This window comes from Pieris rapae, chromosome 19 (genome assembly GCF_905147795.1).
Source record: "Pieris rapae chromosome 19, ilPieRapa1.1, whole genome shotgun sequence".
NCBI classification, from domain to species: Eukaryota; Metazoa; Arthropoda; class Insecta; order Lepidoptera; family Pieridae; genus Pieris; species Pieris rapae.
The window spans coordinates 2,964,156-3,086,249 of record NC_059527.1 but is presented as its reverse complement, the minus strand read 5'-3'; the positions used below and the strand labels follow the sequence as shown (position 1 = coordinate 3,086,249).

The window sequence follows — 122,094 nt, the reverse complement described above, 5'->3', positions numbered from 1 at the left end:
TTAGCATACAAAAGGAACAACTTTAGTTTTAAGTAACAAAAATCCTAATAAATGCTACATTTTTAAAACCTCTTTATTAATATTCTGAAATATATAACTTATGCCAAGAAGCTTTAGTAAAAAAAAACAGCTAAATCCCCTCAAAATTTTAATGACTACGTCTTATATTTAATACTGTCCTTATACCGTGTATTGCGAACGCATATCTACCTGTTTAAGTAACATTAACTATTTATCGATTTTAAATTCCAAAGAAAAGCGAACCCGATAGATATATTTGTGAAAACCTTGCCACGTCTCCGTCTCATTTAGACGAGATGCGACGCGAGTGATGCGAATAAAGTATGCGGAAGCGGGACCAATAAAATATGCAGATTTGACTGTGGCCGTATTTTTCTCAGTGTAATCTGCATTATTCAGGCTTTGTCACGAACTTCGACAGTTTAACAGCGTTTATCTCTCGCCTTGCAAATTGAGCTACGACTTTAAGACAAACGGGAGTCACTTTCATTATCATAATGGACCTCGGCCGATTCTTCACGACGACCGGCGAGTCGTGGATGGATCGGGGCTAGCATTTAAATGCTGAGCATTTTTGTTTAGATGGTTTTATCCGACTTGGCATTTATTAACGCGCAACAGGTTTTAATTATATCAGTATCTTATCTACTTTCCTACCATGTTGGTTTTAACAAAAAAAAAACTCAACGTTTAACTATATTAATTTATTTATAAGTAATCTTATACCTAGATACATACATATTATAAAAACAAAACACTTAGACAAAATACAAAGCCAAAACAGATTACATTGTTAAACAAAAAATATGTAACAAAAAACATAAGACAAGAGTTATGTACATAAATAGATAAAAAAGATAACTGAAATTAAATAATTTACAACAAAAACTAAGCCCACATAATTCAATACAAACCAAATCGCGATTGCATTTAAAGTAAACTACCCACCAGTTATTTCAACAAAAAACTAGGAAAATGCAAACAGACCGATATATTTTTGATATTATAAAACGAATCAGGGCCAATTTAATTATCTACTATAATCGTCGTTTACGTTTTCTCATTAGACAAATTGTAATTCGATTCTATTTAAAAAAAAACAATATTTATTTGCGTTCTATACAAACATCTGAGCATCAGTATTTTTAACGATATTAACATTCCAGTAATTCATTGTATTAATGTCACTCTAAATATTTTTGTAGTATGTATTCATACTAGAAAAATTCTAACAAAATAAATCACGTGATAATAGTGCACTTGCACATAAAACATTAGTGAAAGGCAAGAATGGGTGGTCGCTAGACCAAAGCTAATCGCTGATAGAATGGCCAGCCACTTGCCACAGATTGAACTATTGATTCGTGGCGGACTTTTATGTTGAAATATGTATCAATAATATGAACTCTGACCATTTATTAACGGCCTAACATATTATACATTTATCTAATGATAATATAACTTAAATGGCGTTGTGGTTTATGACATTTTCTTTTGAATTATTGTATGTAAAGGGAGGATAAAACTTGCTGAGTTTCTTGCCCGTTCTTCTCAGAACAAGACCTCCTGGTAGTCTTGCGAACGGATGGCGTAGTTTTGCTCTTTCACGAATTTTGTAAACGTTTTTGACATTCATAAGCATGCCTTAAGTCGCATCTAAACTGAATAAATAAATTTTGATTGATTGATTGATTGGAATAATTGAATATCAGACATTTTATAATACAAATTTAAAATACCTTTTTATAAACATTCTCTAAATTGATTTTAAAAAGGTTCCAAACGCAACCATCACAAAAAGAATGATCCAAATACCGCCATTTAGCGGAAATTATTAATGTTAAACCCTTTTAATATTGAATGAGGAATGTCCGAGCTCGTTACCCGTCTTAATAAAAAGCGAGAAATGTCTGTAAAGGCTAAAAACATTGGATCTCGGATTTGTCACAAAAAATGTGACAAGTCATCAAATCTACATATTTTATTAGACTCTCCCTTGCCAATTTCGTCCTACTGTTGTCATTCCCGATATTCGCAGGGATGTGGTCGGCAAACTGACTATCGACCATTTAACTATCGGCTGTATGAAATTACAAGAATGTGAATCAGATACAATAATGTAGTTAATTAAGTAAAGTAATTAATAAAGCCTTTTATGAATGTGACGAATACTTTAATGATCCTAATGCTTGGGATTGATTTGCTCCAGTTCAAACAATTTGTATTAAAAACTTGGCGATTGAAAAGAGAGGTGGAAAGTTTATTGCCAGTTCTTCTTACATGCACAACGCCCTTGACTTGCAAACTGGTTGTAAATGTAAATTTACAATTAATTTAATTTTTTTGTTTTTTGACAGTTATAAGTGTACATGTTTACCTGTATGAATAAAGATATTTTTGAGTTTTTTTTTATTATTTTAAAAATTTTAATTAATTCTCTAAAACCAAATATGCATAAAACCTATCAAGCAAATACTATCACAATCGTTACTGTGTTTCTATACAATCAAATATTTCTTGAAAACCTATCACCTGTCACATTTAAATATGGAATAATGTATAATATTAATATAATAATAAATAATATATAAGTAAAGAAAAATCTTCTCTTAAAATACCAGCAACTATATACACAAAAACTTCGCTCATTTGTTTTTTCAAGGTGGTCAGCCTTCCTGGCCCGACACACGCTGTTGACTTGTATCGTCACGATGTTCTCTATAACAGTATGAGTGTTAAATATAGGTAGAAAGTTAATTAGTGTACAGCCGGGGATTGAACTTACGAACTCAGAGATAAGTAGCGCACTCTGACGCCACTAACCCTATGAATATGTATTTATTAGAATCCTGAATGTCCAATATTTAACAGCCCGCAGGTTATCGTTTCATTTTGAGATAAAAAATACAACACTAGTCGATAATCGTGTGAAACATCACTATCTAATATTACAAGATTTCAAATAGGTACTAACGGCCGCCCTCCGACACTTCATAAAGAATACTTTTTATACTTAAGTCTTTTATTTATGCCACCCTAATATTACTTTCGTCGTTTTATTGTCTGGTGTCATTGATTTGAGCCTACTTAAAATTATTGGATAATATAGGTACAATCGTTAACAATCATAATGCAAAAAAACATAAGAAAGGCGAAACATAAATAACCTTTAGTTTATATTTATTTAACCTAATGTCGACTAGTTTTAAATTCACATTTTATATAGACCTCTTTAGTGAAGGTATTGCTTTGACGAAACCCATCTCTTAAATAGGTCAAGAAAAAGAATTTGATATATTTTAAAACAATACTAACGACTATTTTATAGAGAATTTATAAAAACTAAATAAAGCAAACTACACATAAAACTGTTTAAAAGAAAATAGTGAACCTCTCCATTGAGCGAAGTAAGAGTTGTATTTTTAATTACATTTGTACTACGCTGTTTATTTAGTTTACTAAAATAACTTTGATATTATATGAGATAATATCGAAGAGATGTTTTCACATACTGAAGGAGCGGGGTAAAAGTATCTTATGGGTAGAGTCTTCCTCCAACCTTCCTTGACGTTTTACATGTGGAAATGTATTGCGCATATCCTACCGCGGTGCCGATGCTTGGTGCGGGAGGTTTATGAGGAACTTGCGATCGTGCATACCCACTAAAACCCCAATTCCTGGCGTGACCAGCAATCACCTTAGGTGGGATGCGGTATCAGCAGAGCCTTTTTGACTTCTAGATATGCGATGCGGCATCTCCACGCCCATTGTAGGTTTGTGAAGATACTTGACACAGCAAGTATCCTTCACAAACCGCGCCATATTTTTACAAATAGCTAAGGAAGATCGGGAAAAGTAAGAAAAAGAACTAACGTCGGTGACGTTCTAGAAAAAATAAGAAAAGCTTAAATGGAACTGTATTGAACATATAATAAGGACTAACAAAGAAAAATGGACTAAGGATGTAATAGAGTGGTATCCGAGGAACGGGAAAAGAAAACGAGGAGGTCAAATTAAAATATGGGAGGACGATCTACCATAAGGATGCCGAAGGTCTGCCAAGGATAAGACGTGGAAACAATTGGGGGAGGCCTATGTCGACAGACAACCTGACCAAAGTGGTTGATAATAAATTATTTTCGTTATGTAAATTAGAATTAGGAATACTACTGTTTAATAAGAATATCATGTAAGTTAAAAAGGTCAGCGTATAAAGGGCTTTTTTTATTATTATTTAGGAAGATCGGGTCCACTACATGGTGGAGATGGTGATCCATCCCTTCAAGGGACCTTGACTAGACTGTCCCCCGAGTGTCCCGAAGTCTTCAGTGGGTAAGATCGAGTAGTTGTTTATATCCCTAGTGGCCTAGGTGATTTGTAATCGCAGACTGAAGGTTTATGTTCTTTTATCTCTGCCTTTTATTAAATTTAAGAAATGTATTAAAGAAAAGCTGTGTAAAAAGGCTTCTATAAAGTTAGTGATTATCTAGTTGATAAAAGGGCCTGGTACTAGTGCTGGGCAGGATATTCCTTTTTTTTTTTATAGAGTACCGAGAGTTTTTTTAGCCGGCTTTTTCTCTCGGCCAACATTCTCTATCTTCTTTGCCGAAGAGTAGGGATGTCAACAGGCCCGAATTTAATGACGTGGAATAAGTGATACCATGATGATCCTATGTTCCAAAATAAACGTATTTTTTTACAGCTATTTCAGTAGTTGAGAAATTAAATGAAACAAGTACATCACACAACTAAAATATATTAATTTTATACTAAATCTAAATGTGTCTTAAACTTACATCGGAATACGTTTAACTAGTAATAAAAAAAAGCCTTAATGTATGTTAAATATATCTTAGTCTATTATCGCGAAAGTGTATATAGTTTATAGTGATATTTTCGTCTTAGCTGGATGGATGTGCCACTTAATATTGTTACCTGAAATATATAAAGTCAATGTCAAAAATCATTTATATAGACATTGTACACTTATGAATGTCAAAAAAAACAATAAATGCTTCTAATTTTAGATTTACTTCCAGTTCTTAAATCAAGCGTAGAACGGAAGAGAAGAACTGGCACTAAACTCTCAAAAGACAACCACTCTTTTTAATCGTTAAGTTATTAGTTATTCTGTTTTAATATAAAATATAATAATAAAACAAATAAAGTACAACCCCATCTTGACAACTATAACAGATACTTTACAATATTACTACCCTTACATTACACATAAATTGCCTGAAATTGGAAATTCATTAAAGGCACCATATCCCAAAGCCACTTTATTCCTTTTTTGAAACAATTGAATAACGCATTGCTGCCGTACCACTACGTAACTACTTGTATACTTACATGTTTATAAAAGTCTTAACTAAGCTTCTAACTAGGCACTACGTGATCGTTTCTCGCTGGGGAGCAACGACAGCGGTGCGATGCCAGTGAAGTGATCATCCAGCCGTGAGGAGACCCACGGTGGTGGTCGCACATCGGGTCGCGGGCCTGCTGCCGGCGGCATTCCCTAATGCCTGGGAACAAAAAACACGTATAAAAAAAATACCTTTGGGTAAAGGTGGGTGAATCTTATGACTCGTAGTCCCGCTAACGCTTAGTACGCATGGTAGTACAAAAAAATCAGATGGGAATTGAAGAATGTCACTCAAAATATTTGGTAATAATGATGAAAAAAAACCTAATGAGTTAAAAGAAAATGTTGAACAAAACATATTCAAATAATCGGATTCAATATATAAACAAAAAGATAAAAATTAGCGAAAGTACACTGTAAAATAAATGAAAAGTTATTATGTGTACAAATTACCAATATGTAAACCAATATGAATATCAAAATTGTAAATAAATGAATTAATGAACAAATAAATAAAGCAAAACAAGGTCCCTGATAATCAAAAGTCAGCGGTGGGTTCGCAGCTCCATTAACAAAAACAAAAAATATATGAACAAAAACTGTTACCTAAATTATATTTTTAAATTCAAATTAAGAATGGAGGAGGACAGATGTCAATAAATCCTACAAAACAATTTATAAGAGACCATAAGTATTGCCGTAAATGCAATTGTACAATAATAAAATGCATTTACACAATATTATATGAATCGACGAATCGACGTTTAAAAAAAATTAAAAAAAAAAAATATTTCTGCAATGTTGGTAGTCAAAAATTACCTCGAACTTGTAAACTAGATTCGATATTAAAATAAAATGTTACTCACCAGGCGGTCGCAGGCCACGATTCAGCAGGCGCCCTGGCTCACTACGAAACAAAAGAAAAAAAAATTAGACTAAAACCATAAAAATAAATTTAAAAAAAGAACATTAATAAAATTCAATGAGCACAGCACAATAAATAGAAACAGATCAAAATATGTTACTTACGCCCTGGGACAAACGACACCAAATGCAAAGAGTTTACATGCACCTGCGCTTTTATAACTTGGATATCGCTCATTGTGAATAAAATATATATGATTTTTTGATTATATTATTGGTTAAATAAAGTAATTATTACGTAACAGCTTATTAACATTAACGTTACAACGAGTGTTAGTATATTATTTTGAGCATAGAGCAAGTAAAAATGATTATATTTCTGTACTCTTAATGGAATTAAACGTCACAGTAACCTAGTGATTTCATGATTGGTTTTATAGACTATTCAATGATAGATTATATAAATAACAGACAAAACATTTTTGTAAAAGGTCTTTTAACTGTCTTCGCGGTCCATGGACACCTACTTTAGCCGATGCGTTACCGGTCTTTGAGGTTTTCTAGGTCGTATTTATATAATATCACACACCGATCACAAAACCGATCATTGATTCATATGAATGCATAGTAAATAAATTCCTCTAGTTATAAAATTTGTCTTCAAAAATTCAGTTGCGCAAATTTATAAGCCGTTCGATTGTTTTGACCTTACCGAAGCGACAGCGGTCATAGGTTTTTTAATCTACCCACATTTTGTTAAACTCATCAAAAAAGTAATTGTAATGCAATTCATTTATGCCAAAAATAAAATTTATCATTACTATATCAATAATAATTTTAAATTCTCTTAAATTGCTTAATAAGGCCATGTAATTGATTTAAAATCAAAATAAAATCCTTTTTAAATAAATAATTGTTTATCTATTCTCGTCTTTAATCATTTCCAAATAATCCTATTTAACATTACTTATCAAGTATAATTGTTTTATAATGTCTTTAAAAGAAAATTCTGTTATTCTTCACCTTTATACAACGAGGAAATGTAGCCAGCATAAAAGGTATACTGGCAAAGGTGCCAAACTTTTATATTAATTCAGTTCTATTTATTTTAAGTTGATTATTATGTTAATAATGTAAATAATCTAATTCGTCTTTAAAGTTTAAGAATATTTGTAATCTTTGACAATTTGTTAATCTTTGATGGTCTTCACAACACAGCAGATAAGTAAAATTTAGGATAATAAAAAAATATTTGGATAAATCAACTTTATTCATAACATATGGTGATCATCAATTAATTTTCGTTGTTAATTAGTATTTTCACATTCATAATTCAAGTTATTTATTTATACAAATTAAAAGTGCTTCATAATTTTTACCATTAATTATTTGATAAAATACAACGTGTATATGATATTACAAATTGTAACTTAATTTGCTCGACGAGCGAGCGTTTGAGATACAATATTAATTTATTTATTACCGACATTTCAATTTTGTAAAGTATATAATAATTTCAAAGAATAGCAAACTTAGGATATGCCGACGACAAAGTTCTGTCAATATCAAGGGTAGATATGGAAATTCTGTTCCAAAGATTCGAGGGATATAGGCCGCGCAGTGAACATAACAAACCCTAAACTGTTGATCGAGCCAAAAAAATAAATAAAAGAAGACGAAATAGGTAAATAGGCAGCCTTAGTAGTAAATAAATTTATTACCTATAAAGCTAGGAAGACTCCTACTTACCTCATTTTACATGCTAAAATTATTATAAATTAATTTCACCACTTCAGTTTATATAGGCAGTAAAAGTAATTCTACAACGTGTATTTATATACTAAATAGAAAATTACTGACTGAGTATTTAATGTCGCATTTTTATACAATAATCTATACTGAAACATATTGGAAACGCATCGAGTGAAAGAATTATAATTTTGTTTGTGGTTTGCATTTGGGTTCTGAAATTCAACTGTCAATTTTGCTGCAACAGCTGATGGTTCAATCATAAAATAATTTTAAATAATTCTTCAATTAGAATTAAATGTAATGATTTATCCCCTTATTGTTATTAATAACCTAAGTTGCATCGCATATTGACGACAGAAAGTCGAATTTGATGGTGGCCAATTTAGGTTACAACGTGATCTTAGCGCTAATCATATTTTGTAAATTGTACCAAGCAACCGAACCGAAATTGAACCATTTTGAAATCAAACTATGACAAAATAATCGGTGAAAAAGTAACTTTTAATAATAGTAATAATTTATTTATTGCAAGAATATAGTACAAAATGTTTTTAAAGTGGTACAATCGTAAGTCGTTCGCATATTCTGCCACGCACAGTGGCGCGCAAATTTATTTTAATTTACATTTTACATTATTAGTGACTTTATTCAATTTGTATCAATATAAAATAATGCAAATAATCATTTATTGAATAGTACATTTATTCCAAAAGTAATGCACTAAGTCGCTTTTTAAAGACTATAATCTTTAGACTTAAAAGTCTTTTTAATGACTATAATTATCTTTTAATTCTTTCGGTAATTTATTGTGAACGTTATTGTAAAATAAATGTGCACCATAATGTTTATATATTAGTTAATTAGTTTAATAAATACTAATTCATAAAGTAAGGTTAACAGGACATACGTCTTCTTAATATAAATAAATCACGTGTCAGGTTTTTGGTCCGCGATGGACTCCTAAACTATCAAACCGATATCAATCAAATTTACACACCGTGTGCAGTTTGATCTAACTTAAAAGATAGGATAGCTCACATCTATCAATTTATACCCGCAAAATTATTTTATTGCAAATATTTATTATTTGATACAATTCTAACAGATAGCGCTGTGTTAAAACGACCAACGTTTCACTTAAGTTCTCCTACCGTTTCCATTGAATAGTTTACTACTATGTATTATAACAAAAACCTTAGCCACAGCAACGCTTTGCCGAGTCTGCTAGTGTATTATATACGTATAGTAAAGAACGTATAATTTTGATGATTTAAACAATTGTACTATTTTGAGTTTATTGTTGTTGTTGTAGGTGTTCAAAATAAACATATTTATACCGAGTCTGAGATTGGCTGTATACTTTATATTTTCTCATTTGTTTTTATCGTACACATATCACAAACGATTCCATTAAAACACACCCTACCTTTCTCAATAAGAGTCGAGAATTAAAGAGTTGCTATATATTATTCAAATCCATTCTGGCGGTTCTTTTTACTGTGGAGTGGCGGTTGCGCGCTACATCGCTCCGCACTTCGGCACGTGACCGAACGGGCTGGCCGCGAAATCACAGCGGATAAAAATCTTTATACTGGAACGAGCAGCAATTCATAATAAAAATGTGACCATTGAAGCGCTGGTTTTTGATGAAAATGTATCTTTTATCAATGTAAGCAACCGGTTGATAATTACTTGCCTTCCAAGCGCCATAGGTCGCCATAGGGATTCAGAAAGTAGACTTGATACTAAATATGCCTCGTATGTCAAATATGTATTAGGTTTTGACATACGGAAATCATAATACTCTTAGAGATGCTAGTATTGCGTATTGTTTTCGTGTAATATATAGATATCATTTTCGCACATAGATAAAAAGTGGTGCGCTATGGTGCACAGATAGTGCATGGATAATATTGGTATACTATATATACCTAGATGTCAGTGGCGAAGAGTCCATACAAGCCGATTCCCACCGGGTTACCTTTCAAAAATCAGTTCCATATTCATACAAAAGTATTTACATTCTATTTCATTAACAAAGTATTATTAATTAAATGCCTGCGCGATTTACAATAGCAATAGTAATTCTTAGCAATACCCTAAGTATCACATTTCATTTTATAGTCGTAAATTAATCAGCGCGTCAATTTTTCGTACCTAAATTACATTAAAGGTAACTCGACGAATTACAGCTTATCTCGGCCAACGTTTTACTATGAGGCGAAAAGAGACAGAGCGTGTCAAACCATCTCTTTCTAATGCTCGCTAACTGTACGTAAAATTTAAAGAAAGATAAGGCTGATCGCGACCGGCTTGCAGTTCTCTCCTCTCCTCTATTAGAAAGAGACAAAGAAATTATTGTTATTGAACTACGGCACGGGAGAAAGAAAACACGACAAAATTAAAAAGAATTAGCGTTATAATGAAATCCTTCGCAAGTTATATTCTTTTTATTTTGGCATATTTTCGCGTTCCATTTCGTTTATAACACCACCTATACCACTGGTGCGTGATAATTTCGTTTGTTATATTTTAATATTTGTGTTATTTAAACTGTGACTGATTCTGTAAGGTAATTTAATCGCAGATTTGGTTAAATACTGTGGATTTTGTTTGTTATTATGGCTTTAATTCATATAGAGTGCTGTTCAACAGACTACCTGCTTACAAAAGAAACTTCATTTTCAAAACTAAGTTATGCATACAAGAAGCATGTTATTCAGTTAGGTCGAGCAATCCCACACATGATTATTGATTGCAAAAGGCGAGATGGATTTTTTAAACATTTTCACGCGTCGTAATATGATAAATATACATGGATGACAGGCAGTTGCAAACTGAACAAAATGTTCTGTCATCCGTGTTTGTTATTTTCTGATTCGAAATCTGTTTGGAGCAGTACGGGTTTTACGGATATTAATAATTTGTCTAACTCAGCCAAAAAACACATTCAGACTGAAAAACACATCCTTATTCTTATCTGAAGACCTCCTCCACGATATCCTGCAGTAGGTAAGTGTTTAAGTGTTTATTTTTTTGGACCGGCTTCCCTTTGCCAAAATTTCACCCTTCGCCACTGCTAGATGTACAATTTCTCTTGGGTGAATTGTACATCAACTATCTAGATATTTATTTAACTGTTACAGTTTTATTTAATGTAACTCTGAAACTCATGTAATCTCTTTTTAAAGATGATTTTTTCTATTCTAAAAGCATATATATTATAAAAGCAGAGTGAAGATGAAGAACCTTGGAAGATATACTATCAAGGATAAAAAGGCCTAGGCAATAATAGCCTTTCAAACATTTAATATACTAAAAATATCTTAAGCATATCATCAGCTAGCTATAAAATTAGATTTATTTATTGAACACATTTAATGAAAAAAGTATTCATAGATACAACGTTATCAAGATAATAAGATAGTTCATAGTCTGGTTAACAATAAATACCACTAAAATAATGAAAGTTATTATAAATTAAAATAAAATACAAATCAGTTATTTATATTTCAAATAGTTATTGAATAAGAACGGCATAATTCGGAAGCACTTGATTAATCAGCATCTATACCTTTTTATTAATGTTGTTGGAAATTGAAGAAAATGCTCAAGAGATAAGGGATTTATTTTATTAATTATTAATTGCTATGCTTCAGTTATTGCTTTTCCAGGAAAGGTTTATTTTTATTCATTAAGAAGGTAATAGATCATTAATTTTTCAGTCTGCTTTCGCTTAACTCTATGTGGATCGATAAACTTATACTTAGGTATGATATAGGTATACAGTTCTGTATATGAACGTAATAAATATTTTTACGATTTATCACAAATGTTATTGAGTCGGATTCCTAAGAATTTTAATATTTATAAAGTAATACATTCCATTAGCTTTATATCAATGTTCAAATGTTTTATTCGAGCTACTGAAATGCCACGAATGGTTCGGGACCGAATTACTTGCTCGCAAAAATTTTAAGGTTAGCTTGTTCGAAATAATGGACATCCGATACAAGGAAAACAGAAACGAACGCAGTTATAAGTATAAGAGTCTGTAAGAAATTCCATTATTGAGGTTCATAATTTGAAAAACAATATATGGTCTAAGAGCCCGTGGGAGGTCGTCCTTCACCGATCTGATAACCAGATGAGACGTATTTTTTTATTAAATATCACTACATAGTATAAAACAAAGTCGCTTTCTCTGTCTCTATGTCCCTTTGTATGCTTAAATCTTTGAAACTACGCAACGGATTTTTATGCGGTTTTTTTAATAGATAGAGTGATTCAAGAGGAAGGTTTATATGTATAATAACATACATTAAATAGTGGAGAAGTACTGTTATTTTTGAGGTTTCTAATGTGACGTCGTAAATAATTACATTTTTTCCGCTTACAAACGCAGGCTGAACCCTAGGACTTTTATCAAAATAATGTACTAAGTATTGTACACATTGAAAAGGTCTACAGAAAAGTCCGTGATGGTATATGTCTATCTCTTATGGATAACCCACATTTTTATAAACAACGTTCACAGATTTTCTGTAGTGTATTTAGTATTAGCATTGCACCCGTGCGAAGCCGGGGCGGGTCGCTAGTTTTTTATAAACAAATATGCCTATAATTGCTTGCCAATCGAAAAGTGGTCATGGCTATTTTTAATTAAATTAACTTTTATCGATTTTTTTCATCACCTTCATACTTTTGATAACCAAATGAAATTTATTTGACCGATAGTTTTTGATACACAGAATATGCCTAGGTATGCTTGCCTACTCATTTCAGTGTATAACTACCTGGCAAGCAGGTGTAAACAGGTAAGTCAAAATAGGTGACTCCATCGATATGCTAACTTATCGAAAGTTATCTCAAATTTTAGATTATTTTATTTCAAAATCAGTCATATATACTTGCCTGCGAAAAATCGTACTTAAAGTACTGTTGCCAGGCTAAAAACTTTTAGAGTTTTAGCCACTTGATAGGTGCGACATATATGCATAGAACAGTAAAGCAATGTTAGTTAAGCAATTGCACAGAACACCGTGTACAATAAATTTAAAAAGTATTTAAGTACTTTAAGTATTTAAGGCTAAATATGTCAAGCTGCAACTATATAAGTTGACATTTGAACCCTAGGTGATATTTTAATCTATGCACTTAAAATGCTGGCTTATAATGTAAAGGATATATTCGGTAGTGGGCTGATCGGTTTTAGAAAGAGCATTGTTGGGTGCCTTTCTCGAACCTAATTTGCTGTTTTGCTGATGATTTTTTTTTTCTCTGCTTTAAGTACTGTATTGTGTAGTTGTCTTATCTTGTACATGTATGTTTTTAATTGTATTTTTATTTAATTCCAATTTTTTGCAAAACTTATATTTACATATATTGTCGTACATATTAGATAGAAGATAAAATTATCAGTAGATTTCGTAATATGTATGAAGTTGTAGACTTAATAAATAAATAAAGGAAAATATTGTAAGAAGGAGGTCTAAAGCCGAAATTTCAACAGCATGAGTCACGAAGCTATTCACCGACTTATTAATAATAATCTATTGGTACTAAGACCCAAGGGTGTTGTCCTCAGACAGCATCCCTTTAATATTTATTTCATGAACAAGTAGGTCAGCTTATGGTAAACTTGAAATAAATATTTGGATTTGCATGCCAGGTCTAACGATTTTCTCATTCATAGTGCGGATAAGGGTTTCATGTGCACATAGATAGAAAGTTTCTATGCATAGCTGGTCGTTGAACCAACGACCTCATGGATGAAATTTTTACGCTGAAACTTGTCAGCTAACACTACTTACTGATTCGTCTATTAAATTATAATAGAAAGTTGTAATGCCTCTTTTAGTGATTACAATATTTAGTATCCTTAAATGTGATTTGTTACATCCGGTCAACGGCTGTACTCTATACCATCTGAATATGAGACGAAACAATCTTAAAAAAAATGGTTTTAATTCGCGAGTCAATTATGATATTATGATTTGTAGAACACGTCATCCGTTCTTTATTTCATGAAAAACATACAAAATATACAACAATAAAACGCTTATAAAATAAATCACAACAAACACATAAACAAGTAATATATTAAATCGCACGTTTTGTATAAACGCATAATTTCATATTATCTGTATGGAAAGTACAACATCAAATATTCGCTAGTATGCGACGCTGTCGTATAAAAGACACCTGCGTAGTACAACGAATGGATATCGTTCAACTGAATATATATTATTCGTTAAAATTAACAATTTTTCATATTAATTGCATATTAACTTGCTTTTACGTGGTTTCTTCACTGGTACTTCACACTTTACACTCACACACACTCCGCTGACTCGAGGACCTAAAATGTGTGCTAAGGCCTCCATGACAACGAGAAAGCTCTCAGCATTCTCTTGTGCCATTTCATGCCAACTGCTGGATATCAGTTGCAGTTAGGAGGGCTAATTGCAACTGATTTCAATTCTTACTTACCTGGCGGAATGGTTTCCGACTCCTTACGTATGCTTCCTTCACTGCCCTGATTTTGGCTAGGCGCTCAAGTTGCCTCTTCCAATTTAGTCCAAAGGCATTGTAGCGGCCTATTATGTTTTTTACATCTTTATATATGACAAAAAAACATTTTTTCTATTCGTTTGAGGTTAGGATGTTCACTAAAAATCAATTGAAAACAATATATTTGCAGCAAATAAGATACGGAAAAAGTAGTCATAGCCGACGAGTATTCATGGTGAATGTCTTGGAAATGGATGAAGCGAGAGGGGTATTTGCTTCGAGGAAAAGGCTTGAATGTATAGATGCATAGCTACTAAGGCATATAGGGGATAATTAAAATGCTAAAAATAAAACATTAATGCACATAACCGCAACGTTGTAATGCAGCGTAACCGACATCGAAAGCATAAATATCACTTTAACATTATTTACAATTATGTAAATATTTATATAATATACTAAGAATTTATATACTATTTTAAATAATTTAAATATCAAAAAGCTACGTATCTGGACAGCCGAAAAACAATTCGATGACCTCATTATATTTTCTTGTACATCAATTGGAAAGTGACTATAAAGTAATTTATAAAGATGTTTTGTGTCGCTGTTACTTTAAATTTATTGTTTTATTCAAGTAGTAAGTCACAAGTAGATTTCTCTGTCACTTTTGTGCACCACTGTTCATTTTAATTCAAGAATTTAATACACACTTGTATCAGTTTAACTTTCGTATATTGTTTTCATTCATTAATTATACTAATTCTGGACATTTCTGTGTCCATTACGAAATTTGGTTTTTCTAATAGACAAATACTCACTCTTGACCACTCCTGGCACACGCTGTTAATTTTTTTTTATTTTCGCAGGCTGGAACCACTCAACAACGCTACCCTAACACACATGAGAGATGCATATATGACATCAACATATATAAAACGACGTAATAGTAATAAGACAAATGAAATATATAAAATTTAATTCTACCGTAAACTTAAATCATAGTACAATATGCTTTGTAATAATTACCCTTTAAGTCAAACATATGGTCTAAGCTCGCAAGGTCATGTCAAATTATTTTCAAGCAAACATGCGATTGGGAAGTTCATGAGTTGACAAGTTCCAAGCATCCAGCAAAGTAAGATGACAAGCCGGGGGGGATACAACTTCAATATTGAGACTAGATTCGTTGTTTGAAATGCGGCTATACTCTGAGTTATGAAGAAACTATGTTACGACGTTTTGGATGTAACGGGTTTATACTCTCATCATAGTTTCAGTTGCGGGTATTCGACTCATATAGTAGTGCAATTTTCCAAGATGAATTCATTGAGGGAAATACCATAATTGTCCATTCTTTATTACTTATTATCATTTGTCGATCCGAAGTGGTGGAGGCCTGATGAACACAGGTGCATAACCCTTAGCAGGCATCAGTCTCACATAATAACAATTACTCCAAAGAAGAAGACAATTATTTAGATTATTATTGTAACATATTATGTATGAAGTTTTTGTAAGTTTTTGTGAGAAATAAATAAATCATATTATTATTATAGAAGTCATAGACTTTTGAATAGTAATTCAATTTCTATAACCTATAAAATATTATTAACAGTATCAGTTAGATCGAAGGCAATATAAAATATATTTGAAATATGAAGTTGAAATACAGAACGGTTTTTAATGTGAAATTTGATTCTGAACTGTTTGTATATGTGTGTGTGTATATATATAAAGGAAAGGAACCTGCTTGAGCTGTATATGTGATATTGTTGAAATTAGATAATTTTAAGCATCTTTTAAAAAAAATTAACATGTGTAACTGTTTGTATATATTTTTGACTTTAAATCTATATATATAAAAGAAAGTCGTGTTAGTTACACCACTTATAACTCAAGAACGAAAGAACAGATTTGAGTGAAAATTGGTATGGAGGTAGCTTAGAGCCAGGAGACGGACATAGGATACTTTTTATCCCGTTCGACAGCGTTCCCGTGGGACTTGACATGAAACGTCAGTCACTATAAAAAGTGGTATAACAAATAAGAATCAGACTTGGAATAATAAAACGCAAATGATAGCTATGTAATTGACGTATAATGACAGCTATGTAATGACGTATATATGACAATTTGATATTTGTAAGAAATCAATATTCAAAATATTTCTATTAAATAAATACGTTTAATTATTTTTACAATTTACAATTTAATTATAATGATAGTGCTATTGCCCATTCGTATAAACAGTGAAGAGAACTATAAAACTCGGTATGGTCGTATGTATACAGTTCATCCAAAGAATGATGAATGTTTCTATTTGTTGTTGTTGTCGAATGACGCATTTAATCGAGTAAAGGAAGTTTATGATACTTTAATGAAGGCAAACGATGATGAAAATGGTGGTTTATATTTCCTAGATGCCCTTGGTGGAACTGGCAAGACATTCCTCATGTCATTAGTTTTAGCAACTGTTCGGGCGAGATCCAACATAGCGGTTGCAGTTGCTTCTTCTGAAATAGCAGCCACATTGTTAGAAGGATGCCGTACGGCTCATTCAGAATTAAAATTACCGTTAAATCTTCAAACTATTGGAGAACCAACGTGTAATATTGCAAAACACTCAGCAATGGCCAAAGTTTTAGCGGCATCGAAAATCATCATCTGGGACGAATGCACAATGGCGCATAAACGTGCATTGGAAGCACTTAACCGAACATTAAAAGATTTACGCAATGAATCGAGATGTTTTGGAGGAGCAATGATTTTACTGTCTGGCGATTTCCGCCAAATACTGCCAGTAATTCCAAGATCTACGGCTGTCGACGAAATAAACGCTTGCCTCAAATCGTCAAATCTATGGCGCTATGTGACGAAACTGCAGCTGACAACAAACATGAGAGTTACATTGCTTACTGATAAAAAAGAAGAAAAAAAATAAAGATGTAGATGACCTGAACTACATAATGGTATGCGTTTGGTGGTTAGAAAATTGAAGAACAATGTAATTTACGCTACGATAATGATAGGAAAATTCAAAGGTGAGGAAGTTCTTATTCCGAGGATCCCGATGATCCCAACCGATATGCCGTTTGAATTTAAAAGACTTCAATTTCCGATACGTCTTGCATTTGCCATGACCATCAACAAATCACAAGGCCAATCCTTAAAAGTTTGTGGTTTAAATCTAGAACATTCATGTTTTTCCCATGGTCAATTATACATGGCATGTTCACGGGTCGGAAGACCATCAGCGTTGTTTGTTTTTGCGCCTGATAATAAAACAAAAAATGAAAAAATGTGTATCACAAGGTACTTAAGTGAAGAGCAACCTATGTACTAAAATACAGAAATAATAATGAATGATTAATGTAGGTATTTAATTTTTTTGTATTTTTTCCAATAAAAAAACCCAAACTGCTTATTTATTGCCATTAAGGCGGAACAAAGTTCGCCGGGTCAGCTAGTAATTATTAAAACAAAGTCGTATGATGGAAATGTCTCCTGCACGATTGATGTTTTGAAATTGGATTTGACATTCCATTTTCAAATTTAAAACTTCAATTGGCACTAGGTCTATACTTTTTGTTGGTATTAACGTTCTTATCATAACAATGCTGCTGATAGAGGACAAATCTTTGTTTTTAATTTATTTTACTATTCTTAATTACTCAATATGTCATATGGAACATGGTGTAGTGGTTGCAGCTCCTTACAAATATTGTGTAAAATAACTTGACGATTAAAAAGAGTGGCGGAGAGTTTATTGCCAGTTCTTCTCTTCCGTTCTACGCCCTTGATTACAGAACTGGCAGTAAATGTAAAATTAGAATCATTTAAAGTATATTTTGACGTACATAAGTGTTACTTATATGAATAAATGATTTTTTATTTGATTTGAATTAATTATTTAAATATATAAAAAAAGGATTTATTCTTTTAAACTAGCCGTTGCGAAAATAATCTGTTATCTTACTATATTACTCAATCGAATCAGGACGTTATTAGTGATTTAAAACCATTTAAAATATCAAGTAATTTACATTCTATTATCATAAAATTAAAGAAAAAGAAAACACTTCTTAAATAAGAACTCAGACAATCTAATTCAAAATAAAACTCTCTGTTAGAGAGTGAAACTGAATTCTTTTGTTTCTCGGAAAAGTTTTCTTTTAAACGTGTTTGAGAAAGTTTTGGTATTTCGTAACATGATTTTGGTAAATTAATATTTTTCTTTGTTCTTAAATATTGTTTCATATACTTACGCAATATGAAAAAAAAATAATTTCATAGAAGTACTTTACGTAACCTCTTCCATGAGGTTTCAGTTGGATATTTGAATGAACTTTATTCAAAAGCAAAGAAGAATGGACTTTCTTTCTCTGTGCGCATTTAACATTTGCTCGAACAGTGAAGGAAATCATTGTGAGGTTACCGACATGTCTTAGACTCAAAAAGTCGATGACGTGTGTCAGGCACTGGAGGCTGATCACTTACCTATTAGATTTGAAATATGTATATATATAATATATAAAAATGAAAATGATCATGAAACAGATTCAGAAATCTGAGACCAAGACCTAAAGAGGTGGTAGCACCAATGATGTTTTTTTATTCGAAAGTAGTGTTTTTGGTTCAAAGCGGAGCACAAATCATTTTGACTTATTTGTACATATGTACATGTGTAGTTTAGTTTATTTTTTATTTCTTTTTGTTTCTGTTCAGTATGTTTTTTCCTTATTGTATTTGCAATATGTATTTTTGCACTTCTTGCCTACCTTATGTAATTTATTCACACTTGCTGAGTTTTGTGCCCGTTCTTCTCAGAACAAGGCCTTCTGGTAGTTTTGCGAACGGATGGCGTAGTTTTGCTTTTTCGCGAATTTTGTAAACGTTTTTGACATTCATAAGCATGCCCTAAGACGCATCTAAATTGAATAAATGAATTTTGATTTTGATTGATGAAATATCTTAAACCCTAGAACTTTTCTGTACACGTGTTACCATGGCAACCGTTGTTCCATAACGAAAACGAACGCCATAAAGTTGTTAAGTGATGTTGCTCTCGAAATCTGTGTCAGTTTGTAAAATCCTTTCGCAACTCCGCGACACTCATCTGACAGGTAGGGAAGAACCATTAACGCGTTTTCCGCATCGCTGGAGGTATATTGCTACTCACTCTGCCTCTAATTTTTTTCTTAATTACCCGCATTTTTGCTAAAGATATACCCTCAAATTTTTGTTTTGTAAATGGTTCATTTTTCGTCAAAACAACACTATATAATACTGAGAGAAATCGGTCAAGTACTTTTTGAGTTTATTTGATTAAAAATGTTTAATAATTTAATTATGATTACTGTCCCTTTATACGCATGGAACGTAAAAAAAACCAGTGGCGCTAAAAGTGGCTTTTGACCTGCAGCGCCAGGGGCTAGCAGATGTGTTGCTGACCTTTCAGGGACTAGTAGGCTCCTTTCTTGAGGGCCCCTAAGTCGTATCGATTTGGAAATACCTTTACTATCCGTAGGTTCCACACACACCGAACAATTCTTCAGAACACTCCTCATGATTAATTAAATTATTTTTAACTAGCAGACTCGGCCAAGCGTTGCTGTGGCTAAGGTTTTTGTTATATTACATAGTAGTAAATTAATCAAGGGAAACCGTAGGAGAACTTATGTGAAACGTTGGTACCACGACACGGACCTAAACTAAACTACCTTTAACTCAGCGCCATCTGTTAGAATTGTATCAAATAATAAACAAATGTTAATGTTATCGTAATTTTAGTAAGGATACCTATTTTTTTTGAAAATGAAATATAGCCTATGTCACTCAGGAATGATGTAGCTTTCCAACAGTGAAAGAATTTTTCAAATCTGCCAAGTAGTTTCGGAGCCTATTCAATTCATACAAACAAACAAAAAATCAAACCTTTCCTCTTTATAATATTAGTATAGATGTATGAATTTATGAAATGTTAATTCACATGACACAAGGTTCAATATCCATATATAAATATATGAAAATAAGCTATATTCTACTGAACGAAACAGATAAATACTGCCTAGTATAATTAAAATAGTTTAAAATGAACAAGTTGAAACTGTTGGACATTCTAAACATTTGTGTATGAATGTAACTTTTATTATTATTTGTTCAGTGCGTTTATTTTGAAATTTATTAAACTTTTTCTCTTATCTTAATGTAATATATAAAATTCTCGTGTCACAATGTCCGTTCCCAGACTCCTCCGAAACGGCTCGACCAATTCTTATGAAGATTTTTATGCATATTCAGTAAGTCTGAGAAACAGCTCTTCTTTCGAACTCCTAAGTGATAAGGGGTGTTTAGGCAAGGTTCCGAAGATACTGTATTCTTACAGGTTTGCATTTAGGCAGTTTTTTTTTTCAATAAACTATCAGTCTGTAGATTTAGCACATTGATTTTCTATATAATATATATTAATAGCATGGGTTCTGTAAAAAATATTTGAATATATGTATGTCATCATAGTAACGATAGACAAGAAGCTTCAATAGCGTACCACGTAAATAAAATTCTTATGTAATCTGTTAAACAGTCTCGGTAAATAAAGGTATTCTAGATGGAACACATTGACGTGAGCTGCCAGTACGATCCAATTTGTAGCTCACTACGCTCAGCGCGCAGAACTTTCCAATGTTATTTCAAATATCAGTACAAAATTGTTCTAGGATTAAATAACGTCACAAGTGTTTTGTTCGATTTTCAAATCAAGTTTATGAAGCTTCGGGCAGGTTGTTTATAACTCGTTAATTTATTGAACACAGGTCCCGTGAAATGTTTATACATTGTTTTTTATAGAACAGGGGGCAAACTGGCAGGAGGCTCATCTGATGTTAAGTTATACCACCGCCCATGGACACTCTCAATGCCAGAGGGCTCGCGAGTGCCGGCCTTTAAATAATCGGTGCGCTCTTTTCTTGAAGGACCATAAGTAGAATTGGGTCGGAAATACTTCAGTCGGCAGCTGGTAATAATAATACATGTATTTATAATAAACCAATAATTGTAACTGATCTGCGCTTTGAGCAGTTGGAGTTTGAATAATCGATACAATTTTAAAGTTGTTCGGTCTTCGAGCATAGACAAAAATGCAAACGTTTGTAATAAAATTATCTGAATTACTAATTTTATATAAAAATACTCGTATACAAAAATTCCTTTTTTGTAGGCACGATTTAAGAAAAACTGGTTAACCAATTGAAAAAACATTATATTTTGGATTTAAACGATTAATGTTTTTTCGAGCCTACAAAGGATAAGTTAATGCTCAATTTGGCAGAACGGGATTTCAGTATTTACCCGAGACAAATGAACAACGGAATTTTGGGAAATTGGGTTTGCTACGAAATAATACTAGAGCTGTAAACATTTTTCAAAACAATATATATTTTATATAACGCGATAATCTTCTTTGTCATAAAAAAGTATTATTGAGTTGGGTAGTCTATTTATCGTAAGGTTTACGCTGGGCATACAGTGTTCAATAGTTTTATGAAAGTATTTTACCTATCACGAAATACTCATGATATACTACGAGTATATCAGTTCAGTTTATTTATTAGTGACTATATAATCTACACAAATGTATTATTTTTAAAACTGTTAAATATGTGATATAAAAAAGTTTAAATTTATAAGTTCATAACGCTTCTCTAGTCAAGATGGCGTCGCACCAATTTTAATGTATTAAACATGCTAACAAACGTCAAATTTATACTTTTTAACTGTCATTCTTATATAAACCATATTTTTTCTATTAAAAGTGTCTGCGACGAAATTAAACTCATAGATCATATAAGGATTAAAAAGGTGAAAACATATCTTCGTCAAATAAACTTATATTTGACTGTCTTATATCACGTGGCCGACGTATAAAAACCAATATTTTAAGTATCGATTCTTTTATATTTTATTAACAAATTATTTTACTGCATAACACCTTTTATATTGTTCAAACAGATTAATCTCAATAGCACTTTATTATTCAAATAGGTTATAATAGACTACATTTTAAACTATTTTACAATCACATTATATCGTCTCTTAACTAAGGGATACATAGATTATACCATACATAATTGTCAATTGAAAATTATAAAACTGTTTTAATAAAAATAATGTACGTTTTTTAAACAAACAGAAATATCTTTATTCATATAGGTAAACAAGTACACTTATGAACGTCAAAAAAAAAACATTTATTGTGAATTAACATTTACTGCCAGTTCTCAAATCAAGGGCGTAGAACGGAAGAGAAGAACTGGCAATAAACTCTCCGCCACTCTTTTTAATACTTAAAAGCACAAAAGTGTGTTGAATTTGAATCAGGATATCCCTAGATTTAATTTAAACCTAATGTTTAATCAAGCACAAATTTGGATAACTTTAAACTTGCGGAGCCATCTATGTTAATAGGAATCAGGATTTCCAAATAGAAAACGCGTGCAGTCGGCCGACAGAGGAAATTGAAACAAACATTGCAATCTCCCAGCCGAACAGATACGTATTAAAAGGAATTCGGCCTGTCCGAGCCGTGGATCATGCCTCTTTTGAGTGTACAATACAGAACTTTTTCATTGATATTTTTCATTCGTTTATCGCGTTCTATTATTTCATAATACCAGTAATACCTACCATTCGAAATTCAAATTGTCGTTAGTACTAATGTAGGCTTAGGTATTTTGTTTCATTTGCGTGTTCGCATTCCTTAGGCTATGTCCAAGGAGGGAAGAACTACACTGAAATAAAACATTATTATAGAACGTGGAGCAATCGGACTAACATGCAGCATGGACAGTCATAATTCCAGAAGGTTGGCAAGCGCGATGAAAGAATAAGTGCACTTTTGTCTATGTGCTTTTATCAATACCAATTCCAGCCACTTGCCGTCACAGCCAATGCCGTCTTCAATGTTGTTAAGCTAAATCTGGATATTGAGGTTACACTAAAACCTGCATATAAAAACGTAGTGATCGGTATCGTTATTAATATGCGAAGTTACAGGCGCAGATCCGAAATAAATCACTCCTACTAAACTTAGCGTGATACACCACATTTTGTAATTATCCCGTACATATTTTGTTTAGGCAGAACATAACTTATTAAGGGCCTGTTTCACAATGTCCGGATAAGTTCCAAATAAGCTGTTTGTTACTTATTGGTAGGATAAATAGTATTTTTGCGTTTCACGACTGTCAGATAGCGCTATACGTCATGAAATTCGAAGTATGTATCTTATTTGGAACTTTTATCTTTCGAATAATTTATGTGTTGCATAGCTATTTGGCACTTTATCCATACATTGTGAAACAGGCCCTAAATGTAATAACATAAGTATATGTATATTTTATAGAACACGGGGCATTCTGACAGGAGGCTCATCCGATGTTAAGTTATATGCTCATAGACACAATCCAGGCTAGAGGGCTCAAGAGTGCGTTGCCAGCATTTTAAGAATTAGGACGCTCTTTTCTTGAAAGACCCTAAGTCGAATTGGTATTTAAGTGTATAGCTGGTCCACATTTCAAATATGTTCGTTGGTGGTGCGCAGCAAAAAGTACCTTGCATAGGTTGTATGTATGTATAGAAAATACATACAATTGATCTTTCGAGTAATATTAAATGAGACTGATTTAGTTTATAACCGTTAATATTGAACCATTTTGTATTCGTCTAAACGAACAATGGACCATTTATTTAATGGATAATTTACATTGTACTTATACACTGTATGTAAATGTAAATAATTTCAAAATATAACAGTGTTAGTGAACAATCACAGAATACTTCGTTACATTGCTTATGCGTCACACGTTCCTGCACCGCACAACTTTCGAGATATATCGGCGACACTCTCAAACAAAGCGCACTGCCACAATACCACTTGTAAACCATACCTACATTCGTTATCATCTAGACTTGGATTCTCCACCTTAATACTCACACCTTAAGCCCCATAGTTCATTATGCGTGTGCAAACGTAACTTTGGAAAATAGTTCAGACCTCTCACCGCACGCGAATCTAGAGATAAGAACACGCTACAAAAGGAGAAACTTCGTCTTAATTTCTTAATTTTAATGAGAATTCAACTAATGTATAATTAGAAGCGAATTCATTATCTCAAATGCATACACAACAATATAATATAAATATGCAGTACCTGGATGACCGAGCTTTGCTCGGTATTTTTTTCTTTTTATAAATTGTGTTTTTTGGAAATTATATTTAAGCACGAATAACATACTAATAAAATGATGAAATATGAATATAATTATCGAATAAAGATAATTAATTATATTCAAATTTAAGTTTTTATTTGACTGACATCTTTAAACGAGCAATCCTATGTTTAAGTTGATAAAACAGGAATAAAATTACATTTTCTAGAAATGATTCCTAGCTATGTCGATTTATCGCCCCCGAAACCCCCCGTATACTAAATTTCATGAAAATCGTTGGAGCCGATTCCGAGATTCCAATTGTATATATATATACAAGAATTGCTCGTTTAAAGATATAAGATAAGAAGAAAAAAAAAATTATCAAGTCAAGTATAGTCAATTAGAGAACTACTTTTTGCTTATATCATTTATGTGTAATTATATTTCGTGTAGTTAAATTAATGTATCTATCTGTGAAAGTGATTCTTACAATTTCACATTGGCGGCTTTGATTCATTAATGTACAATAAAATAAATGCCTATTACTAAAGCCGTTTCTAAAATATGAAGTGAGAAACATACTTTTACTGCCTCTACCATACTTAAATGGAATACCAAATACTATCATAATAAATAACTAAAGCCCCTAACGCAAAGAGAAACTACATAATTGTATTTTAATAACGAAATTTCAAACTACTGCAAAGTCACTTGATAAATTAAATTATAAAGTTTGTCTTAATTCAGTCATAGCTCAGGAGAAACAGTTGCAGTATTATGAACATCGAAAATTTATAATTACGTTCATTGCACAGGAAAACCAATATTTTATATTGTATATAAAATGATGTACATCTATCGATTGTGATTAGTATGGGTAGAAATGGTTATTATTCCAATACCTAAAAACGAGAACTGAAATTTTATAAGTGTTATTTTTATGATTAGATATATGTTTATTATCTCTTATATTATTAATATTTAAAGTTCTTTAAGCTTGATGGGAAAGTTTGTTGTTATTTGCGTGCCTATCGCGGAAATAGTATTATAGTTAATATTATTAAGCTTAATAATAAAATAAACGATATTTTTATTTTACGTGTAATGCATTGTCATAATCGCTCTTTATCCATACAAAGATTTAAAATTCTGCCATGTTTTTTTTTAAGTTATACCTACTTTATTGACGTGTTAGGTAAAAACAATGAGTAAATTAAACCGAAACCCTTAACGAAAAACCGACACCCTGAAGTTAGTCAACATTTTAGTTTTTTCTATTGTTAGTGTCGTTTTTTTTAATGATGCTTATCTTGTTGCGCCACATAACTTCTAACGCGTATACATAAGTACACACACGTCTTTTATTTTATTATATTTTGCTTATTTAAAATTGCATTAGTAAAAGTTAGTCAAATTAAAATATTTTCATAAATTCGATACCGTCTAATAATCATCAAATAAATTTACTGCCATTTCAAATAAGGGCGCAGAATTCGACCCATACTTTATTTTTAAAAATCTTTTTTATTTATTCTTATACCATGCAGCAAGTATTTACTAAATTCACAATATTAGGCCATAAAATAAAGCACGCATAATGTGTCAACACTAAAAGTAAAGTTAGTATGATTTTATACCTCTATTCCTATTAAGCTCCATGCGATAATGAAGCTTAACTCACGCTCTCCATATATCGCGTAGAAAAGTTTCAAAATGCTCAGAGATTAGCGTTTTACATATACATACACATCCTGTGTACGTCGGACTATCACTTATTTTAAAATTAACCAGAAACTCACTCCGGTCTCTATATTTTAAATTTGACTTAGTTTTCATGTATGTTTTAAAAGGCCGGCAACGCACTCGCGAGCCCTCTGTCATCGAGTGTCCATAGGCAGCGGTAACATCAAGTTAGCCTCCTGCCCATTTGCCCCCTTTTCTATACAAAAAAAATATTTTTACACCGCCAATAGTCCTTATTATTTATTTACAAAAGTTGACTCCAAACCTTTCAACATATAAATATAATTTGGAATACGCGATCTTAGAACCTAGATATTATTCTATGTGTGTTAACAATAAGGGCGTGTTGGTGGTTTTCTTCATATTTATGTAGGTATATAAACTATATAGATACATGATTCTAAACAATAAGAATCTCTGACATAATCTCACCTACGTAGGTGAGTCTACGCAGCCTCGTAGCTATAACGCATTTAGCGTAGCTTGAAAGCATTTAGCGTAGCACTATCTACACAGCGGAGTGCGATCAAGTTGTATTATTTAAAATTCAAATTTAGTCGATGGTATGCCGTACTTTTTTTTATAGAAAAATATTGCATTAGCTTCGTATTCGTCAATTACGATTACAGTAGGTTACATGAGAAATGGTCGCGGAACGCAGCAGTGGTTGATTTAGTGGTTCAGTGTGCTGCGATAACTATACCTTGTTTACAGTACATTAAACTTGTGCCAAGTGCCGCCGCTATTCGAGAAGCGGATTAATGGATTATTTCTTATATTATTTTAACGTTTAAAACTTATTTAATATAACGTTTACAAATTACTGATAGGTTGCTTATATTTTAATATACGCGTTTTTTTTAAACTGCCACGGAAAGCTTCTGTGTCTATTTCATTAAATCATTATATGAATGTTCGTAGTCATCTCTTTCGTAGCTAAGCCTATCCATACTATAGAGATAAGATGATATATATAATAATACATACAAAAATCAGCGACTATTTTGACAATAAACGTCTTTTTATCAAATTGTGGCCATTAATAAAGAGACAGTATAAATTCGCTGAATGTGTATTTCTAAAATTATTATTCAAATATAGATCGAACAAAAACAAATGAGAATCCTAAAATCACGAACGAGTGTCCGCGTAATTTTTGAGCATTTATTTGATTGGCGCACCTTGCCGCTTACAAAGCTTTGACCGAACAGACAAACAAGCGGTGGACGCAATAAGCTCGCAATTTCGGACCACCGCTCAACAAATTTACCGACCGAAATGAAGTCTCAACTGAACGAATGCTGTCAACAGGCCACCACTTTTATTACTCGCGCGACTATTGAATTCCGATGTTCCACTTCCGTCTCCGTCATGGCTCTGCCCTTGCCAGTTATAATTTTAATATCGAACGTTAGAATATCGTGGTTGGCTGGAGGTTTTTCAAATATCGAACGAAACGAGATGTCACCTTAGGTGGTAAGAAAAGAAATACATAAGTATGTTATGGAGAACTTAGTTAACATTAAAGTTGTAGGTATCGGATAATACTTATCTGTATAAATATTATAGATAAATTAATACTAATCTTTGTCAACAACACCACCAACCCAAGACTAATTGCTGCATTGAATCACGATGATTTTTCTTTATTAAATTTTATACATATTTGCGGCGATTATAGCCGGGTGCATCTATGCGAATATCCGGTTCCACTCGTTTGGCGGCACATTAATTACCCGGCCACTTAAACCGTATGGTGCCACAAGCCGACTGCTTATAATGGACGAGAAAGCTATTATCAATTTGCTATTTTCATATTTCAATGTACTTATAAAAGGAATAAAAACTGAATATGTAATTTATTATTGCACTAAGGGAAAGATTCATAATGAGACAGTGCTAAGTATGACTTCGATATGTCGGACTTTGACGTTATCCTAAGAGCAATGTTAGGCTCATTGTTAAGCTTAAGTGTGTTTGAAGCATGGCTGAGTTCGTGGCATCAATGGTTATGTTTCTATTATACAGTACGAAAAACAGCGTAATACCTAATAATTGAACTTTCATTTTTTATTTTAAAAATTTTGATAATCGAATAAAAGTTTAACAATTGTTTAATTGTACACTAATTATGCAGTGTGTGTGTGCATCTTCAAGTAAACTATGTAATTTTCTTGTAATAAAATTTTCTTATACACGTATAAATACAAATATTGTTTTGAATCCATATTTTTTATACATTTATAACTTCGATTTGTTAACCTCGAGTCGATTAAGAAAGAGATGCTAAGACTTTTTAGGGTACGTTTATTAAACAAACAATAGAACGAGTAAATTTTGATCATGAAACAGATTCGGAAATCTGAGGCCAAGACCTAAAGAGGTTGTAGTGCCACTGATTATTATTATTATTAGAACGAGTAAATAAATTTCACTAAACAATGTTATATGATCTAATAGGATAAGGCGTGAGTCATTTCGCACAGAACAAATCGTTTATAATCAAGGTTCTGATTCGTGACGTCATCAACAACTGTCTGTGGCCCGACACGTAATTTCCCGGGCGTCAATTGTCAAGACGAGTCGCGGTCGAGGGGCCTACTGTCAAGACTTTGATAGCGCTTCGCTATTAACATAAATTCTGAATTAAATACTATCCAGACAACTAAGCAATGAGACCCCTAAATATCAATCCAGTCGTTTTATTATTCATATAACTCAATTAATCTGCAAAGTTTAAACGGATACGTTCCTAAATTCATCGTCTTATAACATTTACAATGCACCGTATATTCGTAAAGTTATAGATGTTCGAGTAGCTTTTTCAGACAAGTAATAGGTACATCAAAGAATGTGGATCGTTGCCACACCTTTTTCACCACACAGTCTCCTGTCCATCTTCAGATCGTACCGTCCTACTCAGAGAACATATAAAAATTTAAATAAATTTGAGCTTAAACCGCGAATGGAACTCGAGCGTAGCAGTTGAACGATAAGACCCCAAAGCTACGAAAAGAAAACCCTTTAGTAATAGGTAACCCCAATCTCTTCAAAATAATTATTTCTTTTATATTGTTATATAAGGACATTTCTACCCAACCACGCTAACCATGCTTTTCACAATACTTACACATACCGAGTTGAAACGTAAAATTTATGACCATAATAATTGATAATAAGACTCCTTACTTATGTATTTAAATACAATTAAACATTTATTTGTATTGTTCTAAAAAAATATTCAAACCAACTAATATTACAGGATAAATTGATTGTCCCTAGCTAATTCTAACTCCAAAATTATCGGGGTTTCAGTGTGCAATTCTCATCCCTAAGATTGTAGGTTCGAACCCCGGCGATAATCACGAAACAAATACAATAGTAAATATAATTGCTTTCTTGAAAGCCAAATACTTAACTAATTTAAAATTTACTTAATATAATGTAGTCGTTGAAAAAATATCAACTAGATACAACCCAGTATTATGGTAGTGTGCAAGAACGAATTATTATCAACACATTTTAAACTTGTAAAAGCAAAAGCACCAATAAAAAAAACCATTACAGAGTACCCCTGTACACACCTGTTTACATAATTCATATTATTATTACTCGGCTAAGTATTACTTTAATAGATGTACCAGGAATGCATATTGTTTAGAGAACTATTCAGTGTATATCCTGTACGAAACACTAAACCATTTTCCTTAATAGCATAACGTCGTTTGAGTAAGATGAAAGGCCGCGCAGCATAACTAAGGTGGTAGCTTTAACCGGGTAACTGGCGGATAATCAATTATCTGTTGACCGGCTGCATCCGGCTGGGACGAAACTATGATGGAACAGATAACTCGGAAATCTATAGCTTGTTCGTGTGTATTCATTTCGTTTTTGATTAAATCTATATAAGTTGATACAGTAATGCTGATGTTAGCAAGTGTTTATTACGGCTGCCTTCGTAGCTTCGTGGTTAGCTGACTTGTATATCCAGGGTTCGATTCATAGCGAAAGAAAAAGCAGCCTATATGTATAAAAACTTTCTCAAAATACCGCGTACATTATTCATTCATATTTTGGATTACGGATTAATTCAATTAAACCTGTTCTTTTATATTTTATTAAGTCTTTTAGTTTTCTCTTTCATATTTAGTTAGTACATTAAGTAAATATTCCAAGCTAAACAATTGTCTGAAGCAACTGATAATAATACCTATATATATCTCCAAGCACAACATATCTCCGAATAAATTACTATTGTAATTAATATAAAAAAAAAATTGTTATTACTAAACAATTAAAAAGACGACACAACTATTTTTATGACTAAATCCTATACATCAAGTTCAAATAGTTGGACGATCCCAACACTAATATATTGGCAAACTTAGGGCTTCGAGGCGGGCAATCACGATAAAACAACCACAGAAACTGACACCAACAAATCTCTAGCCCCTTATCTTTCAATCCGAGCCCGTAGGAATTTAACCCGAATGATTTCCGTGTCATTAACCCTCGCCCTCCCTAAGCAAGACAGACAACATCAGATTTAGATCGCTATCGAGAAATTCTTGCAACTCAAAGATCAACCGAACACTGAATTCGAGTTATCAACCACGGACGCGAAGAAATCGTGCTATCTCTCAGTAATGCAGGCTTAAAGGCTCCAATCAAACTAAATAAAGCCTTTTAATCGCGTTTCCATTGTGTATCTACATCTGTGGAGTTTCGTGAGTGGGATTAGTCTTCAGACTAGTTACTGTCTCGTTACCTCAAATGACTCCAAATGTGAGATTGCTTAAGCTGCACCATCGTTACAATCTATTTAGCTTTTCTTGGTCGTTTATTTAATGATTTCAAGATAGCATTTTGAAAACTGTAGTTTTGGGGGGTCGTCTGAACATTATACTATGATGCTATACAATAAAAATAAAAAACAAATAAGCAAAAGTTAAGTATTCGATGATTTTTTTTATAATAATTAAGAACAAGCATTTGAAAAGAAATTACACTTAACAGGATTAAAAATGAAATGCCCTTTTCCCATTTTTTGGAAAAAAAAAATACGATTATTTATTAAAATTTCCAGACGTTTCGTTTAATTTACAACAGGCATGAGTTGACCAGTTGCTTTTATCAAATCATTTTGTAAATTGCAATGTTAAAACCCGCGTTAAAAGTCAAATAACTAAAGTTGTTTTCACTCAAATGTTCACTTTTCAAATGTCATAAGGTGTTAGTAATAACAGTTAATAGCTAATGTATACGTTCGTTCAGTTATTACTGCGCAAGCAACAGTCCGTTTCACAAAAATAAAATACCATATTATCTGATTGCGACAGTTTTCTTACAAGGCGTATCTAAAGAACTCATCTTTATGGATCAAGCTCCGAAGAACTAGACAGAAAACGTAAAAATAAGTAACATCTCGACGCTTACTTAACAGATTGAGACAAAACAAACTAAGATTTTTATTCTTGAAATTTGTATAATAACACTGCCAAGCTTTTGTTGCATGAAACTTTTGTATAAAACTATTACAACTTTATCTCTAAGATAGATTTCTTTTATCGCATTCATTGGGATTTATAAATATATATTTAGTAACATACATTTTAAATCTTATAATAGAGAAACACACTAATTGCATCTGGACTTAATACTCAAAACAATTAATTATTGTTACTGGCAACGTTCTATTTATCTTCAGTTTCCCCGCTTCATTTACACATCTATTCATAAATACACTGCATTCATTTATAATATTAAGCTTTGTAATATAAATATGAAAGTGCATATCCTATATAATACCTTTAATTAGAATCACTGTATAATATTAATTATAACTTTGTTTAATTACTCGCAGTTTGAAAGAGGTTCTACACATTAATTATCTGTGGCCGTCTTAAAACTGACACGAGCTTAACAAATATCGAAGCGGTCTCTGTAAGGATTCTCTGCCGGGGTTAGTGCTTAGTCATTGCAGAAAACAAAAGACAACTTTGAACACCAAAACAATTAAGGCAACTTATGAGAAATTTAGTTAGAAATGGCTTAGAAGCCTGACGATATTTTACATCGACAATCCTATAAGCAAAACGATATGTTACATATTGTGTAGCTGTTTGTTAAAACATTGCATGTACTCGTACATAAATAATAGCATATTAAATCGTATACTCAGTAATGAACGTATGGTGAACTGAAAAACTTTAGATAGCTTACAATTACAAACGTTATTAATTACCAAGAATTTATAAGATTTTCTTTTTTACAATACATTACATACATACACGATGTTTCACCATACGAGCAAGTGTTAAATGCCCACATAGAAAAAAGTCCATTGGCACCAGTCGGGGATCGAACCTACGACCTCAGGGATAAGAGTCGTACGCTGAAGCCACTAGGACAACACTGTTCAGATGTTTTATATACAGTTGTATTGTAGTGTAAATGCAATGCTCCTATTTTCGAGAAATGTCTTAGTCAGTTAGTTAATCTATAAATAACCTTCATCTGAAGTATATAATAGCCTTGTAATTTCATTGCTCATCCATCATTTAACTAACACGTATATTAAAAAAGTCGGTGAAAATCGCTCTTTGGAAAGTTAAACCGCGGATCAAAGTTTTCTCGTGGGACATGAAACTTGACTCGAATGATAAGATTAAAATATTACATCGGCTACAGAAACTTCCTCTGGTGTCGTTTGACATAGTTACACTGCAGAGGTTAATATTAAACTATAATATTATATAAAGTTAAGAACATTTTCTTTCATTATTATATTTATAATTGTCAAATTATTAAAAGAACAAGATATGCGTAAATGCTATTAAAAACATGGACGTCTGATACATTATTTTATACATTGGTCTATAGATTAAATTTATCAGTAATAATATGTTAAAATATAAAGATTTTTAACTTTAAGGGTTATATCAGATGACCAGTTATTAAATAAAAAACCATTTGCGTGATATTATGAATGATATTAAAGCCAAAAATTATGCATCTGTTTGAAATAGTCACTGACATACGATCAGTGCACCATCTAACATCACTTCTACTACCCTATATTTATTTGTTTTTATAACTGTTAACACGCATTAACACAAACAAACAGAACCATCGCATCGGCATAACTGTTATGATATTTGTATAGTTGGTACATAAACGAAATCTTGTATTTTTACGATTTCGCATTAAACACGTCTTTATGCGTTATCAAAAACCATGTAATATTGTAAGTTAACATAGTATATTAGAGGAATAATAGAACTAATTTGGCCGAGTGGAAGAGATGAGCATAGAAAGCTGAGCAGAGGCCCCCAGGCGTCATCTAATGAGCATCCTGAACCTCACAATGTACCGAGATGATATTCCTCGGTACCCGCCGTCTATTATAATATTCCAAGCGAACGCCTCAGGCGCACTTGCAAGCCTTTTCTACTATGTTTCGCAATATTCGTGGGTAAAAGTTAACTACTAATTCCTAAACAAGCCCCCTTAAATCATTCGGGATTCAGGGAACGCGCGATATATTGCATAATAGGTATTTAGTGTTTAGTTTGGAGCACCTTGTTTGGAATAACTAAGATTCTAACACGTTTACATGTTAATCCAAAGTTTAGTTGCCGTTATAAACAACGAATTATGTATGTTATTATCTGAATGTTTTTGTTTTTATTACAGCGTACTTAATTTGACAGAGATAGATAATTACTAATGATTTTATACAATTGTCCCAATAAGTACATTATTTATTACAATAAGTGTGAAATGGCAACATAGCGATCTTTATGTTTTACCTAACATAAAAATCGATTCATTTAATTTTTATCTACCCTACTTGTGTAGTTATTACGATTTAATAAAAAAAATTGTTAGATTTGGGTTTTTAGAATATGTTATTTATTTGATTACCTATTTAAGTACTTACACTGTTGTTGTCTATAGAACTTTGTTAAGTAAGTTAAGTATCAACATATAGGAAAGAGCGTTCATCCCTTACACAGGTTCTAGAACTTAAAAGGGATGTACCAAAATATAGATTTAAGACTATTTACTTAATAAAGGAAATTTTTGTTTTTTTATTTTGTTTCGATATTTTAGGTAAAGATTTTTACCCATAAAAATAAATACATTAAATTTGTATTGGTTAAACTTAGTAAAATAAAATCAAATAATATTCTATATGTTCTTAATAAAATCCTTACCACCATTAAGTATATATTTTGAGAAATGGAAGCTATGTCCCTGCATCTCCATACATTCAGTGAATACCAGTGCTTCACCTAAATCCGACCTAATCTCGGCTTACGAGAGATCTCAGGAATCGTTACCTCTACCGTGATAACGTTTTCCATTTACTGTATTTATGTGTATTATTATAAAAGGTATTTATTAAATACAGCAGCCGGTGTGCTTAATCTCTAAATAATATGTCAAGGTAATTATTAAAGACTGTCCAGCACTATGGTTAATGCACCTGGCATATAGCCAGAATAATCCTATTTTAGAATGTGTCTCACATCACCCATAAGTACACCTCAGTTAATTAGGTTGGATAATCATAAATTTTATATTTTGAGTTTTGGGCTACTCTCATATTCATCCAAGTTGCCTTCTTAAAAGGCCTGCAAGGCAGTTGCGAGGCCTCTGACATTGAGGTTACCTGATGGTCCATGGGTGGCAGCAGTTCCGTAATTATATATTTATAGTTTGACAGTAAGCCCCATGATACTTGATAAATTAAAAGTATAATTTATGTGAATAAATCAAATGACGTTTAACAAGTTTGCGTAACGTCTATCGCCACAGATTTATAATTTTTTATAAGAAAAAAAAGAGCAATGTTCATTCCATAGTTTTTAATAAAAATATTAATGTTACAACTATATAACGTCTTATGTAGTTGAGTCCATCAAAACAAAGAATAAACACGTTACAAAAGAAAATTGTCAATTTGAAATGTGAATGTAAAAAGTAATTGTATCGGAGTATTGGAAATCCAGGATTCGACACGGCTCCACATTTTCCATCTTGCAACTTGATGGAGAAATAAGCTCTGGAAAGACAAATAACTTCACAATATTGTTGGAAAAATCCAGACATAATTCAATTAAAAATGTTGTGTTAAGTATGGTTTTAAATTAACATTGAAAGCTATTTTGTTTTATAATTTAAGCTTCATAAAATCGCGATTCGATTCCCGGCGATAAAAAAATTGCATCGGTTTAGTATATAACCTTCTTGCTATACAGTAGCATATATATATACAATATATAATACGTACAATTAACATTAACTCATTAAACTATACACAGTGCCTCATGAGCTGTGGTGGTGACTCAGTGCTTTATTCAAGAAATTTTAAGTTTGAATCCCGTGGAAACAAATGTTTAAAATACACATTTATATAACCATTCTCAGTTCTGCTTCCAAGTAACAATTATTGTTTCTGTTCAAACGCATATAAAGAAAAATTACCAATGTAATAGACAATGCCTTTTGAGTTGTTAATATGAAACAATCTACTTTGCTTCTTTCGAAGCTTTCATAAAAGTTCTGAAGACAACTTCTTCGACTTCAAGGATTATTACTTTAAATCAATAATTCAACGTTGGATTCCATTCTCTATAAAATTGTGCGGGTAGCCAATAAGACTATCTAAAACAAAAAGTTTTCTAACTTTGTTCCGAGTGTCAACTAAACTTCCACAAACGAGAAAAGGGAACATGAAAAATATTTTTAGTCCTGTGATTACACCCAGACACATGCGAGTGATTCAATAGAAAGGAGTCTCAAGCAATATTTTAACAGCCAAACGTTTTAAAACAAATGAAATAATAATTCCTAAAATTTAGGCATAAAAACTTTACGCACAACTCGTTAGGAGAAATAAGAAATATCTACTAATATAACATAGGGTAATTATGTTTTATACTATATTACTTCATTTATTTTATTTATTAATACGATGTATTTGCATTGCGGTCACAATTAATTTGATACCGTTGTCTAGCTTACGTGTTCTCGGATAAGCACGTATCTCAGACGAAAATAATAATGTTTACATAGCATTAGCGATGTCTGTACGCTTTAAATCGAGACCTCACGCTAAGAAAATAGTACTTATGCCAAAAACTTGATTGATTTTGACATAAATATTACAACAACCTTTTTGCAGTTGTAGCTGAGAAAGTTCTATAGAAAAATCTTATGTTACCTTATGAACGTCTCATGATATAAACAAACTTCAAAACCTCTGTAACTCGTAATCTAAGTCTGAAACCTGGGAATGCTTGATTGTATTGTACAGGCTGTGAGTCGCTTTCACGCCGGGTCTAAGCGGGACCATTTCATGAACTAATCCGCTCCAGAGAGGCATTAGCGAAGCCGAGCCAATGCATTGTCATGCTCTTATTCTGACGCTTTTAGACTTTACAGTTTAAGATACTTTAGTATGCCGATAAAATAAGGAAAGAGTTTTAACATAGTTTGATTAGTTCTTTTATAAGAACTAAGCAAACTTTGTTAAAACACCGATGATTTTGTAAAATTGGGATGCACAAGAAATTATTCCACGTTCCATATTTAAAATGTTACGGTTTTATAATTGATGGTTATTTAATATTTATTTAGTCTTGAATATCGATGTAAAAACTAGTAATTAATAATAAGTAATTTTTAATAAGTAATTTATTCAAAACAAATAACATAATACATACTTAATATATATAATATACCTAATAACTAACCTTAAAATTTAATAATTAAAAAATATTATTAAAAGGAGTCCCTTTAGGCAAGGTTCCGAAGATACTGGCAGCGTTTCCCCTTTGAATAGCTAGACTAATTCTCTGTGCGAGGTAGCTGCCAGCTCTTCGTTCTCCTGTGATGTCTTGTCTATGATTTAAATATAATTTCTTGGATTTTAAAGATCATCTTTATCAAACGAAGTACTATTATCAATATTATAAAATATGTATGTACAATCTTTTAAAACTATGAATCGAACTATATCTTTTATCTGAGTCGATACACTAACAACGTAGGTAATACAAAAATATTTTCTGGATATTAATACTTATCAGCTGATTTTTACGAGTAATTTTTTTTTTGATCTATGTGTATTTTCTTCGTATAGCTTAATATAGCCTTTAGGCTGGGGTAGCAAGAGGTATAATCCCGCCTCTTAACTTTGAAGTACATACAGCTTCAGACAGTACAAAACTTTTACTCGGAAACACTTAGCTTAGTGAGGCTTATATAACATGTTTAATACTTTACAACACTTCAAATTGAACAAAAAGAGATTCATAGTAAATGTGTGGAGTTCTTTCAAATGCAAAAGAAAACACTATTTATTTTGTTGATTCGTAAGTTATCATCATATTTTACTGTCTGAGTTCTGTCATGTGTTGTAACGGCTAATTCATGGGGGATCTATCAAAATTAAATTTTGTAAATTTATATAATAATAATAATAAATAATCTTTATGTCTTCTCTCATATATGATGACTCTCAACTAAGATGATAACATTTGGAAGTGTATGATCCTAATTAATTATTTAGTGTGTTTGAATGAGTTTGAATAGGTACAATGTGATGTTTCTTGATAATTTCTCAAGCACGTAATTACCTACTAATATATATAATTTAAAATTCGAGCGTACTCCCTTAAAGGTCGGCAACACACACTAAAAATGGGTTTCTATGGCTTGCGATGACTGCCTTTTTGGGCATCCCGCACTTTTCCCCCCTAGTATATAGAAAAAAAACAATTATGCTTCATTAACCCATGAAAATTACGATATCTTTTTTAATTAAGTTTAATGTTGTATAATTCTAGTGTTACATGTAACTTTAATTTTTATTAATTTAGTTGTGAACTTCTTATACTTTACCTTTAAAAGGTATTTATTTCTTTTTTAAATTTTCCATACTAGGGTTGCCCGGAAGAAATCGCTTGTTAGCGGTTAGGCCGTCCGTGGTATTTATTACCAGGGACCCAAAAAAGGGTCAGTCTTCACAAGCCATGGACACCTATGTAGTGGCTTCGTTGCCAGTATTTGAGGGAGGTGTATGCTCAACAATGTAATTTAAGTAACCTATTTACATTATTAAAATGTTAACAAATTTAAAATTAATGTGAATTATATTTTCAAGATAGTGATAGGCATTTAGAATACACTACGGGTACGTACTATTGCACTACGGGTATTATAACGAGCCTCACACGTTATCCATATTTATATATGCACAGTTTTAATTGTTTGCGAGGTTTGAAACTTGTATATCGCAATCATTATGAGCCATGTGCAATCCCTTAAAAGCCTCTATTGTCTAGGATAGATTGATACCCACTGCCCATTGCCCACATATTGAAAGTATGTTCCTGTATAATATGGAAAATAGCATGCTTTTTGCATATTAAAACAAAACATACGTTTTTATTCGCATCTCCTTTCTCCCATTGTGTGTGCCTTGAGATGAAAAGTATATAGATTTATATCTACAGGATACAATTTTGTTTTTATTTTACTCTATTATCAAAAGTGATTAAGCTTTATAGCCCAGAGATTTATGCCTGTGCCCTTTAATTGGAACCCATTCAAAGCAGATATTGGTATAAATTGGAGTGGGTCATTTCAATTTTAGTGAAATATTGGGAAATACGAGATTAATTTGAAAACCAGAATTTGATTCCACTGCTAACCTTGGACCAACAAATATATAATAGGAATATGCTGTGAATTTGTTTTATATATATGTAATAGATGCCTTATTTATTAATGAATTACTTCAATTCTTTTGTTTATTAATATTTCAGCACTGCAAATAGGAGATTAGGTACCTGTGTCTGACACACGCCGTCGACTTTTTGGGTCTAAGGCCGGTTACCTTACGCTGTTTTCCTTCTAATGTTAGATGCTCACATAGAAAGAAAGACCATTGGTGCACAGCCGGCACGACCTTGGCAACACTGCTCTTTTTTATAAATAACCATTCGTCGTATGTATTTTTTAATGCTGTATCAGAAAAAAACTAATTTAGATGTGGACTACCATTAACATTTAGGGGGATGAAAAATAGATGTTGTCCGATTTTCAGACATATACATTATGGACACAAAATTTCATGAGAATCGGTCAAGCCGTTTCGAAGGAGTTTAACTAGTAGTATGAGTATTTCTGTCCACCAGAACATCGAACAAAATAACTATATACATATATGTATTTACAACCATAATATGGTTTTCAGGCAACAGAAGGCAGGCATTACAAAGGAGCACCAATCCATTGTGAAAACTTACGAGTAGCTGACACAAAAACATGATGAAAGCGAAGCGATTATTTTTCTAGAGTTGCATGTACAATTTAAACCTTCAGTCAATTAATATAGGTTGGAGGTTCCTGGTTACCGTGTATTTGTGTAATAAAAAGTTATAAGTAATTACTTTTTTTATTGCGCACGCCGACCACGTCCCATTGTACGCTACAACATTGTACACTGGTTATAAATACACTTTTGAGTATACCCATGAATAATCATAATTAAAAATTTTGCTTCGATTGTTCAAATACATTATACATGTAAACTCCATGTTACATAACTCGATTTAACGATATTCTCTCTTAATCGTCAAAATCAATTGACTTTGGTTGGTTTAGCTTGTCTACCATATAATGATACACTCTATACAGCATCACATACACTCTCAATAACGACAACAATTAAGTAATAAAAAGTACCATTATGGTGGCTAAAATTAAAAAAACGCAGCTGTGTACATTTTTTGTCGTTTTATTATCCTAGCCCGAAATATTTTATAATACTGTCGGCACTATGTATACCGAACTTTCTAAGAAATTCATTCTTTTGTTTACAAATTCGGATTGCTTGTATGTGTACTGTTTTTGACTATGACTATGACTAATGGCGTCATGGATTATTATCTATACGCTATAATTTTTCTCAGACCTCAGTTGCTCACAATCTTTCAAACTGTAAAAATCACTGTGTTTTGACGAAAAAGATAAGTGATGTTGGCAAACGTTTTTTTTTTTCATTTACTTCTTATGTTTAATTCTGATTTGATTTTTCTTCTCTTCATTTAACGACACCTCTCTATAACGCCATACAATACACAGTCCCTTCAGTGTCGTTATATAGAGTTTATACTGTATATCGATACATGTAAGATTATAATATCAGAATATTCTTAGATGAAAACATCTAGTCACTTCGTAGGGAATAAGAAATGTGGGTCTTAATTTGTTAATATATTAATGATTACAATAATGTACGCTCTACAGTAGAGTACTCGTCATTTACTACGAAAGTGTTTGTAATATTAATTTGCATGAACACTATGAACGTTATCAATAATACGTTTATGATAAGATTCCCTATTTCATAAGCCCCACAATTCCCCAGTTCAGTCCGGAATGAAAGGCTTGTGTTAGTGGTCTGAAGATATAGCAATGTAGTATTGAGTTCACAATGGGGCCAATCATGCCACCAACTTCCAACGCCCCTGGAGGCACGTCCTTACTTCCAAGTTGAACCATAGTTGCGTTCCTAAGGTTGTTACAAACTTTGTCATTTTAGAAATGGGTAAATTATTTGATTTACTTTTCCTGTCCTGATTGGTTTCAATTTTGTTCTGTGCATACATTTTATATACTTATGACCTTCTGGGTGTGCGATTTAAAATCTCTATATATGTCTATGGAACTATGTGATTCAACTTTTAATTTTAGAGTGCGAAAATTTACCTCTTTATCTAAGTCTAGCAGCTTCGCTCAAGTGTAAGTATAAGATAAAAAATGCAGACAAATACACAAGTAAATCACAAGTGACATGCTTTATTATACGATTCAACAGTGTCAAAACATTAAGGTTAATTAACATTCCCTTAATTTAAGCTATTCACAAATATTTTAGAAAATTAAGCTAAATTTAGTGTATAGGCTAGAAATAGATAGTAATTTATGTAGTCACACTTTTGTGAATTTAATTGTAAGAAAAAAAATACATAAAAGTATTGTTTATTGCTTTTTTAAAAATAGCAATACAACTAATAATAGCTAGAAAATTCCTTTCTGAAATTATTAACAGGAAAATTTCTATTAACGGACCTTGCAAAATAGATGATAATTTTTATAGTCTTTGTTTTACGAGTTGATATTCAATAGAGAAGCTTAATTTTCATTTGGTTTTATATCAATTTTATATTTATTTACAATTTGCCTTCTATGTAAAGCGTTGCGTCTTCATCAATACCTTATAGTAAGTAAGCAAGGCACCTCGTTAGTTAGTACATTGTCAAAGTATCTGCTAAATCTATAAGATAGTGCTAGCACAAAGTTAGCGCACGGCGCGCGTACAATCCAATGCTCTGTTGTAAATAGGTCGGCTACGTGCCTTCAATTTAACTTTATATTATATTGACATTGCAAACATTTGAAATTTTGATAGAATTGATTAATGACCAAATTCTCTATTCTATCTTTTCTATGAGTTACATTTCAATCAAGATTAATATAAAATATTTAGCCTGTGAGTAAAATCGAAAATCGAACTACGAGTCCTCTATGGTAATAATGTATTGGTTTTTATATGTATCGGTTCGCGATAAGTGTTTAATTTAAATTTTGTATACGGGCCTCCCAGTTTGAGAATATACTGCTCAAGCTCGATTGAAAGACACTAGATGCAGAGGGCGGTGAACCGATCCTCTCAGAAATGTAGAAGAGAATAATTTATACATTTTCTCTAATGCTAGACGAAGAATATTTTCAAACATCATTTGAGCTAAATTGTTGGAAGTCCGTCTATTCAAATAATATGGTAATATTATCAAGGGTACGATGTCTATAGTTTTATTATATTATATTACAGTAATACAAATCTAAGATTTTAATTGCTTTTCTATCTAACATAAACATACGTAACACAAATATAAAAAGTACCATTTATTTCGATCTTTAATCACATACAGAGTACAAATCTCTTCCGTTTTTCCTTACGATAAGAACTAGCCGCATTACGGTCCGATTCACAATCGCATCGATTTTGGGCTGTCGTCGATTATATCGAGTAGATACACATGTCGGTAAACCGATATCCATAGCCAAATAAACTAGCAAACTATTGATTACCTGTCACCAGCAGAATGAGCGCGGTATCCACTAAGACTGGACAACGCAGGGCACACACAATAAAACAAATTTATTGTATTTGTGTGGTCCAAAACAAAATATGGTAACATTAAAGTTCTGTTTTACTTAATATTAATAAACCAGTGTTGCTGTTCTATTGCCTTCAGATCTCAGTGGTCGGTGACCAACCAAGTGTTAATTTAAAAAAAGAACGTTGGTGCAAAGCCGAAGTTCGACGATCGACCTCAGAGCGGGGACTGGCACACAATAATTTTTTGAGGCACACGTATTTTAGAATTGTACGATGTGTACCCTTTTTATCCACTCATGTATCTAACCTTATTTATTCTTAGTTCTGTGGGCTACAACCAGCTAAGAGTACGCCGAGAATTCGCGCTTGTGATGTACTTAATAAAGTAGTTACATGGCAAGGACGACTCCGACAGCGCGAGGAGGACTCCGATACCTAAAGAAGTACCTACGCATTCTCCACCCCCGCTGACACACAACAACATTGCAGCCAAGACGCTACATAGCACCTAAAAGACCCAGGGCCGCTCCAGGCCCGCCATAACGACCACCCCGCCCTTGAGCGGGGCGCGAAACTGATACCCCCCGCAAGCCCACGGGTGCAGCGCGGAAGACAGCAATAGCTAGGCAAGGACAGTAATTCGGCACTACTTCAGTACCTTTGTCCTTTACTTCAATGTGCCTGATGGGCACGTCAAAAAGCGACATCTCCCGCCGTCCATCTAAAATTTTATTCACCTATAGTTAACTCTTGTCAATGTAGGGTCACCTGTCGAGAAGTGTGTTTTTATAAATAAATAAATATTAGACGCGTATGACGTCGCATGTAATAATCCAACATTTTCGAAGTACGGGTCAAATACAATGTCAGACTTAGTGCTAAGCCTCGTTTCTGATTCTTATCCTAAGACTCTCACCACTGTATATTTATAAATTTTTGCGTTGTTTTTTTAAATAAAGTTGCACCTTTCGCCAGGAGAATGTAGTGTTATCCATAAATTTCAATTGAGAGTTTACGTATTAGTTGTCTATTATAGTTTTCAGTTATAGTCTCGTTTCTATACAGGCTGCGATAATGATTTCATAAATTAAAATCGATTAATGCTTTGTTTGAATATTTCGAAATAAGAATTCATATTTCTTTTTTTTTAATTAGAATTTCAGCCTTTAAAATAAAATGCAACGAGGTATAAGAGAAAAAGGGTGTAGGAAAATCACAAATATATTTCATATCTAAATCAAATCCTATATACATATTATGTAGCTTACGTTACGTTTATGAAAGAAGAAAAATAAATATTGTTATTTTAGTTCCAAGTTCAAATTTTAATCTGTGGAAATTGGAAAAAAATATTAAAATGCGTTAAGCGTAGATAATTACAGAACACAAAAGATATTTGAGATGAAAGTTTTCCACAGTTTTTAATAAGAAGGCTATTCACTGCATACTTTCGCTCGGACTTGGGAGGGGTGAAAAGGACGCCTTATCGCAATAACTCGTGACACCAGAAAATTAAAAGTGCCCTGTCATGATTCGGCTATCTAAGGAAACAGGGTGACTGAGCTCTTATAAAGCTTAATTAATTGGCGTTTCGGCGCAGATGGACATCTTACACTAACTTTGAATGGAGTTTTAGTCAATAAATGTGGTATGCAGACCTAAGTTAGTGCCCCGGTTCTTGTGACACAAGTTTTGGTGTATTGGTGATCGATTTCCTCACGATTAATTTCTTCACCGTCCGAGTAAATTGTTGGCATAGAGCCCGAAATTGCATGCATGCTTAACCACTAGGTGTTACTTAAAACAAAAATTAATTTTACCAACACGTCTTGTTTTCAATGGAAAAATGTGGCCTGGTTTAGGAAGAGTCAGGATTACATTGGATAGTTAAGGGATCTACGCCGACTTACCGATCTTACTGATGTTTTATCTTTATTTAGCTCCAGATAGTTCTGTTTGTAGTATAATGCAGTATAAATAAAAGCGTTTCCTTCATATTTTATATGTAATTACTAATGCATGTTCAGCGAGATTTTTTAACTAAATAGGTACTACAGTTACTTTAGTTAGTAGTAATGGGTATCTTTTTCTTTCAGATTAATTCGTGGACTTTGAATACTTACTCAAAGTTACAGTATATTTTAAATAGTTCATACAGCTCTAACTTCCAACCCGCTTGAAAGAAATTCTCTTTTTTTTATATATTAAAATATTGTAGGAGTGCTGGGATTAGCAAAGATCTAACCGTAAAGGGTACCGTCTTACTCATTGGTGTTATAATTTAATTAAAACATTAGTATACGAAAAAAGATTACACATCTTTATGTAGAATCCGAATGCATTAGAAACAGACCCGAGTACTTGGTTGGTAGTATTTAGTTCTACGTGTCCTAGTTTTATTATTACTGATATTGTCCCTGAAACCATTAAATTGGTACAAAACTGGAGTCCGTTGAAAAGCGTACTTCTTCGACAAGACTTTGAATTTTCTAAAAAAAATTATATCTAGAAAGTCTGCAAAAGGGCCGGGCATTCTTCTGACCCGTGTTTTGAAAGCCGATATTCGTCATAATAATTATTTAAATTTTATGATCACATTCCTTCTGTGTAGTAGATGCTAAAAATATATAAAATATACTTCGCCGCACCTATTAAAAATTTAAATAATTGCACATTTATATAATTTTAAGAAAATATTTTGATATTTGCAACATCAACTGTTTGAATCTCTAATAATACTGTCATTGCCAAGCATGACAACTGACAATATCGCTGCCCGCCGTCGAAATCTAGACTGGCAGATGTCAACTTCGCGTACCCATGATTTTTTTTATTATTAATTAATTAGAATTGGATTTTGGTAAAGGATCATTTATATTATAAGAAATAAAACAAAACGCAAATTCTTGCGAATTAGCTGGTCTATAGGTTATAAAGTGATGCTTAATTTCCCTTTAAAATTGAAAGTTATCATGTAATGTGCTGTTAAGATATTAGTAAACAAAATGGAGCAACAATTCTCATTGTCTTGGAATAATTTTCACGGAAACTTGAGCAAGGGTTTCGCAGGATTATTGGGTAATGGTGAATTTGTAGATGTTACGATTGCTGTTGACGGTCACTTGCTGCAAGCTCACAAAGTTATCCTGTCAATATGTTCACCATACTTCAAGAAAATGTTTCAATTAAATCCATGTCAACATCCAATTGGTAAAGAGTTTTATTTATGTATTTTGTTTCGTAGGTAATTTTTTTTATTTCAGAAATGTCTGCAGTTTGTAATTTTAATAATTGGTGTCAATTAATGCCCATTCTTGTGAATAAATTATTTTGAAATTAATAAGTATTACATTTTCAAAATACTAACAACAAAAATAATTTTCAGTTGTTTTGAGGGATGTCACACACAAAGCTATGAGAGATTTGTTACAATTCATGTACCATGGTGAAGTTAGTGTTAAGAGAGAAGATCTCACTAGTTTTATTGGGACAGCTGAAATTTTGCAAATCAAAGGATTAACAAATAAAGAGGTTAATAGAACCTTGTTTCAAACCATTTTTTTGTAAAATATTATTCATGTGTTTAATAAACATTTTTTATTTGATTTTAGACTGAAGATGTTTTAGAGACTGATAAGGAACCTAAAACAAACTTAGATACTCATAATGATAATCCTAATTCTGAATCATGTGCCTCAGATATGTATGATTCATCTCCTAATGATACCCCAGAAACATATGATATAGATATATTTAAACAAAGAAATTTACTTGGTAAACTACAGCAAATCAGTGAATTAAAAAGAAAATCAGAAGAGCTTCTAAGAACAAACTATTATGGTGATATACTTAATGCAGAAAAGAGACAAAAGTTAAATGAAATATCTACACGAAGTATAGCTTTTGAAAAGAATATGAAAAAAATTTATGATGAGAATCCTGTTGACATAACCACATCAATAAATCCAAATATACAAAGCCCACATAAAAATGTGATTGAACGAAATAATACTCAAAATGTTCCAGATAATTCTGTTGAGCTTAAGACTGAATGTGATGACAGTGATATTATAGTAGCAGATCCAGCTGTTTGCACTTCACAAGACACTTCGGAAGCAAAGAAAAACTTGATGATGCCATTAGACTTGCAGACACCACAAGACAGTAAGTATTATTAATTCTGTTTAAAATGTCACATTTTAGGCCAATTTTATAACAGACATACATATCATTTCATGGGTTTCTAGAAGTTTTGATACTAATAAATATATTCTGCGAAAACAATACTCATCTCTATCTGCCCTTAACCCGTTAGATGATATAAACATATACATTTACTTTTCATCTATATTGCTTCTGTAAATAGATTGTGTTGAAAATGCAATTAATTTTTTTCATTAAATGTGCTGCATTATTTTCTTTTTTGCAAATCTTTCATTGAAAACACGATGGCATTTTCAACATCATCAAATATTATTAATATAAAGTCATTTGAAAATGCCCATCGTGATTTCAGATTGTGCCGGTCTCAGTGCATTTTTTATGGATCTTAGTCATTTAGTGAATGGGAAAGTATCAAAATCAATGGTAAAACCTGTTTATGAAGAGTATGCAAGGCCAGGGCTAGACCACCAACTTGTAACAATACCCCAAAAAGAAGATGGGAAGAAGAAATATCCACAACGGTCTTGTCGTCTTTGTTGGCGTATAGGAAAACGTCGAGACACAAGATTCATGTGTAGTGCTTGTGAACTACCATTTTGTAAATCACCATGCTTTGAAATTCATATGAATGATGTTTATAAAGTATCAAAATTTCCAGGAGACTATTATGCTAATTGACACAATTACTCATTAAATTTAATATGTTTTATAAGGGAAGCTTATTTACTAGTGATACAAAAGCACATATTATAAAGAATCAAAGATTCAATATATTTGGGACCAAATTAAGTCATAAATACATACATATATATTTTCATACAACCATTTAAAAATTGATTTACAAAGTACATTATATACACATAAGATTAAGTTCATATACATTAAATGTAAAACTATTGTAATAAGCTGTGATATAAGACGGCTTTTGTGTGCCAATATACATACATACCTTTTTAGTTGGTGCCATTCCTTTGCCATATTTTCATGAGACTTTCTTTTTGCTCATATTCTAGTCTTAATTTTTGTATCATTATTTTCTTGTATTATTCGACTATGTGTGGGTTGTGTGAGCTTGTTTTACATTTTGATCTCTAATTGGATTATTTGGCAATTTGTAATTGTGGTTTAAAAATTACATTCCATGAAATTTATATTATAAAGATTTATGTGAGCATAGAGCTAAGCTATTTGTGTGATTTTTATACATTTTGATGTGTTTTATATCCATATTTTGATAAATAAATAATTTAAAGTATTTGAGTAATTTTTTTAATCCCCAATTCACGGTTCATATATTTCTTTTAAATCCACTGCATGTTTATCTTACAGATGCATTATCTCTAGTAGTCAATGGATCGGACAGCCAACTACCAGTTCGATATAAATACATTTACAGTAGAAAAGGACACAAACAATTAGTACATATGAACTTTGTGTATACAAAACATTCAACAACTCATGGAAAAACTTCATGGAGGTGTGTGCAATACTTTTCACTTAATAGATGTCCAGCTACAGTTGAAACTATAGATGCCATGATATATGCAGTGAATCATCAACATAACCATGAAGATTGTTACGAAAAACTTGTAAGAAATAATGTCTATGAAATGGATACTGCGACATAGTAGTTTTGATACTTTTGTAGTTATTTTTTTATTGTATTCGTACCATATATAAAAACATTGGTATTAAGAAAAATATAACCCCTTTGTTTACATATAAAGCGTAACAAATAGAATAGGATTTTGAATTAATTTTTTTATTAAAAAAGTATACAGACTAAACATTAAAACTTCTATTAATACAATTTCAAATGTGTAAAGTTCCTACTTTGACTCTAAGCTGTATATACTAACTATAAGAATAATGTATAACTGCAAGATCATATAATTTTCAACATAACTTGGAGCTAATTAGTAGAAAGTGAATTGTTCTGGTAATATTTCATTTAAAAAACTTGCTACTCAAAGTATTATTTGTAATTTCAAGTCTATAACATGTAAAGAATATTGTATTACATTGTAAGTTGATTCTCTATACAGGTGTATTTAGTACTAGTCAATGATTATTAAATTTGATGCTGCATTGAGAATTACCATATTTGGCCAGTCTATATTTTTTTTAATTAAAATATGTTATAATCTACCAAATCCTGTATTACCGTCTTCGTTATTAAAATTAAATACGGTTTTTCAATCGTGACAAGTCGAATAAATCTAGTATTTAATATTTTTGCTTTGATATTCTCTGAACTACACCTGTATACCATTTCTAGTCTCATTTCTAGCCTATTTGTTATATTATTTTTCCACTAATTAAGTCTAATTATGTAAAATGATACAATTGGATTTATATATAAACATTGTTTTATTTACAGTAACAATAAACAGTTCATTTTTTTAGTTTCTCTGGAACAATGATAGTTGTTGCCTTTCTTTTCCTTGGTCTATGTTTTTTGTTAAAACCAACACCTGCAAAAAGACAAAAGAAAATTTTAAAACAAAAAAATTTACTAAGAAATAAACCAAGATTCTGCAAATAGCAGAAACAAATTTTAAATAATAGAAATATAAATAATATTTCTAATGCCACCTCTCGATGGCGACTATAAGTAAACTATTTGCACTGAAGAATTGTCAAAGAACGATTAAAGTAAGGGTTGTTCACAATGTCCGGATAAATTCCTAATAAGCTATTTATTACTTATTGGTAGGATAAAAACTATTATTGCGTTTCACGACTGTCAGGTAACGCGAAATTTTTTCGGAATTTTTATTTTCCGAATAATTTATGTGTTGCATAGCAATTTGGTACGTTATCCATACATTGTGAAATAGACACTAAATATATTAAAAATTGGATTGCGCAGTTTTTATTTGGGTTAGTGAGGGCAAATTCAGTACGCTTGCTACGACCACAGAACTGTATCTATCTCTATATACATTTATAAATTAATAATGTTTTTTTTTGCCTGTATCTGCCACAACTATAAATTGGCTATCCATAAGTATATAAATTATCTCATAGGCTTGTCTTATACTACTTGGATGCAACGACGAATCCAATAAAAATTAAACTGTTAGATGTAACAAGATTTTGTTTGTATGTGTATTTTAACATATTTTCTAAGAAACAAAACAAGAATCTACCAAAAGTAATGGATAAAGTATGCTGTTACGTATTGATATATCAACCTTTTTTTAAGAGAAAACCGATTGGCATGGACAACCGATTAGGAATATCTTGTAAGAGAATTAAAATCTCTTCTAAGTTTTCTATAGAGAATTTTTTTTCTTAACATTCGTATTAATTTTAAGGGTACATACGGATATCAACATCCGGTTTCTCCTTAAGCCCAAAAGATCTGGCAACTGCATTCATGTCCATACTAAGTAAATTAAAAACATGTTTTAATTTTTTTACTTCAAATGCCCTTATGTACCCCTGAAATGCTTCCACCGCCATTTTGTGAAAATCTGGATCTTCCAATGCTTCGTTCAGCTGAAATAATTAAAATATTTACAGTGTGAAGAATGAAAGATTACAAAACTAGACGTGCGCTAAAAAACTTCTAGGCACAGATAAAAATTATAAGACCACAAAAACCAGAGACATTGTTCATGCGTCCAATTTAAAACCTTCACCTTCTTTTCTAAAACCAATCAATCAATCAATAATAATTTATTCATGTAGGTAACATAATCTACACTTAATAAAGTCAAAAAAGAAATATACATTGAATGCTTCTAATTTTACATTTACTACCAGTTCTCAAATCAAGGGCTTAGAACGGAAGAGAAGAGAAGAACGGCAATAATCTCTCAGCCACTCTTTTTAATCGCCAAGATTTTTTTCTACTTTTATACACGACAACAAATATGTAGAATTACAAAATAAACAAACAAACTCCTCATTTTATTTTTCGTTACATAAATGTCTCATAGAAAATACAATACAAACCTTAGGTTGCAAATTACTAAATTTGTCCCATGTTTCGTATTTGTCTAAAAATACTTTCGCTTCTTTCAGATATTCTATGAATTCTATTTCCTCTGGCCTTAATAATAACACGGCGCGGCCTTCAGCGCCTAAACCTCTAGCTGTCCTTCCCACTCGATGGATGTATTCCTAAAATGCATAGATTCGTCTAGGTCGTGGGTTTAATCACCGGCTATTAATCGTATTACACACAAAGAAAAGCAGACACAAATTAATTCAATCGCAATTTTCAAGGAAATATCATAGAACATGGAGCTTAACCAAGTTGCGAGAAACTATTTTTTTTTTCTTTTATTGCTTAAAGAAAATTACCTAAAAACCGTCCAATGGTTTAACGTGCCCAAAGTCGCCAACTAAACATATTAAATTACAGACTGAATGATTTTGATTGCCTGACAGATTGATACTACACATAATAATTACATATTATAAATGTTATGCAATATTCCAATTTGAATTTAAAATATTAGGGATGTAAGTCCATTTATCAAAGAACTAAATTTCAATCACTGAATTATATAATACTGGTATTCTTAATTAATCAATACTCACATTAGTATCAGCCGGAGGATCAAACTGGACTATCCAGTCGACAGCTGGTATATCTAGACCTCTGGCAGCCAAATCTGTGCAGAATAATGCCATTTTATCAGCACTATAGAACTCCGAGATTACACTTGTCCTATCAGCTTGATTCATTTTACCCTATAAATATGATCAATAAACGAAAGTTTTTAATGTGGCAGTCAAAATTCATATAAATAAGAAAAACTATTCTGACTATCATAATCAAAAACTCACAAACTCTTCATTAAAGTACTTATTGATCATGTTTATTATTCATTACTAATAGTTTTAGTACGTATAAATGGCGCCAAATCTCGAAACGTTTTCACCGATTACCACGCATACATATACCACAGATAATTTCAAATTGGCAAATGCCATATTTATATATACTACAAGAAAAATATAGATTGTCATGTCACAAATAAAATTTTGCTACAAGTTTTGATGTCGTGATTCGCTTTGAAATTATTTTATATAATTATACCTTTATTTCTTATAATTATAAAATTATTTAATTTAGATTGACCAAAGGCCAACAGCAGTCAGACGACTTTGAGTAAATTGATAACCGCCGCCCATTAACACTTATACGCTACACTCCGATATATCGGAGTGTAGCGTATGTGTTACCGACCTTTCAGTTGTATTGGCAGCTGGTTACAAGAGAAAGAGATTGATCGATTTAATATAAATGATTGAATGACTAATTGTGTGTATATAATAATATGACTTGTACGAAATCATTAATAACGTATTTAATTTTTTAAAATTAGATTGGAAAACTATTACAAAAAAATAAACCATCCTAGAATATTGGAAAATGTAGTAAAATTACTTTTACTCGCAAACATAAGAAAATACAATTTTGTTATAAATTAAGAGATACAACAATTAAAGAAGTGAATTTAGTTAGAGACTTGGGGATACTTTGTTTGTTCTTTCATGTTGGATGTATGATGTAAAACTGTGCTTTATGTTTCTGTTTATATGTGTATTCCGTTTTGGCTTTTGTGTGTAACATAACTGTTTGGATATTGTTTAATGATTAGCTGTAGGAATACTTAAATAAATAAAATAAATGGAATAAAAACACAAACTTAACTTACATGTATACAAAGAACTGACATGTTGCAATATTTGGACAAAAACTCATGATGATATACAACCGATTTACAGCTTGAAAAGAACACCATTATTTTCTGATTTAGCGTCTTCTTTAACAACTTATGTAACCAATAAAGTCTATACTCAGTTTCACATATTGCATACCTGAAATTTAACCAGTTTTTTACTTATCTATATTTTATATACTTTCTACATAAACCCCAAACAATTAAAAGTTATAATATACCAAATCCATGTATTTGACAGCCAAAGACATATTATTTACATCCTTCGTCATCGACGACGGTTGACTATTAGATTTTTCGTATAAATAGTGTTAACTATTCGATTGTTCGTAAAGTTTGTGCTAAAGCTAAACTGTCATCCAGTTCATCATTTTTTCTTTGTATTTCACATATTTTTTTTTATAGAACAGGGGACAAACGGGCAGAAGGCTCACCTGATGTTAAGTGATACCGCCGCCCATGGACACTCAATGCACACTCAAAGGCTTGCGAGTGCGTTGCCGGTTGTATGTTATGATTGTTTTAAAACATTTACGGTGAATATATTTGGTTTTTTGAAATTGACTCAGTAACATACTTTTGGCAAAGGTGGTGAAGAGTACTATTTTCAGAAATTGGAAAAGGCACTAGGCTCTGATAGAATTCTAATCAAGTGAATGAGAGGAACGATTGAGGTATTCAGTCCAATTTCAAGAATGGACATATTATCATATCTTATACTTTTACAAAAAAGGGTGCAAAAGATGAGCTTGGCAACTATTGTAACACTATTAATCATAACAACACCATAAAACAGGAGTACAAAATATTCCATGATTGTACAAAAGCCACATTCAACCACTACACTTATTCAGGCAGGTATACATAAAACTTAAATTACCATTACTAAAAATATATATGTAAATAGTAAAAGCTGCATATAATTTGTGTTAATTGAAAGCATTGTCTCAAAAGAAAACTCTGGTGGAATGATATTTCTCAAGATAATACCTAAGAGTATAATTATTGGGGATGTAGGATACAGGAAGAAAATATTTAAAAAATTTACATTTCTCCCTCAAAAACATAGAGCTGTAAAATATTTTTTAACTTTGTATTATATATCTATATAGATATTTACTAAAAATAACTGAAACACATGCAGAAATTTTATCAACCCCCTGTGATATAATAACATACCCTTGTTTAAGTCCTTCTACTGTAGCCCTATCATTGTCTTCATCTGTGTTAATAGAGTAATAATCTTCTTTCATAGCGGATTTAATTAAAGCCTCTGTTGTATCAGACTGAGTAGCACTGAACAGCATAGTTTGTCTATTCTCTGAAATCAAATTTTGAAATTGTTATACAGTGGAATCTCTATAAGTCGAACCTCGTTCTGAACCCTTTAATATACCATATCTCGAATTATTAAGAGTTTGTAACTCGAACAAAATTTTATTTCCTTGTATATTTATACTGTATAACACGAATTTCAAAAGGGATACGTAATTCGTAATTTGGAATTCCCCAAAATAATAGCAATAAAATCCAAAATGAATATTTAGGTTCCGTATTGCTAATCTAAGGGATTCCACTGTATATTTTTATACTACAATGATTTTGTGAATAAATCATGTATATGAGCCAGAGACAGAAAATTTTCTCTTTTTTTAAACTAAACATTTCTTAACCTTATCCTATCCTGATCAATTGTGACTTGTGTAATTTTTGTATTTTATTTTATTTTCTATTGCATCACCATTAATATAACCATGTACTAGCCACACTTTAAGTTTTTAGTTACTTAAGATTAAGGTTCTATAATTTTTTTCATAGATTATTTGGTTATGAACTTCTTGCAGAGTGCAAAAAAACGAACTTCATAATATTTCATTTTTTAATTTGTACCTTGTAGTGTATTGGCTAAATAAAGTGTCGCTTGGTTGTCTCATGCGCCTACGGCCTACGTCACGAGTCAGTCGTAAACCGTCACCCAAACGGAGCGGTTGTGTTTAAGACGACTATCTAGTGTTGTGCCAAAAAATACTTCAAAAGGCAGGACATTACATACCTTATAATGGATTTTTATGTACCAAAAGTGGTTGCAAGTCTTTCTTATCTTAAAAAGATAATTTCAGTTTAAATTATAATTAAAATATTGCTTGCATATATTATAAGTAAATTATTATGGAATATGTATATTTTGATTAAAAAGTCATAATAATGGTTCAAACTTACTTGGGAGCCTATTAATAATTTGTTTCAAATCCTCTTCAAAACCATATTGAAATATCTTATCTGCCTCATCTAATATAAGACAGGAAACATTTCTATAATCAAATTCTTTTGTTCTCATGTGATCGAAGAGTCTACCTGGTGTAGCTACTACTATATGTACATCTGAAACGCATCACTTTTTAAATCTATAACCAAATAGGTATTTACCATACATAAAAACTAAAATAAAGATTTAAGAATCTTTCAAAGTTGCTAGGTAGCAAAAATAACACCAAACACATAAAAAAAACCTAGGTAGGACCAAGAATTTACATTGAAAAAAAAACCTAATATCTAACCAACTAATGCATGAATTCATGTCTTGTTTATATGTACTATTTAACTTAATGTTATTATGTTTTTCTAAGTTACTGTACTTTAAACATAACTACTTACTGTTGGCTAAAAGCATGCTCTGTGCTTTTCTATTTTCTCCACCTATAATTAAGGCAGAAGTAATCCCTTCATGAAAAGAGACAAGATCTTGTAAGACATTATATGTTTGTGTTGCCAATTCTCTAGTAGGTGATACAATAATACAATAGGTTGATGAAGCTGAAAATTAAAAAAATGTATCTTAAATATTTTTGTAAGTAGGAGCTTTTAACTTATATGTTCCAATCCCAGACCTGGTTTTAATTTAACATTTTGTTTTCCTTCACCATTAAGCAAATTTTAATTGTGCACATATACAAGTACATTAGTGCCTAGCCAAATATCTAACCTACAACTTCAGGGATGAGAGATGCTGGACCCACTAGACTGGCTTGCCTTAACCCAACACGTTGGCGAGTGTCTGGCTCAGCCCGCTGATCACCTACTTGCCTATAACACAAATGATCATGAAACAGATTTAGAAAACTGAGTTCAGACCTAACATGGCTGTAGGGCCACTGATTTATTTATACTTCTGACAGATTTATAATACATACCTTCATTTAAAAGCTTGGCTACTAATTCCACAGCAGGAATTAGGAATGATAGAGTTTTTCCCGAACCAGTTTTTGCAGTTGCTACAATATCAGTTCCATCTAATGCTTTGGGTAAAACTTGAGCTTGAATTTCTGTCATATATTTAAAACCTATATTCTTAATAGCTTTATATGTTTCTTTGGATACATTTAATTCTTTAAACTTAGAATTTTTGTTTGGTTTACTCATTATGGAGCAAAGGTTATGTTTACCAAAGAATACAATATATTGTATAGAGTGGCCGGTAAGCAATATCAAATAATTAATTTAAACATTAAATATCCACAAATAGGTCACTTTATTGAATTTCAAAACTAAAATAATAAACAATAACACTGTATGGATAACTGATAGGTAAGTCGTAAGAAACCTAAGTTTGAAAATACCCAAATCCTATACTCGAGACAGAAGATAAACCACAGACTATAATAACACCGAATAAAATCTTCTAAAAAACATAATATAACTAAAAACACCGATGAATAAAACCCTTCATAAGAAGTCTAATTCTAGACGATGTGCTTTAATTTTCTTTACATAAAGTAGTTGTCATGAGTTATGATGAATCTAAAATTTACGATATTGAGTTTTATAGAGAGACATCAAACTTATGCTTTAAACTTCAAAGTCAACTTTCAACATTAAAGTTAAACCCACGTGTGACGTGAAATGTGAATATATCAACACGGTTATTGTTAACAATACTGTTTTAGTATATAGCACATGGTTATCCCTATTCAAATTCCGTCTATTGTTTTCTATAAGTGTTAATAATCAATACAGTTTTAAGATGCCCATGCCAGATAAAATCTTAATGAGGAAAATTAAAAAAAGGGAAAAGAAGAAGGTGAAACTTAACGCAAAAAAATCAAATACCGATATCACAAAAGGTAACCTAAGCAATTAGTATTACTTTTCTTCATATAGATATTATGTTTTAGCAATAAAGTAGGTATATATTAATAAAGAAATATTGTATCGCCCTTGAATTTTTACATTAAATACAGTAGGGGTTAGTGACCACACTTATCTACATTTTATTTCTCAAGAATGTAAAATTACTGATTTTAGAAGTAATACCATCAGATGAATCACCTGTAGAAGCTGTCAAAAGACCCTTGGAAACTCCATTAAACAAATCTGAATCAATACCAAAAAGTAAGTGTGTAATAACAGGTCATTTTTATTGCATTGCATTTTTATGCTTTAAAGTATGTTATTTATCATTATATTATATTTGTATAAATTGTGTGTCTAAAATTAAATGTTATGTACAAACTTATCAAAAAATTCCTCCTTAGAATTCTTTCCATTCCTTACATGTTATATAATTATTAAAAAAAACTTATATATTATTCATAGTAATATTATATTAAAAGTATAACTATATAACACTCTTTTAAAATTGTTATAGAAAAAAAGAAAAATAGACAAAAGGAAGAAATAAAAACAGACACTAATGAAGTAGAAATAAAAGAAGAACAGTCGGATTCAGAAAATGAAGTAAATAATAGTGTAGATAATGATGAGAAAAAAAATGAAGAGAGTCAGTGTAAGTTTTAAAGTATTATCCTCAAAGTTTCACAACTTGTGGCTTGACTGTAAATACTTTTTGTAAACACCATTTAAAAGATTGTAGAACCAGTTCATACTATTGATTAGCTAAACAACTTGTACAAATTGTTATTTAAAATTCTGTTAATTTGCTTGACATTCATAATTTCATAAACCAAAACTGGTGGTGCAATGTCAAGGTTATTTGATTTTTTTAGACTTCTCTAGGACATGTCATACAGGACAGACTAGTCCTGCATGTGTTGTCAACATGTTTTCTAAATTCTTAAATGACAAAAATAAACATATTATATTTTGGTTGATTACTTAATTAAAAATGGTTAATGTAAAGTTGCATACCATTCCGGCAAACATTTGAAAAAACAATTATTTGTATTCTTTTAGTAAATTAGTTAGTTAGTTACTTATCAATTTCTTAATTATTTCAGTACCAGGCTCTAGCTTATGTTTGGGAATATTATCAGATCAAAAGTTTACATCCTTAGAGGATAAAGTTTGTGAACCAACACTTATGGGGATCAAAGATATGGGATTTACAACTATGACAGAAATTCAAGCTAAAGCAATTCCTCCGTTATTGGAAGGAAGAGATTTAGTAGGAGCGGCCAGAACAGGATCAGGAAAAACATTGGCATTCTTGATACCAGTAATTGAATTAATATACAAATTGAAGTTTAAACCCAGGAATGGTAAGACAGAAAGAAGATATGTCAGTTATATTATTAACAAGCTCATGCTTACAATGTTTAATGCTAAGATAAAATTTGCCAATCAACCAAGATTAAAGGAATGCCCAACTGTTAGTTTAAGATAATACTTTATAAAATAAAAGTTTCCAAATACTAATGATGATAAAAAGGCGAATGTGAAAATTTTACTCCATGCTCCCTCTATTGAAACAATAATATTTGCGCTTCCAGTCAACTGTTGAGGCACTTTTAGTATTGTTTTAATAGACCAGAGTTTGTCAGAGTTAATTTATGAACACAGAATGGATATCTGAATTTTCATATTATTTTTTAATCGGACAGATATTTAAATTTCACTTTCTCAATGTAGTAATTTTTAAGGTACTGGAGTTATTATTTTATCACCAACAAGAGAGTTATCAATGCAAACTTTTGGTGTCTTAATGGAATTAATGAAATACCATCATCATACTTATGGTTTGGTTATGGGTGGAGCCAATAGGAGTACCGAAGCACAAAAACTTTCGAAGGGTAAAAATCTTACAATAGATGAACAATTCCACTAATTTTTAATTTTTTTATTTTATAATAATTGCCTACTGTATTTTTATTTGTGTTAGTGTGTGTTTCAAGAATATAATTTGTAACAAAATACTTTGTTACTTAGTCTGTTTTATTTGGTGTTATTAAAAACAAGTTATCCATTTTGCCTTAGTAAGATCCTTAATTATAATTTTACTATCTTGGCGTACGCAAATCCACATAAAATGTTTATAGATATAAATATAATATCTTTATTACACTATGTTATAATGTTTTGAGTACTTCTCACCAATTGATTCACTTTCTCACAAATTTTTTTAAGTGTCTTAAAGTTAAGCGTATTCTCACAAAAATACTAGTTTTAAGGAACTTCAAACCAGTTTTCTACTGAAGTTTGGGAACTAGATAAGTTTGTGTCTTGAGTTACAGATGTGAGTAATCATACAATTTGTTTCAGGTATAAATATTTTGGTAGCAACACCGGGTAGATTATTGGACCATTTACAAAACACTCCTGACTTCTTGTACAAAAACTTGCAATGTCTTGTTATCGATGAAGCTGATAGAATACTTGAGATTGGATTTGAAGAGGAAGTCAAACAAATTATTAGACTTTTACCAAGTAAGTAACTTTTTATACTATAATACAGATCATTATGAAAACTGTATTGTTTAAACCTGTACAAAAAGTCATTTAATCAGAGTTTATACTGATATTTTAAAAGAAATATGACAAAACATATTTAATAAAACTTACAATTTAGTTTCTCAAACATATAATATATTAACACAGTAATCAATTAATTATTAATGTTGTGTCACCAAATATTAAACAATTTAGAAGATTTTCACATTCAATATAGCAAAATTGAATTTATTAATACAAACTATGATTGCATTCTCAATTTAGTTGTGCTTAGCTATTAATTCGATTTGAGAACTGGCAGTAAATGTAAAATTAGAAGCATTTAATGTATATTTCTTTTGTGACGTTCATAAGTGTACATTATGTTACCTACATGAATAAATTATTTTTGAATTATACATAAATATTAGCTAACTAATAACAAACAGTTATTAGTTATATATTAAGCTATAGGATTAACTAATAATTTTGTGTTAGAACGCCGTCAAACAATGCTGTTTAGTGCAACACAAACAAAGAAAACGGAAGCTTTGACAGCGCTTGCTGTCAAACATGAGCCAGTGTATGTCGGGGTTGATGATCATAGGGAACAGGCCACTGTGGATTCATTAGAACAGGGGTAAGTCAAAAAAATATTAAAAATAGAAACTCCACCATGTACCGAATTGTATTATGCCTTTAAAAATTCATAATTTATAAAACCCACCAAAACTTAACATACATTTTTTTTGTATAATTTTGTCATTTTACTACATAATAGCTTCTATAAATTAGAATAATAAAACTTTATTTTTCTTATATTAAAATAACCCATGATACAGTTAACATTTAAACCCAAACTTGTAATTTTTTTATTTATTATTTTGTTTATTGAGTTAAAAACCCAATACCTTTAAAAACAATCAAACTTGCTACTAAAATAATGAAATTCTACATATTTTACACCTTTAATTAGAACTATTTATTTATTTAGTACTCCTACAGCTAACATAAATTATATAAAATTACAAACAAATATACTGAGAATATAGCCAAAGATGGAATACATGATACTTTTAACAGCAAAAATATTTAAAAAAAGGGAACAAACAAACAAAAATTATATAATACATTTGACTAATTGTGATTTAATTTATTTAACTAAGCCTAAATTAGTTGTGTTGTGTGGTGATGTAAAAGTGTGGGTGTGTATGTGGGGTGTGCTCATGATGTGTGTGATTTTGCGCTATGGATATTCTAATAAATTTAAAATATTTATGTTGCCAAGATAGATATGTTTTTATATTAATTTTTGGATACAATGACGAAATTTATGTATCTTTTTAATAGTATTTTATTATATATATATATATATATCTCTCTCTTAAATAAAATATTTAGGCAGTTCACAAAAGTAACTTTTATAATTTGAGGGTATTTGAACATCCTACAGAATAATTATGTTAATCTATTTGGATTATTAATCTTATAGGAACTAGCGAGCTGTGAAATCGGCTTCCTCGAGATCTCAATTGTATAATTAGCTTACACCTCTATTAAGGCTGCTGTAACTCTTATTTTAGCAGTCCTACAGCTTTTGCCTCCTTATATAGTTAAGATTATATGTTATAGCAAAATCGGCCTAAATTATAAAAACATACCAAAACATTGATGCAATTAAATTTTCAGTTACATAGTGTGCCCATCGGAAAGGCGTATGATGGTGCTATTCACATTCTTAAAGAAGAATAGAAAGAAGAAGGTGATGGTATTCTTCTCCACCTGTATGTCTGTCAAATACCATCACGAGCTGTTCAATTATATAGATTTACCTGTTCTGTCTATACATGTGAGTATTTTATAAAACTACACTGCACATTACCTACTTCAATTCATTTTGATGCAACTAAAAGCTTAAAGCTGCTTCCGTTTATGCGTAATTAATTAAATTAAAAAAAACATTTTAGCAATTAATTTTCAGCGTAGTTAAGTCCTTTTAATTGGAGAGAGATTTTTTGTGTATGTGTTTTTAATGCTATTTTTTATTATTATTGTGTACTTAGTAAATACGTAAATATAAATTAAAAATTTAGAATATATAGATGATAAGACTACAACGGTATCTGTACAGATACCGCCAAACTTGAGCATTAAACAAGGGAGTGGGGGAAAGTTTGCGCATCGTTGATGCAAACGTCAACTGATTTACCAATCACACGATCGACACGTCAATATGGCTTATACCTAAAAATCACTTCTGCGCAGACATTTGTCATCTGTTCGACTTCGTTGATAAGTCAATTGTCAGTGTTACATATGGTTATATTTTTTGTAATGTCCAAATATAACCAGAGATAATAATTAAAAAATATTTGATTTGACCTCTTTCGACCGTTGTATTACGGCATGTCCGTTAAGTTTTTATTACTGACAATTGTTTCGATATCCTACTATGCTTGTGATTTTCTCTCTTTCCCTCATATTGTGACAATATATAACCATCATGTTCTTGCGATCGTGATTTTATTACCTTATTTCTTATACGTTATTTCTGATTATAAATAAATATTGCAGGGTAAACAACAGCAATCGAAGCGTACAACGACATTCTTCCAGTTTTGTAATGCTGAGACCGGTATTCTGCTCTGTACCGACGTCGCTGCTAGAGGGCTGGATATTCCAGCCGTTGATTGGATTGTACAATACGACCCACCGGATGATCCTAAGGTATGTTGTCATAAAAACTAGCCCTACAAGTGTTGATCCTTTGTAAGTTTCATAAATAAAGTAAAGGTCAACAGTACCTATCAAGTTAAGTTGGGCAGGTCAGTTTTTGAGGACGTGACTGGATATCTACAAGGGTGATGACGTCAGCTGTAATTAATAATTATTAGGAGCTTTGGTATAATTGTGGTCAATCTACTTAGACATCCTTTACAATATGTTTGTTACTGTTTATTGTGTTGTGCCTATAAAACTATATGCATATTTTACACAATTTTTTTATTCATGTAATTTTCATTTTGTGAAATTTTAAGGAATACATCCATCGCGTTGGTCGTACGGCTCGTGGTCTCGGTACAAGTGGGCACGCCCTCTTATTCCTTAGACCTGAAGAATTGGGTTTCCTGCGTTACTTGAAGCAGGCTAAGGTCACACTCAACGAGTTTGAGTTCTCCTGGAATAAAGTTGCTGATATACAATTACAGGTAAATTTTTTTTATAAACCTAGTTGTCGCGCTACTAACGAATATTTTTTTATCGTACTCAGGATAGAGTAACACAAATAACTCGGACACAGTCACAGATAACAAAATAATTACCACTTTTGAAAGTATTTATGCATATATAATTTTTTTTTCAGCTTGAGAAATTGATATCCAGAAATTACTTCCTAAATCAATCAGCGAAAGAAGCCTTCAAAAGCTACCTCCGGGCTTACGATTCGCATCACCTGAAAACAATTTTCGATATTGATACTATTGACATGGCTAAAGTATCAAAATCGTTTGGTTTCACTGTACCTCCCGCCGTTGAATTGAAAGTTGCGCCTAAGAGCGGACCGACGCATAAAAGAAAGGGCGGAGGCGGATTCGGGTACTTTAAGAGTTTAAACGCACCTGCCCATAAAAAGGACGAGAAAACTAAAATCTATAGGCAAAAGGGTAATAATAAACGACCCATAAGTTGATTTTTTGTAATTGCTGTATGAAATACAATGTTATGTATAACTAATTTAAATATATAATTTGCAAACAGCTGGCCTTTTATTTACCTAATTATAGAAGCTAAAAAGAACTTAAGACTTTTTAAAATACAACCCAATTTCCTCGTTTTGCAGAGAACAAAAAAACTGAGACAGTCGCGGGAGCTATTTCGTTCGTATGTTATAAACTTAAATCTAATAGACTTGACATATATAATTAATTTAAGATGCATTCATGTTTTAACGTTGTTGGTGTAATGTAAATGGGAATTATATTTTTTTTAAGCTGCCAAATACATTTATTTCCAATTTAAATAATATTGAGGCTACTCAACTAACATTCACATTCTTCATAACTACTTTTATATGTATGTCGCGTTCCTACACAAGACTGTTATGGTTACATTAATACAAACCACAGCAGTTTTCTAATATAAGATATTATGATTTTATTTTGTAAAATATTACAGTTACACATCATTATATTTGATTGTTTTATGAATAGGATATTAAAACAGCAATTTCATTAGTATATTTTTTATTCGTTTCTTACTTAAACTTAAAAAAGGGAATAATCTAGTTATTTTCCTTTCTTCTTCTTTCTGTTGTTTACTGATATCTGATGCTAAGAAAACATATTTTAAACTAATTATATTACGAATACTTGATTTTACTTTAACGATCTCTTACTTAATAACTTATTTACTCTGGGATAGATTTTAATAGCCCTACTATAAAACGTGAAATTTTTGGAGTATTTGTTACCATGGTTACCAGTCTAGTTTATAAGGCTGTCGATTTTGTTCGAAGGTCGAACTCCAGACTGAGCCGAGACGCGACCAAGAAAAGTCAAATAGTCATAAATTCTTATTTCAAATTTTGTGAAATCTGATCTATTGTTTTTGGTATGATTTATAATTTATAGTTTTATATACGTAGTGTACACACTACATCACTAACACTACAGATACTAATTAATGATGAAATTTCTTTGTCTATGGCTATAAGCTCTGTGTGAAGCTAAAAAGAAGTAAAAAAATTATGGAATCTGTATTTTTAATTATATAAGCGTTCGGCGGCGCTCAAAAATCATTTCATGCCGATTTCCCTGACTACATCCAAGTTTGACTTGGAGCGTTTCAGAATTTAATTTTCACAAGATTTTGAATAGAGACTACTCTATCTACATATCATATGGAAATAACATCCTAGAAACTGTAACAGTACTAAATTTATAACATGGCCGGAACAATGAATTCGTGATTGAAATATATTAAAAAGGATACGAAAGTCTACGTGAGGTTGTTCCAGGAATCCAAAAGCTCGCGCCGCCAATTTCAAGTCCAATTTCTTAATATTAAACACTGTATTTAGTGAATGTTTATTGTAACATCTGAGTGACGATAAGTACGCCTTTCGAGCTAACGTTTTCATCACTCCATTCTTTTGTATGAGGTCTTCCAACTAAAAAAAATATGCTTTCTTCAAATTCAAAGACAATAGACCTTTCGCAAAAACCTAACATGGACTTACAAATAAGGCAATATGTATAAGTTTCCTTAATCATGAAACTTAAACCAGTTTAAATGACTTAACTTTCATGTCTCAAAAGATTCTTTCGTGTCCTTCAGTCAAATGGTGTGTATGCTGTGTTTGAAAGCGTTCCTTACTTTTGCGAGCAGCGGGATAAAATGCAATTGAACAGCGCCTTACATGTTTTATTAAAATTTAAAACTTGTTTAAAGTCACCAATTTTTGTTTATTAAAAATATTTGTATTTATTTATAAACAACATTATTTCACTGAGGAAGCAGTTTTAATGTGCAGTTTGAGTCTTAAATTTAAGAATTAAAAATTTTAATTCCGATAATTAAGACGTTAGTGCGTACCAATCCTACAAGCGGACTTGCATGCCCTTTGGCAATGTGAGTGCCTTTGGGCGTCGGTATCATTTTGCCCCTGTTCTAAAAAAAAAAAATAATAACACAAACAACTCACCATTTTTTTAACACCATCTTGAGGTGGATCAAATGTGTATTTATCCAAATAAATCTTTTTCTTTTCTAAATATTGGGTAAAAATTTCCTCTTCCGGTCGGAGAAGGATCACAGCATTTCCAGTGTTATTCAGACCTCTGGCTGTACGACCCACTCTATGTATGTATTCCTAGAGATATTAAAAATATCGAAAATAAATTGTAGTTTGTATAGCAAAAGAAGTGACGTTTATAGGATACTAGCTGACCTGGCGAACTTTGTTCCGCCTTAATGGCAATAAATAAGCAGTTTGGGTTTTTTTATTGGAAAAAATACAAAAAAATTAAATACCTACATTAATCATTCATTATTATTTCTGTATTTTAGTACATAGGTTGCTCTTCACTTAAGTACCTTGTGATACACATTTTTTCATTTTTTGTTTTATTATCAGGCGCAAAAACAAACAACGCTGATGGTCTTCCGACCCGTGAACATGCCACGTATAATTGACCATGGGAAAAACATGAATGTTCTAGATTTAAACCACAAACTTTTAAGGATTGGCCTTGTGATTTGTTGATGGTCATGGCAAATGCAAGACGTATCGGAAATTGAAGTCTTTTAAATTCAAACGGCATATCGGTTGGGATCATCGGGATCCTCGGAATAAGAACTTCCTCACCTTTGAATTTTCCTATCATTATCGTAGCGTAAATTACATTGTTCTTCAATTTTCTAACCACCAAACGCATACCATTATGTAGTTCAGGTCATCTACATCTTTATTCTTTTTCTTCTTTTTTATCAGTAAGCAATGTAACTCTCATGTTTGTTGTCAGCTGCAGTTTCGTCACATAGCGCCATAGATTTGACGATTTGAGGCAAGCGTTTATTTCGTCGACAGCCGTAGATCTTGGAATTACTGGCAGTATTTGGCGGAAATCGCCAGACAGTAAAATCATTGCTCCTCCAAAACATCTCGATTCATTGCGTAAATCTTTTAATGTTCGGTTAAGTGCTTCCAATGCACGTTTATGCGCCATTGTGCATTCGTCCCAGATGATGATTTTCGATGCCGCTAAAACTTTGGCCATTGCTGAGTGTTTTGCAATATGACACGTTGGTTCTCCAATAGTTTGAAGATTTAACGGTAATTCTGAATGAGCCGTACGGCATCCTTCTAACAATGTGGCTGCTATTTCAGAAGAAGCAACTGCAACCGCTATGTTGGATCTCGCCCGAACAGTTGCTAAAACTAATGACATCAGGAATGTCTTGCCAGTTCCACCAAGGGCATCTAGGAAATATAAACCACCATTTTCATCATCGTTTGCCTTCATTAAAGTATCATAAACTTCCTTTTGTTGGTATTTCAACAGGGGTACATTCGTTTGAACTACTAAATCTAATTCCTGGTGATCATATTCACGTTCCCGTTCCAATACTCGATTAAATGCGTCATACGACAACAACAACAAATAGAAACATTCATCATTCTTTGGATGAACTGTATACATACGACAATACCGAGTTTTATAGTTCTCTTCACTGTTTATACGAATGGGCAATAGCACTATCATTATAATTAAATTGTAAAAATAATTAAACGTATTTATTTAATAGAAATATTTTGAATATTGATTTCTTACAAATATCAAATTGTCATATATACGTCATTACATAGCTGTCATTATACGTCAATTACATAGCTATCATTTGCGTTTTATTATTCCAAGTCTGATTCTTATTTGTTATACCACTTTTTATAGTAACTGACGTTTCATGTCAAGTCCCACGGGAACGCTGTCGAACGGGATAAAAAGTATCCTATGTCCGTCTCCTGGCTCTAAGCTACCTCCATACCAATTTTCACTCAAATCTGTTCTTTCGTTCTTGAGTTATAAGTGGTGTAACTAACACGACTTTCTTTTATATATATAGATATATATTTAAGACTTCAAGGGGGGGGGGAGGTCAAGTATCTCCAAAAATTGCGTGACGTAATACTTGAATGCTCATCAAACTTGTCTACTTTAAAAATGTATTGGATGTTCCCGTGGGAGTCATAGTTCATTACTGAATAAGGCTTAATTATTTTTAATTTATTTGTTCAAAATACAATGGAATCTCTATAAATCGAATATCAAAGGTAAATCCAATAAAAATCGAGTTAACGAATTTTCAACTTGACATATGATTAAATAAATAAATTAAATCATTTATTTCAGACCAACTAAAAAGTCCATATGTTGTTAGTATAATAAAAGTTATAACTATGTTAGTAAAATTATTAAAATTATTTAGTTCATTAGACTATGTTGATTTGAGACACCAGGTACATGGGCATGTATTTGAACCCAGTGTCTCAAAACAGCCCATTCGGTCTTATTTGCTATAACCATCAGGTTATTGTTGGTACTCGCACGATTAACATTTGCATTATTATTATATATATGATAATTTCAATATGACTTATATAGCAGTATATCATGCAGGTCGTCTGTCGGGTCCGCTAGAATTACCTTAACATCTGTGGGTGGGTCAAACTGAACAACCCAGTCAACGGCTGGAATGTCCAATCCCCTTGCAGCTACATCAGTACAGAAAAGAACACCATTTTTCGCTTCAACAAAACTTTGATAAGCCTCCTTTCGTTGACATTGACTTAATTTTCCCTAGAAATGTGATTTTTTTTTGTATTTTTCTACATTAAATATTAGTGTAAAGAGAACAAATTTGATTCATTCCATAGATTAGGCTCAAAAACTGATTTGGAATTTGGAATGGATTTGGAATTCAAATCAGAACCCATTTCTTTTAACTGTACATTAACTATTGCCAGTTCTTCTCTTCCTTTCTATACCTTTGATTTGAGAACTGGCAATGTAAAAATAGAAGTAAGCAATGTATATTTCTGTTTTTTTGACATTCATAAGTGTACATTAAGTTACCTACATGAATAAAGGATTTTGAATTGAATTAATCACATTGAATAAAACAAGGCATAACTCTTACTTACATGTATCCTTATAACGGGAGCTTTACAATACATAAAGAATTCATAATGAAAATCAACAGATTTACATGATGAAAAGAATACTAGTACTTTTAATTTCTTTGCCTTCTTCAACATTTTGTATAGCCATGGTATCCTCTCTTCTACTGGACAAATGAAGTAACTGAAAATTAAATTGTATATAATGTTTCAATAGAAAAACTTTACATATACAACCGCTCATGGACACTTAACATCAGATAAGCAGTGTTAGTCTTAAACATGCAACCCTCAAACTTGACTTCCTACATTGCAATCAAGACTTGTATATAAATAAATATCAAAGAAACAAATGCAATCTACTGCCGAGATCAATATAAAGTGCAGCGTAAAAATATTATTGCTTATTTCCTTGAATATCCAAAATTTCTTGTCAAACAAATTATACTTATCACTTTTAAAATTTCATGAACCTATTACATTTTACCAAATAGCCAAAACTATAACTTTAAGACACTGAAGTCTTCCATATTTATATTGATTAATCAAAGTATAAATGAAATTACACAGTACCCTTGTTTGAGACCCACAACTGTAGATTGCTTTTCATCAGTGAGTGCAACTAACACCGGCTTTTCCTTTAAGGCAAGACGAGCCAAGTTTTTTACTTTATCATCTATGGTGGCACTAAATAAACCAGTTTGTCTCTTTTCTGAAAATTTTGAATTATTTTTTTGTATTCAATATAAAAGTATTGGTTTCTTTGAGTTTAGGCAAGGCATTCTTAGAAGTCCAAACATAAAATATGATTTGTTTCCACAGAATATCTCTCAAGTCTCTCTACCTATCCAAAATATAAATAGTAAGTAATATAAAAAAGAAAATACATGTTTTATGTCATTTGATAGGCGATATTATTCTTTGAAAAATAGATACCTATTAATCTCAATAAACTTCTTTTACTATTTAAAAATGATATCAAGATTGTGAACGTAATATGTATAACACTTATAGTTAACAAGACACTGCCACACTAACAAATTCAGATTTATAATAAGATTTTATTGAAATCTAACATAGTCAATTAAACTGAAATGATGATAGCCATACATACGAGGTAAATCTTTGATTATGCCTGCAATGTGCTGTTGAAATCCTGCTTCAAGTAATTTGTCAGCTTCATCTAATATTAGGCATTTCAAGTTATGAGTATTGAACTCCTTGGTATTCTTTAAATGATCTAATATTCTTCCAGGTGTACCAACAACTATATTCACACCTGATTGACAAATATAAGAAGCATATATGTACATTATGCATTTGTAATGATAAGTGTATTTGATTGAGAACTGCGAACCACATCACTAGACTCCCAGCTCTTAAAAACTAAGATTTAAATATTAATCAGTTATGAAAAAAATAAAATTTTCACTTAAACCAACATTAGTTATAGAGACCATTATACTATAGCAACAATAAATCGAAGTATGCTGTAAATTCAGAGGAAATTTCTTCATACAAGATTTATATAGCTATAGCAACTTTTGTATGTAAGAGTTTAGTGTTGTATTGCAATTGTTTTTAAAAAATCCTTTCCCAAGTCCCAAGCAGATGATGCAACTGGTGTCGGTCCACAAAAATACATTACTTATAAATTGGATAACAATTTGAAATCTTAAATTAATACAGTAAAATAGATACTAACCATACCTTTTTGAAGAGCTAATAGTTCTTTTGATTTCTTAATACCTCCTACAATTAAGGCATGTGACAGATTTATATTATTAAGTAATTTACTAAGTATTTGAAAAGTTTGTAATGCAAGTTCCCTTGTTGGAGAAATTATGATGCAGCCAGTACCTGAAGAATTTAATATAATCACATTAATATCTGCTTGTCAACGGAATAAAATAAAATATTGATTTTGACAAGAACATACATAGTTGTAATAATGTTCCATCATTTATGAACATTTTTATGATGGGCACTTACACTTTATTATGGACTTACACTAGTTAAGGCTACTTGAGATACTTACCAAGAGATTTAGTAAATTTATGCTTCAATAAACATTCAATAGCTGGAATTAAAAAAGCAAGTGTTTTTCCACTACCAGTTTTGGCAGCTACAATAACATCTTCACCAAGTAACATGTGAGGCAAAACCTTTACTTGAATTTCTGTAGGTTTCTCAAATCCTAATGCATTTATAGATTTAAGAATTCGATTGTCAAGTTTTCCTTCCAACATAGAAAATGTAGAAGAGCTTAAAACACTGTCCATTTTGAAATATTAATTTTACTTGTATTATCGGTAGTGTAAGGTTAATATTTAAAAAAAATAAAATAAATATAGTGCTATGATTTTTTTATAGTTCTTACTTCGTATAATAATTAAACATCATTATACATATCGTCACCAATCATAGAGTCTCTTATGATAACAATAATTATTGTTTTCATAGCCAAACAACGTTCAATTTCTAAATATTACAAATATTTAAATTCAGTGAGAAATTCAAAATTATGTGGGACTGGCCGACTAGGATCAACACAGAACACTATATGTATATAATTTCTAGCGAAGTCTGAATGACTGATTATATTGCATAGAATAGAGCTTATTACATAGGCTTATGATATGAGATCGAGAGCAGAATGTTAGACGCGGTATTGGATTGAAAATTTACGATAGAGTAGATTTATGAACTTGTATATAATATTAAGCTGATAGATTCATTACGAAAAATATTCTTTTCAAAGTTTTAAATAATAAACATTCACAAAATCATTACACAATGACAGTGCAAAGATACAGATATTAGTCAAAGAGCGAGCAATACAGTGGAAAATAAATTGTGATCTGTAAAAGTTCCTGAAATGTGATTAAAACATTTTTATATTGTTTTGTTATTAATTATTATTACAATGTTGAAAGTATATTTTCGGATACAGTACCTCCTTAAATAACAATAAGTTATGGAGTAAATAACTATGTTGAGTTTTTAATAAAATATCGTTTAGTATAGGTAAATCTGAATAATAGAATAATAGTGTATAGTCACATAACTTAACCATTTATAAATTTACCATAAAAATACAATTTTAAATTTGCAACAACAATACCTATCAACTCGCCATGTTTTTTATTTTAATATTTTGTTTTCATCATAATCCAGAATAATAAACAGTTCTTTAAATTCACTTATAAGTTATATTTTTTTCGATAATAATGCAGCTAACATGTTATCTTACCAATAACTAATTATATTTTCTTTAAAACTCATTTTTAATAAATAGAATTTAAATCCCTACTGGAGTTCGGTGGCAAGTAATGTTATTGAAACATTTGTCAAAACGTCATTCGCCAAGAGTCAGCCGCCGTTCGTCGGCACTTAGCTGTCATTTAACGTTTTTACTAGTACCTACCGTTCTAATTTCGTTCTACAAAACATAGTTGTTTCACTGTAATATTAAGTGGCCGATATTGGTGAATATTTTAAAATTAATCATGATTTATTCTAATTGGCTTAGTAAGCTGCAGTCATTTGTTTTAGTTACCTCTTCACTTGTAATTTTTGTTCTCTCGGACGTCCCGCGGCCTCGCGGTGTTTCTCTATCCAAAGCATCACTTTATTCACCTTCAAAGGATTTTACATGTTTTGATGGTACAAATACGATTCCATTTAGCTACGTTAATGATGATTATTGCGATTGCTTCGATGGAAGTGATGAACCTGGTACATCGGCGTGTCTTAATAGTGTTTTTCACTGCACAAATGCAGGCCATCGACCGCAAAATATTCCAAGTTCAAGAGTGAATGATGGAATTTGTGACTGTTGTGATGGAACTGATGAGTATACTGCACCCGACACGTGTTCTAACACTTGTGACGAGCTCGGGCGCGAAGCAAGGGCTCAAGCTCAACAATTAGCTGAACTGCATAAAGCAGGTAACTCTCTGAGATTACAACTAATCGAAAGGGGTAATATAAAACGCAGTGAAATGGGAGAACAATTATCTCAATTAGAAAAAGATAAAATAGAAGCTTTAAAAATTAAAGAAGAGAAAGAAGCCTTAAAAAGTGATATAGAGGCAAAAGAAAATGAAGCACTTAAAGTTTACAGAGAAGCTGAGGAAAAAGAAAAAGAAAGAAAAGCTGAGTTAGAAAAAGAAGAGCTTCTTAAAGAAGCAACGGAGCAATTCAATAAGTATGATTCTGATAAAGATGGCCTTCTCAGTGTTAATGAAATAAGAGTTGTTAATGTATTTGATAAAAATAAGGATGGAGAGGTGGATCAAGAAGAGATTCAGTACTTCTTTGGAGACAATGAAAATGTTGATAAAGATACATTTGTGTCATCTGTATGGTCTTTATTGAAACCATTGTTAATGATGGAAGATGGTATGTTCCGTCCAGAACAAGATGATCAAGAAGAGCATGATGAGGAGCTTCCTCATGAAGAAGAACAACATGAACAAGATCAAGAAGGTGAAGAAGAAACTGAAGACATTGAACAGCATGACCTTAACATTGATGATCAAATTAATGATGAAGCTAAGACTTATGATGACGAAACAAAGAGATTAATGGATGAAGCATCAGAAGCTCGTAGACTATATAATGATGCTGAGCGTGCTGTCAGAGAGATAGAATCCAATATAAGAACAATTCAACAAAACTTAGAGAAGGATTATGGTTTAAATCAGGAATATGCAACAATGGATGGAGAATGTCTTGAATATGAAGACAAAGAGTATGTATACAGGCTTTGTTTGTTTGATAGAGTTACACAAAAGTCAAGAAATGGTGGTGGGGAAGTTGGATTAGGGAACTGGGGAGAATGGGGAGGAGATGGTGACAACAAATATTCTATTATGAAATACACCAATGGAGTAACATGCTGGAATGGCCCAGCCCGAACAACAACTGTTCATATCACCTGTGGCTTAGAAACAAAATTAACATCTGTAACTGAGCCTTATCGCTGTGAATATAAAATAGAGTTAACTTCCCCAGCCGCATGTGATGACACCCACTTCATACAGCAACAACAAAAGAAGGAATCGCATGATGAGTTGTAAAATTCTTTCCTAGATGATGTTTTTCAGGGTGATATCATGTTAATTTAAGATCAATCGTTCTTGTTTTCTTGTTTCCAATAAGGCAAAGTGATACATGCAGCCCAGTTGCATTTTGTTTATATATTCCAGTTATTTATTGCTACAGATAATGTTTTTATGAGATTTCTGAGACCTATTTGATTTATAGGCCATCTCGTTTTTCAAAGTTTACAAACAGCTTATTTTTTTAAAACATTTCATGATAAAATAAAATTTCACTGTTTTAAGTTTTGCATTTCATTTTCAAGTATACTTTTTAATAATTATTATAATATCAAGACTGAGTTACTAACATTTTTGGTGATAAAATATGAAGAAGGCAGACAAGAAAATATGCATCTATAGTATTATATATTGCTTAAACTTTATATATAATATGTCTGAATTCAGAAATATATTGTAACAACAATGTCTAATGCTGCCAATATTCTATTTTTCACATTCCTTGATATAAGGCTGTATTAGGCAATTTAGTTGTAGAAAATTGAAGTGAACAAAAGCTGTAAATTTAGTGATCAATAAATTAATTTTAAATTATAGTTTATTATTTCATACCTATTATCCCACTACCCACTACATACTATTTATTAAAGGGCGAATATAAAATTAAGAAACAAACTTCAGATATTTATTAATATATTAATCTTAAAGGAGCCCTTGACGTTTCAAATCCTCATAGGTTTTGCGATTCACGACATTTCCTTGAGAATCCTCAAATTCCTCGTCATTTTCAGCAACAAACCTCTCGCCTTCCTTTTGATTTTTAATTTTCTCCCACACTAAAACAAATTATAGTTGAAGCAAAAATAAGCATGTATTTTGTTTATCTTTCTTATTTGAAACATCTAGGCAATTGCAGCCGCGCGTCTATCTGAATCTGCTTTTGTGTCTTAGTTATTATAACATACTGAATATAAACCAAAGATTCAGAGACTTCGAGATCGTTAATTGTGACTTCTATACGTCAAGAATGTATTAGATTTTGGTATACGGGAGTCAGACTCGTTTCTGAATCACTTCAAGTTCAATTAAGTATACTTACATGCAAGGGCATCTTCAATCTGGGTGACATTAGCAAAATGAGCTGTATTGGGTATTCCAAGGCATCGCATTCCGTGAGCGTGTCTCCATTCCGCGAAATGGCGTTGGAATGCCTTCGGTCCTTTGTACGTGTAGTTTCCACATATCTCACATGAGTAGCTGATGTTCAATCCATGTAATTTGTATAACCAGTATGGGATAGGCTGAAAAAAATATACGGTAAAATACAATTGAAACCACAAATTTGCAAGATTTTAAGAAATCTTTAAGTACCTATTCAAATACTAACGAAAGATGTTGCAGGGCAGTATTTTTTGCAGACTCTATTGCAGAACTCTATGCCGGGCAGAAAGCTTAACTCTCATCCGATGAAAATAAATTGTGTAACATAATTGCAATTTATATTGAGATTAAAATTCATTTTCAAATATTATCGTTAGTATATGATTGACCAATATGCAATGATTGCTTCATTCATGAAGCTTGTAAGTTGTCTTGGCGATTACAAAGTATAAATAGTATCTACTAGAATGTAATAATTTTACGATATAATAGGCCTCGTTGACCTTATATTGATTGGTTCATTCCCATTTGTCCGAGATTCTAGTATATATCTAGAATCTTGTCTATAATTTTCTGGGAATAACAATTTTATCTCATCAAATCATTATTTCAGGGTTAAAAGACAAAACGCAAGACATTCATTGAATTTTGAAAGAATTTTGTATTTATCAGAGTTGGTAAAATAAAATAGAAATGAGAATTTGTTACAAGAAAATTAAATGTAAAGGATTTCTTGTTTAACAAATACTTTAGTTACTAAACAGATGTAACTATCATTTCCACGTTACATTGCCTTATAAACTTGGCTAAAGTCACTAGAGCATCTAGATAGCAGATAGATATACAAAAGTAGTTCTCTATACTATTATTTTCCGAAAATGGGTCTTTTGAGGCCTCGCAGAACTAGGACTCCCGATTAAAGTCTTGACAATGATTCTTCCCTAAGTCAGTCGATACCGATTATCTAACTATGCGCTATGTAAAACATGGTCGGGTAAGGGAATTCACTTGGAACAATAACAACTCATTACATCAGATAAAATGCATAATAAATAATTATAATAATTACGTTCCATTAATAAGATTCTATAGGTTATCAAGACGTAAATTCTTCAACTACGCATGAGGTAAAAGTTAAAATAAATGCGCATTTAGACTAAGATAAATGAAATACGACACAGAAATCCGTCTATAGCATAGCCAATAAATAGTATAGATATGGATGACGGATTATACTATTGGCTATGCGATTTATTGAATTTTTGTTATTATTTTATTTAATAAAGGATCCTATTTCCTTCTTGTAAAATCAAACAAACGCTAGACCAACTGACCTACGGGACTACCGAACGGTTCCATTCCATACGGTAATTAAACGTAGTTTTAAAACTGTAAACATTTAAACGGCGAGAACATACTTTTTTATATTGAGAAATAACCCTATTTTATATATTGTCTTACTCAAAAAGCATTTATGTAATAACATATCTAACAAATAATATTAAGATTGATAAATCATATTTTAAATAGCTGAAAATGGGCAAGTTTTTCAAATGTTCATTTATAATATTTAAATACTATGCATTTTAAATATTATTTTTTCATAATGCAATCACCCAAAAAATATATTTTGTATAGAGTATTCATGCTCAATGCAACGAAAATAGTAGTTGTTTGGTTCCTTGGTAATCGGGTTGGTTTAAATAATAGAGTTTTTATTTTACTCCATATTAATCACACATGTATAACAATAGAATATAACCGAGATAATGAACTGTTAATTGCCATCTAACAGTTGAAGATAGTGCCTGCATCTGGCTATACTCTAGGAGCGTAACTACTACGATTTAAGAAATCGTCACGCTTATAAAACTATGAAAGCCTGAGCTTATTTTTTGATTTACTTAATTTTTTACATGACGTATGCAAAACAACTGCATGCATTAACGTAGCCATGACAACCGCTAATAGTGTTAATGGACTTGAAATTATCACTACTATAACTGTACACAGATGTAAGTGAACAGAGGTGAACGCATTAAAATATTATAAAAACCTTTTTAGGCACTGCTAGTAAAATATTTTTAATATATTCAAAGTATTGATTTGATTTTAATGTTTTTGAAGGGTTAGGTATCGTGTGCAGCCGTTTCGCTAAAAGTAATTGAGTATATTGAGTCACTTTGACGTAATTATCGTTACTAGAGTTTACTCGTCAAGACAACAAACAAACAACAAACATTCCGGAATTATTTAAAAATATATGAAGATTTTTTGACACAAACATTAAAAAAGTATGAATCTATTGTTGTATTAGTCTGTAAAATGTCAACAGCTATCTGTCAAACTTTGAGCACAATTAGCGGGGCTGAAAGTTGTTAAGTTACAAGGAATTTAGCCAAGTGCTGATATTTAATTAAACATATTTTTAATTTTACATACCTTGCCATCCCATCCTAACGGCAGATTCTTAGGGTTGTATGGAACCTCATCATCGTCAGAGTCGATGTCAGCGACGACAGATGTGTCACTGTCATCGTCACTCTCATCCCGCCTTTCGCCGGCAGCGCGCGCTGCTCTACGGGTCACATTCTCTATGGTCGCGGCGCGCGTACTACTAACTAAAGTAGCGAACCTGGATTATTAAAGACATTTTATTATTTAAAACAAAAATTATAACATTAATCTACTAACTTCAAACTGGTTAATTTTTTTTAAATATTTAAACCTCAATGTAAGTATTAATAAGCTGTGTATCGTGATATGTTTTATTTTGTTATAGTATGTATAAAAATCAATATATCCATAAGATCTCGTGCCTTCAAAAAGCGTTCAAACATGCAAATAGTAAAATCATGTGTATGCGAAGAAATTAAATACTATTAATACAATTTGTGTAACACAAATAACGTTTGTGTCGGTATAACAGAAAAAATATTGTGTGCAAGCGATTAAACGGCCAAATTTTATTTTAATCAATAAATACAATTTAATATTTGCTTTTTGGTCTGATATGTGAAAATATAAATTCCTTACTTAGCTTAGAATTAAATTGAATTAGATTAAAATAGCAAAACAATTTTGAAGTACTCTCATTTTTAATTTGCAAAGAAAATACCTGTACGCTTGAGCTTCAATAGCCGCAATATCCTTGTGTCTTTGGTGAGCTGATGCCTTAGCCTTGTTGCCCCCCTTTTTGGCAACTAGGGATTTATCCAAGGCCGTCTGCCCCTTTGTACTGAATAATCTAGAAAGTTCAGAAGTTTATTTACTGACGTTGCTTAAGGTATATAATTTAATTTAAAAAAAATGATTTATAAAAAGCAAATGAATGATGACCTGAGTATTGTGACTGTCAGACATGTTGTCCAATCAAAATTATGCAAAGCTATTCGATTTCAAAGTGTATAATAACTATAGAAACTACTTTTTATCTCTATATTTTAGTTAACTCTTGTTGGTTATTTCACTATTGTATATATTACCGAAAGAGAAATATTTACCGACTAAGTTTTACACAGAAAAGACATTGCAACCATTACTATCCATCGCTACAAACATCTATTTATTTTTAGTCTGTAACACCGACCGTAAATAAATTTAAAAAAAAAAAGATTTCTTTCTTTGGTCAATTTTTTCCTTATGTTGGAGTAATGATAAAATATATCCTGTTTTGAAATTATTAATGAAAATAAATTTTTATAATAATTATTTGTTTTGACAAATTTTTATTTCAGAATAAATATCATACCTCTGTGCTCTCTCTTCCAATGTACCACCACATTTAAGCCCCAAAGCCATGAGAGCTGATTTCAATCTATCCAAGCCCAAAGACGCCAATTCTTCCCACGAGGAGAATGCAGACAAGTCTAAGTGAGCACCTACGTTGGTTAGCGCACCGCCCGTTTCTTTCTGATAGAGATAAGAAATTGTTTCAAATACCACTATTATTATTATTATTACAATGAGTACAGTCAAAATCTGTTATAACATAAAAGGGATCATATTTGTCGTAAAAACCGATGACGTTCTTTTTAAGTACCTAATACATTAGAATTAAGACGGGACCTTTGATTTTGGACAATATAAGCGGTATGTATGTAATCGATGTTGTTGTAAAAAGTTTTGATTATAATATAATTACATTTTTTTATTTTATATTTTTTTCGTCACTTTAAAACCAAATAACGCAAACATGTATTTCTATGAAAACTTTTGTTTAGTTATTAACGTCTTTTTGTTTATCTAGTCTTTTATTTTGAATACTTACCGGCCACCCTGGAAATGTTCCAGCTTCCCATTGCTTCACAAATTCCTGATGAGCTAACGCCATTTCTTGTGCTTGATCCAGTAATGGTTTCACACGGCTGACAAAATCTTTCAAATATGTCAAAAGTGCACGAATATAGTTCCTATAATCACTATTCTTACGCTCCCTTGGTATGTCAAACAGATGATCGAAAATACTTAGGTATGTTATGTAGTCCACTTTCTGAAAAGTACAATTACATATCATAAATTAAAAACCATAATAATGTTTCATACAAGGTAGTGAAGTACTATAAACTTAATTGTAACCCTGGAGAAGAGTTTCTCATACATATTACATTTATTTGGCCTACTGCTTTGGGCAAAAAGAAAAAGATTGAAGTGATGAGTATATAATATGTGAATGTTGCAGTAAAGTTGAATGAGAGTGTTAATTGAATCTCTAGAAACTTAATTAAGTATCGATTTTCAAAGTCGCAAAAGTTCCGTCATACAAGTGCGTGAACGAAACGTTTAACGTGTTTCCTAAACGAGCCTAGGAAGGCAACAAGACTAACTAACTAACTAACTAACTAACTAACTAAACTAACCATTCAAGTAGAATAAAACAAAACACAGAATTACCAAGCTCTTTGTTCTTCACGATCACATCGAAACAACAATAACAAATGGAATAATCATGGTGGAGTCATTCAATCATGCTCAGTCAGACATAGCTAAACGTTTTTGACGATGGATTAAATCAAAATGCTAGCAACTTGATTGAATATTGATCTTTAAATAACTGTCTAGATTCAATTAACTCTCTGATTTAACGACTATACTGCAACATAATTAATATGAGCTCTGTGCTCATTGTAGTGCTAAGTTTACACTTTACAAAATACAATGTGATTAAATATAAATAGACCTTCCGGTTTGAAATTACTTTTGTGACTAATCTTTAAGCTTTTGAAGGTCAATTGAACTTCAGATATGGAGCTAAGTGTTTTTTTAAGCATACAAATGTAAATGATTAAATATACCTCAATTCCTTTCAGGTTGATATATTTATCATAGCATTCATGTAGATCCAAATATTTTCCATAACCCTCTTCATCAGTGAATTCTACAGGGGCTATAAAAATAAATATAGAACATGAATTTATGTATATATTTAAAAAAATATGCCAAACATCTTGTTCTTATCCTAACTTTTATTTTATGCTTTTATGTTATAATTTTATTAGTTTAAATATGATATATAAGTCAAGATTATTATTTGATATGATTTGGTAATTATTAATGTAAAAGTTTAATATATATATATTCAATTTATATATTTTTTAATAAAATGTCCAGATGTGTATAGACAATAGACACAACTCAATAATGTATCCATTATGCTCTATCCAGCATGTAATGTCAATGTCTTATTATCTTTAAAATTATAAAATAGTAGATTAACACTACTAAATATGATATCAAATGTAAGCAAATTTTTTACTTTAGCTTGAATTGTTAATTTTAATGAGATACTCATCTCTTTTTTTCTTATAAGGTAATGATTAGTACCTACAGGCTTATGGGCTCCTAATATCTCAAGATTATACAAAATCCTAATTTATTGAAGCTTATATTAAAAAATGCTAATAAAAAAGTAAAAATTAAATATTTTCCTACTTGTGAAATCCTCAGCAGGGTTCTCTCTCAACTTGCCAAGCTCTTCAAACTCAACTGACATTGGTACACAAATCTGAAATTATAAAATAACATTTAATTTAAATATTTTGGTTTGAGACAGATGTACATGTAATACACATCTTCTAATAAATATGACCCAATGAAGCAATGTCAATTATTTTAAATTATCTTCAACTTCTATGACAATTAGTGTGCGAGTGGTTGCCTGGAAGAAATCTCTCGAAAGCGATTAGGCAGCCAGGCAGTCCTTTTAATTTGATTAAGTTCATTTTTTATATTGTAATGTAAAGTGTTAATAAACAAATAATTAGTCATTGGAAAGTATCCCTTAAAATCAAAATAGTTACTTGATTTTTTATAAAGCACTTTAATGTCTTAATAATATATAAGTTGATATAAGATATAGAATAAATATATATTTCACTAAAGTACAATGTGATGTTTACCTCATTAGGATGTTTTCTATGAAATTCTTTAATTTGTTTAAGTCTTGAATAAAATTCTGAGAATTCATTCGGACCAGACAAAGCTGCAATTTCTTCTTTTCTTAGCCCATCTTTGTCCTCATATAGTTCTTTAAGCCTTATTGTTGACTCAATATATCTCTGTAATTGTATGTATAATAAGAACACTTCACAACAAACACAAATTGTGAAATCTATTATGGATAAGAGTGTGTACTTAAATTATTATTGAAGTATATAGTGCTTGATAACACAATAAAGACTAAACAAATTACTAATTTTATTACGTCTGAAAATCAGCTTAGGATTAAAACATGTGTTAAACAAAAAAAAAAGTTTAAATGCACAGGATTGACTTAAAGTTAAGTTAAACAGAAACTATGGTAAAATACTTGCATCATGTAAATTCTTCAGTCGATGATCTGCATTGATAGTTTCTCGATGCTAAAAAATAAAGTTTATAATTTTATCTTAAATATAAGTTAATATTTTTGATCAAATAAAAGGAACTAAACAAGCTTAGGACATATAAACAAAACACCTAATACAACTTACTCCTGTCTTTTTCTGCAAAATCTCTTTAACCATGGCGTCCATGGTCCGTTCTCTTTCCTCATGATAGCTTCTTTGTTGTTCTAATATAGTTTCCATAATAGAAAATCTATTTATTTAGATCATAAATTACAATAAACTTAAAATGCGGGCTATACTCAGAAATTAGAAATAACCTAATGTATAATAAACTAAACTGCCTACTCACAGAATATAATAAACAGTCAGTAGAGGGCACAGGCCAAAGACATGGCAAAAATAGTTGTCAAACTGATATGTTGGGACGGTCAAACTGACAGTACATACAATTTCAGAATATTGTAAAATGTAAAGTGTAAACCCATGCTAGCTGTTTTTAAGTTCCATGTTTTCATATTTTGCCTTGGGTCAGGTGTTATTATTTTTATAACAAAATTTATTAACGTTGAAGAAAACCTGTGATTGCGTGCCAGTGTAATATGTGTATTTAAATTTTTTACAAATATGTCGGAAGATAAAGCCACCAGTCAAATGTTTACCGGCGCTCGGGTACTAGGTTATGTTAGTACACATGTACCTTTTGTTGCTAGATTTATAAAAAGACGAGGTGAAACTTTGCTTTGTACCAGCGTTGGAAAATGGTTTCATACATATGGTTGCGATAAATTTCGCTTGTTAAGCGTAAGTGGCGAACATCCAGGGCCTATAACTTGTATGGCTGGGGATGGTTTTCATATTTACACAGCCAGTGAAAATAATATATACGCCTGGCGACGAGGGTGTGAACTAAAACATGTTTACAGAGGCCACGAAGCTGCTGTTCATAAATTACTACCTTTTGGAATTCATTTAATATCTATAGATAAAAATAATGTTCTTAAAATATTTGATATTAAGGAAGAGTCAGAGTTTTTGGAATTGAAATTTGAAAAATCATTTAAAATATCAACAATTTGTCATCCTCCCACTTACTTAAATAAAATATTACTTGGAAGTAAAAAAGGCACACTTCAATTATGGAATGTTCGAACATCAAAACTTGTTTATACTTTTAACCGTTGGAATTCTGCTGTAACGGTTACTGAGCCTGCTCCAGCTGTTGATGTTGTCGCCATCGCTCTAGAGAATGGAAAGATATATTTGCATAATATAAAGTATGATGAAGTGGTAATGGAATTTGTTAATGATTGGGGTAGAGTAAGCGCTCTTTCATTTAGAATGGATGGAGTACCAGTAATGGTAACTGGCAGTGATAATGGACATATTGTAACATGGGATTTAGAAGAAAAAACTGTTATATCACAAATACAACAAGCACACTCAGCAAAAATAGCTGGCTTACAATGTTTAATGTCAGAGCCACTGATGATTACAAATTCTAGGGACAATTCACTAAAAATGTGGATATTTGACATGCCTGATGGAGGAGCCAGACTTTTAAAGAAGAGGTATGCTTATATTTTAAATGAAATTATAATATGTGAATACTAATAATAACAACAAAGCTTAGAATAATGTGTTTGTATACTTTTATCTTACAGAGAAGGACATGCAAAACCACCTCATTTAGTAAGATATTGTGAACCCACTGGGGAAAATATTTTGGCTGCTGGAGGAGACAGTTCATTACACATAATGAACACAGTTACTGAAACATTTAACAAAAGTTTGGGCAAGGCCTCTATTAATAGAAACAATTCAAAGAGAAAAAGTAGGTGATATCCAGCTAGAATTAAAAAAAAATTGTACTTAAATAAAAAAAAACATAATTTTCTAAGCCATATTGTATAAAGATCACTCTCAATAACATTTTATTTTTCTTACTGTCAAATAGCACAACATGTGTATTGACCAATATATACTGCAAACACTTCAACAAATTGATTGGTGCATTTAAGGTTTCAAACCAACAGAACTCAATTGAAAAATAAAATGTTCAACATCCATCTTTACAACCAACATCTATGTTTCTTGTATATAATTTAATGTTTTATGACTTACAGAAAGACTCCAAAAAGATACAAATATAATAGAGCCAATATCACATTTGAGTTCCTGTATGCAGAGAGATAAACAGTGGGACAGTATTGCTTCCTTACATCAACATATGAAAACAGCAACAACATGGTCATATAACAAACTTTGTATGGGCAAACATAAGTTAAAACCTCCCACCTTTGAGAAAAAGGTTAGAGCTACATGTATTACAGTCACACATTGTGGAAATTTTGCTTTAATAGGTAAGTTCTATCTGTTTTAAAATTCAGAGTTGTATTAATTGCCTATATTATAAAACAATCTCATATTAATTTACTTAATAGCAAAATGTTTCTTATAATGATTTAAAATAAGTTTCAAAGAAATCACAGCAGAGAGTATAACTATTAATGCATTACTATTCTAAAAACCTGTTGATTAAACTTTTGTATAAAAATGTTATTGATATAGGGGAACTGTATTTATTTATTTATTCACACTTCATTGCAAAGAAACACAAATAACAAATACATAAAAATTACAAGGGATGCAACAAGCGGCCTTATCGCTACCAAGCAATCTCTTCCAGGCAAACCTACCAACAACCTATTTAGTTCTGACTTTCGACTCTTTAATAATAAACTTTATACTGTTATTTAACTGTTACTTAAATGATAAACATACAATTTCAGGTTACAGCAATGGTCAAGTACACAAATTTAATATGCAATCAGGGTTGTACAGAGGCCACTATGGAAATGATAAGTTACAGGCACACAAAGGTGCTGTGAGAGGCGTGGAAACGGATCTTTGCAATCAGAGAACTATGACAGTTGGAGCTGATGAGAAATTGAAGTTTTGGCGTTTCAAGTCTGGTTTGTATTTTTTAAATTCTATTATATATATATATTTGAATACACCTGTCTTTTATTTTCAAACACTTGTCGTTACACTAGGCATCAAAGTCTTAGTCGGTCATAGGTAGCTTATATATATTGCTCTCTTATTTATGAGGAATTTATTACAGCATTATTGAATATTAATTTTATGACATTTTATATTCTTTAGAGACGAATCCATACCATGTCATGAGATTGGATAGTGCTGTAGCGATGACAAAATGCCACCGGGAAAGTGGTTTACTGGCATTAGCACATGAGGACTTTACTATAACTCTTGTTGATATTGATACTATGAATATTGTCAGGACATTTGAGGGTCATACTGGAAAAATAAATGATATTGATTTTGATTCTCAGAGCAGGTAATTTATTTTAATATTGTACCTATAATTGATAAGTTGTTTTGTTTTCATTGTTGAAACTCGAAAAAAAATGTTGTTATATACCTATTTAAGGAATTTTGTTTTTGTTGTTGTTGATTTATCAAATTTTAATTTTTTAAAATAATGTTATGTATTCCTTAAAAATTTGGTAAAAACTGCCAAAAATAATCTTTTTATTTGGATGTGTGTTAAACACTGATCATGCATTAAAATTTTTTATGCTTAAAAAGATAAAACAGATTCTAATTAGTTATTTGTTTTGCAGATGGCTTATAAGTACATCAATGGACTGTACAATTTGCACTTGGGATATTCCTAGTGCGCAGTTAGTGGATATATTTTCAGTAAGTATTGCATTGAAAGTTGGTTTTTACTATAGATAATATGTTATGTTTTCAAATAACTAAACTATGTTGGTATTCATGGTTAAATTTCACATCCGATAATAGCGATATTATTAAAAATTAGCCACAAATGTTAAATTTAATCCCCATATGACATACTGTAGAGCAAGAGAAATAACAAAATTTATAACATTTGTAATTTTTCCACTTTTGTTTATATATTTAAGATTAAATTAATATCTAAAGAATCTATTCTTCTTTTTGAGTAACTCTTATCTGTGGTTATAAAACCCTTTATGGAATAATCGAATCAGAAAATAGTAGTAATTAGTTAAATTCTAATATTTTTTCATTATTCAATTTCATTTTCATAAGGTCAAAGAAATTCTATAAATGCCTATATTTAAAAAAACTAATTTGGTTATTATTTCTTCTGTATTTTTTTTCTACGAGCTACTCCATAAACAATAACAGTAGAATTTTTCTCAATTGTAGTCTACAATTATGAATAGCCATTTATGAGATCAAATAATGTATACCTAACACTATTTTTGGAATATATTTTTCTAATATATTTAATTGTTTATAGGTAGAAGAGCCATGTACGTCTTTAAGCATGTCGCCGACGAACGATTACTTGGCGACCACTCACGTGGGAGAATTGGGCGTTTTTCTTTGGGCCAATAAACTTTTATATGAGAGGATTTTCCTCAAACCAGTTGACAGGAAAGCTGCTATTGTACCTAAACTGAGTAAGTTTCTTTTTAAGTTTCAGTCCAGATTTGAATAATTGTTTTAAATATTGTAGTATTGTTTGATGATTTGCCTTTTTTAAAAGAGTACCGAGAGTTTTTTAAGCCGGCTTTTTCTCTCGGCCTACAGCCTCTGTCTTCTTTGCCGATTAGTAAAGATGCCTACAGGTTCGAATTTAATGACGTGGAATAAGTGATACCTTGATGATCTTATGTTCCAAAATAAACGTATTTTATTTTTACTATAAATTAGACTACCATACAGCGAGATCTGGTACTCCTGGGATCGATTTCCAACGAAACAATATATTATCGGGTTTATGCACCAACTGCTGATTACATTAAACATATCAATGCATCACGTCAAATTTATTTTCCAATATACCAAGTTTTATCTAAAGCAAAATATCTCTAGCATCTCTTCTTAAAAATCACTACCGATGTATAGAAATAACCTTTATTTATTTTAATTCATATAATTCAAAAATTCTGTGAGCCCAGTTTAGTATGACACAATGTTAGGCACAAACAAATCCGTGTGCAATATATTAGTATAACTTTAGGCTGGTACAGATCGGTTGTATTGCTTCGACAATTGGTTTATAATGAAATATTCCTTTCTAGAATTACCAACGACGGTCTCTGAAAAGCCAGACCTCGAAGATTTAGGAACAATAGACTTAGGCGAGCCCGAATATAAGTCGCCGGAACAAATCAGCGAAGAACTCCTAACACTTTCGGGTCAGTCGACATCTCGCTGGCTCAATTTACTCAACTTAGATATCGTCAAGAAGAGAAATAAAGCGAAAGTGGTACAAGTGCCAAAATCAGCGCCGTTCTTCCTTCCAACTATACCTAGCTTAGAAATGGCATTTGATACCGGAAATGACGAGAAAACCAAGCTCCTTATACCGGATTCTTTATCAACATTGACGCCATTTGCAAAGAAATTAGATGCGTGCGAGAGTGACGATGACTTTGACGTTTGTGTCATGAAGTTAAAAGAGATGTCGCCAGCTGCTATTGAAGCGGAAGTGTCGAATATGGCGCCGGATGTGGGAGGGTCATTTGATGTTATGAAACAATTTGTTCTATTAATCAACTGTATGGTTAAGAGTAATAAAGATTTTGAATTGGCGCAGGCCTATTTGGGTCTGTTTTTGAAAATGCACACGAAAATTATATCGCAGAGTGCGGAGTTAAAAGGCGCTTTGCAGGCTGTGGAGGAGGCGAATGCGGCCTCGTGGTCGCGTTTGCAAAACAGTCTATTGTATAGTATATGTATTGTTAAAGCATTAAAGGATATGTGATTTTTTGACCTGTGTTTTCTTTTTTATTGACAAATATATTGACGTCACCATTATGGCTTCTTTAGGCGTGGTCACGTGACCAAGCAAGGGCTTATGTCATTCATATTGTTTTATCAAATCATTTATTCCATTTAGACTACCTAAAATGGCACATTTGAAATAAAAAGTAAAGATGATTCTAGTTGCCCCTTCCAAAAGGTGTGGAGAAGAATGGGCAAGAAACTCCACACTTTTAAAATAGGATTAACGTTTTTTGTATACATCAGCTATAAAAATATATGTGAAGACAGTGTACTCATAGAATAAAACACATACAGGTCAATTATTGTATTGTTAGTATACATGTTCCTCACATATTTACAAATATCGAAACCGTAGAATATTATGTATTAAAGAGTAATCTTAGTGCTTTGGTTGACAAAAAGCATGTAATATAATGCCTACGAACTGGGTTAGGAAAGGGCATGGACTCAAATACATGAAGCATGGTAAACAGTTTCTGATAAAAGTATAATAATTTTTCGGAACGATAGATTGAAGGATCATAATAATTTTATAAATTAGATTCATTGCAAAAAACATGGGGCAACAAAGTACTTATATAAAAAAAATGTGTAGTCACACTTGTGTATCATAACACAAACTGAGCACATGATTCTCAATTTAAGGTATTACGCATGATAAACCTATAGGTATAAATGTCAGCCTACGATCGTTTAGTCGCTAAACTTAGTGAACAGAAAAACTTGAAAGAGAAAGAGCCCGCCGTGAATTAGATATAGCTAGATCAGGCTGTTGATCAGGTCATCGATTCGAACCGATCTTCTTAAATAGGATCAAGTGGAAGAAGCTGGTACCAGTACTCCCGCCCAGAGGTGGGAGCAGTAATCTCTGTAGGGCTAAATTTACGCGTCATACCATTTATTAATGTAATAAATAATTCAAAATTTTACGCAATTGGCACGCCATTGTGATATATCAAGCGCCGGAGAGAAGTACCGCCTTGCCTTGCTGATCACACAAAGCTTCTTGGAAACTAAATTTAATGTGATTTTTGCGGAAAGCGTGCACTCTTATGATAACATTTTAGTACATTACGTAACAAAATTACAAATGCATTTTAGAAAGTCGGAGTTGCATTTAGATTACAGCTACAGATAACGTGGCTTTTATATGCCAATAACAATAAAATGAAATCACCTTACTCTGATCGCATTTGGAATTTCTTATTAAGCTTTTTACCTCATTAACTTTTTGCTTGCGCTGATCAGGCCCGTAGAGATTTACATTTTGAATCTGAACGCTTTTTAATATTGCAATAAACAACGCGATATGACAGTCTACCAATCTAATATTTGGATTATCTATTAATGACGATATACTACAGAATTGTCTGTCATAATAATTTCAATATATTGATAATTTGCTATTTTTCTAAAAAACAAATAAAACCCAATATGTAAAATGTTTTATAAACCATGTTTATACTCAAAATATAAATAGAACAATAAACTAAAAATTCTAAACTAGTCTCATAAAAAATAATATAAACTTGTTATATTAGGACTCTACCATCGATGGCACATCTAGTAAAAAATCCAATCTATGTTTTGCTTGGTTGACTGATCGAGTTTATTATGTCTACCCACATTTTTGTTGCTGTTTTTGTTTTGAAATTTATATATAGTTTATAATATATATATTGTTACTTAGTAAGTGAATTATGTATGCAATTCTTATGAGAAATAAAGTTATTCTTAACCTTAGCCTTACCTACTTAACCTATGTCACGACAGATCTGATTAGACAATCATCCATAGACTTATTTAAATTATTATATAGGATATAAAGCTGCATAAACGATTTGGCCAAACGTAGATTGAAACATTAAGCGTTGATGATTCAATTAAATGGCAATTTTTATCGGGCCACGTCATAAAGTGATCAATTCCACGCTCGAAGCACGCTTTTCGTTACCGAGTGCTTTATTTATCAAAACTAAAAATAATTGAAATACCAGCACCGGTACTCCGTAACTTCCAATTACGATAGCTATAGTGATGACGACTTTAAGGTCTATTCACACGAGAGCTGCTGCTGTGTCGCTCCTAGTACGACTAGACTGGAATACTTAGTTGGTCCATGCATTCACTCCGCATGCCTAATTCGCTCGTTAGAACACACAAGGATAGAATTCGCTTAGGTGTGAACAATACAACAACTTGGTTTTCTTTACCGCAGACGGTAGCCAATACTTGGTAGAATAGACCATAAAAATGCTTCATCAGCTCTATGACTTGAACCCAAAATTACAAGCCAACAACCAGTACAATTTTTTCATCCCTTGATTCATTAACACGATCTGGTTCCAGGATCCTTTATTGACACTTCAATCCTTCAAAGGATATTGCGAGAACTAAGTATATTGCATTGCGAAAACGTCGGGATCGCAATAATTATTAATATTGGAAGTTGCAGAGTACTGGTGCAGGGCTACCAAAACTGTATCGCAAATTGTATTAGAATAGAAGGTGCACAATTTCCAAATTATTATTCTAAACTATTAACTAAGTTGCTTTGATGTTATCTATACCATAATGAAATTCACGATCGGCAAATTCTACTATACCAGGGGTCTCCTTTATTAATTAGAGGTAGCGAACGTGATATCTTCGGAAAAGTCAGGTTTCGGAGGCATTTGTATGCCGAGTAGGTACAACTATGTGTTATCAAGTTATCTACCTTATCAGACATGAATATTGGTTTTACGTGTAGTAGAGAGGTGTATTATATAGTATTACTTAAATCTTAATATTAGGAGCCTATTGATTCAGAACAACTTGTTATATTTAACATATCAATAGAAAAGCACTTTTTTTACGGATTAAAGTTATGTATTAATGTAATTAAACTTATAATTATTTAAACATAATTTTAAATTTAACCCGTAACATAAGTTTAATCCGTAAAATAGTGTTTTTCTTTAAATGTGTAAAAGTTATGTTAATAAAAGACAATACTATATCAAAAGTCAGAAAAGACAATACTATATGAATAGTATTGTCTTTTATTAACATAACTTTTACACATTTAAAGAAAAACACTATTTTACGGATTTACGGACAATAGAAATTGTGACACTGAAATACTGAAAGAACTTTAATAATAACATCAATAATTAAAGATCTACAAAGCCTGTATATTGCTATTGAAAATCGTTGTGTATTGTCATAGACTATGGAAATAAATAATCGAAAAATTGTTTTTCGTATTTAATTATTGTTGCCCATTTAAATAAGTACATTCGTCAGTTAAAACATTATAGGTTTTTTGATACGTAAACGAACAGCAAAACTATATTAAGTCCGGCCTCGCTTAATAGAAAACAGTTAGGAACGAGATTAGCTCACGCTTATCACTTTGTTAACTACGTTATAGCTTTCTGAATTGTTTCTAGTTACATTTGCAATAAAATTTCTAGAAAAACACTTTTTTAACGGATTATAGATATGTATTTATATTTAAACTTATAATTATTTGTACATAATTTTAAATTTAAACCGACGTTTCGCGTGCTTTACAGCGTGCGTGGTCACGGTGACTGAAGACAAAGGTGTTAAATGTCAAAAAGTATTACAGCTGCAGAAAAATGTTGTGTTATCTGTATTTATTTCCCCGGAGTTGGTATCGACTAAAAGATGTAGGGTTTTTGCAGAAATTGCTCACGGTGTCCTCCATTTTCGCGGGTTGTTTATTTTGAGATTTTAATTTGGATATGATTGGATTAAAATCTCAAAATAAACAACCCGCGAAAATGGAGGACACCGTGAGCAATTTCTGCAAAAACCCTACATCTTTTAGTCGATACCAACTCCGGGGAAATAAATACAGATAACACAACATTTTTCTGCAGCTGTAATACTTTTTGACATTTAACACCTTTGTCTTCAGTCACCGTGACCACGCACGCTGTAAAGCACGCGAAACGTCGGTTTAAATTTAAAATTATGTACAAATAATTATAAGTTTAAATATAAATACATATCTATAATCCGTTAAAAAAGTGTTTTTCTTTAAATGTGTAAAAGTTATGTAAATAAAAGACAATACTAAATAAAATTTCTATTGTACAGAGCTTATTAAAAAATATGACTTAGACCACGACTTAAATTTCGATTCCACATTTGACATTAGCTACTGTCATTTTGTAAAATAATGATACCACATATAGGTAATAATGTAGTGAAGTACACAAAAATTGATAAACAATCGCGATTTATGTAATCATAATATTGATGTGCCAATTAAATACTAAATTATTGATTTTTATTTAAATAAATGCATAATTATTTATTAATTAGTAATCACTGTTTTAGTTTATGCGTGGATGTTTTCTTGTCCCCAAAAAAACGTACATGAAAAGCTTTCACTGTTACTGAAAAAGTTGATAAATTGTAAAGTAAATAAATAAAAAAAATAAAATAAAGGTAAATGATATTTAATAAAATTTATCGTCATAACTAAATTATCCGTTTAGAAACATTTAATTTCCTAATATACTTAGTTTTTATTAAAGTAGTAGTTGAGATATACTACTATAAACAAGAGGAATCGATTCGGAGATATTCCATTTCCGTATCGAATAATTTCGCAACTTTACTATTTAGTACTTTTCATAACGTTGCAACATTGAAATTGTCAAATCTGGAATCGAATTAAAACTTTAAGTATAGGCTTAAATCTGCAGGTAACTTTTTACCTGAAAATCCCTTAAAAATTCTTGACATAGTTTCAAGCGTGTATTAGTTGCGGAAATAGATAGGAAAATCTACATAGTTTTCTGCATACTCGGGTTTGAACGCAGGACTTCAGGGTTTAGCTTATGAATGCGCTTAGTAACTAGGCTACTATGAGAAGCGGATAAATCTAAGAAGTACATTTTTTAAATAGAATTATTGACATTTCAAATCAAATAACAACTTTTGCATTTCAAAATTCATTCAACACATTAACTTCTTAGACTTTTAGCACTTAAAACTTTCCCGTACCCGTGTTGTTAGATTATATCGTTCCACATTCCAACGTATTGTTGTTCTGAGGACAACTTTAAACAACGAATTAAATGCGGAAAATTGTGCTACGTCGTGTTTTACAACGGTCCCAATTTAACCTCTTAGCGAAGTTTAATTTTATTTCATTTCAAAACTTTGATGCAAGTCGATAAATTGTTGCCTTTATACAAAAGAGCAGGATTTTTATTAAAGGATTATTATATTATTATTTATTATGCTATAGTGAAAGCTTATGAATTTATTGTAGTATTTAAACTATACAAATTACGCTTCTAAGGAAATAACTTACAAAAATGTTAACAATTTAAGCCCAAACCCAATAACCTATATCAATTCATTTTTACCATCTGAGATAGACATCTTAATTCAAATATTATAATCGTGTGCCAATAACTAATCGACGCATTGTAATAGCCATAGATCGGATCGGTGTATGTGGATAGACCTTTGTATTGACAGTTCAACTGTACCAAGATCCTATCTTAAGATTTTAACTTACACCAGTTTTTAAAATAATTAAAAAGCTATTTGATATGTTTTAAACATGTATACTTTAATATTATTTGTGCGGTTTTATTTATTTTATTTGGTTTACATTGATTATCAAATATGAGTGAAAAGAGCGAAAAGATTGCATTCTATCCGTCGCCAAAAATGTATTGTCTTCGTAGGGTTTGGTTATTGGGATGCAGATAGGAGATCGTCAGATTGAACAATCTGAGATTTTGGATTAATTATTATTGGGTTCGGGAGTTAAGATGCCTTGCTTCATTGAAAACCGTTTACTATTATTATCACAGACTATATAAATAAACAATTGAAGAATTAACATTGTTTTTCGTATTTAGTAGTCTTGTTTCTATACCCCTTATACTATTTAAACTTAAAGTAAAAAAATGTTAAATTACTTTACCCTTCGTCGTTTGCTCCTTATTTATGGGATTGTATACAAAGGCGGACAAATATAAAATAAAAGGCTTCTAAGAAGTTGTGGGCTTGGAAAGTTTTCCAATTGATAATAATTTTCATTGTATGCAGCACAAAGAGGAGCAGAAAAGTATGAAGTTGTGAAATAAATTCTTAATTTAAGAGCTGACTGAACGTCGGCTAAAAGAAAAATCAGGATTAGATGAACAAAGAGTGCACTCAGGCACTTGCGATTGTTTTTTATCCGCTTTACGATTTCCAATTTTTATATTAATTGGAATTGAACTTCTGCCTCTGTTGGTCAGGTAGATTACCCAAGCTGTTCTAGCTAGAAAGCGTTTTACTTGGGTATGTTTTTTTTAATATTTTACACTACTCCTCTGCCATCGTGTCCAGGGACTTTATATATCTCACAATTTTTTTTCAACAAACAAAAAATACGTTTCACTGCTGGGTATGTTTTTAAGGTGTATAAGGTTTATTCTACGAAGAATATAATAACATATCCTTTTGGCTACTTGATTACAAAATGTCATAATAATTTAATGGCATTACAACCGACTCAAATTGATAAAATTTAGAATGGGCATATGCATGCCATCTTTGGGTTAATAAAGAATTGCCGGGTTCCTCACTATGTTTTTTTACCCTACAATGATAAAATCCATTGCTGCACCAAAAACCTTGAAAAGGATTGAGAGTGGCACACTAAGTCAAATAAATAATAATGAAAAGACTCAAATGACTTTTGTTTTTTATAGAATAGGGGGAAAACGGGCAGGAGGCTCACCTGATGTTAAGTGATACCGCCGCCCATGGACACTCTCAATGTCAGAGGGCTCGCGAGTGCGTTGCCGGCATTTTAAACTATAAAAGTAGTGGATATATTTCTTTACCAATACATTTCCAAATAACACCTCACGAAATTTCTTATACTTCAACATCTAGTCAACACAATGTATTAATTATTGTATCCATCGTTTTATACGCAAATTGGTTTGGCAAAAGTTTCCTTATAACAATATCATAATATTAATACAAAGTTACGTCTCTATCTTAATTACCAAGTCATTGTAAAAGTCTTGGAAAGTTTCAAAAATTCGTATCAAAGCGAGAACATTAGGTAGCGTAATTATTTGTTATATTATATTTCAATTAAACTTGGCGACTAAAAAGAGCGGCGGAGCGTTTATTGCCAGTTCTTCTCTTCCGTTCTACGCCCTTGACTTGAGAGCTGGCAGTATATGTAAAATTAGAAGCATTCAATGTATATTTATTTTTGACGTTCATAACTGTACATTATGTTACCTACATGAATAAATTATGTAGGTAAGATAACTGTACATTATGTTACCTACATAATTTATTCACTGGCCCCTTCCAATCTTCATGGAACCAACAACAGAGCTGGTGCGGCTTGTGATGCGGCTGAAAAAGCTAAAGTCTGCAAATACAGGGGTCTAGGCTCTGAATATGATTTTGTCCCATTCGGTGTCGAGACCCTTGGTCCGTGGGGTCCTAGCGCATTAAAGCTTTTTAGGGAATTATCAAAAAGGTTAGTCGACATCACAGGGAATCGAAGAGCTGGCAGCTACCTCGCACAAAGAATTAGTCTAGCTATTCAAAGGGGGAACGCTGCCAGTATCTTCGGAACCTTGCCTAAAGGGGAGTCCCTTTAGGCATTTAATATTTTTTAATAATTAAATTTTAATTATGTATTATGTTATTTGTTTTGAATTATGTTTGATTTAGATAATGATAACTGTTCAGAGGAAATTCTGAATTAGTTATATTTTTATATGGATAATACTATTGAATTTATATCGCAACCTCAAGCACCACAAGCGTTTGAACGCATAGTTTATTAATATATCTTACAACATTGATAATTATATTTTAGGTAGCCAAGCTTGTTACAATAATCTTACACAGAAAATGTTTGCTATTAAAGCCTAGCGAATTTCACATAATCTTATAGGTATAGTCGCGTAAATATATGTCTATGTCCATTTATTTCCCTTCGGAACTTTTTGAAATAGAGCAGATTAGCCATTTTTTAATTTTTGCATGCTAAATTTGTTCGTGTAAAAAATTTATTGTACAAATTGCGTTTACGTTCGCTAGTTACAATTTCATTTCGACGTTCTGTGACTTCTCTGGCCTGGGATTACCACGTCGATAATTAAACGCCATTGCAATACATCGCTGTGAGCGTTTATACATTTTGTGAAATTATAACCTTTCGGAATTTTTATTCGAGCTTATTTTTTTAAAGCCAAGAAGCAGAACCTACTTTTAGAAATAGGATTTGTTGTTCAAAAGCAGATCCAGAAAATAAGTTTTATACATTTGTATGGTTATAAATTAAATTATGATTATATATTAATTAAAAGGAAACACTTTTTACCGGGTTGAAGTATTATTATAAACTTATAATTATTTTACGAAATTTTATATATTTCCCGACGTTTTGCGTGCTTTACAGCGTGCGTGGTCATGGTGACTGATGATATAAGGTGTGGAATGTTAAAAAGTATCACAGCTTCAGAAAAAGTTATATCATCTGTATTTAATTCCCCGGAGTTGTATAATTTTATTTTCAAGTATTGTTATTCTTATCTTTCTTGACCAGAGATTTTAGGGTATACTACTTACTAAGGCAACTTCATATTCGTCTTTTTATCCTTCCATGTAACATAAATGTTCAGTTTATAAGATTATGCAAAACGTAAACGCCACTTAGATTAAAAACAAAAAACGTAGGCTCAACTATCAACAAGCCTGGGAATGCTTCCGAAGATAAGAAAGTCAACCTGTACTTTGTGAATAAAAATAAGATCTTTTTTAAAAACCCTTCTGCTTGGATCACGAATCTAACTAGGGTCAGAATTACTGTTACCTCGATTCAGGGTATGACACGTCATCATAGCTATTCGTAGCCGTAAATTTGAGGTGTCGCTAGTAGTCTATATACGAGTTTGTGTGTTAATAATTATATACTAGTAAATTTAAAAAAAAATCTGAGCGCTATGGAATTTGCATAATATAAACTTATATTTTTATTTAATATATGTGCGAAAAAAAACTGTTTTTGACATCATTACACACTGGTCTTAGTGCGGTCTTTATAAAACTCATTAAAAATATATTTCAAATGGATCAATCGACTTTTTATTTTTCTATTTACCTCCTCTTATTCAACTTAAGCTTCACGATAGCGAGTTCTAGGAAATTTTTCCAAGAACGACTTAGAATTCTTGAGCGTTGAAAGGTATCTTCAATCTCCTCAAAGATCACTTTATTATAGCTAATTATCTTGATGGAGGATGAAATTTAGAACTCAATTGACGTGCTTGCGTGGATAGTTCGACGACAGAGCGAAGGAAGCGTCGGACGCAGCTATTTTTGGCTTTCTGCTCAATTTTGTGTGAATTGTTGGGCGTAAAACAGGAGAAGGCCATACAATTGCAGATCGTTGGATAAACAATAATTCTTCTTTGTCTGTTTGAAGAAAATTCTTAACAATTCCTAAATATATATACAAAGAATAAACGATATATGCATTCAATAAATCGGATATATAATCGCCACCATTCTTCGTTTAAATTCGAGGGGTTGAATTTCCGTATTCTAATTTCAAATCGTAAAATCAAGATTAAAAATGCACGCATCCAGTTCTGTTGGCCTAAATTATTCACACCCATTAGGTTAATTCTATCTGTGGGAAATGCAAAATTGTTATCATACAGTACTATTTGCGAGTGTGAGTTGCAAAAGGCTTCAAATCTCTTATGAGCCATGTATCTTGATGGGAGATGGTGAACTTAATCAACAAATGGGATGAGGTTTGAGGGCTATCGCTTGTAGTTTCTAGCCTGGCCATAAATAAGAGAAATGAAATGGGCATTGCAATTACTTAGAGTTACATACAACGTACAAAGTTAGGCTATTTTGTTGCCATAATTTTGTTTACATAAAATTACGCATATTCAGAATAGAAATGTGAATACTATACAAAATTAAAGAAACATACTTATAGTTTATACTTATGTGTTCTTAGCAGAACAGATTAGATCCAATTATTTTCTATTATAAGTTCGCTAAATATTTTATATACATTAATGTATATAAGATATATTATTTTATACTCAACAATTATTCCTATAGTCAGTTTACAGAGTACAGTATTTACCATTTTCTTAACTTTCATAGTACCTAATACTAAAAATAATTAAAAAAATTAAAATTTTTTTAAAAATTTGGTCCCTGTGTCATCGTACTTTAACACTGGCAGCATTTTCTCTGTGTTTTGCGATACTTATAGTTTGAACAAAATAAAATTAAAATCATTTATTCATTTAGGTGCTTATGAACGTCAAAAAATACATATTAAATGCTTTTAATTTTACAATTACCTACTGCTAGTTTCCAATCAAGGAGGTAGAATGGACGAGACAAACTGGCACTAAACTCTCCGCCACTCTTTTTAATCACCAGGTTTTTGGTTTTTACACAATGTATGTAAGGATCTTTTACACCAACTATCCTTAAATCTTTAATTAGGGCCTGTGCATTCGAATCCTACGGCCCAAGAAACAAATTCTAAGTAGGAAGTAAGTTGGAGGAAATAGTATTAATACCCATAGTTATAAATTAATTGGTATCTAACTAAAACTTGAAATTCCCATCAGTATAAGTCTCATGTAAAATGTCCTCGCACATACATACATTATCACGAAACATACAATTTAATTTTATCACATGACCCTTCACGAACCTTGATGAAAATACACAGAATTAATCACACCGGTCCCTTGTAAATCGAAAAGAAAAAGGTTTCATCAGCGGTATGCTAATTACAAAAAGCAAAATACCTACAACCCTTTTAAACTCCATTTCAGCGCGAATATTTTATTGAGGTCATGGTGGCTCCTAAAAGCTTTGTTTTTACCTCCATACAACATAGTCCATGGAATACGAACTCATGTTGGTCATAAATAATATACCTGGCAGTTATGGATAATGATAGCAGTGGTTTTAAGGAGCTCCAAATATGGCTTTATTCGAACCAAATCGAGTAACTCAACAATTATTATGTTCTTAATTATGTTGCTGTTAATAAATAATAAATGGTGGATGTCCCACCTATCCAAATATCTGTCTATCATAAAATAAATTGACCACCGCCAAAACTGAGGGTTTTAGCTCGTGTATTGAGAGAGACAAGTAACTACACTACTAACTACAAATAAATATTATTTCTGTGCCCTTTTGGGTAAAATTAACTTTTTGAACTGTAAACTGTATGAATTTGACGGAATACGAATACTCGTGAAGTTAAACAAATAATATTCCTTATATAAGCAGATATATGATATGATCTTTGTTTATATATAGATAAATACACCTATATAAACTGAAAAGGAAAATCGATTAAGATTTAACAGTAAATGCAATTTCGTAATTAACGTTTTGAAATAAATGTTCGTCTTTAAAAGACTGAGTGGATATATTATAAGTGATCTTTACGGTCAATCATTTATTTCCTGCTGGTTGTAAAAAATGTTTTAAATTCAGATATAATTGAATTGTATAAAGATATACAAAAGTATTAGAATACTTTTAAGGCATACAAAATTTTGAAGAGGTCGATACGAGATACGGGTGTTTTTAGGTTTTTATTAACATATCTGTTAATCACGAAAGGCTTTGAACAAACAAGGTTTTATTTACTTCGGGCTTGTCAAATAAAAAAAAAGAGTTTTCATGCCTCTACTTTCATTTTGAAGTGAAAACATCATCAATCTGAGCTTAAATAAATACGTATAATTTATTATGTACGAAAATGTGTTTCATTTAATCTTTTTTATTGCATATAACGCTAAAACCAAATATCTTGAATTGTCATTTTTATTCTGTTGGCGCGCACAAATGTAAATAAAAAAATCGTCGAACCCTTATAAATATACCAAAACCAGCCCGTACCAAAGAAGTTATTAAAGTCATATACCATGGAGTCAATACGATATAGATTAAAAATAAAACTAATCTTTAAATACTTTAACTTGGCAGAATATATTTTAAGTTGGATGAGCTAGTGCACTTCGCTACGGCTAGTTATCTTTAGTTCATTTAAATATTATCAGTTTTATCGGTCGGTCGTGACTACGCTAACCGGATTAACTCCCCTTTAATGCGACTTTGGGTTGGAATTTTTAACTTTTTCGTATTGTTTTTGTATGAACTTTTGTATCAGCGCGTGAATGTGCTCGAATTTAAATAAAATTAATTTAAGAATTTCTTTAATGTGTATATGACAACATTTTTGCGTCTAACTTAAGATGAGCCAATCGTGTAAAAAGTATCTAAATGTAGTTTTAAATTCTTAGTATTATTTGTTGCTTCTAAATGTCAAATTTCAGTTTTTTAATTTTATTTTTGTTTTTTTTAATGTATCTTTGTCTTTTATTACGCTGCCTGTTTCCTGTTTTTTATACATAAATTGTTTATCTATGTAATCTGTATTGTCTTAGTATTTTGTATTATAATATGTATAAGTATAAGCTGTTGATTACTTATAATTAAATAAATAAATAAATAAGCAGATTATTGAATCTTAAGGCAATTGTACATAATATATAATAAGGATAGAATCGTGACTATACATTTTCATAAAACTTAATATATTATTATTAATTTAACTAGACATTTCAAGTGACAGTGAGAGGATTTAAATAGATAGCTGTAAATTACGATCGAAACATCCAGTTATGTAATATGATAGACTCATGTTGACATACGTAAAAGTTTAATAAAATGTGTGGTTATCACAAAGAACTTAGCCATAGGAGGCTGTGGTTTCGACGGCTAATCGCGTGGCGGGATGTAGACGGTCTTGCCTCGGGCGATATCTGGTGGCGCCTTGGGGCTTTAGTGGGTATGCGTATGAAAGTAGCGAGTCCCACATATCCCCCACCACAAAGCAATCGTGCCGCGCATACCCATGCGTGACGCATTTCCTCACGAAAAAGACGGTACTACAGATATATAAAATAAAAATATAAAAAAAAAATCCTTTATTTGACTCAAAACAAATATTACGTTTTGCATATTACAATATTCAGTGGGGTTAACCTTATACATAATATACATGTATGAGCTTAAACGAATAAACTAGGCCTAGCCTGTACCTTAAACGCTAGTTTCTTCCAGTGTCATTAAGAAATTGGTTAAACTCTTTGCTATTGGACGCTATTGAATTTAAATTGTTGTAGTTAGTTAGATATATAATAAAATAAATTAACACGAATGTACCTATACGTTAAGGCAGTCGTGCCACACATACCCATGCGTGACGCATTTCCTCACGAAAAAGACGGTACTACACATATAAAATATGTATTTGTTAAAAAAAGTACCGCCAAGGTAATATTGGTAAATAATCATCATCTACGTTACGGTTCAGGATACATTAATTCAAAAACAAACGGCCCGTATAGCCGGCTGAATTAATGTCAAAGCGAAAACTACTACGGAATTGCCTCTTGACTCTGGTTTAACTTTGAATTTCCATTTATAATCACCATAAGTCCCGCTCGTCGAAGTTATCAGAGTATTTCACTTTATCACGTAACTGCATATACCTGCCAATTTCGGATTAACCATTGCGTTTCATGATTATTCCTGTTCTAATGGTTTTTTTTTAATTAGCTGATTACGTATGGGTACATAATAATGTAATACAAGAGTACTTATACGTTAGCTTAAAACGGTATTGTTATTGTTATTGCAAGAACTATTATTGTAATTTACGAATGAACTCACAGAATGACCTTCGTTGGTAGTTCAGTAGGTCACTTGATGCTTCTTGCTAATAAATGCGCACACGACGACCAAAACCAGAGATATTTGGATTATAATTATTCAAGTTGGTTTTGAGATTTTTCGCTCATACCATCTTCTTTTAAGAAAATCTCGGCTTTATTTCCACCCGCGGTGGTTTCTTCAGAGAGAGCGCAGCAAAAATTTATGCATTCTTAAAACACTCTTATGTAATCAGAACAATGTTAAAATACATGTTCTAGGACCAAATTTTATTTATACCGTACATGAATTCTGGTAATCACTCGCTCGACCAGTTGGAGTGCACGAAAAGTATCTTAGTATCTTATAACAATTGCACATGAATATCGCAAACTTCCAAAGGGGAAATTCCAAACGAAACATGACAGACGAAAAGTCTTTTGTATTTAGCGTATTAATATTCGAAAATTCACGTTACAAACCCTAGTTTTGAATTTAGAACATTAGTCGAATTATTTTCTTTTCAGTTTGACCTACTAATAAATAATGCTGCTATTAGAATGCAGTGTTCCCCGTACTATAGCTATAAAATGAGCTTAGGTAGGCGTCTTAGTGATTACTTAACAAGAAATAGTCACTTAGTATTCCGTAAAACAGACCAGTTAGAAAATATTACTCTATCTAAACACATTTCTAATTGTAATTGCGGGCTCGAGTTTCTACTTCATTCCAATTTGTTTTCCGAACTTATCGGCAGAGTTGCTGTTGATTTAAACAGGTCTAATTCAAATGTTAATTTGTTGTTGTCATTAATATTAAGGGAACGGAAATATCAAAGTAATTCAAGTTTTGTTCTCTTATTGAAATTCGTAAATAGATTTCAAGTAGAATTACACTTTATTTTCTCATATGGATACATCTTTAATATCATAAATATTAGTGCAACATTTTACTTTTGATATTATCACAGAAGACGAAATGGTACGAAGCTCATCTGGCTCGTATTGGTTCGGAAATTCAGTGGACAGCTGGTTCCACATAGTGTAAAGGCAAAAAGTACCCTAAGACGCTTAGTTGTTTTCTTTATAGAACCCGGGGGCAAACGTGCAGAAGGCTTACCTGATGTTAAGTGATACCACCGCCCATGGACAAGGCCGGCAACGCACCCACTAAAAATGGGTGACTATGGGTTGTGATGACTGCCTATTTTGGGCGTCCCGTAGTGGTTAAATATGTAATAACACCTCATTGATATCTATTTAAAGCTTAATAGGTAAAGGTAGATAGAAGTAACCTATACTAATAATTTTGTATTCAAAGCGCTCAATATACTATACTTTAGTACGTATATAGTTATTACACCAATAAAAAAACTAAACATTTATTTTAGTGCTTCAAATATATTAAGACATTCGTTTCTAAATAATGAATTTTATATTCGTAATAAGGCATTTAATCTCAACGGAAATTGGTAAAATTCAAGATAGATTTTCATAAAATGAATAAAGCACAATCAGATTTTCATTGCAGACATCTCGCGTTCGGCGGCAAAGTAGAAATGAATACTTATTGCGAAGCGAGCGATTAATGAACGTTTGCTCCGTTTAAGCGATCGGCCACGATTTAATTCGCATCGAAAAATATTCAATAAATGCTTCAAAGACATTCGGATCATCTGCAAATAGACTCCAATGAGGTTCTATATTATTATTTTTATCCCATTTTATGAATCTAACGCTTTTTCTATTAGAATTCATTATTGAATAACATTTAAATTGCTCAGTAGCTCTATATTAATTAAAGCAGTTTTCAAAGCAAGAATAGGAGTTTTAGTCTTTTTTCTTTCTTTTATTAATTTTGCAGTCTCAGTGAATTCTTTTCAGGGTACGTTAAACTTATAATACGCTTGAATAAATGTAGCTTTTAATGTTTTACTTTATCCGATCTTTACGACCACAGACCACGGGCATTCAATTTTTCGCTTTTGTTTGTATTTAGCCCACGCAATGGTGAAAGATAAAAATTAGGAGCACTGAGGTAGTGCAGAGTGTTTTTATCAAAGGTTCAGAACAAAGGGTTGTTGAATGGAGGTATTAGCGGAAAGTCAGGATAAATTCGAGATCGTTACTGAGGTCTTTGTCGGGGCTGTATTGTCCCGTAGACAGGCACTCAATGCTCCAAACTTTCATTGAATGCCAACAGTATTTATTTCATTATGCCTATTGATTGACAACCGTCAGCTAAAATGCCAATTTGGAGTACGTTTAAAATACTCTTTCGGAATTTTTTTATTTGCTACTGACCCGGCAAACGTCGTTTTGCATGGTATTATTTCAAGTAACAACTTTTTTTAGTTCAATAACAATAACTATTTACTATAATAATAAATATGTGTTGATCGTAGAGGGGTGAAAATTAAGGGTTGTATGCTGTATCATAAAAAAATAAAAAATAAAAATTTACGCTTTTCGATATATAATATAAAGAAGCCGATTCTTAGACCTACTGAATATGCATAATAAATTTCATAAGAATCGGTCGACCCACAAACATCATAATTTTATATATAAAAAAAACTACATAGACTAACAAAACATGTAATAGTAGGTTACTATGAACACCATTCCAGATAATTATAATAATAATTATAATTTATTTCAAGTTTGTTTCTCAGGAAAACTTATATCTAATTGCGCTAGTTATATGAACAAAATTAGTCAGGTTTATCTGACGCTGAACTAGGTGTAAACCTGTATTTCAGCAAACAGCGCCTAATAATTATAAAATAGTGTTTTTGGTTTCTTATCACAAAATCACTAATCAGGTTATAAGTCCATATCTGATGATAGGAAAAACTATATATTTCAACCAGTAAATAAATAACTTAAAAGAAAATGTTGAAATTTACTTAATATTTGATTATTACGAATGATTCGATTTATTACGGAAATCATACCATACATGAACTGTCAGCATTTAAGCTGGTAATACGTGGGATGTTTACTCTAACTGCGTTTAATTATCGACCTCTATTTCCGGGTACAAGTCGATACAGGTACCGATTGTAATTGAACTAAGCACGAATTGTAATGGGGAAAATTTATGGCTTAGTTTACATATTATATAGAATATACTTAAATTTAAAATATATATGTGAATTGTCAATGTCATCCGCATTCGGATTTTAAATTTTATAGCGTTACTGTGTGAGTTGTGACGTCACATGAAAATAAAAAAACCAATAAAAGACCAAATCTTGGCCTCAGATTTGTGTATCTTTTTGGTAAAAGTTTTGTATCCTAATACGCAAGTATGTGAGCGTCCCTCTGTTATGAATAAAAAAATATTAATAAGGTACATAATTAAAAAAATATATTCATCAAATATTAAATTATTTTTAAAGAATATTTTTCAATATTAATCGCTTTTATGTTTTGTACTGGAAATTTCAGCTGTTTACTTCTTGTATAGGTTAAACATAAAAGACTAGTCTTAGCTAGACTTACTGGAATCTTAGAATGTGAATGCTTTTTGGAATCCTTAATGAAAGTCTTTGGCATGTTTCAATGCTATCCTGAAATAATTGAAATAATAATTATAAATTCAGAATAAACATCATGACTTATTTTAATAGTCGTTAAGAATATTAGAACTTAGGGTATTTCAAGGAAAGAGCGTACCAAGTCCTAAAAGGACGGCTACGCACTTGAGCCTTCTGGCAACGATTGCCTTCTATTACTTTAAAAAATTTAAACATTCACAAAATGACAGTGACATTTATTCCTTCAAATTTGTATTTTTTTTAATAAATAATTTTTAACTTGTTACTATTCCAGTTAAGAGAAAAAATATTGATATAACTTTACACACTCCTTAACATTAGGTTAGGTGTTCCATATGTTGTGATCACCTGATCACAACATAAACATAGCTAGTTTAAAGATGTCAGCCAATAAAAACTTAAATAAGAATATAATTATCTTTATTCGATAATTATATTCATATTTCATCATTTTCTTAGTTTGTAATTCGTGCTTAAATATAATTTCCAAAAAACATAAATTATTAAAAAAATATACCAAGCAAAGATCGGTCATCCAGGTACTTAAGCTTATAGGAGAAAACATTTACTTTGTGGTACAAGCAAAGCTCATATTAGCGTATTCTCATAAAGCTAAAAGGCTATGTTACATAGACTACAAGAATAATTGTCGAGTGAAATGAATTTATTACGTTTCCGACGTACATTTTTCGCAAGAGCTCTCCGAAGTTTGCATGAAACATTTCTAGAAAGCTGCGATGCAAAAGTTGTAATTTGATTTGCAACAAACCACTTACTTCATCCATCTCTTTTTCAAACTGTTATTGATGCTTTTAAATAATACATTTCTTCTTTGATTGAATTTTCTTTTATATTAAGTAGCAGTATATACGAGCTAAGAGCATGTTTCACAATGTATGGATAAAGTACCAAATAGCTATGCAACACATAAATTATTCGAAAGATAAAAGTTCCGAATAAGATACGTGACAGTCGTGAAACGCAAAAATACTGTTTATCCTACCAATAAGTAATAAATAGCTTATTTGGAATTTATCCGGGCATTGTGAAACAGAACCTAAGTCTAATAAATAATGAATATAAATGAAATCACAAAATTTGTATAAGCACAAAGCGAGTAAGGTGAGGTTGGATTTAGGACTTAATGTTAGGACGTTTTAGTGAATAGGTCAAAAGCCATTACAGTATTATAATTTAAGAAAACAAAGAGCAAATAAACTTATTTACATTTTTACTTAACCGTTTAATTAAACGTTATCACTTAAGGAAGCATAATGTAAAGGATATGTTAAACATAAGGTAAGATTAGCGACAAAAGATCTCATCTTTATTACGAAACGAACAGTACGAACGAAACGAACAGTAACAAAATGTAAAAAATAATAATTATACTAATATGACAGCAGGACCATAAGAGAATTTTTTTTTATAGAACAGGGGGCAAACGGGCAGGAGGCTCACCTGACGTTAAGTGATACCGCCGCCCATGGACACTCTAATTGCCAAAGGGCTCGACGGATTGTAATAGCCATCTGTCGATAAAAGCTATCCATGATAGATCGGATCGGCGTATGTGGATAGACCATTGTATGAAAATGACAGTCAATATCCTATCTTAAGATTTAAACTAACACCAGTTTTTAAAATAATTAAAAAGCTAATTGATATGTTTTAAACATGTATATTTTAATATTATTTGTACGGTTTTATTTACTTTATTTGGTTTATATTAAAAAAAATATTACATAAAGCAAACAATTATAAATTACGCATAACAACAATCAGACATCGTCATTTAATTCATATTTGAATATTAGAACACATCCTGTAGTCGATTGAGAATTCTCGTCAAGAATAGGTTTCTTGCACCGGCTATCTACGTAGCGGCGGTGTTACAGATTATTTATACAATAAATAAATAAATCAAATATGAGTGTAAAGAGCGAAGGGATTGCATTCTATCCGTCGCCAAAAATGAATTGTCTTCGTAGGGTTTGGTTATTGGGATGCAGATAGGTGATAGATCGACTATCACGTTCTAATTGCTTTCATTCAATCTGAGATTGTGGATTAATTGGGTTCGGGCGATATACGGTATTCAAAAATAAACATCTAAAGAAAACGTTACTATACTGCGTTTGTGCACCGTACATTACAGTACATGCAGATAGCCTTCCACGCTTTAAAAGGGTTGTATGGTGTGATTTTCAGAGCTTTGCGCGGAGAAAATAATAACATCGGTAATGGATTGTGCATCAGAGTACAGACACGATTTATGCATTAGCTTACAATGGGCATCCCCGTCATTTTGCTCCAAAGATCAATGTTGACATGACCCGTATAGAAATACTTCCTCGAATTGAAACTTCACGTCCATTTTATTAGAGATTTTAAATTCAGTTAAAACTAAATCTTGAACGTAAATTGAATTGCCATTTCTTTCGAATATTTGTCGGAATCGTTAAATCTTTCTGTAATATATATGCGAGTATTACATAGAAAGGCGTTGCGATAGTATGTAGTCATGTTTTGAGTTATTAATACCAATAGTTTTTTTAAGTTGTATTTTCAGCGCCATGTAAAATCTTAAAAGATTTTTATTTAACTATTATTTGTAATTGATTATTGTTTACACGAGAATTTACTTTACAACGAGTGGACTGATTTCATTGTTATAATTAATAAGTAGGTAAGTATATTTTTATTTGTAGGGACGACTAGTTTTATTATTACTTTATTTATTTACACCGTTATTATACACTGCTTTAAATAAATTGCTTTCTGAAAAGACATGCATATACAATTGTATCAACATTAAGATAGATAAATGTAAAATTAATTTAGGTTTTGAGAATAGCAGTTAAATACTTGATACAGTAAAAACGAACAAAACATTCAATACAATTTAAACATCGAACGCACAACGGCGGATGCTTTTTCGCACATAAATTCCGTCGGCACTTCCGCTTCCACGACCTGATTAAATTCTAGAACATTAGCGCCATCATAGGTATAAAACGTTCAATCAGAACTTCATTGAATTAAATATTCTTCTTATTACCCTTTTTTAACTCGCTATCTTGGAATTAATAAATTCTTTGTCGGGTACCTTTATCATACTTTTATTGTTATAACTTTCAAAGAGATTTTTCAGGTGATTTTATATTTTTTCTCAATAGTTCTCCAGACTTTGATCTATTCAATATAAAATCTTTATTTATGTAAAATTAAGTGTTTTGTTAAATGTGACTTTCAATCAATGTCTGCTATACAATATTGATAGAAAAATATTAATTCTAAATATTAAGATATTACACGGTCTTCGCAGTATTTTGGTCTCTTTGCATAAGCCAAACTTTCTGGTAATAATACCAAAAAGTTTATGTGAAATAATTAATTTACTCATACTTTTTTTTATATCATTCAGGTTGTTGAAAGTGAAAAGCAGTATTGGCCTAGTGGTTTTAGCATGCGGCTCTTAACCTTGACATCGATTGAATCATGGCTGTGCGATTGGATTTTTCTATGAGGCAATCTGCAAATGGTCTTAAAGTAAATTGGCACGCCACCCGTGAAGACATACAAATACACTCCTTCTTTGAAGACGAAAACTTAGGGAAAGTTGTAATCGGTCGGATGGCACAGCACGTGTCTTATAAAATATAATTAACTCTTGTTACGTTAAATATAATTAAAACGCCAAGACCTGTAAGTTAAAATATCCCTGGATTGTTATTAAAGATCGTCAAAGTTATTACTTAACTCGCCGGTTTAACCAAACGAAATTTAACCGTAATCGTTTTTTAAATTTATTGAACTAAAACTTTTTATAAAGAAGTGTTAAGTGGTAGCTGAATGTGACCGGTAAACTTTGGCTGGGCCCAAAGTTTTAAAATGGGATCGGAGAAAGTGCATTCTCTAGTAATGGCTTTGCTATGTACCGTTTATAGTTTGACGGTTAGGTTTTTATGCAGATTATCGAACTTTATTATTTCAAAAAGATTTTTTAATTGGTACATTAAAGTAAAGAGCAGTGTTGGCCTAGTGGCTTCAGCGTGCGACTCTCATACTTGCGGTCGTAGGTTCGATCCCCGGCTGTGCACCAATGGAGTTTCTTGCTATTTGCGCATTTGACATTTGCTCGAACGGTAAAGGAAAACATCGTGAGGAAATCGACATGTCTTCGACCCAAAAAGTCGACGACGTGTACGTGCACTGGAGGTTAATCACTTGTCTATTATATTTAAAAATGATCACGAAACAGATTCAGAAATCTGAGGCCAAGACCTAAAGAGGTTGTAGCGCCACTGCTTTTTTAAAAGTATTAAAGTAATATTTATTTATTCCAGAAATACATACATTATCCTTACAGACTTATTTTTCTTGTGCAACAGTAGTTTACTTGCAAAATTGTAAGTATTGTATGAAATTTATTAAATGAAGTTCCTAAAATCATTACAATGTCAAATGGAAGAGACTAGCTGCCACCGATACATGTAATGATAGTGTCGCTTTCTTTTTCAAATAATTATAAGCAACTTAATTTTGCGCTACAGCAAATTATTGTGTCAAGCCTGGCATCCTAGTATCATAGGCAAATGCTCAATATTACAATAATCATTTTCCAATCCGAAAGCGAAGTTATTCAACATTGCCTTATATATATTCAGTAGTGAACACTATGCCTTCATAAAAAAAACACCTGTAACTAAAACAGTAGCTGTCAAAAATGCACTGTAAAACGTACAAGACAACAGACGGTTGCAACTGACCACAAATCAGAGGTAAATCAGATTCTGACCGAGCTCGTGATTGCAAACGAATCGGGTTGTGCCACTAACAATGTAAACGCGCACTTTAAATCGAGTGTTCTATTCGGTTGTGCGATTTTCAAAAAATAGCTTATTTTGTTACAATTACATGTCACTAGATGGCGCGATTGATTTTTTTGCCTTTTATCTGTATCAACAACACGACAATGTCTACAATTTTCCCGACTCAGCCAGAAACGTCTAGAGCAGGGAGCGCACTGTCTTTTGTTTAAATGACGTAATGTCATGATTACGCGTTGTTACAGTTATACTGGATTTATTAAGGAATAAAGATATTTACATGACAATTGCTCAATAAGACACACAAAAACTTTAATATAATTTAAATTTAATATGCAATTTTATTTTCTCGCGGCTCGCATTCCTAGTAAATCGTTACATTTATAATGATTAACTATGAATGCAATGGATAAAATGGAACGAATATAATATTAATATATTTAAGTATATATTATATATTGACATTTTAAATTACTTTTAAATATGAATGGTTAGTTCTTCTTCAATTACTTCGCTTTTAAACATTTTTTCTATTTCGATCAAAGTTAAAAGCTATTTAAATTATTTTTATGATACAATTTAAATAATTAATATAAGATGGAGAATATATCTCTAGAATAATACCATACTGCAATTAAATAGATGCACACAGTCAGCAAGTACCAGATACGAAATTGTGTACGGACTAAGCTGTAGTCTATCTTAAACCTTGGTTTCAGCAAATGCATCGTCACGTTCCTTAGACATTGAATTAAACAGATACGTACCTACAAATAAATGAGTGGGCTAAATTAAATATAATATGTATTAACAAGTTTTGAACATTTTGAGCAGTTTTGGTTTCAAAGTGCGACTCTCTGAGGTCGTAGATTCGATCCCCGGATGAGCACCAATGGACTGCCATTTAACAATCGCTTGTAGGATGAGGGAACATTTTGTGAGAAAACCGGCATGCTAAAGAATCGAAAAGTTGAAGGCTTGTCTGAAAACAAAATGTTGATCGCCTAATTGCCTAATAATAATTTTATACAGATACAGAAATCCCAAGTCTAAAACATCGTAGGGCCATTTGTATGAATATTTACAAATTTTAAGGATAAGTCCTGTTTTAAAAACAGGGTTGGGTTAGTGTTTTTTTATATAAATTTTCTAATATCCTCGACTCTTGTGGTACGGGTTCAAAAAGTTCAGGGCCGATTTTAAAAATTCTTTCACCATTTGAATGTACTATCATTGATTAATATTTGCTGAATATGGACTCCAACTTTACAATAACAATAATGTGTAAAAAAATCCTAAATAAAATGTCTTTCAGCGCATGCGCAGCGAAAACTAATGGTGATATAACAAAAAAATTGTTCCCCAACATTAAAGAATATATATCTACAAAATTTTTTTAAAAAATAAATGTCCACCCGTGTGAAGCCAGAACTGGCCGCTGGTGAATAGTAAATACAAATGAAAACTCCACAATTATTATTGCGATAGACTTTGGTTTTAAAAAAGTTGAGTGGTAGAACTATTTTGAAGGACATCTAGGAGATGAATACATCAAAAAAAACGTACACAAAAATATAGGGTTAAAGTTCCTATGCAAGAACGATTTAGTATAAAACATAAAATATATGATGTTATTGTGTTGGCCGACACATTGAAAGCCTATACATGTCGTCAGGGAATAAACAAGTATCGCGTGCCTTATTTTTGCACAATATACGACTAATACGATTGCTTTATGTTCACACGTTACTAAGTTTAAATGTTATTTTAAAACTTAATGTGTAGGACGAAAATTTGTTGTCATATATTTTTTTTCTTTTTTGTATCATATGGTTGTATAAGTGTAACCTATTGTGGATGCGTCCAGTGTGTTTGTTTTGTGTTTTATTTTTGACTTTGTTTTTATTATAAGGATGTTTCTGTTTGGTTTCCGAATAAATAATTAATAAATAAATAAAAATACACACATTACGTATGTATGCCATTGACTGGATATTAATAGTATAAATAAAAAATACGAGGCCCAAGACCGAACGCGATGGAGACTCGCTGTGGACGCCCTCTGCCCCACCTAGGGGTTATAGGACATGAGAAGATGAGAAGAAAAATAAAACATAAGTATTTTTACTGTTAATAATTAATATTATGCTAAAGTTAAACATTGAGAGATTTTCTCACCTTAATATTTTAATAAGATTTTCTTGTTGGTACTTATTTACGTACTTACTACTACTTACTAGGTTTTTCAAGTCATATAAATCTTTTACTAATATAGTATTCAATACCGTTGCATAGTTACGTATATTTTCTTTAAGTAAAAAGCCGAGTTATCACAAAAATGTTACTTTAAATGTAGCATTAAAAATGTTAATTCAAGTAGCTGTTAACTTTGTAACGAAGACTCGTTCCTCATTTACTTTTTACAAAAGTGACGTAAACTTTAAAAATTGCGAAGAAACTGTCGTGCAAGTTACAAGTAAGTTGTAGATTTGCAATGCAGTATTTACTTTGGATTGTTTGCATTTCATTAACTCCGGTCAACAACATTCTAATTTATCCGTTAGTACTTTACGATTGCTGTATTTTACGTTCGCAAAATTGTTGCCTTCTACTAGTAAATGTTAGTGATTGTCATTTGAAATACACTTAAGTTTTAAAAATAAACTAAATATTTTTTGAAGGGTTTAGAAAAGAAAGGTAATTGTATTAAATTTTACAAAAATTATTACTGTTTCAAGTTTATTTTAATAAATTAGATTACAATTAGACTTTCGTTATATAAGAGTGTAAAATTTTAATATTATAAAGAATCTTATGAATTTTGAGAATACATTTTTAAATATATATTATTGGCAAATATAAATTTTCGCTTATTCTGTGAATCATATTTTTAAAAATTGTATCAAATTCCTGTAATAACATAATATGTATAGCGTGAAATTGTAAAACATAAAGATTAGAAGACAATAAAATAGTATAAATTTTAATTTGTGATACAGGGAGTCGCACTGCTAGTGTACATGAGTCAGTGGAATTTGAAATGTGTATTTAAAGTTATATGTTGTAAATTATATCTTGACTTAAACTATCATTTGTAATATAATATAAATTCACATGACCTATTTATCAGCTAATATATGTCTAGTGACGTTTTCGATTCTTATGACGAGAGATAGCAGGTTGAAATGGACAAAAAAAATCGGAAAGGCAACCACGCCATGGAAAAAGGAAAAGAGGAAGAAGCAAGAGATGGGCAGGCGATATAAAGATAATAGGAGCACAACTTGGACAAGAAGAGCTAACAAGAGAAAATAATGGAAGCAGCTAGAAGAGTGGACACGCTGATTACCCAAAACGGGTTAAGCGCTGTAATAGATTAAGTTTTATTTGTCTACTAGCGGATCCGACAGACGTTGTCCTGTCTACACGTCTTTAATTTCAAAATTTCAATTTTTAATAAGCCATTTTGATGAAAATTATTATTCAAATGTTATGACAATATCTAACGATCCAGCACATGGTCACACACGATATAACATAATGATAACAAAACTTTTTTTAAATTTTGGGACAGACTAAAATTAAAATTCGAATATTATTTAAAATTTGACACTGCGATGGTATGGTCTATGGCTATATGGTCTGTCGGATCCAATTTAAAACATTCCAAAATCAACAACAACTAATAAATTGAAAATTAATTAAAAAAACATTGTCCAGCGGACAAAATTGTGAATCTAAACCATTCCCAGATCCCCTTGAACACACACAAAAAATTTCGTCTAAATCGGTCCAGTCGTTTAGGAGGAGTTCAGTCACATACACACGCACACAAGAAATATATATATTAAGATTAGTACCTATTAAGTTTTTTTATGTAACCTATTAAGTGTTAGTATATTATAATGAGTGTCAGCAATAAAGGCTTAATAATAATAATATTTCCAGTATAAAATTGTGTGTTTTCTCGAAAAGACACAGAAAAAGTCTATCGATATTCTCGCTCCATATCACCTTTGACGATAAAAGATTACTCGCTTTGAGTAACAATACGATCAAAGAATCTTGTCTTTGATACACTATATTCTGTGTGAAACACGGAGTCTGTTGCTATTTTTCATTCTTGGAAGCATATTAGGTATTTTTAAAAACCCATTTAAATAAATGTTTTTGGATTTTTTTTAATTTTCATAGTAATCCAAAATAATTACGGTTTCACCGAACAGTGCCTGTTCCTAGTCCAACCAAAAGTTCTGTTACAAATGAAAATGCATTTTTTAAATGAAGGAAAGTAAATTATTTTTACTATTAAAATTTTACCTACATATGTATTTGATAAGGTCTCAGCAAAAAAAAATCAAAATGGTCTCCTTTGGCATTTATCATTTATTAATCTGTTTGGTCACGAATCTATGGATTTACATACTGTTTCCAAGGGAAATTTCGCCACTGGGGTTGGGGGGCAGTCTACAGCTCTTATAAAGGCTGAAACGTTGGGTTCAATCCAGGTTTGGGTAGTTCGTACCTTGCGAACAAGTGCATAATCCTGGTGGTAAGTCCACGGTATATTTAAAAAAAAGCGTATTGCTGAGAGGTTTCACAACATAATCCAAGACTGTATCTTGATGCACTTTGGCAGAAGTTTTCCTCCTTTTTCACAAAATAAAGTTTTGTGACTCCATCCGAAACCATCACCGACGCACGATGATGACTGACATTTGAGCAGTTTCTTAAGAACTGTGAGCATACACATTATCATTGTAGTATTGTAGTGTTGTTCAATGGTGAAAATTTTTTCATCAGTAAAGAAGATATCTCTGTGCTTTCATCTGGGTATCGCGACCTAAGGGAATCTTCATTTCTCGCGATAAGATTATTGATTGAGATAGATTGCTATCTAATGAGGTTTCGATGAATTCTGTCTTAATCAGCATAAGCAGCCTTTGTAATTGTTACAGCACGCAGCCACTCCGAACTTTTCTGCTCTTCGACAGACGAAGTATTGTTGTATTTGTTGATACGATATACGAACTTACTGATAACTGTTTTTGAAATGTATGCTATTTGACTGACCATGCCCACTCTGTGCAAGCCGATCGCTACCATCCCATTTTCTTAAACACCCCATTTCATATTTTAATTTGATCATAAAGATAAAAAATATGTGGAATATATATAAATATGCACAAAATTTAAAGAAGTTTTTAATATAATATACGTGTTACAAAAGTTGAAATGAAACAATTTTTTTACTATCTAAGGTTTGTAAATAAAATAATAATAGGAACTATTTTATTAGAATACAAATTTACCACAGTGCCATGTATACTTTTTTTAAACGATACAATATGTATTTACTATTAACATACAGATGATAAATAGCTATTTTGTAGTGGTTACTACAGCCACTTTAACCGCTATTACGGTTGTTTAGTGGTGGATCCATATGTTGCAATATTCAGACATCCTAGGTTTGACTGCCGGCGAAAGGGAAAGGGAAAATTATGTCGGTTTGCTAACACTCTAATCCCTTTTTTTTAATGTCCCTAAGAAACGCAAATACCTCATTAAACAATTAACTATATGTAATATGTATTTTTGCACTTCTTGCCTACCCTATGTAATTTAATAATTTTTTTCTAAACCCAATAGTTGCCTGGAAGAGATCGCTCGAAAGCGATAAGGCCGCCAGTTCCCCTCCATTTAACTTTGTTTAATTTTTATATTATAATGTAACGAAGTGTTAATTATAATATAAAAAATAATTAACACTTTTGTTGTTGTTTATTAATAAAGGAAAAATAAAATAAATTAAACGCAAGCTTTGGAAATGTGACTATAAATTACAATTAAGCCTTAAGTTTTTTTATTTACTTCATCTTCTAATTCGGTTTTGAGGTCACCAGCCTTTAAGCTCGTAAGACCAGATAGTCCGAAAGCGTCCATTCCCGTTTTAAGCCGATAAACAAGGATTGTGTTATTACAATATAATAGTTTTCTAAGTAGAATAAACTGGGTTTTAGCTTAACGACTATAAGAGTATTTCAATAATACAACACAATAATGCAAGACTGACATTAAATAAATAAATATTAATAATAAAACGATATTCTCCCTTTGAAAAAAAATCCCTGAACATAAAACTATAATTATAATATAATATTTTTATTGGTTAAAATTAGTAAATATTTACAATGTTATTGACATTTTGATAAATTTAATTTAAAAATAACTAGCCTTAAAATGTAATAATTAATATATATTATTAAAAGGTCCCTTAGGCGAGGTTCGAAGATACTGGCAGCATTCCCCCTTTGAATAGCTAATACAAATAATTCTTTATTAACATTTTAATGATTATGTGATCCTGCTTGTCTGACCATGGTACCAGTATCGCTCTTGTGCCATATCTCCCATTTTCTGGTCGTCTCGAGCACATCCGTCAAGCTATGAGAATTATTAAGTTTAATTCAGTATCGCCTGTCTGTTGTCTTAGGTAACTAATGTTCCATCTCCCCCAAATGGGGCAGAGAGCATCGACCGTAGAACATGAGCCTGATTGGTCCTGGGTAGCTCTTCAGGCGTCTTCTGTGTCCATGTGGGCAAACCGTCCTTAAGAAATTAAATTTAACCTCTTTATTAAGGTCTATCTAGTAAAAAAAAAAAACGTAAAAGAAACTAAACTTCAAACTTCTTTAGAAACTATTTGTATCTTAATATATATTTTATCACTTATAAGTCGGTTTTATAAATATTATTCTTATAAGTAAGACCTAGTAACTCTTTTTCAAAACATAAAACAGCATCAAAGGTCATTAAATATGGAGCATTTTTAATGGTGTTGTTACAATAGCGTTTTTAATTAAACGGAACTCGCTGCTTGAAGCCTTAATTGTCCAGTACTGTGTTTTTCCTTTCAGAGATAGAAGGATACGATGTGTTCGTATAGTCTTATGTCGATTTAACGAGGTTGCATAACAATTTTATAACTTTTCTTGATACCCTGAATCCGATGAGGTCAATAGGTTTTCTTTGTTAGTCTGATGGTTTGACGGCAGATCCTGGGGTGTCGGGATCATACTTGAAGTAATTTTCATCGTATTAAAATACGCAATTACGATTTTTCCAATGAATTTATTAACTTAGTACTTGTGTTTTTGCCCATATGATAGAAGAAAAGAGCAAATTAGTGCGTTAATTCGACAAATGTTATTGATAAATCGAATATTAAACAATACTTAGGGTCCTTCAAGAAAAGAGCGTACCAATTCTTAAAATGCCGGCAACGCACTCGCGAGCCCTCTGGCATTGGGAGTATCCATGGGCGGCGGTATCACTTAACATCGGGTGATCCTCCTGCCCGTTTGCCCCCTGTTCTATATAAAAAAAAACTTCAATGTAGTACTAAATAGTTATTTTAACCAACCTCACAATCTGTTCTTATTGGAAGAATTTAAAACATAACCTAACTGGAAGAATCCGCTCTGAAGCTATAAGTTCTAGCCTTCCTTATTATTTATTATATTGATATTTCGTGTATGTGATGATTATTAGTATAAGAGTTATCGCAAATCGAATCAAACTGTTCATGGATTTACGAGTACATATACATGTTTGTGAACATTGAGTACATTAAGTGCAGTAAAATTGTTCATGAAAAGTGTATGGACTGCATGGAGCTTGTTGACAAGAGGTTAATTGAAAGCAAACATTTCACAGTTTACTTTGGCCATCGCCGCTGGTCCCAATATCTGTTTCTGTTCGACTAAATTATCTCCATTGTTTTCTGTTAAAATCACTGCTAGTAAAACATAATTATGAAGACATGTATTAAACGTTTAGTTAGAAAAAATATCAATTTTGAATTATCTTTTTTTTTCAATACATTGCCTCTTCACTGAGAACATTACGATCCTGATAAACTTAAGACTCATAAGTAATTTAAGTCACCTGATTTAATTTTAAATTTTAATTATCATAAGCTACAATAATACAGTTTGTAGGAATGTATCTTAACATAATATTATGATAAGGCATCCGTGACACACGCAATGATTACAGGTTTCATACACAATTTTCGCCATAATAGTTGTGTATAAATTTCATTAGTGCAAAACCAGGTATATATTCAACCGGGTTGACAGTGTATCGTCTCTAGTTGTTTTGAGTTCCAGTGGTTGCTTGGAAGAAATCGCTCGAAAGCGATAAGCCAGTTACCCTCCTTTTCATTTAATTATGTTAAATTTTTATATTGTCATGTAACAAAGTGTTAATAAATAAAATAGAGTTGGTTTGTAATTTTTGTAGGAACCAAAAGAATCACACAAAAAAAGTTTATTAGCTGCTAGCGTGACATCGTGCCCTGGTGCCGTGTAACTTGAACATAGAATTTATTAATATAGGCTCTGAATATGATTTTGTCCCATTCGGTGTCGAGACCCTTGGTCCGTGGGGTCCTAGCGCATTAAGGCTTTTTAGGGAATTATCAAAAAGGTTAGTCGACATCACAGGAGAACGAAGAGCTGGCAGCTACCTCGCACAAAGAATTAGTCTAGCTATTCAAAGGGGGAACGCTGCCAGTATCTTCGGAACCTTGCATAAAGGGACTCCTTTTAATAACATTTTTTAATAATTAAATTTTAAGGTTAGTTATTAGATATATTTTTATGTATTATGTTATACGTAAAATACCTTACCCACTTCACTTGACTTGACTTCATGTCCCCCTAGATTGGGCAGAGGGCGTCCAGACAGATGTGTTATGTAGCGGAACACTAGCGTAAGCAAAACCCCGGCTAGTCCGAGTCATTCACGTCCTCGTTGTCCACCCTGGGACCGACTGCAGCCACGCTTTCGCGTGCCCACTACCTGAAGCTGATGAGCTGGAGACGTGGGGGAAGTATTCTGGATTTAAAATAGAATCTTCTCACTACTTTTTTTTTAGAACAAACGGGCAGGAGGCTCATCTGATGTTAAGTGATACCGCGCCCATGGACACTCAATGCCAGAGGGCTCGCGAGTGCGTTGCTGGCCTATTAAGAATTGGTATGCTCTTTTGTTGAAGGACCCTAAGTCGAATTGGTTCGGAAATACTTTAGTGGGCAGCTTGGGAGGTATCCCGCATAAAACCAAGCTTGTCTGGAAGCTCTTACTGGCACCTCTACTATCAGCAGTGGATTAATTTCCTGCTTGCCTGAAAAACCAACAACGATACTCTACCGATCATATCACCAACTTGCCTATTAAGATAAATATTTCCTACTAAATTATTCTATCTTATAATTATCACGCCAGGAGCAGGTTGTAAAAGTCACTTGATTTTTAACCGTTTCTTTAGAGTATTTTACTATCAAATAAAACCTTTAATTACAGAAATAAAGTGAACTTAATCATATTTCCTTTAAAGTATTCCGAACACAAAGGGACGGCTCTCAGATTGCGATCGGGAATCAGATTTTATTTAAATTTCCTTCTAAAACTAGTTTCTGAATCTATAAGTTCAGGACCATTCCAAGATGCAAAAGTCAAGAGTTTCGACCTAAGGGAGATCCGTTGAAATAACCTTCTGCCTGCCACATCCTCTTGAGAAATGTGTACAAAGAACTTTATTATCTAAGTTACGTTACACTTGTTTATTGGGTTTGACTTTAAATAAACGGGTTTAAACGTTTACTTGCAAAACGAGACTTAATTTTAGAGCTAATTTTCTTATTATTAGGTTCCATATATTTTTTCTGTAGACACCGGCCGACTACCGGCGTTGCCAGCCTAGCGTGGTAGACAAGAGGTTGGGCGCGATAAAGAAAAGTATTCGTTTTATCTATTAGTGAAATTATAAACGTTGTCTTGACTGTGCAGTATAATATTAGTTCTTCTTAACGCTGGTGAATTTTTTCCTAGGGCATTACTACATCTCGTTGTGTAATGTATGGATAGAGGACTATCCATACATTACACAACGAGATTTATATAATATTTTTGTTTTTCATTTTGTACTTTATCATGTGATTTCTATAAACTAGTAATGTCATATTCTCTAGTATTTCTAAGCAAATATATAGCATTTTTAAATAATTATACAGAAATGGAAATCTCAATTAGAACAATAAACGACTTACCATATTAATTAAACATTAAAAAAATATAATATTAATGTATGTAATAGGACACACTGTTAAATGATAGCGCCGCCCATAGACACTCACATTGCCAGAAGGCTCGCAAGTGCGTTGTCGGTCTGTTAAGAATTGGTTCGCTTTCTTAAGGTTGCCTGGAAGAGATCGCTTATTAGCGATAGGGCCGCCCGTTGCGTCCCTTGTAATTTTTATGTATTGTGTTATTTGTGTTTCTTTGCAACGAAGTGTGAATAAAAAAAAAAGAATAAAAGAACCTGCAGTGGGCAGTTGGTTTCACATAAACTGCCTTAAGAAACGCTTACTTGTGCGTGCGAACTTCAATCACTTATACATACTAATAATAAATAATCTCTAATATAAACGAAATATCTTGATTACGAACAGCACCTTAGAAATACTTTTGTTTTAGCAAACCGACCGGAATAATATCCTCCGTTGCCATGACGACAAATGATTTGATGGGCTTCATTTTACTCAGATAATATTTCGCGATCTCACAACTAAATGCTTTAGCTTTGGAAACACGATATATAGATTGCAATATCGTTATTTCTCTTTAGTCAGACTCTGAATAGTCGGCCAGTTCCTTTGATGGTATTGAAAAGGAAAATTCTTATCGCACCATCACGAGTAAATAGTGGAATGGGTATGCTCCGAAAACACACTTATCCTTTCTACTTAAACTGTTTTCGCGACCCTTCTCAATACATTGAAACTATTCACTTGAGTTTTTGCCCTAAGTGGACCTTCTGTGTATGGTAAATTAATGTTTCCACAGAGGTCATGTTTCATCCCGAAAATGATTATTAAAATTATAATTCTTATCAATACCACTTTATGCTCTCCCTTGAGATCGAAAAAGTTAATGGTTTGGAACAATCCAGGCGTTTAAAATAAATCGGCGGCATTCCATTTCCTGCGAAAGTAATGCGTTTTCATGGGTTCGTTATGTTAAAATTGTTTTTATTCGATTGAACATCGCCAAGTGAAAATTAATTCCCGCTAACATAATGTATTTCTTCTGAGATGATGTAATGGTTTATACATGCTATATAAACTCGATTTAGGTAAGTAGGTTTAATTATTTAATATGTTTGTTGTTGGCCTAGTGGTTTCAGCGTGTGAGTCTAATCTTTGCGGTCAGGGGGGTCAGTCTCTGAAGACTTTCTTACTATGATCGCATTTAACATCAGCTCAAACGGTGAAGGAAAACATCATGAGGAAACCGTCGTCTTTTAGACGCAAAAAATCGACGGCGTGTCAACAGAAGGCTGATCACCACTTGCCTATTAGATTGACAATTAATCATGAAACAGATACAGAAATCTGAGGCCTAGACCTAAAAACCTTGTCGCACCACTGATTTTTAATTTTTCATATATGATGTTTTATAAGAATGGATATAAAAAGTACTATTTACCACAATAAATAATATTTAAAACAAAATATATAATTTTTTTAAAAGAAATATTGAGTGTATATGAGAACTATCTATATATATAAAAGAAAGTCGTGTTAGTTACACCACTTATAACTCAAGAACGAAAGAACAGATTTGAGTGAAAATTGGTATGGAGGTAGCTTAGAGCCAGGAGACGGACATAGGATACTTTTTATCCCGTTCGACAGCGTTCCCGTGGGACTTGACATGAAACGTCAGTTACTATAAAAAGTGGTATAACAAATAAGAATCAGACTTGGAATAATAAAACGCAAATGATAGCTATGTAATTGACGTATAATGACAGCTATGTAATGACGTATATATGACAATTTGATATTTGTAAGAAATCAATATTCAAAATATTTCTATTAAATAAATACGTTTAATTATTTTTACAATTTAATTATAATGATAGTGCTATTGCCCATTCGTATAAACAGTGAAGAGAACTATAAAACTCGGTATTGTCGTATGTATACAGTTCATCCAAAGAATGATGAATGTTTCTATTTGTTGTTGTTGTCGTATGACGCATTTAATCGAGTATTGGAACGGGAACGTGAATATGATCACCAGGAATTAGATTTAGTAGTTCAAACGAATGTACCCCTGTTGAAATACCAACAAAAGGAAGTTTATGATACTTTAATGAAGGCAAACGATGATGAAAATGGTGGTTTATATTTCCTAGATGCCCTTGGTGGAACTGGCAAGACATTCCTGATGTCATTAGTTTTAGCAACTGTTCGGGCGAGATCCAACATAGCGGTTGCAGTTGCTTCTTCTGAAATAGCAGCCACATTGTTAGAAGGATGCCGTACGGCTCATTCAGAATTAAAATTACCGTTAAATCTTCAAACTATTGGAGAACCAACGTGTCATATTGCAAAACACTCAGCAATGGCCAAAGTTTTAGCGGCATCGAAAATCATCATCTGGGACGAATGCACAATGGCGCATAAACGTGCATTGGAAGCACTTAACCGAACATTAAAAGATTTACGCAATGAATCGAGATGTTTTGGAGGAGCAATGATTTTACTGTCTGGCGATTTCCGCCAAATACTGCCAGTAATTCCAAGATCTACGGCTGTCGACGAAATAAACGCTTGCCTCAAATCGTCAAATCTATGGCGCTATGTGACGAAACTGCAGCTGACAACAAACATGAGAGTTACATTGCTTACTGATAAAAAAGAAGAAAAAGAATAAAGATGTAGATGACCTGAACTACATAATGGTATGCGTTTGGTGGTTAGAAAATTGAAGAACAATGTAATTTACGCTACGATAATGATAGGAAAATTCAAAGGTGAGGAAGTTCTTATTCCGAGGATCCCGATGATCCCAACCGATATGCCGTTTGAATTTAAAAGACTTCAATTTCCGATACGTCTTGCATTTGCCATGACCATCAACAAATCACAAGGCCAATCCTTAAAAGTTTGTGGTTTAAATCTAGAACATTCATGTTTTTCCCATGGTCAATTATACGTGGCATGTTCACGGGTCGGAAGACCATCAGCGTTGTTTGTTTTTGCGCCTGATAATAAAACAAAAAATGAAAAAATGTGTATCACAAGGTACTTAAGT

At 31.8% G+C, this 122,094-nt stretch overlaps 7 protein-coding genes and 1 long non-coding RNA gene across 9 annotated transcripts; 4 read left to right on the top strand and 4 right to left on the bottom strand.

Moving 5' to 3' along the window:
* Positions 1-4,761: 4,761 nt before the first annotated feature.
* LOC110996207 lies at positions 4,762-6,477 on the bottom strand. Its single transcript, XR_002600278.2, has 4 exons — positions 6,416-6,477; positions 6,253-6,293; positions 5,374-5,546; positions 4,762-4,956 (listed from the first exon to the last, which is right to left on the bottom strand). It is a non-coding gene; the product is annotated as an uncharacterized LOC110996207 (long non-coding RNA).
* Positions 6,478-45,491: 39,014 nt separating this feature from the next.
* LOC110996206 (kelch repeat and BTB domain-containing protein 4) lies at positions 45,492-48,996 on the top strand. Of its 2 annotated transcripts, none has more exons than XM_022263774.2 (4): positions 45,492-45,884; positions 46,060-46,205; positions 46,286-46,838; positions 48,168-48,996. In XM_022263774.2, the coding sequence occupies exons 1-4, from the start codon at positions 45,680-45,682 to the stop codon at positions 48,464-48,466; spliced, it is 1,203 nt and encodes a 400-aa protein (XP_022119466.2). In that variant the 5' UTR covers positions 45,492-45,679; the 3' UTR covers positions 48,467-48,996. The 2 variants fall into 2 exon arrangements, with proteins under 2 accessions (XP_022119466.2, XP_022119465.2); XM_022263773.2 differs by lacking the exon at positions 48,168-48,996 and adding an exon at positions 47,191-48,093 and having other exon boundaries at positions 45,495-45,884.
* Positions 48,997-49,092: 96 nt separating this feature from the next.
* On the bottom strand, positions 49,093-56,214 carry LOC123690005 (probable ATP-dependent RNA helicase pitchoune). Its single transcript, XM_045632378.1, has 9 exons — positions 55,732-56,214; positions 55,196-55,354; positions 54,761-54,922; positions 53,720-53,861; positions 52,517-52,679; positions 51,393-51,545; positions 50,802-50,969; positions 50,168-50,342; positions 49,093-49,312 (listed from the first exon to the last, which is right to left on the bottom strand). The coding sequence occupies exons 1-9, from the start codon at positions 55,958-55,960 to the stop codon at positions 49,233-49,235; spliced, it is 1,431 nt and encodes a 476-aa protein (XP_045488334.1). The 5' UTR covers positions 55,961-56,214; the 3' UTR covers positions 49,093-49,232.
* Positions 56,215-56,411: 197 nt separating this feature from the next.
* Positions 56,412-62,961, top strand: LOC110996204 (probable ATP-dependent RNA helicase pitchoune). Its single transcript, XM_022263771.2, has 11 exons — positions 56,412-56,661; positions 56,843-56,929; positions 57,186-57,323; positions 57,775-58,035; positions 58,417-58,566; positions 59,036-59,200; positions 59,702-59,843; positions 60,893-61,052; positions 61,778-61,930; positions 62,242-62,412; positions 62,568-62,961. The coding sequence occupies exons 1-11, from the start codon at positions 56,562-56,564 to the stop codon at positions 62,892-62,894; spliced, it is 1,854 nt and encodes a 617-aa protein (XP_022119463.2). The 5' UTR covers positions 56,412-56,561; the 3' UTR covers positions 62,895-62,961.
* A 474-nt stretch (positions 62,962-63,435) lies between these two features.
* On the bottom strand, positions 63,436-70,661 carry LOC110996208 (ATP-dependent RNA helicase DDX18). The gene is made up of 10 exons (XM_045632379.1): positions 70,264-70,661; positions 69,922-70,157; positions 69,594-69,743; positions 68,998-69,162; positions 68,457-68,595; positions 67,908-68,067; positions 67,411-67,563; positions 64,908-65,075; positions 64,196-64,373; positions 63,436-63,521 (listed from the first exon to the last, which is right to left on the bottom strand). Exons 1-10 carry the CDS (start codon positions 70,284-70,286, stop codon positions 63,490-63,492), a joined length of 1,404 nt encoding a protein of 467 aa, XP_045488335.1. The 5' UTR covers positions 70,287-70,661; the 3' UTR covers positions 63,436-63,489.
* A 585-nt stretch (positions 70,662-71,246) lies between these two features.
* LOC110996209 (glucosidase 2 subunit beta) lies at positions 71,247-73,545 on the top strand. The gene has a single exon (XM_022263776.2). It carries the CDS (start codon positions 71,393-71,395, stop codon positions 72,965-72,967), a length of 1,575 nt encoding a protein of 524 aa, XP_022119468.2. The 5' UTR covers positions 71,247-71,392; the 3' UTR covers positions 72,968-73,545.
* Positions 73,546-73,620: 75 nt separating this feature from the next.
* Positions 73,621-81,302, bottom strand: LOC110996211 (splicing factor 3A subunit 3). The gene is made up of 11 exons (XM_045632377.1): positions 81,082-81,302; positions 80,923-80,970; positions 80,509-80,667; positions 80,042-80,114; positions 79,405-79,496; positions 78,381-78,602; positions 77,862-78,022; positions 77,229-77,357; positions 76,553-76,745; positions 74,049-74,250; positions 73,621-73,785 (listed from the first exon to the last, which is right to left on the bottom strand). The coding sequence occupies exons 1-11, from the start codon at positions 81,175-81,177 to the stop codon at positions 73,652-73,654; spliced, it is 1,509 nt and encodes a 502-aa protein (XP_045488333.1). The 5' UTR covers positions 81,178-81,302; the 3' UTR covers positions 73,621-73,651.
* A 95-nt stretch (positions 81,303-81,397) lies between these two features.
* On the top strand, positions 81,398-86,733 carry LOC110996205 (WD repeat-containing protein 36). Its single transcript, XM_022263772.2, has 8 exons — positions 81,398-82,505; positions 82,599-82,768; positions 83,061-83,297; positions 83,727-83,909; positions 84,103-84,298; positions 84,585-84,663; positions 85,253-85,415; positions 86,040-86,733. The coding sequence occupies exons 1-8, from the start codon at positions 81,562-81,564 to the stop codon at positions 86,723-86,725; spliced, it is 2,658 nt and encodes an 885-aa protein (XP_022119464.2). The 5' UTR covers positions 81,398-81,561; the 3' UTR covers positions 86,726-86,733.
* The last annotated feature ends 35,361 nt before the right edge of the window (positions 86,734-122,094 follow it).

Bases quoted from the DNA above. Each gene is read 5' to 3' on its own strand.
- LOC110996206 (XM_022263773.2), top strand. From the start codon at position 45,680: ATGGAGCAACAATTCTCATTGTCTTGGAATAATTTTCACGGAAACTTG. The intron at 45,885-46,059 runs GTAAAGAGTTTT...AATAATTTTCAG, and splicing joins TCCATGTCAACATCCAATTG to TTGTTTTGAGGGATGTCACA. The intron at 46,206-46,285 runs GTTAATAGAACC...ATTTGATTTTAG, and splicing joins AAGGATTAACAAATAAAGAG to ACTGAAGATGTTTTAGAGAC.
- LOC123690005 (XM_045632378.1), bottom strand. From the start codon at position 55,960: ATGAGTAAACCAAACAAAAATTCTAAGTTTAAAGAATTAAATGTATCC. The intron at 55,355-55,731 runs GTATGTATTATA...TTTAATTTTCAG, and splicing joins AGCCAAGCTTTTAAATGAAG to CTTCATCAACCTATTGTATT. The intron at 54,923-55,195 runs GTAAGTAGTTAT...GATGCGTTTCAG, and splicing joins GAGCATGCTTTTAGCCAACA to ATGTACATATAGTAGTAGCT.
- LOC110996204 (XM_022263771.2), top strand. From the start codon at position 56,562: ATGCCCATGCCAGATAAAATCTTAATGAGGAAAATTAAAAAAAGGGAA. The intron at 59,844-60,892 runs GTAAGTCAAAAA...TTAAATTTTCAG, and splicing joins GTGGATTCATTAGAACAGGG to TTACATAGTGTGCCCATCGG. The intron at 61,931-62,241 runs GTATGTTGTCAT...TGAAATTTTAAG, and splicing joins ACCCACCGGATGATCCTAAG to GAATACATCCATCGCGTTGG.
- LOC110996208 (XM_045632379.1), bottom strand. From the start codon at position 70,286: ATGATGTTTAATTATTATACGAA. The intron at 68,596-68,997 runs GTATGTATGGCT...CAAAATTTTCAG, and splicing joins CATAATCAAAGATTTACCTC to AAAAGAGACAAACTGGTTTA. The intron at 65,076-67,410 runs GTAATTCTAGCG...TAATATCTCTAG, and splicing joins ACCCACCCACAGATGTTAAG to GAATACATACATAGAGTGGG.
- LOC110996209 (XM_022263776.2), top strand. From the start codon at position 71,393: ATGATTTATTCTAATTGGCTTAGTAAGCTGCAGTCATTTGTTTTAGTT.
- LOC110996211 (XM_045632377.1), bottom strand. From the start codon at position 81,177: ATGGAAACTATATTAGAACAACAAAGAAGCTATCATGAGGAAAGAGAA. The intron at 80,971-81,081 runs GTAAGTTGTATT...TTTATTTTTTAG, and splicing joins TTTTGCAGAAAAAGACAGGA to CATCGAGAAACTATCAATGC. The intron at 74,251-76,552 runs GTATGTAAAATT...TATTTTTTTCAG, and splicing joins CGTTAGGATGGGATGGCAAG to CCTATCCCATACTGGTTATA.
- LOC110996205 (XM_022263772.2), top strand. From the start codon at position 81,562: ATGTCGGAAGATAAAGCCACCAGTCAAATGTTTACCGGCGCTCGGGTA. The intron at 82,769-83,060 runs GTAGGTGATATC...TATGACTTACAG, and splicing joins AAACAATTCAAAGAGAAAAA to AAAGACTCCAAAAAGATACA. The intron at 85,416-86,039 runs GTAAGTTTCTTT...ATTCCTTTCTAG, and splicing joins TGCTATTGTACCTAAACTGA to AATTACCAACGACGGTCTCT.